Source organism: Hydra vulgaris, chromosome 11 (genome assembly GCF_038396675.1).
Source record: "Hydra vulgaris chromosome 11, alternate assembly HydraT2T_AEP".
NCBI classification, from domain to species: Eukaryota; Metazoa; Cnidaria; class Hydrozoa; order Anthoathecata; family Hydridae; genus Hydra; species Hydra vulgaris.
This window is the reverse complement of record NC_088930.1, coordinates 52,714,815-52,858,993: the sequence shown is the minus strand read 5'-3', so window position 1 is coordinate 52,858,993 and position 144,179 is coordinate 52,714,815. Positions and strand designations below refer to the sequence as shown.

The window sequence follows — 144,179 nt, the reverse complement described above, 5'->3', positions numbered from 1 at the left end:
CATATTAAATACGTAAAGAGCAATTTTAGGTTAAGCTATTTACATTAGGCTAAAAACTTTTTTGTTTGATAATATTTAAATAACTTTATAGCTATTTTTAAACTGTATTTTAATGAAGTATTTTTTTTTAACGGTATTTTAATGAAGTAGTCAAGTTTTAAAAACTGTTGTGACAAAAGTTAAAAATAAATTATCAAAATATTTTGCTACAAAAGAAAAATTTATACATTGTTTCAACACTATTGTTTGAATTTTTGTTTGAATTAAACTAATGTTTGAATTTTTATAAAACTAACTTTTTTATCAAAATATCGAAATAATCAAAATATTCAGTTAAAGAAGAAAAATTGTCTTTTGTTTTAATACAATGTAAATTAACAAAATTTATTAAAAAAATAAAAATAAACAGGAACCTAAATGAACATTTGATAACATTATTACATAATAACATTTTTTAAATTGTTTTGAGTTTATTATGCAATTAAACTAGTTTTGCAGTAATTTAATAAATTTCCGTAGTTCAAAAAAGTTATTGACAATAAATATGAATAACAAATAAAAAGAAGATTATGGTCTGCAAATTCCAATTGAGGCAGAAAAAAATTTTAGGCTGTCGCCAATGACTTACACCTCCTTAAAAAATAGTTACCAACTCTGATTTTTTTGTTAATTTAAAAATGTTAGAGGTTGGATGACCATTATCTATTAATTTTTATGTAGGAGACCACAAAACATAATTAAAATAAATATTTTTATTGTATTCTCCTTTATGAATACCAGGACACTAGTTACAAGTGAAACAATTTTTCACATCCAGTAGATGAAACGAAATATATTTACCTGTAGCAGGTGAAACACAATAGTCTACTTCATCCAGAGATCGCCCACCAAAATCTTCACAGAGCTCTAAATAACAAACTATTTATGTTATTTTGAAATATTTGTTTATTTCTCAATAATGATTTGACAGAAACTAATAAACTTTGGTAAATGATGTGAATTTAAAATCTTGATTTTTGTTAATTCTACAAGGATCTTAATTTTGAGCATCAAAATGGTCGATTGTACTTTCAACCATATGATTATTTATAAAATAATAAACTATTTTAATAAATGTGTATGTATATATATAAATGCAGCATTAGATGCACACTAATGATGTCATACTGAAATAAGTAGCTGCGAGGACTTTAGTACATATATCGATTATTTTATAGCCTACTGCCAGTTGAAGTGCTGCTACATCAACTAACAGTTTGGAATCTTTTCTTTCATTATTCTTTATTTTGTATGGATCATATAAATGATCCCTATAGAAAGAGTGGGGAGCTGTAGCGGGAACTCAAGTAAGCAGGTATGGAAGCCAGAAGCGTAGATTTTAAAAAAAAGCTGGAGCCATTAAAAAACTGCTAGCACCTTAGTTCCTTTTAGATAAAATTTTCAATTCAATTTATCAATTGTGTAGAAGATTTCTGAAATGGTCTTCCAGTCATTCTAAATTCTATCCTACTATCTTTCCATATATTCTATGAATTAGATGGTAATGGTATTACCAGTTTTAGCTAAAGCTAGAGGAAAAAACTTGAGAGTTAAATTTCAAAAAAAATTGAAACCGGAGCCATAAGTTAAAAAAAACTTGGAGTTGGAACTGGAGCTAAAAATTTTTTTCTGACTCCTCTTTCTCTTTTACTGTAAGAGTTATTATAAAATCTCTACAATCAGATAGATAAGTAACCGCACAAAAAAATCTATTGTGAACAATAAACTTTAGTTATTTCAAAAGAAACAAGTTTTTGATTAATATTTTTATGATTATTCTGAAATCAAATTTTAAAAGCAAAAATAAAAGAACTACATTATTTTTTTTATAGTTTTTTTTTTTTTTTGCTAATGTTTAACAAATCCTCAAGGTGTCTTAAAATAAGATAAATAAACATACTTTTTTGTAAACTTAGTTTTAAGGTGACTATCACAAAAAAAGATTTTTAAGGAATATTTTTAGGTATTTATTATTTAGTATTGAGTAACCGCTACTAATTAACTCATAAATATCTAACCCATTGATTTATCCGGATTTACAATTAATCACCATGTCATCATTAACTCCATTAAAAAAAGGGAGTTCAAATTAAAGAATGTTTGCAAATTCAACGCCATTTAAATTTAATTAGTTCAAGCAAGGTTCAGTTTTAAACTTCAGGTTAATAAAAAGTGACTGGAATAGCATTAGTAATCATCAGTATCAACTTGATTAAAAGAAAAAAATGTGAAAAGCACCTAAGATGAGGAATTAGGCATAAAACACTTTATTATTCAACAATTAATAATAAATCAAAACCAATTCCAATTATTATTCAATAATTAATAATAAATCAAAACCACATCCATAATTGATTGACAAATCATCAAGATGATCTAAAAAAATTTATTATTTCCAAAAGCGTCAAACTCTCTTGAAAAAGATTTTGGTCATCAAGTTAGCCTATTTTCTATATGAAATCAATTGAAAGAGAGTAGATTCAAAGCTTAGTTACATTCGTGAAAAAATATGTAAACATGTTACCATTCTAAAGGAAAGTTTTGTGGACTTCACAAAATAAAACTTGACAAGTCAAAATTTATTAATGTGAAGTCTAATAAAGCTTAAAAATTATGAAGAAAGATAGGTTAACTCTTACACTCAACAAAACAGTGTCTCAAAAAAATCTAAAGATCCCTAAGAATTTGGACTCAAATTGATCCAAATACAACAAAAAAGATAATTGAATAAATTCAAAATAAACTCACTGAAGTCATTAAAGCTTAAGGTAATTCAACTTAATATTAAAAATCAAAAAAAAAAAATATTTTAATAAATAAAAACTATTTTATTTTCTTTAATATGTATAAAGATCTGTAAATATAAAATTTTACAAAAAACATTTTATATTTTTTGAGAGGCAAATGTAATAATAAGAATACTTAAGAAGTTTTTAAAAATTTTATTTTATTTATACATTTGCAAGCTAATCAAAAATGTATATAAAATCAATAGACATTCAATATATTTAGGATTGATAACTTCTCAAAATTACACAAAACTCCACAATCAAAGTAATAATCTTTATTAAGATTTGTGTTAGGTAACTAGTGAAAAGTGTCAACTATATATATAATAGATATGAATTTAACATTTGCACAAATGATTTACCATCTTCATAACTGATATTTCGAATATTACGGTGTCGTGACATTATGGTCAATTTTTATATCTGAAAGCAAAAAAAAATTTAAAAAACTTCATAATTAAGATATTTTTAACTTATGATACTCATTAATTTATATATATTGTAAAGTGAATTTAAAAAAAAATTATAAGTTTCATAGCTAATAATAGTATTTTATCCTTATAACTCCCTCCTGCAATTCAAGATTTTTAAAAAATATAAAAAAAAATATTCTCAATTTTTTGACAACCTTATCTAACAATACAAATAAATTTAAACACAAAACTTTAAAGCAGATTGAAATCAACGTCCAAAACTTTTTACGAATAGCATGCTGTTTGATTTTTAAACTCATTTTTGTTTATTCATTTTTGTTTATTCATTTATTCAAGACATCTTAGACTTGTTTACATTAATGGTATGCTAGCATAACATTATTGTAAATAAGTCAAAGTTGTTTAGAAGATAGTACAATGAATTATGTTTATCATAATTTTTGGGCAACTTAATTTATTAAATTGATTTTTTAGCTTTTTTTGAGATCAGAGGTCGTCCCGCGTAATTCTCTATAACAATTTTTTTTTTTTTTTTTTTTTTCTTTTTCTTTAATTCATATTCAATTTTTCTATGCTTGAAAAATGCTGGATCACAACAAAACTCCTATGACTTCTACTTCTTTGACTCTTCTTCCTTTCTTTCCCTCTTTTTACTGTTATATTTTTTGTTATTGATATTGTTATGATGTTTATATTTTTTATTTATTTATTTTTTTTTTGCATTATCCTTATGATAATCACTATAATATATATAGATAAATATATAGTAAAATATATACCTATATATAGTAAAATATAGAGATAGTACTTATTATATTACTGTATTTAATATTATTATTACTATTTATTACTATTTATTACTATTATTATTACTATTTATTTTTATTCATTTTTTATTACTTATTATTATTATCATTATTTAGGTACGTGCGTATCTGGCTTTTTACGGCACCGATTTCAAAGTAAAAATGTGTGACCTTTTTTTCACAGCGTGCTCGAAGTCGGTGTGGTAAAGATGTATTTATTTGTCTTTTTTTTTAGAATTTTATATCAGCTTAGACTTTATTAAAAAAGTAGAATGTTTTATCTTGAATAAATTAAGGTTTTTTTTACGTGTAATAAATTTTTCAGTTTTTTTATTGCTATTTAAAATTTCGTTCCTGTTCTGGCACTGCATTGATATCGAAGGCATGTTGGTCCATATTTGAAATTTTCCAGTCAACTGTATAGATCTATTTTCTATGTGCCTGCCAAATTTCTTCAAAAAATATTCATGACCAAATACCGTATTTCTCGACCCAGTGAAGGTACCATTTCCACCTCTTTTAGTGTTACTGTTACTGTTACACTTTATAAAACTGTTTCTGCTATTGCTACTGTTGCTTTTTGTTATAAATTCTGTAGTTTTTTTTACAGTTACCAGTGGTTTTCATTCGTTTTTAAAATTTTGTTTCTGTTCCGGAGGTGCATTAATATTGAAGGCATGTTGGTACATATTTAAAATTTTTAAGGCAACTGTATACATCTATTTTCTATGTGCCTGCCAAATTTCATCAAAAAATATTCATGACCACATGCCCTATTGTTCCGCGCAGTGGAGGTATGTATTTCCACTTCCGTTACATAGTGTTAGGGGGAGGGGCGGTTTTTGACAGTGGAGAATTCAGTATTTTTGATTTTTTTATTCATTTTAATAATATATTTTATTAGAACTGTTATACAAACTTTATTTTTAATAGCCTTTTACTACTAAGGATATTTGGGTTTTCTCTTTTTAAAATTGTTAAATGATGTACACAAAAACTAACAAGTATAATTAAGGTGGTTATATATTAATTTTTTTTTTGATAGCTAGCTCTTTTCACCCACCAAAATTAGTGCAAAGGCAAAATTCTGCCAAATAAAATTTAAAATGCTAAAATTAAAATTGTATAACACTATTTTACGATGATTCTGCATAAAATTCATTAAAAACATAAAACAGCATTTTCTCAGCTTTTAATAAATATAGCATAATAATAATGATTATTATTATGCTATATTTATACCATCATAGGTCTTTACGTGTCATGAGTTTATAACTGTTTGTAAATGTCCCGCACGATTGTATATATACAGTTATTATTAAAGTGGAAATATATTGATTTGATTTGATTTGATTTGATTTGATCAAAAACAAATTTTATTTTAATACTTTGACAATTTTTAACGATTAGTATTACTAATAGTAAGACTTTGACTAGTAAGACTTTGATGACATTGTTAGCGCTAATTGCAAATTCTCCCCCCTTCTTATTATAACTTTTTCTTTTTTTTTTAACTTTTTTTTTTTTTTTTATTTATTGATAATAATAGAGAATTTTATTTTGATTATTATTCATTCAAAAACATATCTAAATCAACGGAAAGCACTATAATCCGACAAAAAAATACACCAAAACTCTAATACTTCCCATCATGAGTACGCAAGGTTACGGGTCGAATTTCTTAATAAAAGAAAAACAGAAATATCCTAATTTTCATAGTAAAATTTAGTAAAAAAGTTTTAAAATTTTAACCGAAAAAGTGTCCTTTTTTTCTTTTTGTTAATTGTCCTTTTGCTTAACTCTAGCTTTTTTTTATAAGAATCAACGCATTTGTAAGTGTTGAATTTTTATTATAAGTTAATTTTTAGTTCAGTAGGCGGCATCAAACACTAAGGGCCGGTTCCACCGCGTGACCGGTGTGACCGGTATCCAAGGTCACACCGGTCACGCGCCGAATCTAATTTATTTTACAAACAAAAATAAAAGCAATCAATTCTCTTGGCAAGTACATTCTATATTTAGCCCACCTTTTAAACCTCGTAAGAGTGAGTGCCGTGAAATACAACTAAGTTGTTGTCAATTTCTTTGATTTTCAACAAGAAATTTATCACCTCTTTTCTATATCATTCTAATTGTTTATTTTATCATCAAAATTGATCTCGCGAAAAATATCTAATTCGATAGACATCAAGCTCAGCATATCTAATCTCTCCTGAAGCATGGTACTTCTCTGCTCATTTGTAATTCGTTATATTTTTACAAACGAGTGCTCCGCAGAACAATTTGTAATCATAAGTGTTAAAAAAATGCGAAGAGTAATTTCGACGTTCGGAAAAACAGATGCAAGGTTGTCATGAAACAAAGTTTCGTAAAGTTCAGAATAAGAGAGCTGAGTTTTTGATGCAAATTTTAATTTGACGTAGCTGCGATATTGACGTAACTTTAATTCGACGTAGCTGCGATATTGACGTAACTTTAATTTGACGTAGCTGCGATATTGCCTCAATTCTGTATGAAAAGTTGTTAGAATAAAAATCAACTAAATTAGAAACATTCTGTCGATAGTCATTTTCCGAAAGTTCAAAGTTAGCCAAAAAAGAAAATCAAAAAAGAAAACGTCTTCGCAACCTCTAAGTAAACTTAGCTTCGCTCAATTATCTCTCTCTTAAGCCTATCAATAGTTACTATAAACCCGTTGGTACGAAAAAATTAACTCGAGCAGGTAATACCACGTACGGGGCATAAAGTTCTTTAGAAGTTCTTCCTTTAGGCAAATTCGCATAGGCAATACCTGGTAAGATTGATTTTGCTTTGTTTTCAAATTTATCAAAATTTTTTAACAATGAGAACATTAAAGCACAAGTTTTGAGATCAATTTGTTTTGACTGAAGAGCTTTGCTTGTCGATCGAAAACTAACTAAAATATTGCTCCACAATACGAGCATAAAGACAAATTCAAAAGTTCCCATTTATTTGTAATACACTTTGCTTCGTTTCTAGTTTCACTTTTTTGAGAGGCATCTTCAGCAATCTCAATCAATGCTGTAAAAATTGCTTAAAAGAATTGATAACTGCTTCGGTGGCATTTGTGTGAGCCTCTCAACGCGTTTTTGATAATGATTTGAGTACTTTTTCGTTCCCGATGTGTTGTTTTAAGACATCCCAGCGATAAGTCGAATTTGAAAAATACGTATAGAATAGTTGCACGATAGAAAATTAACTGCAAACAAGCAGCATTGTAAAAAAAGTTGGTCCAACTAAGTTCAACGAATGCGTAGCACACGGTATATATACCGCATGCTCATTGAGATTAGACATTATCGCTTGCATCCCTCTGTATACTCCCGACATATTTGACTAAAATTTCTTGTATTATGTGAAATCGCACTTTTTCTTCCATTATATTAATCAACTCCTTGTATATTGTTTTTGATAAGTAAGATGGATTTCCTTTATCTTTATCCGCATATGTTGCGATGTGACTTTTCAAAAGTTGGTCAAACTGAGCCACAAGTTCTAGCAAATCCTGATAATTATTATTATCTGGAACATTAAAATGCTCGTTTGTTCCGCAAAAAGATAAACCTCGTTCAGATAACGTTATAATGACTGGTATAAGACGTTTCAATACTTCTTTCCAGTAATTTTGCTCCGTTAGGAACTGAAGTTAAAGGGTGTCACATACAACAGAGCATTGTTTTCTCCAAATATATATCAACATGCATTCGCTGTGAAGAGATCCATTTTTATGTTGATATATTTGATAAATACTCTTTCAATCATTAAATCCATCGCTAGTGAGTTTGTTTGAATTTTCTTAAGACACAAAAAGTTTATGAGGGAAACACTACATACAACCAGTTTTTTTGGGAATAAATGAGCCATTCTCGCAAAAACCTTTTGCCATTTGCTTTTTTCCCATAAAATGTGCTCTCTGAACAATACTATGTCTTGGATTCTGTATTGTAAAATCTACGAGAACACTGAACTAGTCCAGAATGATTTTGACACTCTTGTGGACCATGGATAATCCAAAAACTGACGTCATCTTTATTAAAATTGCCCCACTGAACGACAGCCTTTCTCAATAGAAGATTCATTTCCACAAGTAAGAGGATCAGATCTAACTAAGTGTTGCTCAAGATCTTTCCAACAGCTATCTTCTGAGGGTTTGATTCATTTTGATGAGCAGGAAAATCGATGCTGTCAAAATGAACAATTTTATCTGTTTGTGATTAAACCTGCAAATTTACTAACACTCCTATAAACATCCATTTTAAAATGCTTAGAATTTGATAAAACAATAAGTAATAATTAGTTTCTTACAATTTCATTGCTAACAGTTTCAATTTTTTCATTGGTTGATAGATGGGGGAATAGACCCTTGAAAAATGAAGATAATTTCGGAATTTTCGCTAAACCAGCAGCATAATTGATTTTTTCCTTTGCTACTTTTACTTTGTTTGACCCACTTAAGTAAGATCGTTGCATTGTTTAATCTATGATAATCCATAAATAAATAACTGTCAATTTTCATATTGAATTAAAAATTGAAAATGTTTTAACAAAATCCGATTTAATCAGAAAGTTAGAAACAAAAGATCATCAGTTGTATAAGTTTATTTGTGTAAACATGAAAAACGAAACTAAGACTTACCTTCTTTAAAGAATTTGCAATGGATTATTGTTATGATTTAAACTAAATTTAAATTTTAGCTCATAATCGCTGCAATCAACTTTTCGCGCGCAGTTTAAAAATTTGAACTAAGAAAAATAATAGACAATACAAAACAAATTTTTAACAAGGATAAAATAAAAAGCAATTAATAAAAAATTATAATAGCAATAGTAGTAATAACAGCGAAATAAATTTCAAAGTAGTCATTAAAATAACTAGTTTGAAAGTTATTTACTTAAAATTATTTATTAAAGTATAAATAAATTTCAAAATATACTTAGAAATTTATTTACTTCGCTTTTCTAAACATTTTGGAAGTTTTCAAATCTCTACAGATGAGAGAGTAGGATTACCTCGCACAGAAATATTTTAAGTATTTTTATAAATAAAGTACAATAATAATAAATATGTTTAAATCGCACTATTTGCATTATTAGTTAATTCATAATAAAATATTATACTAAAATATCATTCATATTAAAAAAATACCTTTTTAAAAATTTTGGGGGCCTCTAATTATATGGGACCCTAGGCCATGGTCTAGTCGAGCCTATGAGGTATTCCAGCACTACTCAAAGGTTCATAAGATTCTTTGGTGGTGCATACTTGTTAAAAATTATCTTCTACTTAAGCCGCCTAACGATGGTCTTACTCAGAAAACAAAAGCAAGAGCAGAGGCCCAATGACGGATCCAGGATTTTTTGGTGTCTGATGTTTGAGATAGTTAACTTCCAGACATGGAGAAAAACTCCAAACAACTGGAAAAATTATTAAATTCAGTATCTTTGTTAAAACCTAACAAAAGTTCAGGTTTAGATGATGTCAGCAGTAATGTCATTAGTAAATCACTAAAATATATAACAATACCACTTTTACATGTTTTTAATTTGTCTTTAAAACATAGAATTTTTCCTGAAGAACTAAAAAGTGCAAAGGTTCCACCAATTTTTAAAACAGGTGATACTCCTGATGTTTCTAACTACAGACCGATCTCAGTTCTTAACTGTCTTTCCGAGATTTTGAAGCGTGTGATGTATAATTGACTTTATTCTTTATTAAATGTAAGTAATATTCTTTAAAATAAACAATTTGGGTTTAAAGCCGGTCATTCGACCGATGAAGCAATATTTAATCTTGTACATGAAATACTTAAAGCTTTTGATGAAAAAAAATTTACTTTAGGTGTCTTTATTGATCAAAGCAAAGCGTTTGATACCGTAGATTATCATAAATTCTAACTTAGATTGGTTTAAGAGTTATTTAAAGAATAGGAAACAATGCATTTTATATGATGGTGAAAAAACAAATTTAATGGTAATTAACTGCGGAGTCCCCCAATGATCAATTCTAGCATCGCTTTTATTTCTCATTTATATAAATGACTTGAGTAAATTTTCCAAAATCTTAAATTCAATTTTATTTGCCGACGATACTAACGTATTTTATTCTAATTAAGATAATAATATTTTATTTGCAACAGTGAACAAAGAGCTTGCAAAACTAAGCGATTGATTTAAATCGATTAAATTGTCCATAAATATTATAAAAACAAAATATACTTTCTTCCGTCGTCATCATGATAAAGACAACATTCCCTAAAAACTTCATAAGTTTTTAATTAATATCTCTTATGTCAAAAGAGAGCGTTGTTTATTGTTTCTTTGTGTAGTTTTAGATGAAAACGTAACGTGGAAAGAGCACATACGTTTAATCCATAATAAAATCTCAAAAAGTATAGGCCTAAGAATAAAATCTCAAAAAGTTTTTTATACAAAGCCAAACAGTTGTTATAGCAAAATTGTTTGAAATTCATTTACTTTTCTTTTATTCATTGCTATCTAAATTACGCCGACGTTGCTTGGTGCAGCGCTAATGTATCTAAAAATAAAAAGCTTCTAATTCAACAAAAACACGCAGTAAGAATTATTGGAAATGTGGATCGCTTCTCGCACACTAAAATTCTTTTTATTAAATTCAAAATACTCAACGTACTTAAACTTAATCTATATCATATTCTTATATTTATGTTCAAAGTAGATAATAAAATGGCACCCATTTTATTCAACTCATTTTTTTGATAAAATAAATCTTTTATACCAATCTAGATTTTCAAATAACAATTATATTTAAACATATTATTCTGCGACTAAGTTCTCGATTGCAATCATAGGACCTAAGTTATGGAACACGCTATTGGATAATGAGTTGAAAAAAATTTTTCCCTTGGTCAATTTAAAAATAAAAAATAAATAAACAATATTATTACAATATAATTGTTAATTGATAACGAACTGAAACTTCTTCTGAATTGACAACGAACTGAAACTTTTCCTGAATTGACAACGAACCGAAATTTCTTCTGAAACTTTTAAATAGGAGTAATGACTTGTTTTTTACTTGTTATTTACTTTATTTTTGATCATAGTAGTAATAGTAGTAGATGCTGTAGCCGCCCGAAGACGACGAGTGTGTGTATTAATAACACACTTAGACAGCCGTGTCAGTATTAATTTTATTTAAAAGGAGCCAATTGTCTAATTGTGCTTTAAAACTGTTAACTGATTTTGCATTGACTACATCTTTAGGTAGTTTATTCCATGGTTTTGTTATTCTGTTAGTAAAGAATGAGTGTCTTAAGTTGCACTTTGTTTTTTCGCGTTCAAACCTGACACCGTTTCCTCTAGATAATTGAAAATCATTAGGCTTGAAACCGTTTAAAAAGTCCACATTTTCAATCTTATTTAATAACTTATAAGTCTGGATCAAATCTCCACGAAGTCTGCGTTCACATAATGGGCTGAAGCCAAGAATCTCCAGTCTTTCCTCGTATTTCATTTTTGCCAGAGTCGGATTGAGTCTCGTAGCCCTGTGTTGAACTTTCTCGAGCTGTTCTATTTCTCCTTTAAGCTGAGGGGACCACACTGGAACCGCGAATTCAATTATTGGGCGAACAAACGTCACCTATAAGACTTTAAGAGTCTGCACATCCAGTTTCGCAAATGTGTTTTTAATCATTCCCAGCATTTTATTTGCCTTCGAGCTGCAAGATATTATTTGCTGTCTCCATTTCATGTTTGCTGAGAATAATACGCCTAGATCTTTTTGAATAGTAGTTTGTCCTAGGACAACATTATCCATAGAATAATCGTGTTTTGGATTGTTACTTCCATAATGTATTATTTCGCATTTTTCTTTATTGAATTTCACTAACCATTTTTTAGACCAGTCCCAAGCACTGTTTATATCTCGTTGAAGACTGTTTATTTTCTCTATTGAGTTCACATCGATCATTATTTTGGTGTCATCTGCATAGAGCTTGGCTACATTTTGTATTCTATCCGGCAGGTCATTTATGAACAAAACAAACAATATCGGGCCAATTACCGATCCCTGCGGAACTCCGCTGTAGATATCGCGCCAGCTCGAAACAGTATCACCGTTGACTACGCGTTGCTTTCTATCTTTTAAAAATTCCTCTAACCACTTTAGCAGCTTTCCTGTAATTCCATACGGTTTTAATTTTAAAACGAGTCTTTTGTGCGGCACTGTGTCGAAAGCTTTCGCAAAGTCTAAATAAACCACATCTACTGGACGATTCAGTGCGATATTTTCTGTTAAATAATCCACAGTTTCCATGAGATTTGTCGTGCATGATCTAGATTTAACAAATCCATGTTGACACTTCGATAAAAATTTATTGTTCGTAAAATGTGCCAAAAGTGAGTCTTTTATTATGCTCTCCAGAATTTTACACGGCACAGAAGTCAGTGATACTGGTCGATAATTATTCGCTTCTAGCTTACTGCCTTTGTTCTTAAAGATTGGGGTAATATTCGCAAATTTCCATTGCTTAGGTAGTTCGCTCTTATCAATCGAAGACATAAATATCAATGTGATTGGCATTGCTAGTCCTTCAGCACATTTTTTTAAAATGATAATACTCAATTGATCAACTCCACATGATTTCTCAATGGATAATTTGCTTAATCTTGTTACTACGTCACTGTAATTAATTGCACTCTCGTCAAAATCTAAATATTTACCCCCACATCTTGATCCGAATTCTGGTAATACTTGGTCGCCCTCTCTAGTGAAAGAGTTTTGAAAATTTTCGTTTAAAATGTCAACAATCTCACTAGTCGTATTTGTAACATTTCCTTCGACGTTTTTTATCGCTTTAATTGAGTTCTTTACATTTTGTTGATCGTTCACATATTTAAATAGTATCTTCTTGTTTCTAATCGATTTGTAGACCAGTTCGCGTTCGTATTTTTTTCTGGCTTTTCTCGTTTCAATTTTAACTGTTTTACACAATGCTTTGTATTCGTTTACCATATTTTTGTTTTTCCAATTTGTGCAACAGTTTAAATGTCTCATTCGTCTTCTGTTCTTCACAAGTTCTTTTAATTCATTGTCAATCCAAAAAATTCTTTTACGAGTCCTGTTTTTCGAGCTGTGACACGGTATATATTTTTGACAAGCTTCGTTAACATAAAAAATGAGCGTGTGGTACATCTCCTGGACATTAATTGCATCAAAAATGTTTACCCAGTCTGTATTTGTAAAAAATTTGTTCATTCCTGCGAAGTCAGCTTTTTTAAAAATATATTTCCGATTGCTAGCTACAGTTTTTGTCTCATGGTGATTGAGTGCATATTTAAAGCAAATTACAAGATGTCATTTGCTTATATTCCCTAATACCGCATTTGTCTCAACTTGAAATAATCTTTGTTCGTTTACTGTGAACAGTAAGTCCAATGTATTCTTGTACGTTGATTCGTTTAGTTGAAAAGTAGGTATCGCGACGTGCTGAATTAGAAATTCGTCGTTTATTATTTCCGAGAAATGATGTTCTATCGAGTGTTCACTGGAATTTATTGCATGAACTGCTCCATCTGACCATTCAATTTTCGGAAAAATAAAGTCACCCATTATTAAAAGATCTTTAAAACCCCGTTTGTCCACATATTCTCTTGCAGTTCTGAAAATATTTCTGAACAGTTCCATATCTACCACATCGTTTGGTCGGTATATGCATCCTACCAAATATTTGTCGTTCCCGAAAACTAGTACAGTCCAGATTTGTTCTAAGTCAGTCGTCAATAGCCATTTTTCATTTACTTCATAAGACGTTATTTCGCTATTCACGTAAATACAAACTCCTCCGCCCACGCGGCCATCTTTTCTGTCGCTACGATATAAGCAAAAATTTTCCACACACGTAATTGAAGTTTCACCAAACCATGTTTCCGTTACTCCGATTATGTTCAAATATATACAGGATAAATACGATAAATTTTCGCTTTTTTTCGCTTTCATTTTTTTTCTCTATTATTGTTTTTTAAATCGTACAATCTCGTTTCCACGAATCGCATATCGAAAGGACGAGTTGGTGTCAAGCTTCGAATTTAAGTCGTTTCGTTTCTTCCTCAACTCAAAGTCCTGTAGTCTCTCGGCCTCTGTCAAGTCTGTGGGCATATATAGACTTCTTTAAAATCTTGCTTTTCTCTTAGCTTTTTTGACGCGAGTAAGAGAGGATTTCTTTCGCCTTCGGATAACTCGAGTAGAATCGGGCCTGGTTTGGCAGCGTTTTTTGATTTGAATCTCCTTAAATGTATCGGTTTAACATTTTCTTTTCCTATTGTTTTTAGTAAGTCCTCAATTGCTTTCTTGTCTTCTTCAATTTTATCTTTGCTCTCAGTTTTGCTCGACTCTTTAATTCCATATATAATGACGTTCTTTTTGCGTTTCTTTCGCTCCTCCTGCTCATTAATTGCTGCGTTAACTACAACTAGTTGTTCTTTCGGGTTTTTTGCGTTTCGCGACACCACATTAACTCAATCATTTCCAATGTTCACTGTTGAAGTCACAGCATTTGTTGTTTTGTCCTCCAGCGTTTTAACTCTTTTCTCTAATTCCACAATTTAATTATCTTTCACAACAATCGCTGTTTCAAGAACAGATATTCTCTTGTTTAGCGCTTTTATTTCCGTCTCTGTTACCATTTTTTTGTGGTGACGGTATCCAAGCAGCCAATTTTATTTTTATTTTTTACGATATTTGTCGTTAATTGAGATAAGATTTAAATTGTCCCTCGGGAGTATATACTTCAGAGTTGATACGGTTGGTTGAATATATTAATATGTGATATTAGATTAAATAAAGCTAAGTTGAAACTAAATTTATAACTTGAGTTTACCAGTTCTGTTAAAAATCACAGCGTGAAAGCAGAAAAGTATACCAAAACCAGTAGACCAGTATTAGTAACCGATAAATCTGCTCCAAACGGTGAAAATAATATACAAAGTATTTTGTATACATATACCAAAAAACTGAATAACTTTATTAAGCTCCAATAACACGTCCGATCTCTTTAATTACTTGTAAACAATATATCATATTTATTTTTGATTTTAATTTGAATCTTTACCTTTCTTTGATGTTCATGTTTTATCGCATTTTTATTTATTCTTGAATTCGAAATCTTAATAAATAAAAGTTTAAAAAAAAATTATATATTTATAAAAAGTATATTTATACTTGCATTTATATATGTACTTTATGCATATATTACATTGTGATAACGGTAATCTTTTTTTTTTTTTTTTTATAATCTTGTTTTGAAGGGGTTTCGCGATGAGACTGAATTTGTCTTCTTCTTGCCCCAATCGTGTATATAAATTTTATTCAAGTCTGATTTTGTAAATACTTCCTTTATGGCGAAATAAATAATAATAATAATAATAATAATAATAATAATAACAATAATAATAACAATAATAACAATAATAATAACAGTAATAATAATAATGCAGTTCGACAACTTTAGTTTCAAGATACCGAAAAAAAAGGACATTAATCAAGGAAAGAAAAAATCTACAAAAGAAAGGCTGTCCTCCCCTACATTCACTCTACATTCACTCACACACAAAAATAAGGTGGTAGTCATATAGAAAAAATAAGGTGGTAGTCATTTAAAAAAGGTGATTTGAGAATTAAGAAATAAAAAGAACTATATACTATTATGTACTAAAGTGTTTAAATAGTTTCTTGGAGAGAATTAAGTTGATTTAAAAAAATAAAAAATTACATTTGGTTGATCCCCAATGGGAGAAAAAGTCACAAAATCAGCAACTTAGGATATTCTACAGTGTGGGTAGATCCATTTTACCGTCAGATTTTATATTAAAAAGTTATTGACTTTTTTAGAAGAACCAATTAATTTCAATAGTTTTGTGGGATGTTTTAAAACATTTAGGTCTATAAATCAGTATTTAGAGTGATTCATAAAAATTCTGAAGATTAAATAGAATGAATATAACTAAAGATTTGAAAATAAATAATCCATTCAATATTAAGTTATCGCATTTCAAGTTTTCAAGAAACGCTCGGAATGCGAAGCTAAGAAAAACACCAAAGAAAGTTTAAAAAATAAAAATCTCAACAAATAAATCTTGAAATCCTATTAACTTGCTGTAGCATAAGAGCCTCTATGGCTTCTTTTATTTTTAGAATGTCACTGTAGCTCTTCTGTTTTGCTCTGATGGATTTTCTTTGCTTTTTTACATTTTCATTTTTGCTTTTTTGATTATGCGTTTTACACGTAAATATCTGGTTTCTTTGCAATTTGGTGCGAAACTGTTCGTGTCAATCCATAATTTTCTAAAATGCCAAGGATTCCATTTCTGCTATTGGTAAAATGTTTTACAGCGAATAGGTACCCATTGTATTTAAAGCAGCGTTTCCATTTTAGGTTTTGGCATAATCTTTTCCAACAGCTCAAAACTTTAGAAATTAGAAATATGAGATTTTTTTATTTTAGAACATTTTGAACGGTAACTAAGAGCGTTACTAGGTAAACTTCAAAAAATGGATAGATTAAAAAGTTATCAAAACTGTCAAGAAATAATGGTAGGTGATTTAATTATTTTTTTGGAATGAAAATATACAGGATACTGTTTGAGTAAAAAAAAAAAAAAAATTTAAATCATTTTTTCATAATTTTTTTTACATGGATACCACCATAATGACGTACACACGATTTCCTCTACTAAAAAAGTTTTTTATACTTCGGTCCACTGTTAAACTGGTGTGGTCCGAGGTCATGCGGTGTAATATTTGCATATACTATTCATGTACATTAAATTTATAAAAGTAAATAATAAGATTTATATAAGTTGTCATTTAAATAATAACAACCACCGTTAAATATAAAGTATATAAGACACTAAAAGTAAACAAACCAAATAAAAACTAAAAAATAAAGACAAATAAAAAATTAATAAATGGAATTCAAAATAACTCTTTATCCACGGTCGTTTAGTAGGGCTATGTTATCATACGCATGCGCAATTTTTACGAAAAAAATCAACACTTAAAATGGCTACGGTCCTTGGAAACAAACGTAATTTTTCACTGGAAACCAAGTAATTACATATTCTTCAACATAAATAAATTTTTTTATTGCTATTTTAATTTAAATTAGTTTAACGATAACCCAGTTGTATACTAAAACACTTAAAACAAGAGAAGGAACATCTAAACGTTCGTTAACATTTGTTGTTGAGAAGGGTGGTTGGTTAACTACACGTGATTTGTTTACACTTTTCGGATTCTATGTTTTAGGTTTTTAATCGTGGAAATGTAACCAAATTTCTTGAAAAAGTTTGAGGACATCTTCTTCCATTTATTTCTTTCGGCTGTTCTTAGCATTCAATTTTTTTTAATAAAAAAGGAGCTATATATTTTTTAACAATGTAAAAGCTGTTGCCAAAAGTATTTTTAACTATAAATTTCGTTATTTATCTTTGTTTTACATGATTCAGGAATTAACACCCTGCTTTTGGGATTAGTTTTCTGATGGTGACATTTTAGGATGCTTTTTAACCACTTTGTTGGGCAAGGGATAGATTAATAAATGCGCTTTAAATTGCTGAATTCAAGATGAATTGATTCTCCACCTTGTTCGCCATAGAATCTAAAGCCAGCAACCCATTTTTCAAAAATGGAATAGCGTGATCTTCCAACAAGTCTAACTTTGGAGGCAATAAAGCATCAAGCCAAGTTGTACGGTAAAAATGCATCAATTCATCAATTTTTTTCTAAAGAAAAAATGATAGCAACATGAATTGTGGTGTACTTATTATCCCAGCTTTATAAGTTAAATCATCATAATTATCTTGCTAGCTATTGTTTTAGTTTCAGTATACTCTTCAACCTCAATGACTATAAACACAATAAAATTCCCATACGCTTTGAGAAACTCATTAAAACCAGAAAGAATAGAAAAAAATCAAATAAAACATACCAAGTTCATTTAGTATTTCTGCTGTCATGGTATTTTTTGGAGAGAATATGTTATAGCATGCAGAAAATTTATGAAGGAGTAATTTATATTTTCTACTGATTTTAATTGCTTTTTTGTGCATGTTTGTTCCAAAAAATCTTTCATCAAAAACAAGCTTTGGAATAGAATTACATAACATTAGTTTAGAGTTTTTCTAAAAAAAAAATGTCTCTTTAAAAGATATATTGCATGATTTTATATTATTTGTTATTATTGTTATTTATAATTATGTCTTAGATTTGGAATAAATTCATTTATAAAAGAAAGGAAACCTAAAGCATTTTATGTACACGATTCCCGATAAAACTTTTTCAATGGTATGCTTTTCGCCAAACTTTCAGTTTTTGTGATGTTGTTTCAATCTGTTGTGTGAATGATCTCTCACCTTTCTTCAGTGTAGATTCAAGCTCCAGAGTATTACATTGTATTTAATAATAGAAGTATTATAATTGCTTTTAAATAAAAATTAGTTAAATAGCAGTAGTATTAGCTTCCACGAGGAAACATTGGTCTGGAATAATACAGATATAACAAATACTTTATTTGTAGGCTAGTACCACTTAAGGTGGTATTAGCCTATAAAATTTCAAAATTTACCTTTTTTTTTATTTGAAAAAGATAATTATTGTAGATTTCAAAAATTTATGTTTATGTGTTTCTTAGTAAAAAGTGACCTAAAGTGTCAGTCATAAGAAAATGTTTTTGGGATGATAACTCATATGTGTCTTGAATGTTTTAGAGAGATTTTATTTTGTATTCTTGTTTTCTGAGTAAATGAGTTTTTCAAGTTTGAACAAGGATATCTTTTTAACTACTTGAAGAGTAAACCTAAAATATTTGTTACTGGTTATCAGGTTTCTGTAAAGGGGTTTGACCAAAAATAAGGTTTTTACAGTTTTCTGTTCTTGAGATATTGACAACACGGATTTTACAATACAATTAAAAACCATTATTGAAAATGCTACCAATTTGTATCTATAAATAATATAACGGTGATTCTGATCAAATCCCTTTTTGCAATATTTTAGACTCAAACTTTGACTAGGTAAGAAGAAATCAATGTTCAAAAAAGCTGTTAAAATTGCATATTACTTGCTGACTCTGGATGTTTATGAGCATTAATAGTTTTTTATTTAATAACACTAAATTTTTTTTCATTGTACATAGTTTTTAACAAATATTACACTAAAAATTAAAGGATTGAGAGTTTTAGTTATTATAGGCCGGTACCAATTTAAAGCAAAACAATAATTCTATAAAAAAAACAGAATTTAACATTATCATGTCGTCAATGAAAAATTTTTAAGAAATGCCTACCATTTCCTTTTACATTTTCTTTAGAAAATCGAGTCGAGAGATGTAAATTGATTTTATACTTTCCACATTTTCATGATTATTTAATGTAGCCATTGTCATAGCATCATTCACCAGCTGCATTTGGTCATCAAGATTAAAAATAGAATTTTGAAGGTCTGACAGTTGTTTTTGTTTTGACATAAATTCATGATATTTTTCAGAACAGATTGTAACCATGACAAGATTTTAAGACTTTTTCTTGAAATCTTGTCATGGTTAATTTGATATTGACTCTGTAGTCCTTTGTCCCAAAAATGCTGAAAACAATAGTATTTTCTTTACTATTTGGATTTAAAGTGTTTATAATCTGGTAACTCATCTTAAAACTTCCTCCACCAAAATCTCCTCCAATTTTAACTTGAATATCTTTTTTAGGAATGAACTTATGATCTACAAGACCATTACAACTATATATATAAATAAAAATATAAGTAATTTGGCAACTTACAAAGATACACAAATCATATAAATCGTATTTAATGCTGTAAGCTACACTTGAAGCGTTAAAAGTTGCTTTAATGTAAGAGATGTGTCATTTGCATATTGATATACATTTGCTTAACAAATATTTTTTCTAAAGATTTTAATTTTTGCTTAGGTAACTTTAGGTGTTTCTAGTTGATCAATATGGCTAAAAATGTGTTGGAAAATCTTTTGTATAACCCCTAGGTGCTAGATTTATTTCAAACTTTCAATTTTCTTCTTTGTAAAAGGTAAAAGGAACATTTTCAACCACAATGTCATCTCCAGACCAGGTTTCAGCAACGACTCACTGAGACATTGTTTTAAGTTTTTTCCATGGGATACCCACATCTGTTTTCATAGCTACCATTTCACTTGCACTTATTTCAACATGTTTAATTGTTGAATTTGCTAGTATCGCTTGTCTTGTCTCTTATGGAAGAGCTTTTACCAATTTTGAAGTTTAATAGCCAACTGCATTATTTAAAGTGCTTGCTACAACTTCAAGATGTCTCTTAATGAAAGAATTTCAACAGTGGGTGGTTGATTTTGCTGCCTGGTTGCTACAGACATAAGCTTTTGGTGTATGTGTAAATAACACTGGCTGGAATGTAAGCAAGTAAATTAATTATAATTTATGGTTTAATAAAGCTAATTTTGTTTGTTTGTTGTGAAATAGAGAAAAGTTACTTACTCTTGGCCCTCCACTTTCAAATTGAATTGATTTGCCTCCACTTTCAAATTGAATTTCATTTTGCATGAAGAACATACAAGTGTCAACATTTTAAGCAGGGAATCAATTTTTTTACTTTTCATCAAGTCGCCATAATAAATGTTTTCTTTGCATTGCGGGCAAAATATTTATTTAAATGCTTTTGTTTCATTTCTTCAGCTAGACATAAAAATTATTTTATTTTTAGTTGAAGAATTATTATTTTAATACACATACAGCATTGACATAGCTCTAAGTAAGGGTTTAGTTAATTTTTAAGCTCTGATAAATCCATATTTTCACTCAGACTGAATATAATGTTAAGTGCTAAACTTTCTTTTACTGATGTAAGCATGGCAACTGTCCAACGTTTATTTTTTCCAGATTTTCCTAAAAAAACTTTTTTTGTTTTCAAAGTTGATTGTGTGCCTATTGCTCCCTCTTGCAGTTTCTCAGCCATCTGACACACTACATAGTTGCTGTTGTGCAGCTGCCAGCCAGAAAATAAAGTCAGAGATGTTGTTTTTTTCCTTTTGCTAACACTATTAACTGTGCAGTAACATTTATGACATGTTCTTTTGGGATGAACACACTCTACATCTGTCAGTTTGACAAAATAAAACTTCTTCTATTTTGATTTTCAGGCTAATACTCATAGGGTATTGCTTTTTTCCAAGCCTTTTGCCACAAACTCTGCACATGAGTTTCAAATTTGTGTTGTGTAGTTCCATCTGAAGACAAAAAAATAATATTAGAGAATACAAATTTATAAACAACGCTAGCAGCTTGAGTTGAGTTGTAGCACTTATACATAGTTTAGAACCAGCCAAAAGCAGTACAATATTGTCATCAATTGTAAGCCATCAACGTAAAGTAAAAAAATTGAATGCTAAAACTTGCTTTGTTCTGTTGTTTATAGACTGAATTTCAGTATTAAAAAAAAATCTAGAAATTTTACGATCAGATTTTATTTTATCCTGACTTTAAAATTCTCAATTTTACCTTTATTGACAAGCTGCTTTTTCCGTTCTTTACATTCGCGCGTAATCAAATTTCAAGGTTTTTTTAAGGCTTATGTAAACTTTGCTTATAATAGGAACTATTCCTACTTACATTTTTTTAGGAAATTTCTATTTGTAAAATTATTTGAGAAAATGTTCGGATTGCAGCTATTGATAAATCATAAATTTTTTTCATATTTACATCGCTTTAGATTTCTATTTCTGGAGCATGCACATAAAAACATAGCGCTGTTTCGTTTTATGTAAACGACCAAGTATCTTGTTTAAAAATTTAATTTTTTATTACAAACTTGAAGGAATGTAATAACTTTACGATGTGTAATCTTTTTAAAAAGTGTTCCGTTGCTTTGGTCCGCAGTATACAATTCCATGTTTAGAGTACTTCTTCATATACAAGGTTCTTAACAATTTATACAATTTTGAAAATATTTAAGTATATCAAACAAAAATACGAGATCAATTTGTTTAAAAACAACGCAGACATTTGTTTTTTCCAAATGCCAATAAGAATAATCAAACTGCTCAAAACAAATTTCTAAGTAGTAATTAATGTACTTAAGCAAACGAATATTTGAAAAGTTGCTTTAATTCAAAACTAAACTGTTGCCATGGCCCCCACAAAGGTGGGGAGGAGGGATGGCGGTACTGTAGCACTGGGGCCCGGAGGTAAAGAGGGCTCCAGTAGGTGGTAGTAACCGGAAAAATAGAGGGTGGTAGTAACCGGAAAAATAGTAAATCCGAGTGAAATATTATTGTTTTGAATAAAAAATAAATTTGAAAAGAAAAGAAAAAATGTTAAGCCAAAAACATTGTCTAAAATTAAAAAGTAGAAAACAAACAGAAATTAAAACAAATCAGGCAACATTCTTGTTTTTTTACTTTTTTGATATATTTTATTGTTTTTTTAATTTCATATATATTATTGTTTTTTCTTTGAATGATTCCTGCAGCTAAACACATCTTCGTTATGAAATATAAGTTACTAGTCGTTAACGTTAAGAAGTAGCTTAGCATGTATATATGCACTTAAGAGCGGTCTTAAAGCTATTATGCGGACCGTTGGGTAAATTAATTCCGCATTTTTCTCATATAATAGTTTTTTCTTCGTTAATGGATTGGTTTGCAAAATTTGGTCCATAATCTTTCAGGTTAATCATTTTACATTAGTTGAACTTTGTTATGAAATCAATAAACTAAAAAAGGAAAATAATTTATTCTGAAATTATTTGAGTTCAGACATATATCATTTGAAAATATTATGACTCTGATGTTTCAAAACTTAACTTTAACTTCCTTAAAAGATACATTTGTTATTAAGGATTTAAATGATGTTTCAAAAGTAAAATTATTTTTTTAGATTGTCAAGTTATTTAAACATCATTTCAAACTCAAGTTACAAACATAAATCTGTAGCTCAAAAGAGAAAACTTAAAAATGAGATAAGATAAAAATAATCTCTTGGTAGTCAATCAATAACCAAATTTTTCCGATATGAAAACAAAGATTCTTTTAATGGTAAAATTGAGGGTTGCAGAGAGCATAACTGTATCATTGAGTTGAGAGCTGGAAATCAGTTTGAAATAGATTCAATACGTGAAAAGTTAGACAAATGAAATGCGCATAGATTTACTGCTTCTGATGAGACTAGACACAGTCTAGCGATAGTGTGGCAGAAAAAGAATTAAATGCAGATGATACTTTTGAATCTAATGTAATCAAAACACTGAGATAATTCTTGATGACCCTAGTACATGGCCCAAATTGGTTTCAGATGGACAGCGCTTATGTATAGTAACATCTTACAGCTTTGAGGAAGCTAGGCAGATATATGAAAAATTGCCTAAATTTTTACTAATTTTTCGAAAATATTTTGGAAGATATTATACCCGCAAAATATTTTTTTGAAAATATTTTGCGAAAATGTTTTCTAACGCAAAAAATAAAAACCCGCAGATGGGCCCAGCATAGGGCTCTGTTCTAGAATGTGGGGGCCATGGCTGTTGTAAAACAATTTAATGCAAAACTAAGTGATGTAACAAACATTGGTTATTTGTGGAATTTGTTGAATTAAAAATTGTTGAATTAAAATTTGTTGAAAAAAGTTTAAACAAAGCGGAAAAAGACTTTCTACGGAAAATTAGTCCGAAGTAGTAACGGAATTCGCGATTATACGCGCTATGATTATTTTAACATTTGGAAGTTTTTAAAAGACTTGTTAATGGCTTCATCCGTTCTGGTTTTTGGTTCATCACAGGTTAGGATCCACATCCACATAAGCGTGTGGAGACCATCAAAGTTTATAAAACAAGCAATCCTTGTTGAGAAATATTTAAATATATAGTTATTTTATAGTTAATAGTCATTAAGTATAACATAAGTTATAACCTGGTTTGTGTTTATTTTAATGGTTTTTTTAAAAAATTGCTAAAACAGGTGACTGGAGTTATCAATGAAATTCTACCGTCAATAAGTTCCATAAAATCTTGTTTTTGTAACAAAAAAACACCGAAAACTTGTAAGCTTAAAGAAAACAAATACAATGGGGAATTTATCACTTCAAAAACAATAAATATCAAAAAAAGAGAGGTAATATTAATAAAATTAACTTTATTTTCAAAACAGTGGTTCTAATTTGTTGGGTTGAGCTAAAAATATAGCTCAGCCCAATTAGGTTGCCTTGTTTTTCCCAAAAAAATTTTAAATAATTGACCCTTAGTAATAAAAAATAACTATAGCATTCTATAATCTTATTTTAATCTAAATTTTTTTACATGAATCTAAATTATTTCTAAATTTATTGTTTCTTGGTTTATTGCTTGTGATTGAATAACAAATCTTAATAAAACTTGTTGATGTGCTTTATTCATTCAAAAACAATAAAATAAGAAATAATAAATTTGAAAATAATTTTGATTTAATTTTGATTAGATTTGACAAATGTATTTAAATTTCTCAAATTAGAAAAAGTTTTTTTTTTTACATTTTTTTTTTTTTTAACAAACTAGTTTTAGTTTTAGGTTTCGTTATTTTTATATGGTGTATCTAGGAAGATTTTTTAAATCGTTGAATCATTTATTTCTAATCACAGCTTTAAAGTTGTTTTTGAAGGACAATACTCTTCTTTATTTTTAGTAACTTTTTTGGTGCCACAGGTTCCATACTTTGTCCTTTATTGTTTTCCGTTTATAATAATGAACTCCCTGAGAATCTTGCATCAAAAGTGGCCCTATTTTTTGACAACCTAACTATATACTCTATGTACTCTTGGCAAAATATCACCTTTTGATAACTTAGGCAGTTGATCTTCAGTTGGTTTAATATTTAAATAGATGATATTTCAGTATATAGAATGTGGAAATGGAATTAACTCAAAATTTTTATTTTGGTGACTTGGTGCGTTTTACAGATAGGCTCCTCATATAGTTCAGTTCAGGGTTGTTAAAGCAAAAAAAGTAAGAGCAAAAAAGTTACTGGTATTTATTAGCTTATTTTTAATTTAAAAAAAAAAATTTAATAAAAAAGAAAATTTTATATATTTTAATAAACTTAAAGTAGTATAATTAATAATAAAAAATAGTTGATAAAATATCTATTTAAATTATTAATAAAAAGTTATTTAAATGCAACATTTTGAAAAAAAAGATAAAAATCAGTATTATTAAAAAAAAAAAGGAAAAATTCGCTTTAACATCTTTTCGCTTTAACCACCTGCTACCCCTCATATACAATCCTTTAGCATCTGCTAAAGTTGCCTCTCTTTATTATGTTTGCTATTTTCTTACTTATGATTCTATTCTCTACCTCTAAGTCTCTTATTCATCCATGTATTGATTACTGTTGTTACATTTAGACTGGTTCTTTAAATAATGATCTTTCTTTGCTAGACAAGATCCAAAAACTTTTATTCATCAAGCTTTTTTCCTCACACATCAATGCTTTATAATTCTCTCACGTCTTTGTGATTTCTCTACTTATACAGTCTTCTGTCAATTGCTTTCTTGCTCTTTAATTAAACTCTTTTTTTTTAAATTTAACTCCAACCTTAAATAGTGCTTGCAGCCTTGTTAGGAGTGAATTATTTAAAAAAAATTTAAATGCTAAGATATTATCGACAGATAAAAATATTTTATTTTTGGTTGGAGATTTTCGAAATAACTTGACATTTCAACTGACTTTTGTGATGACAGATTGCAAGTGTACTTTCACTTTTAAAATGGGAATGTTTTCATCCATGGAATCACCAAAAAAAAAGACTTCTGTGTCACATTCAGAATTGTCACTGGTGACTTTAGATTTATCACTAGTGACATCTTTGCCACTTGTTACATCCAATCTGTTATTGTCAATTTTTTGGAAAGGCTTCTTGTACAACACTTCTTGAACTGTCAAATGCACTCCATGGGTGTAGCACGTTTGATGCTCTGCTTGAAATTTTCTAAAACTTCATCATAAAAGCTCCATCCGTAATTGAGCAAACAATGCTATTGCCAATGTTCAACCTACATTTAGGCACTTTTTCTGTGACAACCTTTTTCAGCTGGCAGAGATCCAGAAATTTGAGTAAAGTCCAGGTTCATGTATGTGTGCGTTTGATGACTAATAATATTCATGTGCCTTCAATTTTTTAAGGGAGTGTAATCAATCTGTGTGAAAAAGTTTTTGATTTTTTGGAAAATCATAAACTTTTTCACACAGATTGAATGAAAGAGCTGTTAACAATGGCAAACTAAATCCAAAGAGTGCTGTAAGTCTTGCAATTATTTTTTCGTTTGGTTGCTTTGGGAAAACAGTTAGACTTAGACTTTTATGATTTTTTTTTGCAGCTTTTGTTGCCAACTTTTCCTGTGTTAGTATAGTAAGAATAATTATTTATCAACATTGTTTTTTTATTTATCAACGTTGCTTTTTCATTTCATTGTTTTACCGGTAAATTGGTAAAACAATTTACCAGTAAATTTTTGGCAAAAGCTCAGCCATAGTCAGCGCAAAATCTTTACACCAGTTCAAAAAAGTTTATGATAAGATAAAGCAAATGATTAAAAGTATAAAAAGAATACATTAAAAAATTAGTTGTTGAAGTGTTCGATTGACACTCGCTGGTTCCTCTACCAGCTATAATATTTAGACAATACTGTATCATGTACATTTACATGATACAGTATAGTCTATACTGTATCATGTACATTTACAACCCACAAAAATCCTCACAAAAGCACACACTTGTGTGTGCTTTTGTGAGGATTTTTGTGGGTTGTTTAATTTTTTGTCTACTATTTTGTTGTTACTATTGTTTTAATTTATAGTTTATTATTATTTATTTTCAGTCTGGTTTGAAAGTTTTTCATGAATTGGGTTTGCATCATCTACCTTCTGACTGGATAAATTTTATTCAAGTTCCAAATTTAAAATGGTCTCCTGATTTTCTTTTATTAAAAAACTCTTCAAACCATTGGAATGTTTCTCACATATCAAACAACACTTTCTTTGATAACAAACATGGTAAAAAGTATATTTTATTTTTAATTACAAAAATTTAGCTATTGTTTTGAACTATAACTTTTTTAAAATTTAAATGTCTCTGCTACTAGTCAATATTTGATTCTCTTTTCATTGTTTTTTATAATATTTTATTCTTTTTAAATTTCATTGTTTTTTATAATATTCTATTCTCTATATAAGCACTAAAAAACTAAAATTACCTAAGCTTTAAGTTACCCAAAACTATGTGCTTTATGGATACTCATATGCTCTCATTTTTCAATTTAAACAAGATTTTTATTTTTTGAAATTTGACCTAGGTTGGGACCTAATGCTAGATACCTAATACTAGGTCGGGTCACTTAATACTAGATAGGAATAATGAATAATTAAATCAAATAATTTTATTTAATTTTCACTACATATAAACATATTGATTTGAACCTAAAGATTAAAAAACAATTATATACTTAAGTTAAAAACATTACAAAAAGTTTCATCAAACATTTAGAGTTTAGTGCAGTATTTAAACCTTGTGTAAATACTACACCAAAATTAAGTTTTTTCAATTTACTCATCATAAATACTAGTTTTGTTACGACCGTGGCCTACTATATAACATGTCCCAATTTATAAAGTTTTTTATGGGTGATTCTATAAAGTTTTTCAAAATCAAAACCTTAAGGTTTTTATCAGACTTTATTGAAGTTTGATTAATTTACTTGATTCGCCTTTTTTAATTTTTTAATTTATTCGCCTTGAAATTCTAGTTATTATTATTACCAATATTTTGTAAATCTGTTTGTTTGTGCGGTGCATCTTGTATCCACACGCATATAATTATTGTTACAAGCAACAACTTTTTAGATTATAATATAGCATAATTAAATTGTGGTACATTTGATAAAGTCATAAAATGTATAATACTTGATATTTGCGGTAACAAATAGAATTAGCCTCATCAATAATTATTTTCAGTTTACTTGTATATTTTGATCTGGTGATACGCATTTGTGACTTGGTTTATTATTATTATTTGTAAGTTAAACAAAGACTGTGAAATCAGTGCTCATAAAGTTTTTAACATTTGGTTTTTGATACCTTAATTTGAAATGGGACGTGGTAAGCGTTTAATGAAGAATTAGCAGTAATCAAAGCATACAAAGATACAGGCTTATCTAATAAGGAAATTGCAGAGAAAATTAAAAGATCTCCAAAAGTGGTTAATAATTACTTCAAGATTGGCATTAATTATGGAGCTTATAAAAAAATTGGTGGCAAACGTAAAATTGATAATCCTACTAAACAAGTTATTGTACGTCTTGCTGTTGCTCAGCAGATGATTGGATCTCAAATTCGTCTTGATTTACAATTACTGTATCTGTTCAACGCGTGAGACAAATCTAAGCGTAAACCAAAACCAAAACTTACTGCTCGTCATAAAGAAGTTACATTACAATTTGCAAAAAAACATATGTCTTAGCAGGAAGAGTGGCATCAAGTTCTCTTCAGTGATAATAAAAAAGTTCAATCTAGGTGGTCCTGATGTCTATCAATATTACTGGCATGATTTTCGAAAAGAGAAAGAAACTCGGATGAGTCATAAATTTGGTGGTGGAACTGTTATGATTTTGGGGGCTTTTTCCTTTTCTGGAAAACTCCACTGGCATGGATTTCAACAAAAATTAATTCACAGGACTACATTGACTTATTAAAAATAAGTTCGCTTGAACATAGTGAGGAATTGATAGGTGAAAATTTCACTTTTCAATAAGATAAAGATGTTATACATAACTCAAAGCTTACAAAAGCTTGGTTTAGAGAAAAAAATATTCACATAATGGAATGGCCTGCATCTAGTCCAGATCTTAACCTAATTGAAACTCTATGGGGAGTACTTTCTAGAAGGGTTTATGAAAAAGGTAAGCAATTTGCATCCACCTTGGAGCTGAAAACTCATATCAGAGAAGCTAGGAATGAGATATCTATAGAAACTATCCAAAATCTTGTGACTAGTATGTCAAGTCGCATATTTGACGTTATTAAAAATTGAGGAAGCAATACTAAGTATTAAATGAGCGTAAAACATTTTCTGTATTTTCTTGTATATAACGTAAACAAGGCTAATTCTATTTTCTCCACAAATTGAATACTTTAATTTTTTTTTCCATTTGTGACTAATTAAACATACCAATTTATAAACTTTTTAGTTGTAGTAGAAGATAATAAAAAATAAAGTAGACTTTATAATTGTTTTACTGCCATTTTTGTTAAATTAGAACAAAAAATAAAGGTGAGGCTGATTCTATTTCCTCCGCTGTACATTTACTTTAAAAAAACAACATTTGTATTACAATATGAATCTATCAATTTAAGATTCATTTATTTCTAAAGGAAAAAATATCTATACAATGTTGTTAATATATATATATATATATTATTTCATTTGTTAATATATATATTATTGTTTCATTTATTTATGTCTTTCATGGTTTGTTGAACTTTAAAAGCAACAACTTCATCTTTTCTAATGTTTCCATTTTTAATTTGTTGCTCATTGTTGAAATATATGTTGGTAACAATGAAGAGTGTTTTTCTAAAAGATGCAATCACATTTTTATTGTTTTGAGAAAAATACAAAAAACTAATTGTCAGGCAAAGATTTTTCTAATATCTATAATTTTGTAATTGTAAATAAAGATGATGAACAAATTTTTTATTGGTACTAACATTGTTATATTTGTACGTTTATCATTAAAAAGTTCAAATGTTGAAAAAACTTAATATTTGAAAAAAAGGACGTAGCGCCTTTTAGAAAAACGCTCTTCAATTGTGTTTGCCAATTTCCTTCCCCATTCCTCATGTTCTATACACATAAAACTACTATCACTTGCTTGATACATTTTAAGTGCCAACAAGGATGCACTTTTTATATTATGTAAAAAACTTTAATAATAATTTTTTTACAGTATCCAAAATTATAAACCCATTACAAACATAATAAGCTAATCGTTTAGAAGGTTTTTTAAAACCACCACATGACAGAATTTCAAGATATTCTGTTGAGACCTGATTGAAACTTCATGTTGTCAGACAGTTAGCACAGTTGTATGCAAGATTTTTTGTGATGTAAACAGGTACATTAATGGAAACTTCATAAGAGAGTCGTGAGACACCTCGTTCTCTTGAATATCATTGCTCAATTTTCCAATTTTAATAAACGGTCATTTCTGTCAATTTTTGTATTGGATTTCAGATTGCTTGTCCAACTATTGGCATTGGATTTCTCCCAAAATATCTTTTCAGATTGTTGAACTTTGCGTAAACTAACTAAAAATCTTCCACCACTCATTTGACAATAGTTATTAAAATGCCTTTCTAGAAACCGGCTATTTAAAACATACTTATATCCTTCTGAAAATCAATGTTGTAATTAATGCATTAGTTGTCTCAACAGACAAAGTATATTTATTTTAAATTGTAACTTTTTCTGTTTATAATCCACGTTACATTATCTCAAATAAACTGTGATTTTTTATCTCCTGGAATAGCTGTAATATCAATCTTATTGTTTGTGTTAGACATTACCTTTGAATTAGAAATAGTCCACCAAATATTAAAAAGCTTTAGAAATCCAGCAGTTGCAATTTCTTTTGGAAAAGAGCTGATGATTGCAGCAGAGGTGTTTTCATCAAAGATATTTAAAGCTAAATGAACACTTTGATTGTTATTTCCAGGATATAAAGTTTGTGCAGATAACTTAAAAGCTTTTTTTAAGTTAGCAGGAAACAATTCATCTTTTTTTAAATATTATGCAATAAACTCCAAGAAATTTGACTAGCTTCAACATGAATAATATCGTCAAACTTGTTGAAATCGGTAGGTGGAAATACATACCGTTTTAAATTTAATAAATTATTCCTAATATTTTTTAGCAAATGAACTTTGTCATATAAATTGTAAACCCTGGATGTCCCATAAAAGTAAAAAATATGTCACTATCTTGTTTACCAAATTTTAAACATGGAATCTTGAATGCTGAAATATTTGTTGCATGATTATCAGTTATTATTAGGTCATACATTAAAGCTTTATATAAAGTTTCTAATGTTTCTTCTATATGTGAACTATTGAAAGAAACAGAAGTTTGAAACTCTAGACAGGCCTTAATAACAAAGGGGATCGATTCTTTTAAGCTAACCACCATGAACACAACTATGCCTACCATTTTCCAAAAGTAATAATAATCCTGATATTGGATCAATGCCAAGAAGTGTAAACACTTTTAATAGCAAAGTATACGCTTGTTTTGATTTATACTATGCATTAGAGAAAATCTAATTATTTCAGTTGCGTAGATTGGATATCCTTGTAGTTTATAAAGAGATAATTTATACAAATCTGATATACTTTTTCGAAACCATTTAGGTAGTAAACGACTGGGGCTATGGCCGGGGCTAAGTGACCATGTGTCATAAAAACTAAAGGCAGTTTTTATGACACATGGTCACTGTTACTGGAACATTCTTCAATCATTCACTTATAATTACTCCTTCAATCAACAACACAATGCTTTTTTGGCATTGCAAAAAAAATTATTAGTTATATTTAAAAAACATATAAAATTTAAACCATCTGAATATTGTTAAATTGGTTTATTTGCAAGCTTTATTTGCAAACCCATATGTTTATTTGCAAACCCATATGTTTTCAGCCCACTAATTTTTTGCTTTCAAAGCAACAAGTCCAGCCTTGTTATATAGTAGGCCATGTTACGACTATTAAATAATTAAACTGTCGACTAAATCGACTAATATATTTTCGTAAGTTGACTAAAATAGACAAATACATTTTTAAAGTTGACTAAAAGTCGATTTAGTCGAAATATGGAAATAATTTTTTTTTTTTTTAAATAAATTGTCCTAAAAATAATTAAGTAATTTTTTTTTGCTTTCTATTTTTTAACATCATATCATTTAAATGTTAATGCAGCAAAACAATATGAGAGAATAACCGCTCCAACAACTTGACAGTTTGTTCCCAGACCCCAAAGATTTAGGGACTGCCTTAAATACTTGCTATATATCAAAGTCTTTAAAATCATATTTACAATGTAATTGTATAGAAAGCATTTTGATTTTGCAACTTTGCAACTTAATTTTACCCCAGATCCCCTAGCCAGCTTGGAGCAGCCCTGTATGAAAGTATTTATGAAAATCAAAAGCATTGATTAAACAAAAGAAAAAGAAAAAACTATTGAAATACATAACTGATTGTTTAATTAGGTATAATTGTTTTTATTTTATTTTTTTATGTAGTTATTATGGTGCTCCCAGAAGTCCTTACAGTCTTATTATAGAGCACCGGAAAGAGCCTAAATAATGCTAATATGATATGAATTAGATAAAACTCTTTTTTTTTAATTAAAAATTTGATTAAATTAGAAAAGAGTAAACAAAAAATAGATAATAATTAGATAAATTAGAAAAGAGTAAACAAAAAATAAGTAATAGTTATAATTAGACATGTCATACTTCCTAAAATAGCTATTCACTGTGTAAGCTACCACTGGCAAATAATAAATTTTTTTAGCAAACTATATTAGGATGTTTTGCATTAGCTGATCATCACTCGTAAGGGTTTTCTGTCAGAGAAAAGCTTTTCTCTGATTATAAAAATACATTTAAACATCCTTAAAGATGTTTCATTTAACTTGTATTTTGCCAGTTTGTAGAGTGTTGGAAACTTTACAATATTGCATCATTCAGCCAAAACTGCCAATTTTTGACATCTTTTGCCAGTATACCCACAATATACACTTCAATGAACCAGATCGCAACCCTCAAAATAGGAAAGTGTCACGAAATATTTGGCAGCCAAATATTTAGTGCTTTGACTGAACGTCTAGCCAAATAGTCAGTATTTAGCAAAACCACTAACCGTGACTCTCTAGTTATAATAGTACATCCTTTTGTTTTTAAAGAAACAAGCAAAAATAAAAGATTAGAAAGTTAAATTGAATGAAAAGGTAAAAGGATTTTAGGACTTTTCATCGACTAAATCAACTTTTAGTCAATTAGTAGGAAGTCTATAGTCATTTAAATCAACTATTTATATATTTTTAGTTGACTAATTTTGACTTTTGACTAGTCAACTTAGTTGAAGTCGATAACAACGCTAATAATAAATGCGATAAACGAACATTTTATATTTTATTAAGCTTAAATACATTTTCTTAAATTTATCACACATTGTACGTTTATAACATGTTAGTACATATGTATATTATGTTTATATTTGATGTGTATATTATGTTTATGTTACAATTATATTGATACATGTGTATTATCAATTTGCTAAATAAATTATGTTTGGTGTATTTTTCAGATAATTTCAATAAAGTTTGTGTTTTCTCATTGCAGTACAATTATTATATATCTGATAGATATATAAAGAAAAAAATTTGACACTAATTTTTTTTTCAATTTTAAATATCTTTTAACAAAACTTAAATTTTCTTATTAAAACCCTTAAAAAATATAATTTTTTGATCAACATTATTTTGTCAACTTCATAAAGTAAGGTGTTTCAGGGGTGGATCCAGGATTTTTATTGCCTGAAGCAAAAATAACATAAATATTTTTTTGTCTTCAAAAAAAAAAAATAGGTCCTCGCTTTTCACATATGCCGACAGTGCTAAAAGTCCAAGTTTGCCGACTGTACTATATGATCTACATATGCCGATGTATTTACATTAGGTTCTTGGTATTCCTGTTGCCAGTCAATGTATTTATGCCAAATAACACACAAAACATTGTCATAAATTTATCTATATATTTAAATCAACAAAATATTTGTGGTTGTTAAAATGTTTTGGTCTGCAAAAAAATTGTAGGTTGATATTTTAAAATGAAAATGACAAGTTTAATTTAAATTTATTTAAAATTCAATTTTTTTTTATTTAGTTAAAATATGTTTTAAAACACATGCTTTGTTTAATGGCTTACTTATAGATATTATAAAATATCTGAAAATTAAAATAGACACTGTAACGATTTGTATAAATTTATATAAACAATTTATAAATATTTTCATTTTTTTAATAATAAACTTCATTAATTCATTACAATAAACTTTTTGTCGAATAATCGTTTCAATAAAAATATATTGCTTTAAATAAATAAGGAATGCTTTTAAAATCTTAAAATAGCAAACTTCAGGCATATTACCATAAACAACGATACAACCAACAAATGTCAGCAAATAATAAAAGCAAAAGTGTCAATGAATAAATGTCAACCTAACAGGACAAACTTAATATGATCGTTCTTCGTTTAAAACAACATAGTTCTTTGTTTGATTTTGGTGTAGAAAGTTTTCAGTAGTTTTTTATAAATGAATATAGGAAAGTATATTGTGATGATAACACTCAATTTCAATTAAGTAATGCATTAAAGCATAAAAATATTGAATATAGAAGTCAACCAAACTTTATCTTTAATCAAATTGAAGAAAAGCCATTGAACAGTATTGTCAAAAGGACTTTTTAATTCACTTATTACAAATGATTTTGGATATTGACCAAAGTTTAAAAAAATAAAACATTATACTGTCAAAATTTCATATTCGTTAAACAAATCATAATTCCAAAATACATGTTAATGTAAACAATAGACTTATTTGGTTTCGAAGAACACTTAAAAAATATGTCTAAAGATACTTTTCTTAAATTTCTAAATTCTGTTTCAAGTAGTTCTGTAACAAATTTTCCTAATGTAACATATTTGTAACAAAAGTGTATCTCTTAATAGCGTTTTAATCAGCTAGGCTATATTTTCACGTGAATAATTTGCAAAATACCTTGTGACATGTGTTAATATTTATGCCTATTTTCTGATTTTTTTCATGCAAAATGCTGTATTGCAAAAATCCAAAACAAACTTTCTTTGTTTATCATTTAGATCTCTGAGGAAGCTTTTTGATCATTATTGAACCTAAAGTATATGCCCACACTTTTTAGATTAAAAGTTTTTCATTATGTGACAGCAAGATTAATAAAATCACCAGTCTAGTTAACGTTTGAGATAGTAGAAGTTTCAGGGTTATTAAGAGAAACATTGTAATTATTATTAGAAAAAAAAGTTTTGCTATTTCAGTCCATTATTTTGCATGTTTTTGATAACATGGACAAAAGTCAAACAACAAAAGAGTTCCATCTGTAGTTAACTAAGGTTTTTCATTAAATGTTAGAATTATAATTTTATCACATATAATTGCCTTTGCTATGCTATTTGACTCTCTTACTGATTCTAAAGTTAAATGAATTTGATCACTTAAAAATAAGGAATTTATTTGTTTACAGGTTTTCACATTTTCAAAAGAAATTTAGGACCATCAAATATGAAAACATCTGAAAATTTATATAAATTAAAAATCTTGTAACAAAGCACTTTTTTCATTTTTAACTAAAAAATCTCATTTTTAAATATAAAATCATTAAAAAAAAATGTCTATTACTTTTGTCTATTATTTTTATATAATCTTAAATAAAGTGATAACTTGTATTACAAATTATCACTTGCATTACTAGTTAATACGATATATTTATATATATATATATATATATATATATATATATATAATTGTTTTACTAGTTATCATAACATTTAAAACACTTTTCAAAAGACAATTAAATCATTGGTTTTCCAAAAACAGCATCTTCCTTATACAATAATATTTTTGTAACATACACCTTGTCGGAGAGAATAATAGTTCCTAGTATTTGGTCTAGGAATTAATTCGTGCGGTTTGACAAGGGATTACAAAACTAGCTTATTTTCTCAGCGTTTCGTTTAGCCACGCATGCATGCGAAGATTACTGTTATTGCGCATCATTTTCATTATAAATTATTTGATTTAAGAGTAAACAACACTATTTTTAATTTAACTGATAATGTCGATTTTTGTTCCTGGTAAAGTGTTTTTGCGGGGGATTCTTCTTCATTACTTTAACATGAAGAAAAGTGCTACCGAAAGTCATCGTATTTTGGTTGAAGTTTATGGTGACCATGCTCTAGCTGAGCGAACGTGTCAGAAGTGGTTTGCACAGTTTAAAAGTGGTGATTTTTGTTTGGAAGACCAAGAGCGACCAGGACAGCCGAAAAAATTTGAAGATGCAGAATTGGCAGCATTGCTCTATCAGGATCCTTGTCAAACGCAAGAGGACCTTGCAAAATCGTTTGGAGTTTCCAGGCGTTAACAGTTTCCAGACGCCTCAAAGCCTCAAAACGTTATTGACGACAATTAATGCATTTGAAGCAAGCTCTGGTCATAAAAAGACCAGAATGGGGTAATAGACATGATAAACTCATTTTTCAGCATGATAACGCTCGACCACATGTCGCAAAACCTGTCAAAAACTATTTGGAAAATGTCGGATGGGAAATGTTACCCTACCTGCCGTATTCTCCGGACATTGCTCCTTCTGACTACTACTTGTTCGATTGCATGAATAGCGATTTGATTGGACAGCGCTTCACTTCTTCAGAAAATATCGAAAAATGGGTCTCTGATTGGATCACTTCTAAGGATGAAGCATTTTTTCGACACGGAATTCGTAAATTGCCGGAAAGATGGGCAAAAGTAGTGACTAGCGATGGACACTATTTTCATTAATGTATTCATCCATTTAGTTTTTGAAATAAACCTTCAATTTTCAATTAAAAAGCGCATGAATTAATTCCTAGACCTAATAGAAATTTCCAAGTTAAAAAACTCTGGGAAATCTATAGGCTTTTTGTCTCTGGGAAATCTATAGGCTTTTTAAAACGTTTTTAGATCGTTTGACTTCTTCATTGATAAATAACTCATAGAACAGGAATAAACACATTTCACTATTTTTCATAAACATAAACAAATTTCATCATTTTCATAATAGACTTAAAGAAACCAACAGATGGTGCTATTTAATTTAGTCTTTATAATTATAAAACCTTTTCATTTAATGATTGCTATCCACTTCATTAAATTATTTTTTTAAACGGAGAGTGGATATTTAACTGAATTTCTGTCTTTGCTCCAAATTTTTTTTTTTTTTTTGCTACAGGTTCTCGCTATTTAACATAGTACATAATATTATTTAACATAGTCAACTTGCTCAGCTATGATTTTGAATAAATGTTTGAAGCGCCGCATTTTGACTACTTGTAACCTCTGTATCTTATTCAAATTATTTTTCTCTTTTGCATGAAAAAAAAATGTACGTAAAAAATAAAAAGGGAAAAAAAACCTGAGCTGACTGTAGCAATTGCTACACTTGCTACAGTCTGGATCCACTTCTGTGTTTACAGTTTCATTATTTGGAGTATGCAGCCCTTAGAATAAAGGTTGGCATGGCCAAATGCTGACCTTATTACCAACCTAGAAATTTTGACCTCGTTTCGATATTTTATGGTCAAACTTTTGTATCAAATTTTTTTGTCGATCTCTAAAACATTAAGGTAGGCAAATTATTTCCAACCTTATTTTTTCTAGCTCTGAGGGCTGAATATGTATACTGTTTTTAAGTGATCCTTGTTAAAAATTAAAAAAAAAATCATTACCATTATCATTATGATCATGGTCATCATCTGATCATCTTCTCTTTTGGCAAATATCACACTATATAAATACTAAAGTTTATATAAATATGTAAGGATAGTGTATGCCAGCATCTAAATAAATAGCAACCATGTATATTTATATCCATAGTATGTATTCTTAAGAACAAATGTCCTTTTATTATTCCAAGAAGCCAACGTAGACGTAAGTCCTGTCTGATGTTAAGCTCTGTTATTCTCAGTTTACTAAATCTTGTATCTTATCTCAGATGTTAGGTTCTAGAGACTTTTGGCTGGTTTTCATCAGTGTCATTAACTAAAATAAGTCTAACATTTAATCTCTAATTCATGGGTCTTATCTTTTTACTTTTCCCCAGAATAAAGCAGAGTTATTTGCAAAGAAGTCTTATTCTAATTTGACTCTTGAATCTAATAGCCATACTCTTATTGCCAGTTAAACAGATTAACCCTTTGTTAAACATCCAAATCACTCTGGCTTCCAATGCTAAAGTTAATTCTTAATTAACAACTTCTACAGTTTGTGCTCCAGACAAGATTTCCACCATAGTCTTAAAAAAATGTTGCATCCTTTTACTGTATCTGTTCCTTCATGCTATAAAAACTTTGATTAATCCAGTGTTTTTCCTTGCACATCAAAAAAACCGTAAAACTCTTACCAGTCTTTGTGTTTTCCTTTTTTATACAACCTACAATTTTTGAAGTTTTCAGTTAATCGTTTCCTTGTATTTTAACTTATTCTCTATTTAAAGTAACTTATAACTTAATAGTGGTTGCTTGCAATCTTGTTGGAAGTAAATTAGAGTTTAAAAATATAGTGTATAATAAATAATAAATGTAAACATAAAATCATAATATATAAAGTATTATAAAATTTTTTCTAGCTCCGGCTATAAACTTCTGCTAAATCTTATAATTTTGCCAGGGTTGGGGCTGGAGCCAGGTGTGCAAAAAGTATCATTTTGAGCCGGGGATGAGGTCACTTACTATTAACAGGTTTCAATAATGCTATTTACTTATTAAATTCTAAAAATATTTTGGAATAATTAAAGCAATTCATGCTACGCCTATTTGTACCCATAATTAAATCAGGGAATATCAGTTTTCTTTTAATTAAATATGTATGTTTGTTTTATGATAAAAAGTTTTTTTTAAAGCTTTTTGTGATTTCATTTTTAATTTGTTTGTGAAAACAAGTGTTTTATGCATTTACCTTATGCATTTTGCATTTTTGGGGTTATATACTTTTAACTAATTTTATATGATTTAATTAAATTAAAATAATAAATTTTATTTGAAAAAAGATTATTAGTTACCACAGTTTTAGTGAAAAAAGATTATTAGTTACCACAGTTGTTTGCTCAAACTCTGACACAGTACAGTTGTTTGCTCAAACTCTGACTCAACAAATATGATAAGTTTGATTATTAAAAATTTTTATATTATTTGAATATATTTGTTTCTAGGCTTACTTACAAAAATTAGCTTTTCTGGTATTTTAAGTCGACCTTATTCTACAACCAGTAAAGCTCTACACAGTAAGTATTATTTAATATGTATTAAACTTATAATTGTTATTTATTGTTTATACTCTTATTTGAATCCCAAACTCACTAGTATTTTCAAGGGTTATTCTTGACCCTTTTTGACAGCATTAAACATATTTGGGTGACTTTTTTTATGGCAAATATTGTGTGTTTTTTTATGGCAAAAAAATGCCTATATACATCAATGTTTCCGCATGATATCATTGATTTTTTTGTTTGTTTACAAAATTTATCTTTTAAACAAACAAAAAAATCAGTGATGTCATGTACTAAAACTCGTAGGAATAAAATGTGCTTGAATAAATTATCAATTCTGTATATTGCGGCGTATAATATGAAGACTGTTTGGCCTACAACAAAACAGAGAAGGCGAGCTTCAACTAAAACAAACAAAAAATTTTTTTCTTTGATATGTATTTATATATATGCATGTAAATGTGCAATTAATAACTTTAAATTTATTTAAAAGCAATTCATTTATTACAATGGCTTCTCATCGGCGGGGAAAAAATTGTGAAAAAGATAAATGAACAGTTGGAGGAGAAAATGTTCTTAGTATAAAGATTTTAATAATTTATAAATATTTTAATAGTTTAATGTTTTTAATAATCTGAGATATAAGATATTTTTTTATCTTTGCTCATTTTAAATAATTGTTAACTTTAGTTTTTTTTTATTTGAACTTGACACTTAATGCTAAGAAGATAATTGTTTTATGAAACACTGCTACAAAAATTACTTGTGTTACATAAAAAAGAGATTTTATTAAATATATATATTTTTAAGAATCCTATTTTAGTAATCCTATTTACCTATAAATCATTCATCATTTATTAAATTTGCAGCAAAAAGTTAGAAGATAAATAAAAAGATTTAAAGAAAAAAAAAGTGATTAAGTACAGTTAAAAGAAAAAATAATCTCTATATATATATATTTTATATATTTATAATTATTATGTATTTTATATATAAATATTATATATTATTATATATTTTCATATATATTATAAAAATAATATATAAAATATTTTTATTAAAACAATATTAAAATAAGAACTTTAATCATTTATGAAAAAAGATTTTTAACCACCAGTAAAATAAAAATAATTTTAAAAAAGTGAAGCAAAAAAAAAAGTGTTATAATTTACGCCATTTTATTTTTGTCAACAAAACAAATTAAAGTAGCATGTCATAAACTATAAAACTATTTTAAATGCTTATTAAAAATTGAAATGATTTTATGAAATTTTTAGTATATGCTTTTTCTAAATTTCATAATGGTTATTTGTAAAACATTGTTTTTCAAAACTCTGATTTTTTTTTCAATCGGTCAAACAATACTGGCAAGAATTCATTTTGGGAGGTCAAAATAGCAGTTTTAGTCATTTCAGGCAGTCATTGACCAGTCGTTGTTTTCCAAGCTGCATTAATAATATATAGTTATTAAAAATAGTCAAAATCTTAAAAGAAAGATACTAAGTTGCTAAGAAAATAAAATATTACACAACTTAGCAAAATCATGATAATTAACTGTACAAACAAACTTGGTAATGTGAGCAGAAAACAAAGTTCTTCTTATCTTAATTGTGAATTATTTTTGTTTTAATATGCTAATGATAAATGGTAAATATCAAATCATTAAAGTTTACTAAATTAAAACCATATTTTAACAATAGACATAAACTAATGATAGTTGGTAGAAGCACCAAGCTAGAATTAATGAAATAAAATAACAATAATAAAAAGTAGACATGTTTGTAATATATAATCTTTGCAATTAAAAATGAAAGATATAGTAGAAATAAAAAAATATACAAAAAAAGTTGATTTTTAAATTTGTAAAAAAATATATAAGGTTCTGTTAACTAAAAACATTGAAAAAATCTAATTTAATAAATATTACATATTTATTCACGTTTTTTAAATTTTTTAAATGTTTATTGAAAAAAAGGAGACAAAAAATATTTATATATTCTAGACTATTATTTGCACTAACTGTTTGTGATATAAGTTTTTCTACGCATTAGAACATTGTTCTAATATATGTAAAAAGAAGTGTGTATATATATAAATATATATATACACATACAGGGCTTGTGATAAAGAAAATCGCCAAGCGTGTTATATCACTCTTGTAAAATTATAATATGTTGTCATTGAGCGCAATTATGCACGCTGGGGGTCAAGGCTGCAAGAGTGATCTTGAAATTTGAAAATTGCGGAAGACCGTGTTTATAAAAAGCTTTTTATTTGTTATATAACTTTCATTCATCAATGTTTGAAGTAGTATCTACAACAGCACATTTATATTACTTCAACAATGTAGTTTTTTATACTTCCCAACTTCTTGTTTTTTATTTGCGCCAGATATTTTTTTAAACTATTAATGGTAAAAAAAAAATGCAACCAAACAAAAACACAAGTGCTTAATAAGTTCTTACAATAGTATTGAAGAATAAATTTGTGGCTAAAGTTTTTTGCTTTCGTTGTTTTGATATGTATTTAAAACACTGTTAACTTAATATTTACGATTAATGGTTTTTATATTTCTTGATATTTTTTTAATAATGAATTATTTTCGTAAATTAATTAATAATTATTAAAAATACTTTTTATGATTTCTTATTTAAATAACGCTTTTTTTTATCATCAAAAAATTAGTAGATCATAACATGAATAATTTAAAATTCTTCTTCAAAACTATTAGTTGTAAGTTGAATAACAGATTTTCCCCTCAACTGTTGTTTTTCTAAATGTCTTTGAATTGTGTAGTTTGTCACAAAGTTTGTCCTGTCGATAAACCATAAAGCACCTTTACAACCTTGTAATACCGCCTTCCTATTTCTTGTACAAACTTTGCAGTATATTTCAATAATGTAATTCCATTGGTAATTTCAGTTCTAAAGCCTGTTACCTCTTTAACTTTACATTTCATAAATGTTGACAACATTACTTTGTTTCCTTTTGGAATATCCTTGATTGCGGACATTCTAAACAGCAGAAACGTTTTTGATTAATTTAAGATAAATACTAGTTATACTATATAAAAAAATGAATTTAAAAAATCTATACTGTATACAAAAATGACTTTAAAAAACTCTCTTTAAAATGACTTTAAAAAAATCTATACTATATAAAAAATCTATACTATATACAAAAATGACTTTAAAAAAATCTCCATTATGAAAATTTATTTTTTATTATAAACGATGTGTGGCATTAACGATGATGAGTATTATTAACAATAAATTAAATAAATCTTACTTGACATTTTTACAAAATTAAAAATATTCAGAAGCTTTAACTTTCTTATAGTTATTTCCTAATTTTCTATTCTCATTTCATTTGCACATTTTTATATTCACATTGTGTTTCCATGCGCACTTGGTTAAAATAGTTAATATTCCATTATTGAAATTAGCTCTAACAACTTCAAACTGTTCATTCATTATGTTAGTGCAGCATGGAAAAATGCTGACAAAACAGCAAAACAGAAACGTGCAGAAAGCGAGTGACATAATGCTTTTATTTTATATAAGTACTTCGTATAAGGATATAAGTATAAGGCACACGAAGTTTTACTGTTAAATCAACAAGTTTTATCATCACCTAAAAAATTTATTTACAAATATTTTATAAAAAAACATATAAAAGCTTATTATTTTTTACGTCTCAAACTTTTGAACAAGCGTGATTTTATACTTTTGTTATAAGCTGAGCAAGCGTTGTTTATCGTGCCTAGAAGGTTTAAAAATACCGTTTGCGGGCGTGTTTCACGAGCGCAGCGCGATCTGAACTCAAAAAAGTTTGATAGGTGATGTATATATATATATATATATATATATATATATATATATACACACACATATATATACAGAGCTTGTGATGAAGCGGGCGCGTGTATATATATATGTATGTATATATATATATATGTATATATATATATGTATATATATATATATGTATATATATATTTGTATATATATATATATATATATATATATATATATATATATATATATATATATATATATATATATATATATATATATATATATATATATAACCATTAACAAGTTTAACAAGATCCGGCAAATAAAATAAAAAAAAAATGAAGCAATAAAAGACTTACATATATATATAAATTTATATATATATATATATACATACATACATACATATATATATATATATATATATATATATATATACATATATACAATACTAAATATAGTATTGTATATATATATAAACACAGAGAGTCAATTTAACATGGTTAATCTGTTTGTTCATATTTGGCTTTTGCCATTTTATATACATACTTTCCTTTAATTTGAGTTCAAATTTGTTGGAAAAAGAATGTAATATAGAAAATCATTTGTTGTTATGTGTAACGTAGCAATTTTCATCAGCATGGAGATGTTTGAATATATGCAAGTTTTTGACTCTCCATTAGTGCTCAGTCATTCGTGTCTTTAGATTCCCAAGTCACATTCATTTTTAATGCTTTCAAGTACTTTTCTGTTTCCTAATTGATCAAGCATAGTGTTGTTCTAAGTCATTTTTTTGATTATCCATGCATTATCCATGCATCCAACATGCATCACTTTTCATTTTTCTATGTTCAGGAGCCATTTTTTAGACCAATGTACTAATTTTATATCATTTTAAAGCATTACAGCATCTTCCTCGCTCTTTAATATGCCTGTTGTCAGCATATATCTTAAAAACTTTTTTTGTTGATTAAATTATAAATAAGTTAAAGTTTTACTTAAAACTTGCATTAGATTTTAACTATTTGTAGCTGATCTATTTCATTGTGTAGGTATTACCTGTTTACATCATAATTGTAGGTGTTAGCTATCCCCACCTAAGATTATATGTCAGTATGATGTTATTAAAATCATTTTCTGAAATATGAACTCAATTTAATAAAAGTATTTACAACAGCCTAATTTTTTTTATTAACAAGTATTTACTACAATTATCACAAAGCAAAACACCAACATATAATTATTAAAGTTTATGTTAAGAATACATTTTTGTAACATTAACATATTGCATAATGGGTTAATTGTAGAGAATCCACAATGGATTAGACATGATTTTTTTTCTTATATCATTAATTTTTTTTTCTTTCTATAAGATGTTTCTAAAAGATATAAGAGCACTAATCGACTATCAAAAAACCAGATTTTGTTTCTTGAATATCTTGCCAATCAACAACCCTCAAATGCTAATGCTCAAGCTGAGTATTTAAAGGTAACTTTTTCTCTTATAAATATCTTGTATTGAGAACATATCTTATATACAGATAGAGTTCCAGTATTATATATATATATATATATATATATATATATATATATATATATATATATATATATATATATATATATATATATATATATATATATATATGTATCTATATATCATATATATATATGTGTGTTTTTATTTATATGTATATATATATATGTGTGTGTTTTTATTTATATGTATATATATATATTTATATATATATATATATATATATATAAATATATATATATATATATATATAAATATATATATATATATATATATATACGGGAAATAAAATTTATTTTTTTAAATTAAATTTATTTCCTGCCTTCTAATAAGTTAAATAAAATTTTTAATCGAAATTAAAGTTAGCTACAGTTGCACAAAAAATATGGAAAGAATTATAAAAGGTCACAATAATGCTTTGTTAAATAAAAAAGAAATCCTAAATGAAAAAACTACAGAAAATTGTAATTGTAAATAAAAAAAGCAATTGTCCAATGGTGGCAATTGTTTATCCAAAAATGTGGTATTTAAATGTGTTGCTTCTTCTAAGAATGTACCTGATAAACATTATATTGGCATAACAGAGGGTGAATGGAAAAAATGTTTTGCCAATCAATGTGCATGTGCTGTGGTTACCCTTTGTAAATAATTTAAGCCTATTTTTAAGTCTGTTGTCCAATGTTGAGTACATTATCAAGTTTTCTATTTCTGTGTGGAGAACAGTAGTGGTTGCCTGATTTTGCATTTAAATATCCAATAAAAGACATTAATATTCCTTTCAATAAAGATGGAGGAACATTTTACATCTAAAATAGCAATATATCTTGCAACATAGTACCAGAGCAGTACCTGGGGTGGTAGGGGACTTTAGCCCCCTACCCTCTTCATCACCCAAGTACACTAGGGGAGGGTGTTGAGTTTAATATTTGTTATAACTAACTACTATATTATAATTTTTCAAAAATCAATAACATATCTGGTTAAAAAATGAATTTGGTAAAGATTTAAAATTTTCCGATTTTTGAAAACTCCTCTTTCGTGTTAGTTGAGTGCCTTTTGCTGTGGTCTGCCACAGTAAGTAGCAGGTTCTGTTTTAATTTCTCATTCTGACACAGATTAATGAAATCTTGAATCAGTTTGATTCCTCTTTCAGTTTTGTCATTGAAGACAAACAACACATTGATAAATCTGTGTGGATATTTGTCTGCTTCCTTCAGTCTGTTTCCTTCAAGTTTAGATGTTGAATAATCACCCAACTCTGAGATCCAACCCAACTGGGGAGACTAGAAATATTCTCTGTGTTGAATTTAGAGAAGACAAGTTTTCCATGTTCAAATGTTTCAGGCCTGAAACATTTCACTTGGGTTTGGGCAATGCCATCTTGCACATTCTTGCCCAACTGATCATCAGCTAGTGCTAGGACAGCATTTCTTTCTGTTAGAAACCACAAGTGGTTTTTTAAGCTCTTGATAGCTGCATTTAAAACAGTTACATTGAAATATGCATATAGTGCCATGTCCTTGATTGCACTCAAATTCACACTTGGTGACAAACTCATAACTGGCAGTTTCAAAGACCACATTGCATGAAACAATATTGTGTACTCTGCAACATGGCGGACTGTTAATCTTTTTTTTTTTTAATAATCAACCCAAAGACAATGCCATCCATCTGACTGGCTAGTAGTTCCATGCTCATTTAATATAAACATTTAGCAACAAATCTTGCATGGTGTACTGCAATTGGTTTTGCATGGTGTACTGCAATTGGAAATTCTTCATTTTGCTACTTCCCAACCAAACCAACACAAGCTCGTCTAAATGTTTGTAATCAAAACAAGGAAGCTCCTTTGTATACAGTATAGCTTCAAGATATTACTTTACTTCAAGTGCCTGTAAATAATAAAATTATAAAATCTGGTTGAACTCAAATCATGTACAATAAAAATAAAAATTGTTTTACTGAAAAATACCTTGTTTTTTAGAAACTGTTGGCACTCCAGTCAAATGTATTAAGATTCTTCAAATTATTTTTGGGCTTGATGGTTTCCCGAGCATTTTGAAACTTTTTAAACAGATGTTCATAGGTTCCATCAGTTTTCTTTCCAAAGACTGCCTATGTCCATTTTCTGTGCCACATGCTGAAATAGCAGCAATTTAACATGAAAGATTAAAATATAAAGTAAAATTTGTTATTTAAAAAAAATTGTTAGAAAATTCAACAACCTTTATGTTTAGCTCATAGACATTATGCCTATATCGAAGCCATAGTAATGGTTTTTCTATCCATTTCTCAAATATTGCTGTAACCCCCTTCATTCAACCTTAAAATGTTTTCCCTATATTTAAAAGTTTAATGTAATCATTAAAACTTTTAACATCAATTAAACTATACTCACCTGTGTTTGAAGCTGTTGTATTAAAACATATCCCGTAGGTATCATCCCAAAAATCAATCCACAAGAAGTTCCTTAATTGCTGTTGCTTGAGTAAATCCATGGCCATTTGACATTGGAACTATCCCTATAAGCTGTTCTCTTTCAAGATCAGGAGATGTGACAAGCATAGCCATTCTGTCCACATTTTTGGTTTGCCCATCTGTATACTCTGTTATAATTTTAGCATCTCTTAATCCCTTAGTATCCACCAACTCCTGGCGGACTTAAGACTTCAGAGCTAAAATTTGGCCTAAATTATTTACAAAGGGTAACAGCACATGCACACATGGGTTTTGATTTAGTAAATAAAGGGGGATTTTAAATACCCTTATTTATTTATATATATATATATATATATATATATATATATATATATATATATATATATATATATATATATATTTATAAGCGAGAGGTTCCGAGTTTGATCCCCACCACGTCCCTGGTAGTACCGCGCTCAACTTGTTTCTCTGCGCAGCGGCCTTGTTGGTCAAGGTTCGTGTTTCGGAGTTATAGAGTTGAGAGAGGGTTATAACCACAATTAAGTAGCCTCCTCATATGTAGTGGCCTTCTCGGCCTTGGGGAGGTGAATTAACAAAAAAATATATATCAGAGTTGTACAAAGATGTATGGGCACCCAAATAAAATTCCATAAGTTATAAATTTTAATTTTAATAAAGTCCAACATCATTAAATAAAACCAAATAAACACACAACATAAATTGTCAATGTAGCTGTACATTATGTTTTATAACTATAATTATAGTGTGAACTTTATCAACAAATAATTTTTATATCATTAAAAATTAAATAACGTAGTTAGCATTTTTTACAACGTGTTAAGGTCTTTTAAACAATAACTATAACAAAAATTACTAATATAAAAAAGAATATAAAAAGATATTTGTTTATTTATTGCTTAAAAACATTTTATAGATAACATAATAATATTTTGTTTATTTAACTACAGTTTTGTTTTATGATGTTGTTTTTTTATGTGTAAAATAAACTATATTTAGAAAACTTAACTTGTGTTCATAAATAAAACTTAACAAGATTTTTAATGAGAAAGAAAAAGGTTTAATTCCATTAGTGAAAAAGGTTCTTTTAAACAAAAACTTTTCTCCTTTCTTAAAACAAATAATGATTTTACACAATTAAATCAATGATGAAGACTTCAGTAAAATTATATTGTCTTTTATTGTTATGTTTTTAAATTAAAACAAACGCAGTTGGCATATTTTTTACAATAAATAATTTAATGTAAATAAACCCAACATAAATAGTATCAAAAAACATTTTAATAATTCAAAATGATTTAAGATTTTGTTAAACATAAATTGCTTCATAACTAGGCCTGAATTTAATTTTACTGGAGGAGAGTAGAGGGGGAGGGGGGGAAAGAATAATAATATATACTTATATATATATATATATATATATATATATATATATATAATATATATATATATATATATATATATATATATATATGTATATATATATATATGATGTATATATATACATATGTATGTATGTATATGTGTGTGTGTGTGTGTGTATATATATATATATATATATATATATATATATATATATATATATATATATATATATATATATATATATATATATATATATATATATATATATATATAATTAGTAAAAAACACTTATCTAACTTTTATCTTCGACTTGAAGTTTCACCATTGCTGGATCATCAGGAAGAGTTACTAAATCTCAAAAAAAATTCAATTTATAGAAAAAAATATTTTACAGGAAGTTATAAATTATTATAAAAAATTTTTAATTATAATAATTTTATAATAATTTTTTTCTCAAATGATAAGTGACAGCTCATAGCAGACTTTAAAATCATGAAATATTTGTGCATGTCAAGTTTACCATTTACATATGTTGCTTCTGAGGGGTTTAAAGATCTTATGGGTTTCACAATGCCTGAAACTAATCTTAAAGCACCTTCCACATATTCAAGGAGCAAGTTACCCATCTTATACCAAAATATCAGAGGGGCAATTTTGATTATTATGAAAAAGGATTTAGCAAATGTTGATGCTGTTGGTTTCACAATCGATCTGTGATCAAGTAGAAGCAATGATGCATATGTTGCTTTAACTTTGCACTACATAAACTCCAACTATGAGCTCAAGTTTGCATTACATAAACTCCAACTATGAGCTTTAGTACTTTTGCTTGGATGTGTTGCTTTCCCTGAGAAAACATCAGTGAAATACCTTTTAAGCCAGACTGCAAAATGTTGTGTGTCTCTGATAGTGCTGCTAACATGTTGTCAGCAACGAAGAAATCATTAATGATCAGTGAAAATACTAATTGTACTGCACATATTCTCCACTTGGTAATAACACAAGGTGTCAGTTATGTAGAGAAAGTTAATGAGACGTTCCAACCTTGCATAAAGCTTGCTTCAAGAACACACAAGTCAATTGCTAGTCAGAGAAGAATCTTTGATGCCTGAAGAGAAGAAAAAATCAATTATTAAAAAATTATCACACCATGCAAGAAGAGATGGAGTAGTAGGTTTGTGTGCATGATCTCTATTTTACATCTCAAACCAGCATTGGAAGCTATTACAAATAGCAACTTAAAAACTGATGATATTTTAAAATCGCTTATCCCTACACAAAAACATTTTCAAGTGATTCAAAAAATTGTTCCAGTTTTACAAGTGTTCAGTGACTTTACTGATGTTGTGTCTTCAGAAAAGTATCCTACAGCTCATCTAATTATTTCTGGCTTGTTTGATATTCAAGAAAAAATTAAACTATTAATTTTACCAAGCGATACCATCACAACTAATTTAGTGCCCTAACTACTATCAAATCTCAGCAAAGGTTTCAGCAGAGTGTGCCTCCGGTTTGAGCAACAATGCATTAGCTCATTTCCTTGACCCCAAATTTAAAGGTCACTTACTACCAAAAACTGGAAAAGAGAGTCTTACGATTTCACAGTTAAAAAGATGTGCTTTAGGAGATGAGCAAGCCCAAGAGATGCAACATTTACCAGCACACCTCAAGTGCAATAAGACCTTTCCCCAGCTGAGGCACTCCTTCAAGAGATGATGAGCCAGAAGAGCCAGGAATTACCTCACTTTGGCACGTTCAAAAACATCACCATTTGTAACTGAAATGGAAGCGTACAAGGGACTAGGCTTTCCACCAAAAAATTTTAACATTTTAGTTGGTGGAAGATTCACTCTCTTCAAAAAAAGTTTTGTGTATTCCAGCATCATCAACGCCATCTGAGAGAGTGTTTTCACAAGCAGGAAACATTGTTACGTGCAAAAGAACATTGTTAAAATCAGACACAATTGAAAAACTTGTTTACATTAAACAAAAGATTTCAAAAGCTGTTATTAAGAAGTGGTCAGTTGAAGAAGACGAGCAGAAACATTGATAAAAATACTTTTTCTGATTTTTTAATAAATTGGGACTCAATAAATCTTTTTTTTTTCTCATCAAAATCATTTATTGATGTATGGCACTGATATTTTGCCAATTAAGTGGAGCATTTTTAAAGTTAATGGGTTTAAATACTGTAAATAGCAAGTTCTTTTAATTGTTTGTTTTAAGTATTGGTTATAATTCTTCAAAAAAAAATAGTCAAACGAATTTTTATAATATTGTATGAATTTTTTTAAATTCATTGTTTGTATTTCTCACAAGTGTTGGAGACTTGAGTTTGAACTATATTTATTTTTATTAATAAAATGTTTAAAAAAAAATCAATGTAATTTTGATCAAGCCTTGATACATATTTTGTCTCTGGGGAAATAAAAACCAATTTAAAAATGTTAATTTTTTCTGAAAAATTTCAATGGGTGGAGTGTTGTAAAAAGTATGAACAATCATTTAAGATAGTATATTTTGTCTTGAAGGCAGGCTAACCAAAAGAGGTGTTTGGTACTTTTGATAGTGGCGATATTTTAAGTTTACACTATCAAACACTTTCAAAAGATACTGTTCAATAACAAACTTTTGAAAGTGTTGATATTTAAAAAACTTACTTGTAATTTCAATATTATAACTTCGGTAGTGACTGGTTATTAATACCGACCAGAATATAATATCGACTTTTCTCACTACCGCAATCCCTTAATCGGTACATCACTAATATATGTGTGTGTATGTATGTAAGTTGTATATATATGTATGTATATGTATGTATGTTTATGGCAAAAAAAAGTCTCTTTCAACAACTTTGTTTTTCAACAATTTATGTGACTTCATCAATTAAGCTGCATTTTAATGTCGTCTAAAATGAAAACAATTAAAATAAAGCGGAAGTGCATTATTAATTTTATCGTTTTTTTAAAACAATAATGACTCGAAAGTTTTTTTAGTTTATAAATTAATAGTATTTGTTTTTGTAATAGATTAATAGTGTTTGTTTTTGTGTTTTTTTATTGTAATATTTTTAAAACATCCACAGAGTGGATGTTTTAAAAATTTAAAAATTTTTTGAAAATTTAAAAATTTAAAAAATTTTTTTATCAGTGTAATTTTTTATATAATATTTTTAAAACATCCACAGAGTGGATGTTTTAAAAATATTACAATAAAAAAACACAAAAACAAACACTATTACAATATTAAAAATTTTAACTTCTTTTTATTTTTACTTTTATATTTTCTAGAGAAAATTTTTTACCAAAATGAATAAGAAAATTACTTATATTTATGCACTATTTTTTGTCTCTATGTTTTCTAGTTTTTCATATATTTTTATGTACTATTCTTTTATGTGTCTATTTTTTCCAATTTTTCAAAAATGAAGGAGAAAACTAATCATTTTTGAAATTTTTTTGCACATACTTTTATGTACTATATGCCTATTGACCAATTTTAAAAAAAATGAAAAAATTGGCTAATAGGCAATTTTTTCACTTTTGACCATCTAATAGTCCATCTAATAGTCTGCTGCTACAAGGCAGTGTTGCTACATTGACTATTTTAGAGCCTGCTGCTACAAAGAAATGCTGCTACATCGACTATCTTATAACTTGCTGCTACAAGGGAGTGTTGCTACATCGAATATCTTATAGCTTGCTGCTACAAGGAAATAATGCTATATCGACTGAGGGCAATCAATCTGTCTTTTTTTTTTTTTATAAAACATTCAAGTTTTTTAACTTTTTCTGGTCTGGTTTATTAGCTTTCTCTTTAAAACTACACTTTATAGAAGAATCTTTTTGACTACCATGACTATATATATATATATATATATATATATATATATATATATATATATATATAAACACACACATATGTATATGGGTTGCCTGCCCAAATAAAACTCCTTACATGTTCTTTCTATTTGTCAGTTGATGTAGCAGCACTTCTCTTATGTTCTACTTATTTGTTTTAAAGTTTTCAATTTTTTTGGTTTTATTCTTATGGTTAAGTATTCAATTTAATATTATAATAACATTTTAATATTAAATTGTAATATATTGAATAAATATATTTTTATTGATTTATTTTTCTTTTTTCCTAGGCTGTTGTAAATGAGGATCCGGAATATGTTATTAAAAGAATTGCAAGCAACAACTTTGCAACAAATGAAGATGTAAAGGCAATACATATTAAAGCACTAATTCTTACTGATCAGCTTTCTCCTGAAGAATTAAAACGAAAACTTTCCAACAATACAATAAATAATTCTACTGGGGTAGAACAAAATCCAATGCATGTTGTTGTTGTAGATGACAAGAAGAATACTTATAAGAAATATAAATCGATGTATAATATGTTTATGTTTGCAATGACGCTTTCTTTAATGTATCTTATTTTTACTCGTTTCATAAAAATGCCCAGTCTTTTTAATAGCAAAGAATTTCTTCCGGACCTATCAGAAAAAACAGTCAAATTTGAAGATGTTGAAGGTTGCGACGAAGCTAAGGAAGAGTTGGAAGAAGTTGTTGAGTTTTTAAAGAACCCAGAGAAGTTTCAAAAACTTGGTGCTAAGTTACCAGGTGGTGTTTTATTGATTGGTCCTCCTGGTACTGGAAAAACATTGTTGGCACGGGCTATAGCAGGGGAAGCAGATGTTCCTTTTTTTTTTGCATCAGGGTCTGAGTTTGATGAAATGTTTGTTGGAGTTGGTGCTGCTCGAATCAGAAAATTGTTTGGTATTTATTTATTGATTATTTATTTTTGTTGTTGTTGTTGTTGCTTTTCTTAATACTTCAGTGTCGTTATGTACAATAAAGTTATTAGTTTTCATTTATTGAATATGATATATAGAACTGAAATTTATTGGTAATTTTAAAGTTTAGTCAAGATATAAAAAATGGAATTACTTTCCATTAGGATCATTATTAATTTTAATAAGTTTGAGGCTTAATTGGTAATTTTTTTTATAACTTTCCAAAAATTATCTGGTTATTTGTTACTTACTTACAGTAAATTTCAATAAAAATTAGATTTTGCTTTCCTCAAGTATTTATTTCCAATCTGTTTCTTTTGCTTTTATAAGCATCAATTCTTTTCAGTCTTTTATTTTTCTACTTTTATATCTTTGTTTTTCTCTCATCTATATTATTCTTGTCTTTAATTTTTATTCTTATCTCTAATTTTTATTTTTCTTGTCTCTAATTTTTATTTCATTTTTGGCTTTTTCATCATTATTTTTCTTGTCTCTCTCATCTTTTTGAGTCAGTGATCACCATCTTTCATATTTTTTTAAATTTTGATTGTCAGCCTCTAACTTTTATTTGTAAGCTCAATGTCTATTTTAGAGTTTTTGGTTTGTATTTTTGAGTATTGTGCTTTATTTTGAGAGGTTTGTAATTATGCTTTTTATTTAGCATCAGCAAAAGAACATGCTCCATCTATAATTTTTATGGATGAATTGGATGCAATTGGCGGCAAACGTAATGCGAATGATAGTCAACCATACTCCAGAATGACACTTAATCAACTTCTAGTTGAGTTAGACGGGTATTTAATATTTTTAATTTAAACATTTTGAAGAATAATGTTAGGGAATTTTGAAATATTCTTAAATTTCTCTGAAATATCTGATTCATTGGTAAACAAAATTTTTCAGAGATTCGTTAGTAAAAAATAACAATCTTCTGTATTCGATGTTTTTAATAATAATAAAAACTTTTATTAAATTTTAAAAGACATCATTAAAGAGTTTAATATATAGCTAAATAAAAACTTCTATAATGGATGTAATTATTTTTTTGAATTAATATTCATGCAATATTTCAAGGGAGTTTAGATTGATATATTTAGATATATATATATTATACTTGACAACCCTTGTTGTCAAGTATAATATATATATATATATATATATATATATATATATATATATATATATATATATATATATATATATATATAAATTCGAAAAATAAGTTACATCTATAATAGAAGTTTTTATTTAACTATTATTTAAATAAAACAATAACACTCTACATTAGTTTAAGTTTTTAATTTGAAACTCAAATTCAGCTAAATAAATATTTAATATATTTTATTATTTGATTATAGTTATAATAAAAATATTAAATTAATTTTTTTTTTTATATATATATTTATATTTAATATATTTTAGGTTTACTCAAAATGAAGGAGTGATAGTAATTGGTGCAACAAACTTTCCAGAAATTCTTGACAAGTAAATAAATATAGTAAATATTTTTATTAATTTTAATCTTTTTCTTAGTAATTATTTGACCATATTTTTTTCTTCTAGAGCTTTGACAAGACCTGGTCGATTTGATAGCAAAGTTCATGTTGCAATGCCTGATGTCAGAGGAAGAAAAAATATCCTTCAACTTTATTTAAAGAAAGTTCCATGTGCAAAAGGTATTTTTTTTCTGAAAATTACTTGCTTACCTAAAATATTTACCATAATTTTTTTTTTTTCAACACAAATGACAGTTAAGTTACAAATTACAGTTGTGTGTGAGGGGGGGGGGGTGGAAGAGGAAGGTAAATATCCTTCAACTTTGTTTAAAGAAAGTTAATTAAAAAAAAGGAATGTTGTTGTTGTCCATAATTTGCCAACTAATCTATAAAAATGTTCATTTTTTTGACTAAAGATCCTAGTTTGTAAACATAAAAGGGTGTGTGCATAATAGTGAGAGGAGGTAGTGTCCCCTAAGTACATACATTTGACCCTTTCTACAACCTGCCTTAAGTAAAGATAATTTATTTATTTTGTTATTAAAAAACTTGTAATAATAAACATTTACTATATAAATAAACATTTACTGAAACAAATTTTTTTTAATAATAAAAAATTTAATTTAAATTTAACGGGACTGTTATTCGAACTCACAACCTTCAGCTTTGAAACATATTACACTTGCACTATAAATAGTGTCATAACTAGATTAGTTTTTATGGTTTTGAGTAACAGTAATTTGTTACATGATTTAATTTATTTTTGTATTACAATCAAACTGAAATGATAATTTAATAAACTACAATAATTGTTTTATTTGGAGTAGGCAACAAACATTTAAGGCTATTTATGCTTTTTTTGTTTGTTTTATTAATTCTATTTAATACAACTCAATATCTAGGAGTATGTACTTTCATACGCCTCTCTGTTTTGCAGAGACAGGAATCCAATATAGGAAAAAACATCTTAGACAAGTAAATTTTTTTTACTAATATATAAATCTTAAAATTTTTCCGCAACCCCATTACAAAATATTAGAGAATTTTGAAACCAAAACCTTTCCATTTTTTACTTGCCAGAAATGCATTTTGGTAATATTTGTAACAGCTTTCGCTTCTTCTATTTTATCAGCTATTCAGGCCCACCTTAGATTAATATCATCTGTGTTGATAAGTCTAACATAAGTTTTGCACCCATTTGATGCTAAGAGAAGGTCTTTAGCATTTTAAGACGACAACTTCACAAGATTTTACTCTGTTCCAAACAAATGGCTTTAATGACCCTCCTACTCCATCAACTGCTCCTTTACCGTGAAAGGCAGCAAAAAAGTTCCATTTTTTGTTCTATACTTTGAAAATGATATTTTACAGAGCAATGTTGTATCAATTTAGCCATGTATTTATTTTTGAATTGTGTGCATGAACCATCACTCCATAATATAACTTTTTTTATATAATCAATGCAATAGAGGTCAAATATTTCACTTAAGTTTGTAGTAGTGGCACGTTTTGTTTTATCATCATCGTCGGATATTATTACAACTGATTTTGGCTCTAATTGGTAACGATAGATTACAACTGTAAACAAGGTAATAGTTGACTGCGACCAATAAGCAGCTTGAACAGCATTCTGATAACCACATGTATAGTTTTGTGAATAATCAAAGTGATCAAAATTTGGCCTGGTTCAAGATTTTCTTTTCGACTGTGGTATTGCTCAGATTGGTGTTTTTTAGTGAGATGATGCTCAGTAAACTCTAGTAAAGAAAAAGAAATGTCTAAAAATACCTTTTATGTTTTTTTTATGTTGACTGAGTACGCAGCAATGATCTTCTTTAATCCTCCAACTATAGGTGATTAAGGTATCCATGTCTCCGTTTTCAGGCAAAGAAACTTTTAATAGTTTACTATCACAGAACAATAAGCATTTCATTATCCAACATTGGTACATTGGGGGCTTGCCCAATACATAATTTTCTAACTATTTATTGCAATACAATGGAAAAGGTATTTTGCTTGCCAAAGCAGCACACAAATGAGTAAAATTACTATGATAAATACAACCACATGTTTCAAGTGGTGTATCTTTGCATGTAAGAATGTATGTAGGCCTTAATTCACAAAACTTACGCAATTTAATTGTTTTGCTTGCACTCTCCTCACAATACAGTTGATGCAGCTCCTTTAAATTCATTAACTAAGTAGCGCTTTTGAACTTTTTCTCTGTCGATTTTCATACAATCTTTTCTTCCAAGAGACATAACTGATATATCTTCTCTTTCATAAAATACTTTTACTTTTTCTCGTTGTGTTTCTTTAGTAGTGCATAGGCCATATTCAGCACCTAACTGCTCTACAATAGTTTGTCTTTTATTTGGAGACTTAGGAAGACCCTGTTTTGTCCTAAAAATGTTATTTGATATAAAAGAACCCAAATTATGTGTGAGCAATTATATTAAAAAATATATGTTAATATAATAAATACTTGTTTAATGCCTTTCTCATTGACGATTTGCAGTTATAAGAATTGTCTTGCGTAGAATTTAGACTGACGTTAGTATTGAAGGCAAGTTGTTTTTTTTATTCTTAGCCTTTAGTTGCGAACCTCAAAGTATAGAACAAAAAAGTTCCATTTTTTGTTCTATACTTTGAAAATGATATTTTACAGAGCAATGTTGTATCAATTTAGCCATGTATTTATTTTTGAATTGTGTGCATGAACCATCACTCCATAATATAACTTTTTTTATATAATCAATGCAATAGAGGTCAAATATTTCACTTAAGTTTGTAGTAGTGGCACGTTTTGTTTTATCATCATCGTCGGATATTATTACAACTGATTTTGGCTCTAATTGGTAACGATAGATTACAACTGTAAACAAGGTAATAGTTGACTGCGACCAATAAGCAGCTTGAACAGCATTCTGATAACCACATGTATAGTTTTGTGAATAATCAAAGTGATCAAAATTTGGCCTGGTTCAAGATTTTCTTTTCGACTGTGGTATTGCTCAGATTGGTGTTTTTTAGTGAGATGATGCTCAGTAAACTCTAGTAAAGAAAAAGAAATGTCTAAAAATACCTTTTATGTTTTTTTTATGTTGACTGAGTACGCAGCAATGATCTTCTTTAATCCTCCAACTATAGGTGATTAAGGTATCCATGTCTCCGTTTTCAGGCAAAGAAACTTTTAATAGTTTACTATCACAGAACAATAAGCATTTCATTATCCAACATTGGTACATTGGGGGCTTGCCCAATACATAATTTTCTAACTATTTATTGCAATACAATGGAAAAGGTATTTTGCTTGCCAAAGCAGCACACAAATGAGTAAAATTACTATGATAAATACAACCACATGTTTCAAGTGGTGTATCTTTGCATGTAAGAATGTATGTAGGCCTTAATTCACAAAACTTACGCAATTTAATTGTTTTGCTTGCACTCTCCTCACAATACAGTTGATGCAGCTCCTTTAAATTCATTAACTAAGTAGCGCTTTTGAACTTTTTCTCTGTCGATTTTCATACAATCTTTTCTTCCAAGAGACATAACTGATATATCTTCTCTTTCATAAAATACTTTTACTTTTTCTCGTTGTGTTTCTTTAGTAGTGCATAGGCCATATTCAGCACCTAACTGCTCTACAATAGTTTGTCTTTTATTTGGAGACTTAGGAAGACCCTGTTTTGTCCTAAAAATGTTATTTGATATAAAAGAACCCAAATTATGTGTGAGCAATTATATTAAAAAATATATGTTAATATAATAAATACTTGTTTAATGCCTTTCTCATTGACGATTTGCAGTTATAAGAATTGTCTTGCGTAGAATTTAGACTGACGTTAGTATTGAAGGCAAGTTGTTTTTTTTATTCTTAGCCTTTAGTTGCGAACCTCAAAGTATAGAACAAAAAAGTTCCATTTTTTGTTCTATACTTTGAAAATGATATTTTACAGAGCAATGTTGTATCAATTTAGCCATGTATTTATTTTTGAATTGTGTGCATGAACCATCACTCCATAATATAACTTTTTTTATATAATCAATGCAATAGAGGTCAAATATTTCACTTAAGTTTGTAGTAGTGGCACGTTTTGTTTTATCATCATCGTCGGATATTATTACAACTGATTTTGGCTCTAATTGGTAACGATAGATTACAACTGTAAACAAGGTAATAGTTGACTGCGACCAATAAGCAGCTTGAACAGCATTCTGATAACCACATGTATAGTTTTGTGAATAATCAAAGTGATCAAAATTTGGCCTGGTTCAAGATTTTCTTTTCGACTGTGGTATTGCTCAGATTGGTGTTTTTTAGTGAGATGATGCTCAGTAAACTCTAGTAAAGAAAAAGAAATGTCTAAAAATACCTTTTATGTTTTTTTTATGTTGACTGAGTACGCAGCAATGATCTTCTTTAATCCTCCAACTATAGGTGATTAAGGTATCCATGTCTCCGTTTTCAGGCAAAGAAACTTTTAATAGTTTACTATCACAGAACAATAAGCATTTCATTATCCAACATTGGTACATTGGGGGCTTGCCCAATACATAATTTTCTAACTATTTATTGCAATACAATGGAAAAGGTATTTTGCTTGCCAAAGCAGCACACAAATGAGTAAAATTACTATGATAAATACAACCACATGTTTCAAGTGGTGTATCTTTGCATGTAAGAATGTATGTAGGCCTTAATTCACAAAACTTACGCAATTTAATTGTTTTGCTTGCACTCTCCTCACAATACAGTTGATGCAGCTCCTTTAAATTCATTAACTAAGTAGCGCTTTTGAACTTTTTCTCTGTCGATTTTCATACAATCTTTTCTTCCAAGAGACATAACTGATATATCTTCTCTTTCATAAAATACTTTTACTTTTTCTCGTTGTGTTTCTTTAGTAGTGCATAGGCCATATTCAGCACCTAACTGCTCTACAATAGTTTGTCTTTTATTTGGAGACTTAGGAAGACCCTGTTTTGTCCTAAAAATGTTATTTGATATAAAAGAACCCAAATTATGTGTGAGCAATTATATTAAAAAATATATGTTAATATAATAAATACTTGTTTAATGCCTTTCTCATTGACGATTTGCAGTTATAAGAATTGTCTTGCGTAGAATTTAGACTGACGTTAGTATTGAAGGCAAGTTGTTTTTTTTATTCTTAGCCTTTAGTTGCGAACCTTTGCTTGATTTTTTTGTTTGTTTTCTTTTCTTGGTGTCAATAACTGCCTCTTTAGATAACTTATCTTTCTTTCTTTTTCTAACAAAGCTTTTCTGTTTCTTGCTCTATAAGCTTTCGATCTTTCAGCATCTGATTTTGTCATTTTAAATATGTTATTAAATATAACAGCTGCTGTTTGTGATATATGCTCTGTTATATATTTTTTAAAAACCTGCGAAATGTTGTAAATAAAAAATCAAATGCAAAATCGATTGAACAAAAATGTTGCAGGGCAAATAAACAATGTTTAATCTTTAAAAAATTGCCTTTTTGTTTTTGTTAAAAGTTTTTATTTCCAAAAAAAAAAATTCTTTACATCAATTTTTTGAAATTAGTTACTCATGGTTTCAAAAAAAAAAATTCTTTACATCAATTTTTTGAAATTAGTTACTCATGGTTTCAAAAAAAAAAATTCTTTACATCAATTTTTTGAAATTAGTTACTCATGGTTTCAAAAAAAAAAATTCTTTACATCAATTTTTTGAAATTAGTTACTCATGGTTTCAAAAAAAAAAAATTCTTTACATCAATTTTTTGAAATTAGTTACTCATGTTTCAAAAAAAAAATTCTTTACATCAATTTTTTGAAATTAGTTACTCATGGTTTCAAAAAAAAAAATTCTTTACATCAATTTTTTGAAATTAGTTACTCATGGTTTCAAAAAAAAAAATTTTTTACATCAATTTTTTGAAATTAGTTACTCATGGTTTCAAAAAAAAAAATTCTTTACATCAATTTTTTGAAATTAGTTACTCATGGTTTCAAAAAAAAAAATTCTTTACATCAATTTTTTGAAATTAGTTACTCATGGTTTCAAAAAAAAAAATTCTTTACATCAATTTTTTGAAATTAGTTACTCATGGTTTCAAAAAAAAAAATTCTTTACATCAATTTTTTGAAATTAGTTACTCATGGTTTCAAAAAAAAAAATTCTTTACATCAATTTTTTGAAATTAGTTACTCATGGTTTCAAAAAAAAAAATTCTTTACATCAATTTTTTGAAATTAGTTACTCATGGTTTCAAAAAAAAAAATTCTTTACATCAATTTTTTGAAATTAGTTACTCATGGTTTCAAAAAAAAAAATTCTTTACATCAATTTTTTGAAATTAGTTACTCATGGTTTCAAAAAAAAAAATTCTTTACATCAATTTTTTGAAATTAGTTTCTCATGGTTTCAAAAAAAAAAATTCTTTACATCAATTTTTTGAAATTAGTTACTCATGGTTTCATAAAAAAAATTTCTTTACATCTTTTTTTTTAATTTTGTTACTCATTTTTTCAAAAAAAATTATTCTTTACATCAATTTTTTGAATTTAGTTACTCATGTTTTCAAAAAAATAAATTCTTTACATCAATTTTTTGAAATTAGTTACTCATGGTTTCAAAAAAAAAAATTCTTTACATCAATTTTTTGAAATTAGTTACTCATGGTTTCAAAAAAAAAAATTCTTTACATCAATTTTTTGAAATTAGTTACTCATGGTTTCAAAAAAAAAAATTCTTTACATCAATTTTTTGAAATTAGTTACTCATGGTTTCAAAAAAAAAAATTCTTTACATCAATTTTTTGAAATTAGTTACTCATGGTTTCAAAAAAAAAAATTCTTTACATCAATTTTTTGAAATTAGTTACTCATGGTTTCAAAAAAAAAAATTCTTTACATCAATTTTTTGAAATTAGTTACTCATGGTTTCAAAAAAAAAAATTCTTTACATCAATTTTTTGAAATTAGTTACTCATGGTTTCTAAAAAAAAAATTCTTTACATCAATTTTTTGAAATTAGTTACTCATGGTTTCTAAAAAAAAAATTCTTTACATCAATTTTTTGAAATTAGTTACTCATGGTTTCTAAAAAAAAAATTCTTTACATCAATTTTTTGAAATTAGTTACTCATGGTTTCTAAAAAAAAAATTCTTTACATCAATTTTTTGAAATTAGTTACTCATGGTTTCTAAAAAAAAAAATTCTTTACATCAATTTTTTGAAATTAGTTACTCATGGTTTCAAAAAAAAAAATTATTTACATCAATTTTTTTAAATTTTTTAATCATGGTGTCTAAAAAAAAAATTCTTTAAAACATTTTTTTTAAATTATTTACACAAGTTTTCAAAATAAATAATTGTTTACTTAAATTTTTTGTTATTATTTACTCATGGTTTCTGAAATTTATATTGTTTACATCAATTTTTTGAAATTAGTTACTCATGGTTTCTAAAAAAAAAATTCTTTACATCAATTTTTTGAAATTAGTTACTCATGGTTTCTAAAAAAAAAATTCTTTACATCAATTTTTTGAAATTAGTTACTCATGGTTTCTAAAAATAAAATTCTTTACATCAATTTTTTGAAATTAGTTACTCATGGTTTCTAAAAAAAAAATTCTTTACATCAATTTTTTGAAATTAGTTACTCATGGTTTCTAAAAAAAAAATTCTTTACATCAATTTTTTGAAATTAGTTACTCATGGTTTCTAAAAAAAAAATTCTTTACATCAATTTTTTGAAATTAGTTACTCATGGTTTCAAAAAAAAAAATTCTTTACATCAATTTTTTGAAATTAGTTACTCATGGTTTTAAAAAAAAAAATTCTTTACATCAATTTTTTGAAATTAGTTACTCATGGTTTCAAAAAAAAAAATTCTTTACATCAATTTTTTGAAATTAGTTACTCATGGTTTCAAAAAAAAAAATTCTTTACATCAATTTTTTGAAATTAGTTTCTCATGGTTTCAAAAAAAAAAATTCTTTACATCAATTTTTTGAAATTAGTTACTCATGGTTTCAAAAAAAAAAATTCTTTACATCAATTTTTTGAAATTAGTTACTCATGTTTACAAAAAAAAAAATTCTTTACATCAATTTTTTGAAATTAGTTACTCATGGTTTCAAAAAAAAAAATTCTTTACATCAATTTTTTGAAATTAGTTACTCATGGTTTCAAAAAAAAAAATTCTTTACATCAATTTTTTGAAATTAGTTACTCATGGTTTCAAAAAAAAAAATTCTTTACATCAATTTTTTGAAATTAGTTAATCATGGTTTCAAAAAAAAATTTATTTAAATAAATTTTTTGAAATTAGTTACTCATGTTTTAAAAAAAAAAAATTATTAACTTCATTTTTTTTAAATTTTTTAAACATGGTTTCAAAAAAAAAAATTCTTTACATCAATTTTTTGAAATTAGTTACTCATGGTTTCAAAAAAAAAAATTCTTTACATCAATTTTTTGAAATTAGTTACTCATGGTTTCAAAAAAAAAAATTCTTTACATCAATTTTTTGAAATTAGTTACTCATGGTTTCTAAAAAAAAAATTCTTTACATCAATTTTTTGAAATTAGTTACTCATGGTTTCTAAAAAAAAAATTCTTTACATCAATTTTTTGAAATTAGTTACTCATGGTTTCTAAAAAAAAAAATTCTTTAAATCAATTTTTTGAAATTAGTTACTCATGTTTTATAAAAAAAAAATTATTTACATCAATTTTTTGAAATTAGTTACTCATGGTTTCTAAAAAAAAAATTCTTTACATCAATTTTTTGAAATTAGTTACTCATGGTTTCAAAAAAAAAAATTCTTTACATCAATTTTTTGAAATTAGTTACTCATGGTTTCTAAAAATAAAATTCTTTACATCAATTTTTTGAAATTAGTTACTCATGGTTTCTAAAAAAAAAATTCTTTACATCAATTTTTTGAAATTAGTTACTCATGGTTTCTAAAAAAAAAATTCTTTACATCAATTTTTTGAAATTAGTTACTCATGGTTTCTAAAAAAAAAATTCTTTACATCAATTTTTTGAAATTAGTTACTCATGGTTTCAAAAAAAAAAATTCTTTACATCAATTTTTTGAAATTAGTTACTCATGGTTTTAAAAAAAAAAATTCTTTACATCAATTTTTTGAAATTATTTACTCATGGTTTAAAAAAAAAAAATTCTTTACATCAATTTTTTGAAATTAGTTACTCATGGTTTCAAAAAAAAAAATTCTTTACATCAATTTTTTGAAATTAGTTTCTCATGGTTTCAAAAAAAAAAATTCTTTACATCAATTTTTTGAAATTAGTTACTCATGTTTACAAAAAAAAAAATTCTTTACATCAATTTTTTGAAATTAGTTACTCATGGTTTCAAAAAAAAAAATTCTTTACATCAATTTTTTGAAATTAGTTCCTCATGGTTTCAAAAAAAAAAATTCTTTAAATCAATTTTATGAAATTAGTTACTCATGGTTTCAATAAAAAAAATTCAGTACATCAATTTTTTGAAATTAGTTACTCATGGTTTCAAAAAAAAAAATTCTTTACTTCAATTTTTTGAAATTAGTTACTCATGGTTTCAAAAAAAAAATTCTTTACATCAATTTTTTGAAATTAGTTACTCATGGTTTCAAAAAAAAAAATTATTTACATCAATTTTTTGAAATTAGTTACTCTTGGTTTCAAAAAAATAAATTCTTTACATCAATTTTTTGAAATTAGTTACTCATGGTTTCAAAAAAAAAAATTCTTTACATCAATTTTTTGAAATTAGTTACTCATGGTTTCAAAAAAAAAAATTCTTTACATCAATTTTTTGAAATTAGTTACTCATGGTTTCTAAAAAAAAAATTCTTTACATCAATTTTTTGAAATTAGTTACTCATGGTTTCTAAAAAAAAAATTCTTTACATCAATTTTTTGAAATTAGTTACTCATGGTTTATAAAAAAAAAATTCTTTACAACAATTTTTTGAAATTAGTTACTAATTGTTTCTAAAAAAAAAATTCTTTACATCAATTTTTTGAAATTAGTTACTCATGGTTTCTAAAAAAAAAATTCTTTACATCAATTTTTTGAAATTAGTTACTCATGGTTTCAAAAAAAAAAATTATTTACATAAATTTTTTGAAATTAGTTACTAATGGTTTCTAAAAAAAAAATTCTTTAAAACAATTTTTTGAAATTAGTTACTCATGGTTTCTAAAAAAAAAATTCTTTACATCAATTTTTTGAAATTAGTTACTCATGGTTTCTAAAAAAAAAATTCTTTACATCAATTTTTTGAAATTAGTTACTCATGGTTTCTAAAAAAAAAATTCTTTACATCAATTTTTTGAAATTAGTTACTCATGGTTTCTAAAAAAAAAATTCTTTACATCAATTTTTTGAAATTAGTTACTCATGGTTTCTAAAAAAAAAATTCTTTACATCAATTTTTTGAAATTAGTTACTCATGGTTTCTAAAAAAAAAATTCTTTACATCAATTTTTTGAAATTAGTTACTCATGGTTTCAAAAAAAAAAATTCTTTACATCAATTTTTTGAAATTAGTTACTCATGGTTTCTAAAAAAAAAATTCTTTACATCAATTTTTTGAAATTAGTTACTCATGGTTTCTAAAAAAAAAATTCTTTACATCAATTTTTTGAAATTAGTTACTCATGGTTTCTAAAAAAAAAATTCTTTACATCAATTTTTTGAAATTAGTTACTCATGGTTTCTAAAAAAAAAATTCTTTACATCAATTTTTTGAAATTAGTTACTCATGGTTTCTAAAAAAAAAATTCTTTACATCAATTTTTTGAAATTAGTTACTCATGGTTTCTAAAAAAAAAATTCTTTACATCAATTTTTTGAAATTAGTTACTCATGGTTTCTAAAAAAAAAATTCTTTACATCAATTTTTTGAAATTAGTTACTCATGGTTTCAAAAAAAAAATTCTTTACATCAATTTTTTGAAATTAATTACTCATGGTTTCAAAAAAAACTTAAACAAGATTAGTAATAAAATGAAACAAACTGCAAATTAAACAATAAACAAAATTGATTTATATTATAACTTGGTTTAAATGACGTAAATCGTTTGAAATAAGTTCAATTATTTGCGCTTAAACTTTTTTTTTTTAAGTTAAGAAACCGTTATGGAAAAACAAACATATCGTGATGGTCGTAACGTACTTAGTAACATGTTGAAATAGTAATCTAAAGTACTTTAATGTTGTTTTTTTTTTGAAACGATGATAAAATATGTATGAGTATCTTTACTTTTATGGTTGTAGTTTTAGAAAGTTTGATACAAAGCATAGAAAAAGCTTTTCAACTTTTTTTTGCGATGGTTGTATTGTCTTGTTTTCATTAATATGCTCTTCTTATAGACCTAGTTAGAGTTCATTTTTATAGAAAATATTATGCATAATGTTTTTATAAAAAATATTATGCATGATGTTTAATTTTGCCTTTTAGTCAAACTTAGAAGTAATATTTATTTAAAAAAACAGCACTGAAACTTTTTTCAACGCTTCACAACATGACTATATAAATGTCAAAAAATGCTCATATAACCATTACAACTTTAACAGTATGTAATAGTATGATTAAATGATTTTTTTTTTTTTAATTTTTCTTGAAAGTATTCTTAAATATTTGGAAAATAAATTTAATGAAGTTATTATGTCGCCATGAATTTTTTTTTTCCTCTTTTACGTGGAATTGCCCATATATATATATATATATATATATATATATATATATATATATATATATATATATATATATATATATATATATATATATATATATATATATATATATATATATATATATATAAATTATGTTAGTGTATTTTACAAATAGAGTGCTCAATGTTCTTAAAGAACAGAGCAATAATAAATTAGTAAAAAACACTCATCTAACTTTTATCTTCGACTTGAAGTTTCACCATTGCTGGATCATCAGGAAGAGTTACTAAATCTCAAAAAAAATTCAATTTATAGAAAAAAATATTTTACAGGAAGTTATAAATTATTATAAAAAGTTTTTAATTACTATATTTTTTTTGTTAACGGGAAGTTACAGAAAGTAATTATGAAATAATTTTCTTTGGAATGGGGATAGTTTAATTTGGTCATTTGTTTTTATAATTTTTTAAGAGGTATTTATTTTCATGCCTACATTTAGAAATTAATTCAGATTTTTTATTTAATAAATTTTCTTGATTTAAATGAGTAATTATTTCAAATTTTTCTTGCAAACATAGCATACATTTTTTAGAAATGTTATTATAGGCAGGGGCAGATTTTAGAATAGACCATTGTAAATTAAAATTTTTATTTTTTTCTTTTAAATCCCAAATATATTTTGACAGTATAGTCTCTTTTGAATATTTTTTGTGTTTAAACGATTGTTTGTGGTTGGCATAACGTTTTTTCCATTCCCCCTCGGTTAAGCCAATATATTGTTTATCAGGGTTGTTTTGTGAGGAAACAATGCACTTGTAAATTACATTTTTCGAAAGGCATTTTCCATTTAGAGGGCAATCTATTTTTTTTTTACAATTGCAATAATCAGTGTTTTTTTTCTTTTATATGTTCATTTTTATTAATTAACGAGTAGTTGTGGCCTTTTATAATTCTAAATAAAAGATAAAAGATAAAAGTTAGATAAGTGTTTTTTACTAATTTATATATATATATATATATATATATATATATATATATATATATATATATATATATAACGTCTGTTCGCAAAAAATCCGGACTGATTTCAAATGTACACAAATTGTTCTAAAGTTCGAATTTTCAATTCGAAATTTTTAAATTTAATCGGTCAACAACAACAGTTTCATTTTGTGGCAAAACTGAGTTTAAATAATTAATTCAAATAAACATGGAGCATCTAAAAGAGAACGATGTTAGAAATGTGATTGGAAATTTTTATAAACAAAACATAAACAGTGGAAAGAAATTTACAGTGGATCATTTTAAGAAAATGGGAATCGCTAAATCTACTATTTATGACATAATTAAAAGGTCTGAAAATAATTTGCCAATGAATAGAAAAATCGGTTGCGGCAGAAAACCTTTTAAAATTACACCAGAAAAGAGAGAGTCCATGATTGCAAGAGCAGAAGAGAGAATCGGGATTTCGCAAAGAAAATTGGCACTAAAATATAAGATAAGCGTTTCATACGTAAATAGATTATTAAGTATGCATGGACTAAAGTATACCAAAAGAAAAAATGCACCAAAAACAACAGAAAAGCAAGAAATTAAACAAAAGAAAAACTTATTAAAACTTTCAAAAACTTTTTTCTAGCCATCAAATGAGTTTGAAATCATCATGGACAATGAATCTTATTTCTGTGTAAATGGTGCAAATTGTTCACAAAACTCTGGCTACTATACAAAGAATAGTTCTCAAACTGATCCTAACATTAAATTCAACTTCAAAAAAAAGTTTGACGAGAAAGTTCTCGTTTGGATTGCAATCAGTCGTTTTGGTCATTCATCGCCTTATTTTGCTGTAAAAAACTGTGCACTGGATGCAAAAACTTATTCTAAAGAATGTATTACAAAAAGACTTCTTCCATTTATAAATTCCAAGCATCAAAACATGAAAATTTTATTTTGGCCTGACGGAGCAAGATGTCATTATGCAAAACACACATTAGAAACTTACAACACTTTAGGTATTAACTTTGTCGACGCTAAAAATAACCCTCCAAATGTACCGCAGTTAAGGCCAATTGAAAATTTTTGGGCACATTTAAAAGCAAAAGTTTATGGAAATGGATTTACTGCGAAAAATCTTGACCACCTTAAGAATAGAATTCGATTAAAGTTGAAAGAGTTTGATCCAGACTACTTTTTCAACCTAATGGATTCAGTCAAAACTAAAGTTCGAAAAGCCGCTGATTTAGGACCACTTTCGGTTATAAAATAGTTAACAATGTCCAGTCACTCATTTTAGTTAAAATTTTTGTCTAAAATCAATTAATTTTGTATTCAATTAAGAACAATTTTTCATTCCGGATTTTTTGTGAACAGACGTTATATATATATATATATATATATATATATATATATATATATATATATATATATATATATATATATATATATATATATATATATATATATATATATATACACACACACACAGTGTTAACCAAAAATAAATTTGATACAGCGTTTTGACAAAATTGGGAATTTGTCAAAATATTTTCTAATCCCCCTCCTCCCCCTAATTTAAAATGTGTTCCAGGAATGGTGAGGGGTTCTTTTCTTATCTTCCTTCCTCTTCTACTCTATTTCAGTGCTACATAAATTGATTGGAGCGCCAAAAAAAGCACTGTCTATAAAATTTATTGAAAATGAAATTAAATTAAATTGGTTTCACAATGACACAGCAAATTTAACTCTGATTATCAAAGATATATTAAGAATTATATATTTTTATATATTTTTTTAATCAGTGTGTATTAATTTATTATTTAGAATTGTATATTTGATTTATTTTTAATCTTAATATACTATTGTCGCTTTCATTTTAAGAATATTCTTTTGAATATATATTTCACTCTTTCATTGGTGCTACCAGTATTTAATTATATGAGCATTTGGGAATACCGCGTTTGACAGGACCTAATAGGGCTAGTTTACAACCTGATATATATATATGTTCAAACTCAACGTGTCACTGCTAGTACTGCACTAAACAAGTTTTTTCGTGCAGTGCACTGATAAATTTACTATTTTGCCATCACATTGGAACTTGTTCTTGTTGGTTTTATAAATTTTTATCTATGATGGAGAGACTTATGTTATAAGTTTTTGACATAATAGTTTATTTTCATTTAACTTATTTGAGGAAAGAAAAATTTCTTAAAGCTAAAAAATTATGAAACTGTTTCATTTTTTTTTTAAATAATAAGCTCAGGGAAGGGAAAGGGCAACTAAAAAATTAAAAATCCCCTCCCTCTGGCAGGTGAGAGTATGTACCAAGATTTTCTCATTGTCGCTTAATAAAAAATTATTGTAAAATTTTATTTTAACCATGAATTTATTTGCATAATCGGAATTAATTTAGCGTGAAAATGGAGCTAACATGTTCAAATTGTTAAAAGTCAGATTTTATACTTATAAAATATATATATTTCAAGTAATAACGAAAGAACTTTAGCAATTTTCATGTAATGTAAGTTAACAAACATATAATAAAGTTTTATTTTTTCTAACATTTAGTTATAAAAGTTTTTTAATAATATACAAAAGAATATTAAATGTTGCATTTTTACATTTAAAGTTTTGAATAACGATGCTTAGTTAAAGCACATTTTTATTTTAAATTTGTGTACCGTAAGTTAAAACTACATGCATTTAATAAAGTTCTGGTGGTTTTTTGTTAACAAAATGAATTACGTCATTGAGTAATTCTTATTTTGTCATGTTAGTTTGACAAGGTTCTAACTGAAACTTTTTATATTAGGAGAATTTAGAAAAAAAATCTTTTGTTTTTTAATGTAAATTAAAATTATTTATATTTTTTTTTTTTTATTTGTTTATGTAATCTTATTTTGGTTGACATAAATATACATATATAAAATTAAGAATTATATAAATATTTTTATTTAGACATTAAAAAAAAATAGATTTATTTGCTAATATAATATAAAGTATGAAAAAAATCAGTTAAAACATTTTTTATTTTTGTTTTAATAAAATATATCATTTGTAAATACAATTAAGAGGGGTCACCCTATATTTATCAATTCTTAATCCCTTCCCTACTATCACAAACGATCACATATACCTTAACCCCCCCCCCTCCCTCCCTCCTAAACTATGATAGCAGTTTTTATGTTAAAAATAATTTAAAAGATTTAAATGTAAATACTTTGCAGCATTTTAAAATTCAACCTAATGAAAATTAGGCAATACGCATAAATGTAAGAAGTGTATGTAAAAACTTTGACAAACCATAGATTTTCTTTAAATGACTCAAATAAGTATTTAAAAAGTTGTAATACTAAAATAGTTTTTTAAAGTTGCTTTTGGTCTTGCGGAAAAACTGTTTTCGATTAGATAACTTTCATAAATGCTATAAAAAATCACTCAGGAAGAGTGCCACCAGCATTTTTATATTTCATTTGATAATTATTTTTAATGAATGATTTCAATACTTTAGCAATTCTTTTGTTACGTAACTCTAACTCTTAATAGTAGATATAAAAAATCCACGATAATAATCACTCGGTAACTTAAGTGATGTAACGTAAGTTTAATATATAGTATCAAAAAACCAGTTTGTATTCCTTAGCCGGTCACCTCTGATAAATTTTTATTTATTTTTTAAATTGGTATAGAACTCTCAACATCTTGTGAAAGTTTCTAACAAACCACATAATTGATTCGCAGAAATCTGACATAAAAAGTGAAGCAATTTTTTACCTTGTTTTCTGTGAATCATAAGTGGAATTTCTAGTAATAAGTTCACCCTCTTTTGGGTCAAAATTTTGTAACCAATTTTATTCTTTAGATTAAGAGCTTTCAAAATACAAAATAGCTAAAAGTTTAATTTACAGTTTAAATAGGCAAATATTTGATAAAGGTGTTGCGCGTGTAACTTAAGTTAAAAATAGAATTTCCCATATATATATATTTATATATATTTATATATATATATATATATATATATATATATATATATATATATATATATATATATATATACTGTTAATCTAGTGCAACAACATTTTTGTTTTTTAGATATTGACTCTGAGGTGCTAGCAAGAGGATCTCCAGGGTTTTCAGGTTTATTTTATTTTGCTTTGGGTCATTGTTTAGTTAAAAAAAGTTTCCATCAGGAGAAAAATACATTTTACTTAGTTTTAATTGGTGCAATTAGTTTTAATTGGTGCACATTACAAAAGGGAGATATATAGGTTCACAGTGTTATGCAAAAAGCGATTTAAAGTATATAATAGTAGCCTACCATTGAATTGTGTGAACTTTAAGTCAAAAAAAATCAAAAGGTCAGTTTGTCAAACTATTATTATTTTATATATATATACAATTATATACCTTATTAATATACTGATAGACGAGGATAACAAGGTTGATTCATAAAAATAGTCAAATTAAAAATAATTAGTTTTTGATTAAGTTTAAATATTTTTTTGTAAAAAACTTTTATAAAAAAAATCTTTTTTTATAAACAAATTTTTGAACTACTTAAAAACTTTTAACTACATAAATAATTATACAATGTTATATAAATAAAAGATTTTATACGACTATTCAAATAGTATAAAAAAGCTTATGTTTATATAACATACAAATTTTTAAGCTGGATGTTTGAAAGATTGTTTACAATACATTTTGTACCATTTCTCATTTGAGTTTTCATTAATTAAATAAATTAGTGTTTCATTTTTTAAGGTGCTGATTTAAACAACTTAGTAAATCAAGCAGCTTTACGTGCAGCAGCGCAAGGTTGTGAAGAAATAACTATGGAACATATTGAATGGGCAAAAGATAAAATTATGATGGGTAACAGCTAAATTATTTCAATGTATTGGAATACTTATAGATATAGTATTGTTACTATGATCTTGTTGTTGTTACCTTTAGGTCCTGAAAGAAGAAGCGCTGTAATTGCTGAAAAAAATAGAAATTTAGTTGCATATCATGAGGGCGGTCATGCAATTGTGGCTTTATTTACACCAGGTATTTCTTTTGCTACATTTACACTGGATTTTCTGCTACATTTACACTGGATTTAACTTCGTATCACATTCACATTTCTTATTAATTTTTAATGTTGGTGCATTTATAATGAATTTTTTTTGTCATTATTTTAATACTCACAGTGGCTATTTATTGTCATTTTTATCTTTATTCTTCATTGAGTATCCATTGTTGCTATGTTCACACTGTGAATTTGTTGTAACTGTTTCTTTATAAATTGTTTTATAGATGCAGAACCTGTTCACAAAGCTACTGTTATGCCTCGTGGTTCTGCACTAGGTTATGTAATGCAGCTTCCTGAGAAAGATGATTTATCATGGACCAAAAAACAGTTACTTGCTAAGATTGATGTATGTATGGGAGGACGTGTTGCTGAAGAAATTATTTTTGGAGAGGATGCTATTACTACAGGTAAAAACTAAAACTTTGTTTATCAAAAAAAAGAAAGAAATTGAGAATTCGTTTTTCTAGTTAGAAAAAAATTCTTAATTTAGCTTTAAAAAATGTTTTGTTTTGGTAAGTTATGGAGTCATCCATAATTTATGTCATGCTCTGAGTTAGTGAGTGTTATTGGTTTTGTGATGACTTGTGGGGGATTTGTTACTAAAGAGTTAAGATAGTGTGACAAGAAGGGGGAGGAGGGAATCAAAAACGATCAAAAAAATGTACGACAAGTTATGTGCGACCCCTTTCTTATAAATATTATATTTTAATATTTCTTTATTTGAATGAAATTACTTATATTGTTCATCAAGCAATTTTACAGGATTTATCTTGATTTTGTATCATTGTCATATCATCGTAAAGCCATTTTTAAAAGTAACTAACTTCAACAAGTCTACACAAAGTAAAATTTATTGTTTTTGATTCTTCCATTCCATGAAAAGTCACAATTTTTATAAGACTGAAATCTAAAACCTTGTTGTTTTTTAACTTCCATTTTTGAAAAGTTGCCACTATAATCAAGGCTTTGAAATAACTATTAATTAATTAAAAACAAATTTCTCCTATATTTCTAATTTTCATCGAAATCTGGTTTATAATTGCTGAGTTTGGAAGTCAACTCTCTTACAGTTGATTTTCAACAATTCTAACTTTTTTTATTGTTTACAAACTAAGTATTTTGAAGAACAAAATACGATTTTGTATAATCAACAAACAACAAAATAAATACAATAATTTCAAAGATCAAATTTAAATTATAAATTTTTTTTTAATAAAAAATTTATAATTTAAATTTGATCTTTGATTTTTTTTTAAATTTGACCTGCAATCTTGCATTGTGGTTCCAATGTTTTATAATACTTTCTATTAGAACCACCTTGTTTGTAATATTTTCCTTGGCCACCTCCTTTTTTAATAGCTCCCAAACATTCTCTATAGGATTGAGATCTGGCGAATTTCCCGGCCAGTCCAACAAAGGAATATTTTTATCTTTCAAAAAGATTTTGATAGACTTAGCCGTATGGCATGGTGCTCCATCTTGCATGAATGTTTTGTTTTCCTCTGGACCAAACCATTCCGTCAATTGAGGTAACAATCTTTGTTCCAGGACATTTTTATACTGCACCTGGTTCATTATCCCTTGAACAATGTACAGCCTTCCCATTCCTTTCCCACAAATGACTGACCAAATCATCACCGAGGTTGGATGTTTGACGGTTTGAATAATACAGCTACTTAAATATTTCTCTCCAACCTTCCTTTTCACGTATTGTGCTTTTTTTGATAAGACTTGGAACGTGCTCTCATCACTAAAGCAAACCTAAAAATATTATACGATGGTTCATTGACCACAATGCATGGATTATCTAAAAAATTTAAAGTATTATTTAATAAAATAATCTGTTATACCGTTTTCCAATCGTCTTCAGTCCAATTTCTATATTTTTTTGCCCATTCTAATCGCTTCTCCATCATTTTTGGCGTTAATTTTGGCTTTTTAGCCGGGCGTCTTGAGCTGTAGCCAAGATCGTGTTGACGACGCTGAACCGTTCTCTTGGGCATCTTAATACCAGAGCTTTCCAACTTCTCAGTGATATCATCATTTGATGCTAGCCTATCTTCCAATACTATTGTGGTAAGAATTCTTTCACCTCGTGTAGTAAGAATTCTTTTTTTACCACAGTTCCCAGTCCTTTTTGGAGTCAGGTTTTCCATGTTGACAATTTTTTTTTGGGATATTCTGCGCTGACACTCTAGAAACATTACATCTTCTGGCGATTCCTCTTTAGGAAAAACCAGTATTTGTAAGATGTGCTTGGATTTCACTTTTTTTTTCTAGAGATAAGTCCTTTTTTTTGCCCATTTCTAAAAAAATAACCAATTTTAGTACGAAAATTTCTATTATTACTTAAAATAATTTTAATCACAAAATACTGAGTGAAATAAAAATATTTTTATGTTAATTTATGTAATGTAATATTCTTAAAGTAATATTAGTCGATTTGAGTACTTACTTTAATGATAACTTTGAAAAATATACCAAAACTAACAGAGAGTATTCACCACGTGCACTGTAAGAATAGCGGTCTCAAGATGGCGTCACACAAAATGTCTGTCAAAAATGACTGTTTACACCAGCATAAAATTTTAAATAATTTTGTCAACGCATAACTATATTGTATGCATCCAAATAAATTAAATTATATAATTTTGAACTATAATGTCAAGAAAACAAAAGATAAGCAAGGTATGTTAAAATTTATTGGGTGGTCATGATAAATTGTCATACGACTGTATATATATATATCTATATATATATATATATATATATATATATATATATATATATATATATATATATATATATATATATATATATATATATATATATGTGTGTGTATATATATATATATATATATAGTAAAAAACACTTATCTAACTTTTATCTTCGACTTGAAGTTTCACCATTGCTGGATCATCAGGAAGAGGTGATGGTGAAATGGTGAAACTTCAAGTCGAAGATAAAAGTTAGATAAGTGTTTTTTACTAATTAATTATTGCTCTGTTCTTTAAGAACATTGAGCACTCTATTTGTAAAATACACTAACATAATTTACATATATATATATATACATACATATATATATATATATATAAATTATTTAGGAGCGTCAAGTGACATGCAACAAGCAACGCGGATTGCACGAGCAATGGTAACACAATATGGAATGAGTGAAAAGGTATATGTTGTTAAAGTTCTGGATGTTCTGTTTAAAAATTGAAAAAAACTTGTTTTAAATTTTTTTATTTTTTTATTTGGTAGATTGGAACAGTATTAATAGACGAAGAACAGGAGAAATTAAGTCCAGAACTTCAATCTCTTATTGAAAGTGAAGTTAAACGACTGATACAGGTATATCTTGAACATCTTGAGGAACTTTGTGTACCATTATCGTGTTATCACTTACGTAAATTGTTTTTAAAAATCTTACATCCCTAAAATTTTAACTTTTTATCTTTCATAGGAATCTTACAATCGAGCAAAAAATATTTTAACAAAATATGCAAAGGAACATAAAAGACTTGCTGAAGGACTTCTCAAATATGAAACTTTAAATGCAGAAGAAATAAATTTAATCATAAAAGGAAAACCTATTCAAGGAAAATAATACGAAAATTTAAATGCAGAAAAAGTAAATCTGATCATAAAAAAAACTTATTCAAGAAAATTATTTCAGTCAATAATTTAAATCAACTAAGACTTTTCTTAAGAACGTGAAGCCAGTTTTTTTTTTTTATTATTTAAAAAAAATATTTTTTTAAATAAAAATAAATTGATTTTGAAAACTTGTTTCTTATGCCTTGATGAACTGATGAAATTTTAGTGGTGCCGAAACTTGATTATAGAGGCCTTTACTTATAGTATTTGAGTAGCAAAATCTCAAGATTTTTTTATTAGCGACGATTTTTATAGTCTCAGATCAAGTAGCTATGGCATTTTATATTTAGGAAACGCTCTTTTTATGGTCTGAAATAAAATTTTACCGTTTATCGCATTATTTTATACACTATTAAACAATGTTTGATAGTGTATAAACAACTGTTTTAATAATATTCTCAGCTAAATTTCTTTAAGTTTTAGTAACTAAAAGTGGTTAAGATGAAAACTTAAATACTAATTACGTTTGTTTTGTACTTTTCAGCCATACTTTATATTACATACTTCGTTACTTTATTTATTAAATCCGTACAACGTTAAATCCACTCATTGAGTGGATTTAACGTTGTACGGATAAAACCTTTCGTAAATATTTTTCATATTACGAAACACCTTGTGACTTTTTTGTAACACAAAAATTTAGTACTTAACGTAAAAAAATAATTTTGTACGATAAAGTAATTGCAAAGTTTTACGAATCTTTAAATTTATTTCGTACTTTTTCAAAGAAATTTTCTAATCTTTCCGTAATTTCCGTAAAAAAATCTGTTATAATAAAAATGATTAAACGTTATTTATTCTTTTTTAATTGTTTGTTCTAAGACGATTGATTATTTTGACTTTAATTGTGAACTGTTTATTGAATTTTCTATTGTGACATGTTTATGTCGATTAGTTATTTTAGAAAAGCTAATATTTTAGCATTAATTGTTTTATTTGGAAACGACAAGTTTATACAAATAGATAAAGTAGTGATCATGGACAAAAAATTTAAACAAAAATTAAATATGCCATTTTAAAAAGAACTAAGTTCATTAATACTTATTAAAAAAATATTTTATTTTTATTTAAAAAAACGATTATGGTGCTTAACTATGTGATTGATTATGTGAAACTTAACATAAGAAGAGAAAGAAAAAACAAATTTTTTTGTCTTATTTAAAAAACATAAATCATGCAGAAATTTTTAAACTAACAGTAGGGAGTTTAGGCAATATTTATAGCAAATGTAAATATTTTTTATATTAAATGCATTATATTCCTTAATATATTTCCTTTTCAAAATGGTTTCAACCACCTCTGTAGCTTATTTAGTTCCAAAGATATACGTGTTTTAATATTTTCAATTCATAGACTTTTTATGAAATATTTTCTTAAAGTATCTCGTTCAATTTTTGGCACCGAAAAAAAAAACTTTTTTATCTTTTTTTTTTTTTTGCGTAAAAAGTTGCGTAAACTAACTTATAATAAAATTTTATTAGAAAATAAATTGTAAATCTAAATTATTTGAACAATTCATAAGAAGAATTTTTTGGGGGGTTAACGCAGACGTACCGTGATTTAGTCAAATAACTGTATAATATGTTTGAATATGTTTTAAACCTTTTTGACACAAAATAAATTTTCAAATGTTTTAATTTATAATACGTTGAGCGTAACAAAACTTTGATGATAAATATTAACTTAAATTAATTTTATTTTTCTTTAATAATTTATCAATTGAACAACGTGGACCTAAATAAAACACGCCGAAAACGTCAAAATACGTACAAAATAAAAATAAATCTAAAATTTATTTTTACACAAACAAAAAAAGAAATTAGTCAAAGACTTGTTAATAATTTCAGTATTGTTATAGATTCAAAAAAAGATTTAACCACTTATAGTCTACTGATTCGACTAATTTATTGTTTTCAGCACCTATCATAATATAAAAAATGTTATATTTTTTAATGGGGTTAAGGTTTTTAACTTTTTAAAAATTTTGAAAACAATGAATGAAAAACTCGTTGAATTGTTCTATTTCATTGTGTTTGGCTTTATTTGATTGTGTACTCTCGAGTCCTTAACTCAAGGGGGGGGGGGGCGTTTATTATTTTTGGGAAACTTTGCCACCCATACTAAGCTTATTAAGACCCCCTCCCGTTTATTAATTTTTACTTGTTTTAACAAAAAAATTATATCGAAAAACTAAAAAAAAATCAGTGAAAATCAGCTTTAAAAATCAAAAAATACATACTAGTTACTGCTAAGTAATAAAACTTTCTGTGTAAATTCTGATTCTCCCCTCCCCCGGTTCATTAAATCTTGACTAAACCCCCCATCCACTTTTATTACCCCCCTCTTGTATTAAGAAATTGAGATGGAAATACTTATACGGATTATCTTATCTATCTATTTGTCTTAAACTTTTTAATAGATGTTTTAAATCGTTTTGTCTTTGAAATAAATTATCGCACTATTAATGTACCCAAATTTGACTATATGTTGCAAATTATTTGAACTCAGAAAAAATATTTTAATTATCGAATTTCAATTCAAACTTCAGAGTAGGCTGTGTGTGTATTGTTAACAAACAATTTTATACATAATTTGCCTTGGCTATTCCGTTCATAAATTAGACAAAATTGTCTAACTTACTTAACGAAGTGCACCAACGAGAAGGTAAGCCATAGGACTTTGCACTCCATCCGTGAGCTGTCATGTTGCCTAAGGTTAGCCCTCCATTTCTGGATTCTTTCCTTTACTTGATAGGCAGTTCATGTAAAAGTAATAGTAAATTAACCTAAGGTTAGCCTTCCATTTCTGGATTCTTTCCTTTACTTGATAGGCAGTTAATGTAAAAGTAATAGTATTTTTGCATAAGCTTTTTTTTTTTTTTTTTTAATAATAAAAATGTGCAGTTAAGCTGCAAATAAACAACAACAAATAAACAAAATTGGTACAGATAAACATATCAGATATGATTCATACTATTTGTAAAGATAAAAACCACTGAACTCAAATGCAGTAAAAACAAACTATTGGAACATAACAATAAAAGAAATAAGATTAATATATACTGTAACATAATTCTAAATTTACATTAAATAAAATTACCTCGCAAGCCTAGCTAAAAAGAATAAGATCACCTTTTTCAAAATCAATCAATAAAGGAAATGACCATACTTCATCAGGTTCGTTATCATACTTAACAAGGTATGTAGTTCTTCTACCGTTTAATTGATCAATTTGAACCACTTGCGCACGTTCCCAAGATACTTTAAGAGCATCTTTTTCTCTAACACAATGTTGTATAGAAAAACCTACAAAATCAGATGGATTGTAAATAAATTTTGATAAGGAGTGCTTTTTTTGTTGCTCTATTAATTTGTTTAGTCTTGCATCCTGAATTTTTTCCATTAATTCTTTTTTTTTGTTTTCAACGGCAGCATCACGTATTGTACGAGGCTTTAAATTATTACTTATATTATTACTTAAAGATTGTTTGTTTGGTGTTAAATTTGCTTGAATAACAATAAGAAGATTTTGATATAATTCCTCTGAAGACAAGTTTATTCTTTTGCTTCCTTCTACTTTTGTTTTACAAAAATGTTTTTTGTCACATTCAACACATAAGATTATGCGATAAAAATTAAGTTGAGCAAGGAGTACTTTTGATTTCAATGGCTCTTCTATATTAGAAACTGTTTTCTCTGCTTCCTCTAATGATATCCATGCCCTTACATTTAAATTTATCAAATCATTACAAGCTGCAACCTTTTTATGTTGTAGTTTAATTTCTTCTCGATTTTTTTCTTCTTGCTTTGCTAGAAGGTGCATAGCTTTATCTTTTTTAAGAGCTTCTTTTCTTTCATCATACTTGCTTTTCATTAATGTTACTTTAGTTCTTGAATATTCAAGCAATTGTTTTCTTTCTTCACCTGATTTACTATTAAGCCATTCTAATGTTTGGTTCTGAGACCACATTGTCAAAGCCTGGATAGTTTGAACATTTGCATTGGGTTTTGTGCGAACCATTAAATCCAAAATGGCAAAGTCGCTTTCTGATGCTTTATTAGTGACAGGGACATTAGAAGCAGCTTCAGAAACAGAATTAGATGGATTCCAATATATTTACCACCTGGTAATTGATAAGCACACTGACGTTCCAAAATAACAAGAATTGAGTGGAAAATAATTTCAAGTGATTGAACAGTTAAAGAATCAAACTCATCATTTTGAGTGCATTCAAACAGCTTGGTGTAAACCACATCTTGATGAAGAAGATTGGTATCCTCAAAAATTTTTCCATTAGCAAACAATAAAGAAGATGCATCGATACAAAGAGATGAAAGTCTAACTTTCAAGCGAAGTAGGTAGGGGTTTAAAAATAATATACTATCAAGTGATTCAATAATTCTCCACATTGGACCGGTAAGTAGTTTGTCAATAATACCTAATGCACGGACTTCAGCAATGAATACAAGATTTGTGATATCTTCCTTAATTGCTTTTAATAAATTATTAGGGTTAGGCCAAGCATTAAGAAAATGTTATAGAATCCTTATGATAGTATAGGGCAGCTGCATTGTAATACAAAATATTAAATCGATTTCCAATAAATGGAACAAAATAAGATTTATCGTTACGAGAGGAAAGAAAAGAATTAAACCATGATGCAACACCAGCTTCCTCACTACCCCTTGAATGAAATGCCTTACATGTAGTACAAACTACATGTAAGGCATTTCATTTTTTACCACTAAAAGCAAAAACAGTTTCAAAATCATTTTGAAGCAGAATTTTTTCAAAAGAATTTAAAACAGTTTATTTATTTTTTTCAGAAGCAAAATTAGCAAGCAACTTCATTTGCTACAGAAAAAATTACTCATGTCCTTCATATTGTCTTTGACGTTTGAGGAAAGAAAATCCCAGTTACTAATTGCAATAGGCAAAAGTTTTTCCTTTAATGTTTTATTGATGTTATTAGTTTAGCAAAATTAATTTCTTTTTCAGTAGCTGAGTTGCTAACAACGCCACAAATGTCATCTACTATATTAGTAAAGTTTTGCAAAACAGTTGCTGCATCTTTGCCAACCACTTCTGACAGACCAAAAGATAAAGTTTTCCCACTAGTTGTAGTAATTTGAAAGTTTTGATAATGCTTATGGCATTTCTGAGTACCATCACCATGCAAACAATTGCCTATATTAGAGTTTTTATTTATCAAATTATTTTCAAGCATTGCTTTCACAACTTGAAATTGACCTAAAATTGAAGTTTCCTGCATTAACCTACATTTTACAGCAGCTGATGGCAGTCTAGATATGTTCTTTTTGGCTAGTTTGTTTAAAACTACTTTTATGACTTGACGTTGACACTATTCATACTCACGTTCATTGAAAGAAGTTTCATTATTGTTTCTCGAATGTCATCACTGTATCTGCCATCTTCAAATGTTATTACTTCGTCATCATCCAGCAAAGAAACCAATTTTTGATTCTCCTCTTTTAAAATGTTTGTCTTACTATATAACGAAACAACTTCCTTCTCTAAACTTATAACATCTTTCATATTGTTGTCATTAATATAGTTGGTTTTATTTTGCAAAATAACTTTTAAATTACTCACTTTTATTGCAGCTTTATTTTTTCGTTTGTTAATTCAGAAATGTTTATGTCTGAGTTTTCAAGAATTGAATTAGTATCTGCTATTTATATTTTTTAATTGCAATATTATTATTTTTTCTTCATTTTTAACGAATTTATTTTATTCTTTTTTATTTCCAGCACGATATTTTATTTTTTTATTCAAATTTCTAACATTAAATGATTCTTTTTTTGACTTTAATAGCTCTAATTTGTTTTCGATATTATTAAGCTTTTCTTCTTTTTCACAATAACACTTTTTAATAAAGTTTAATTCAGCTTCTATTAGAGAGTTTTTTGAAATAAGTATTTTTAGATTGTTTGACATATCTTCAAAATCTTTTAGATGTGTAAAATAATCCATTTGTAAATCCATCATAGATTCCATTTTCCTTTTTAAAATTTTATTTTCTTTTTTAAGCATTTTGTTTTCGCTTATCAGTATTGTTTCTTTAAGAATTTCGGATGCATTCACTGTATTATCAGAAAAATTTGCCACAGGTGGAAAAAAGGCTTTACCTAATAACAATGCTAATTTTTTATTTTTTCGTTGTTTCTTTAATTTTCTGATGGTGTCAACTAATCTATTTATCTTTTTGGCTAAAGCTTTCTTGCAGCAGAACAGTTCAACTTTAAAATCCACACAATATCTACAATATATTGCATCATAAGATGTATCTTTTAAAGCCAAATACCAATCATAAATACTTTCATTTATCATTTTATCTAAATAAATAAAGATTTTCCAGTCATCAATTCGAAAAAATATATAAACATAAATATATTATTTTAAGTCTTTTACTTATTATATATATATATATATATATATATATATATATATATATATATATATATATATATATATATATATATATATATATATATATATACATATATATATATATATATACATATATATATATATAAATATATTATATATATATATAATATATATATATATAATATATTTATATATATATATATATATATTTATATATATATAAATATATGTACACATATATATATATATGTATATATATATGTATATATATATATATATATATATATATATATATATATATATATATATATATATATATATATATATATATATATATATATATAATATATATATAAACTTAAAAACTAAGTAAATTGTATAAAAAAAAAAATTGTAAGTTACAAATAAGACTTACTGATAAACTGCTGTGATTCAATTACCAAATGGTTAGCAAAAACCACATTAACAACACAAAACAAACTCACTTTAGAATACCTTTAGTAAAAATTTATAATAAAATCTCAGCTATATAAAATATTGAATTCAACGTGTGCAAAAATCTTTAGTCAAGTAAAAGAAGAAACGGCAAATTTACCAAAAATATCTAAGGACGGGGTAAATTATAATAATCTTTACTTAGAAAACAAAAAACCCACCCTATAAGACTACAAAAAAAAAAAAAAAACTTATTTACTTAATAAATAAATAGTTGCAGAATTTGTTTTTACGTGGGGAGGAAAGAATTATTTTAACTTACTTGTATTTTAACAAAACTGAAAGATTTAAAACTAAATAACTTTATCAATTCTAAACCAAAACGTCGTCCCCAAACAAATTATTGTAATACAACCTTTTCTAAAAAAAATAACATCTACATGTACGTATATACTATTTATTTTCATGGGTGGGTTTTTATTCTTCAACACCTACGTAAAATCATTTCTGGCGTTTTTTGGACGAAGTTTTTCAAAAATATATTAACGATTTTTTTCCGCGATAAAATGTCACGTGACAAAACTCGCTACTAACAGTGTAACTAATACTTTTTCTTTTCCTCTGGTTTGGTTGATCTTTTTTTTTTGTGCAACCCTTTTTTTTTTTTTTTTTTTTTTGAATAAATTTATTTATGAAACTAAAGTTTTAGACTTGTGTCCTTTTCGAAATTTAAGTTTCAATCGTGATCAGTTTGATAAACTGTTAATTCTTAACATTGTATGATACTATATGGCTTAATTGTTCTTACTAGATAGAGGGACCTTTAAATGTAATTACAGCTTTTATTCTGTATAGCATGCCTTCAGTATTTAAAGATTTAGAAGGTATGTACTGCATATGAATGATCTTTTCTAAGAGTTGTGTTTGGTCAGAACTTTCGCCACTCCCCTTTTCATTAGCTCTCCCGCGTTTTCAATAATGTAAACGGGTAATAGCGCATATCTGAGCTATTACCCGGCCAATCCAATAAAGGGGTATTTTGCTTTTCCAAAAAAAGCTTTAAAAGACCGTGCTGTTTGGCATAGAGCCTATCTTGCAAAAAGGTTCCTTATTTGTAAACCATTATCTGTGCTGCGGAATCAACTTATATTATTGCCTTAAATCTTTAACAAGGCACTTATACTTTACGTAATTTTACTATTATCATTTCAGGCTTTAATTAATAAAATACAATAAAGATAATTAATATCAAAGTATGATAAAGATAGCGGATAATAAAGACGTTTTCAGAATAAGTTCGTTTTTTAAATTTGGATAATTAGTTCCAAAGTTACAATAATTTATGTTGGGCTCAATAACGCCTATTTTGTGTCAAGGTTTGTTGAATTTTCCTTAAGGTGCCTTTGGCACCAAATTTTGAAAACAAATTTATTTTTCAAATTTTTTTTTTTTTTTTTTTGTTCTTTATTACAATATTTATTACAATTTAAATAAACAAAACTTTGTTACAATAATAAAAGTTAACAAGTCAAGTTATCGTTAAGAAATAAATATTAAAAATAAATATAAAGAACGCAGATTACTCAAAGAAGATCAACAGGTCTTGTCACAGAGAAATTGCTAATTGCTTCTGGATAAAAAAACAAAGAAAAAAATAAATAAAAATGAATATACATTAAATATATACATATACTAATATAGATTAGGGATTTTCAAAAAATTTTAAAATTTAAAAGTAAATTAGTATATTATCAGTTAAAAAATGAGTTTTTTTAAAATTTTGTTTAAAAGAATCAAAATTACATTCTTGAGAAAGATCTTTAGAAGTATTTAGAACTATACTATTCCATAAAAATGGTCCGCGAAATGAAACAAAAAATTTTCCAAAATTGGTTTGAGAAAATGGTTGTCGAATTAAATTATCGTTCCTTAAAATATATTTATTTCTATCTCTTTGTAAATACAAGTTACGAAAAGAAACGGGTGATATGTGGGTCTTGCATTAATACATAAAACAAAGAATATTAAAAAAATTTAACTCATATATATTGAGTGCTTTCATATCATATAAACGAGGCTTGGCGTGAGCAAAACGGTCCCTGAAATTTATTAGGCGTGCTACATGTTTCTGTTGCCGATAGAGAGGTTTAAGTTTACTTTTATAAGTGCTACCCCAAGCAATCTTTGCATAATTAATACGGCAATGAATTAGTGAGTAATATGAATGAATTAAGGTATGTTTATCTAGAAAGTTTCTTATTTTGTATAAAATGCCTATACTCTTTGAAATTTTATTGCACAAGTTAGCAATGTGGCTTTTCCGATTAAGATTTTCATCGATATATACACCTAAAAATCTTAACACTAGAACTCTTTTAATAATTATGTTATCGATAAAAAGAAAGGGTAAGTTGCTAGGCAGCTGGTGCTTTTTACCATAAGGATGAAAAAGAATCTATTTAGTTTTATCAATATTTAATGATAGTTTGTTTAATTTAAACCATTCGGAAATTTTGGCTAGTTCAATGTTCATGTTGCTAAAAAGTGTAAAAATGTTTTTATGAGAAAGAAATAAGTTAGAATCATCAGCAAACATAATTGTCATTAGGTTAGAAGCTTTTGGTAGATTATTAATATATATTAGAAATAGGAGGGATCCTAATATGGATCCTTGAGGAACTCCACATGAAATATTTAACAAATTAGATGATACATTATCATCTGCATAAACAAATTGTTTCCGATTATTTAGGTAACTTTAAGCCAAATTAATATATTTCCAGTAATTCCGTGCCACTCCAACTTTTAAAAAAGAATTTTGTGATCAATAGTATCAAAAGCTTTTTTTCAAATGAGTCAGATATATTTCTTGTACATTGTAAAATGGCATGTTCAGTGGAATTGTTTTTTTGGAATTCATATTGATTGCTGTATAATAAATTGTTTATAGTAAGATGATTATAAATTTTATTGTACAAAATTCTTTTTAAAACTTTAGAATACAGAAAGTAGTGAAATTGGACGATAGTTACTTATATTCTCAACGTCACCACCTTTTAATATTGGTATGACTTTTGCTAATTCTAGAGCTTGTGGAAAAATTCCCTGTTTAATTGATATCAAATTTGAAATCAATAACCATGTTTGGCAAAAGGTGAGATGTATTTTTTTTGCTGCCGGTAATTTCTCTTATTATAAACCAAGTGCGCTTAAAATTTAATTTATATTTATCTAGTAAATTTAAATAATTTATTTTTTAATTTTTTTTTAATTTTGAGGCTTTCAAAAAGTTTAGCGTGATTTTTATATATAATTTTATTTTCATTTGTTTTACATTTCAAGTAATTAATGTATAATTATTGTTTAATTTTTGAAAACTTACGCAAACCCTTTGTAATCCAAGGCGATTTAATACTTTTAGTTTGAGATTTAAATTAGTGTCGTAAATATCATAGAAAGTTTTAAAAAAGGACTTATAAACTAAGTTTGTATTACCAGAGGCGTTAATAAAGCTCCAATCAATTAAAGATAATTGTTCTTTAAAAGATTTAAGGTTTTTATTTGTAAAAATTTGCTTTTTGAAAACTCGTTTTTCATTAGGAAGTAATTTATTATCTATATTTATAGAAAAGAAAACAGGAAAATGATCAGACATGTCATTTTTAATTATGGCTTTTTTTAAGGATACGTTAAAAACATCAGTGGTTAAAATATTATCAATTAAAGAAACACTTGATTGAGTAATTCTTGTCGGTTTGCTAATCAAAGGAATCGCACCATTTTCGAGAATGCCATTATAAAACTTTTTAATGTTATTATTGACGTGGTATTGAAAACAATCCAAATTCAGATCACCCAATAAGTAGATAAATTTATTTTTGCGGTTACTTTTTTTTATCAGCATCAGTGATGCGCATGTCATGCCGGGTAAAATATTGTAAATTATTTTTAACATAAATAAGAACGCCCCCGCCACGCTTATTTGTTTTTCGTGCCAAATTACATTCCACTGATCGCTTGCCCCATTTGGGGCAGTAGTATCAAAAGCGATAAAAGCTTTGTTAAAACCGTAAAAATTAACTTTAGATGAAAAAAAAGATTTTTTTCAAACTGTCCGAGTGAACAAATTCATATACATTTATAAAAATCCAATTTTTCTGAAAAAAATGTCTTTGTAAACCATAGAAATGCAATGTCTTGCTTTGTCCAACCACTGTCTGAAACACTCCATGTACTTTCTTCTGGGGCATTTTTAAATTAAAAACTTGAGAGAGACTTAGTAGTTTTTCCTTTAAATATGAAACGTGGTGGAAAAGAGTTACCCATTGCATTGACACAAGCTATTACTCTGATTGTTTCCCTGTTACCTGATTGACGACATTGTAGATACTTAACCCTTTTTTTAGCAACTATTTTTCCAGGACGATAACCAAACTGCATCCCAGTCTCATCCATATTCCAAATGTTTTGCGGTTTCTGAAGTAGGTTATTTTCCGTTAACACATTTTTAAAAATGGAAAAATATTTCGATACTTTACAAACATTCATATGCCGATGTCTAATAGCTGCTGTACCTTCTGGTTGAAGTCAAGTTAAATCTTTGTGCCCTTTGCAGATCCCATGCTACCATTTTTCTGTAGGAGTTCCATTCTTGAATGTTTTTTATGTTTTAAAGCAAAATTTTCAGCATTTTTTAAAAATTACAATTGACCAAATCCGATTTCTAAACATCCATGATTATATGCAAAATTAACTAATTTCTTTTCTTCTTCTTCATCTTAAATAGTTGGATGCCCAGGTTTGGCTCCCATTTCTGTTACTCCAAAAAGTCAAATTTGTAACGAACATCTTAGAATGTCAAAAACTTTACATGCTGCTTGCTGTGAAACTCCATTTTTGACAGCTTTAATAGCCGATATCATCAATTCATCATTCCATAAACGGTGTTTTCTGCATTTGCTCCTCTGTTTTTTAATTTTCGTTAAATTTTCTATTTTTTTAGTTGTTTTTTTTTTCCATTCTAAAGTAAAGTCAAAAAAACACCACGAAAATTTAATTATAAAATGGTTATAACTGTCTAAAAAATAAAGGTCTATGTTTCTATGATTGTATCATATCACACGTATCACAAGTAATTTAAGTTGGTCATTCTCTTTTCTCTCTGTATATATATATGTGTATATTTTTCATTTTATATATATTTTTTTTATACATGTTTTATTTTACAACTACAAAGTAATTACAAGTTACCAATCACTGATTGGCATTAAAGATATACAAATTTAACTCATAAATATAAAGTTTAAAATATACGAGGTAAATAAAAATATAGTTGGTAATATATATATATATATATATATATATATATATATATATATATATATATATATATATATATATATATATATATATATATATATATGCATAACGGGTGATGCGGAAGTTATCGGACAAATCCTAATTTTATTATTTGGGCATAATAATTAGTTTTTGTAGTTTTATGCGTAGGCATAAACGTTCTATAAAATATAACCTTTAATATTTGAAACACAATTATTTAAAATGAGGTTAAATGCAGCTGAACGAGAATCTTTTCAAAAGCGACTAAAAATGTTTTTTGTAAATAAACCTAATATAAAGATATAAAAAATCGTAAATCATTTTGAAAAGGACGGATTTGCTCAAAGTACAATATATGATAACCTAAAAAGACTTGAAACTGTTCAATCGTTTTTTGATAGAAAGCACCCTGGTCGTCCGACATTCTGGACCAGAGAAAAGAAAGCCGAATTAACGAGACTTGTCAACAATCGAAAAGGGGTCAGTCATAGAAAAATAGGTATTAAATTCGGTGTAAATCAATCGACAATTGCTCGTCAGTTAAAAAAAATGAATATTAAATATAGAAAATGTGAAAAGACTCCAAAATACACTATAGAACAACAAATAAAGGCAAAGAAAAGAAGCAGGAAACTAGTTAACCAACTCCATAACACAAAATCGCTTCTAGTCATCGATGACGAAAAATACTTTTGTTTTACAGGGGACAACATGCCTGGAAATTCTGGATACTACACAAACAACAAAAAGACATGCCCAGAAAGTGTTCGTTTTATAGGAAAAGAGAAATTTCCAAAAAAATTATTAATGTGGATAGCCATATCTGACCGTGGTATGTCCGAGCCATTGTTTCGCACTTCCAAGGCTGTAGCGATCAGTTCATCAATCTATATTAATGAATGTTTAGAAAAACGACTTCTTCCATTTATTCACAAGTATCATGGAGACTTTAACTATTTATTTTGGCCAGATTCAGCAAGTTCTCATTATTCTAAAGATTCTCTAAATTGGATGGACCAATATGTCTATTACGTTGATAAAGAATCCAATCCCCCAAATGTGCCTCAAGCACGACCAATTGAAAATTTTTGGGGACATTTGGCGCAGAAGGTTTACGAGGGAGATTGGCAAGCTTCAACAGAGCAAGTTTTGATTGATCGCATTAAACTACAACTACAACTAAAAATACAAGAATTGATTTAAACTTTTTACAGTCGCATATGAAAGGCGTCAGAGCAAAATTGAGATCAATTGCAGATGGTGGTGTTTTTTCATATAAAAAATAATACATTTTTATTAAAAGATAAATGCTTTATTTTAAAAAAATATAATAGTAGTTTGTTTTTTTATTTATAAATAAGTTATTGACGTTCTTATTTTGTCCGATAACTTCCGCATCACCCGTTAAAAAATACAAAATATGTATATATGCATAAAAAATACAAATCAAATATATATGGCTCTAGTGCACTTTCGCGCCCTCTCTCCCCCTCCTTTTTTTTATTTTATTGCAGATTATGAAAGATCGTTGTTTAAAATGAAGAAAATTGGTTTTCATTTTTTTATTTTACGAACTCAAAGTGCTCTAACTTTGACTAATTGGTAGGGAAAAAATGCCCTATCAAAACGCTTATATTTGCCATTTTCTTAACATGTTTAGTTTTAATTCCATGATTCAAAAACCATTTCCATGTTAGTAGTGAATAGCCTGGTTTTTATTACTTAAAATAAAAACATTGCTGCAACAAATGCAGTTTTTAAACACATAACTATTACAACAGTAGCCATTTTTATTAATGAAAACGTTTTTATAATTTTGTAATTACTAATTTCTCATTTTTATAAATCAATTTTAAATAGTTTTCTAGTATATTAAAATGAGTTTGACAAAGACAACGTTTGTTAGCAGAGATTAGACAGGATAGCTTGAAACAACTTCATTCCAAAAATGAAAGAAACGGTGTTCTCTAAAACGCTGCGCTCACATATGTTCTTACAAGTAGTCTGGAACCATCTCACGGTTGGTAGGTCCCATCATCGCTTTAATTTTCGCTTTTGCTCGACACCACATCGCTTCAATATGATTTCTTGTTGCACCTGTTTGAGGGTCAACAAAATTTACACTGTGGTTAACTTGTAATGTCTTGATGATAAGACCGTCGGTCTTCTGCAAGTTGTCCGCATTCTTTGAAGTAATTTCTAAAACTTTACAGTTTTATTTTATATATTTTTTGTATAACGTAACTTTGCGATTTTTTTTTTAAATTATACTTATTCTATAAAGATTCTATTATATATTACGAATTTGTAAAGATTAAAGCACAAAAAATTTAAAAAAAAAAAGAAACTGTGCCATGTAGGTATGCGGGCGCTGGTAAGTTTTTGCATGCAGTCCACATGTCACTCCATACGATTGAATCTGGAAGAATCTATTGGTCTATAATTGGCATTAAAGTTGCTGCGCTACAATTTGCAAAGAGAATTAGGCGGCCGTGGCGCAGTGGTTAGAGTGCTTGCTCAAGAAGCAGGAGATCCAGGTTCGAAACGAGCTTTGGACATATTTTCGCGTCACGGTATGGAAAGAGGCGTGAACTTCCTAGTTAAATGCACTTCCGCGGTGATCCGTGACAAAACCGTTAGGTCTTCTTGAGGCACTTAAATAACAAAATTAAAAAAAAAAACTTAAAAAACCTTTCTTTGTTCCCGGCTCATAAACACCGAATAGCCATTGCTGTGGTACTAAGCGCCCGACTTCATATTTTCTTTTTGAGAACAGAGATTCATCAACCTCAACAACACGTCCTGGTCCTCCTATTGGTTCCGGATGATTAATAAAATAGGAAACACAGACATCTCGATAAAATTGGTTCCAATCAACAGCTGAATGTTGACTACCAATGTTCAATTAATGTTTAATATCCTGATAAGACAACACAGGTCTACAAAAAATTTATTGCATTAAATTGATAACACCTCATATGATAACACAGATCTACAAAGAATTTATTTCATTAAATTTGACACTTGTACTTGCATAACTTTGATACGCTGAATTCAAATCTGACATCAGATTTTTATGGAAAGCTACAAATTCTTTGCGATAAACATTTTTTTCTTTTACAAAACATTGGAAATAATTCAAGAATACAGATTTGAAACTTATTTGATAGTGCTAGGATATATTTCTTACAATAAAAGTTATTGACCAAACTAAAACAAAAGCAGAAAGCACATGAAAATAAATGTGAACTGTTTAAAATAACCATTTTATAAAATCGTCCTATAAATAAAGTCCTATCAAAATTATCAACTTTTTATTGATTAATAAAAAAATCATGTTTTTCTTTAGTTATAAAAAAGATTGCAGATTATATTGTTTAATTATAACTATTTAATCAGGAAGAAACTTTTGCTTGCTGCTCTTTCTTTTATAAACTTTGCCTGAGTCTTCTCGCTTGATGCCCCAACAGTAGTCTGCCATCAAATGTATATCCCATCATCCTTGGTAACGATCTTCGATAGTCATAAGATCTTGATGGAATAGCTCTCCTTGCTCTTCACTCACATCTCCAAGATTTTCAGGAAACTGGTCAAGATGACTATTTATGTAAGGAAGGTTTATACTCATTACGCATCCAAGATCACAAAAGGTTTCCAACATTTCATCAACTAAATCTGTATATTTTTTCTGCTTTTTTATTTCCCAGAAAGTTTTTTACAACAACCACAAACAACAACCAAGCCGTTTTCTCTTTGATATTCATTGTTTTAATGAATCTTTTATAAGATAGCGAGTTTGTGGCCCATTAAAAACTCCTGCTTTTTTTTCTTTATTGAAAATCCTGGTAATGATGTAATTATATACTGAAAGCAATCGTTATCAGTTTTCAGTGCTTTAACAAATTGTTGAATCCAAGTTAAAGATGGAGGGGTGGAAAAACTATTTTATTTCGACTAAAAATGGGTTCATTCACAATATTTTGCATGCCTACTATGAGAGTCTTGCGAATGGGCCATTCTTTTTGTATCCTGTATTGATTTTTTGCTCGACTATCCCACATACAGAGATAACATGGAAACTTTGTAAAACCCTTCTGCTGACCAAGTAGAAAGTTATCCATTTTTAGATACAAACATACACAAATAATCCAGTTATGCTTGTAATATTTAATCAAGTAAAGCACCATTTTATGTCATCGTAAGTTTCTCGCAAATAAACAGAATGACCAATAGGTACAGAACCAAAAATATTTCCATTGTGCAATATGACACATTTGAGGCTTCGTCTCGAGCTATCAATAAAAAGACTCCATTCTGTTGGATTATATACAAAAATACCTAACTGTAATAGGAGACCTGAAATATCATTACAGTAAACAAATAAATTGACTTCTGAAAAAAATTAACAAAGTTTTCATCTCTTGTTCTAAAGTAAGAAACTTTTGCAAAACTATCAAGTAGGTTTTTTTCCTTTAAACGTGATGCTAATACTTCTGCTGGTTGCTTAGAAAGTCCTAAATCACGAACTAAGTCATTCAGTTCTGTCTGACTAAAACACTGAGGCAAATTGAATTGTTTAGCATTAGATGAGAAGTCTTCAAAATCTGGTAAAAATTCTTCTGTTTCTGTAGCTGACATACTTTCCTCGTCTTCTGACAAAAATAAACCTTTAAAAATTGGAAATAGAATCTCTTTAGAATGTTGAATTGGTAAAATAGCAGAAGGATTGTTGGAATAAGCTATTTTTTGCCACTTTATTTTGCCAATACCAGTAGTATTAACAAGACAAAAATAGCAGTCGTCAATGTGGTTTAGTGGTTCCCTCCAAACCATGGGGACCCCAAAAGGTAAATTCTTTCTTTTCCCTTTTTTCCAATCTCGAAGACTTTCTTCACAAATATGGCACTCAGTATATGAAGCCCATTTTTTGTTTTGTATGTCAAGTTTAATATTAAAATATCATTTATATGCTAGTTTTACAAAATTATTAATGTTTCATCTTTGTCGAACAAGTGTATAGCAACCACAGATATAACAGAATGAGTTAGGATTATGCTTGCACTTACGTCGATTTAAAAAAGCCATCATATTATATATTTGATCTAATAAAAACAATGATATAGTTACTTTTTTTTATAACTATTGAATAAAAATACCTATGAAAAACATAAATTTAAAAAAATAAATAAATTGGTTATTGCAAAAAAATTAGAGCTTGCCAACAAAAGCGGACCTTACATTTAAATTCAGCGTTTAAAAATATATAAAAATCAGTTTAAATATCTCATGCAACAGAAAAAAAGTTTTTTTTTGTAGACCTGTGTAATCCGCGGCTCGACCCGGCGCTTCAACACCATATGTACGTTATGCCGATAATTTGCCATAATTCCAAATGAGATTTTTCAAAAAAACTGCTTTTTCTAATACTGAAAGTTCTTTTGCAGCGTTTAAGCGTACATCTCCAAATAACAAGGTCCACAGCCCGTGAGTAATTTTGCTGTATGCAAGGTTTGGCACATAAAGGACATGGCATTGTTTCTGTAATCAAATCAAGCTCTCTGCACCAACGAATGGTAGCGTCCAAATTATTTGCAAATCTTAATTCAATATGGGTCAGAGTAATAGAATCAAACTCAATCATCGAGGGGAATTGAATAGCCATGAAGTTTAGAAGGAGCTAATGCTAATTAAAGTACTGTAAAGCAATTTTTGACTGATTTATTTTGTTTAAATTTTGAAAGATCTTATATGCAAGATTTTAGGAAGTAATTAATCACTTAAGCTATCAATGCTGTTTAGAATTTTAATTTGAAGGATTTCTAATATTCGCAACTAAGTGTTCATTATCGTCACTTTCAAATCCTATTTTAAAAATAAGCGCTGCGACCGTGAAAACCATGTCGTTTTCAATATTAACATTGCTTGAAGTAACAAAACATAAAAGTGTTAAAAAAATGGCGAATATTAGAGTTTTGATAGGGAACTATTTTTTTAAAATAATACCAACTTACGGAGTTCCAGAAGTTTACGTATTCTTTGAGCCACTTTTTGATCCATTTCAGGCATGGCTTAAAACCTAAATCCTTTAATTTTCTTCAAACAGTGTGCACAGAAACATCATTCGAAGAGTGTGCACAGAAGCATTACAATTTTTTCAGTTTTGGATTAACAAAACTGATTTTTAGATTAATTTTCTTTCTGCTGAAAAAAGACTGCATTTTTGTCTTTTCGGTTTCATTCGTCTCTTAACTTAATTTTTATCTTTATTCGTTGTACGATTAGAGTTTCTAAAATGTTTTTTACTTAAAAATTATTTACTTAAAAATTATTTTCTTCCCAAAAAAAGTAATAAAATAGTTATAAAGAAAGTTATCCAAGGACAAAACATAATTTTTATAAAATAGACATAGTTGATTAAGAAAAGCTACTTCAGGAGTGCGTATACATCGACTAACTTAAATAGGGATTGGCGCAGTGGAGTGCGCATACATCGACTGACTTAAGTAGGGACAGGCGCAGCGGAGTGTTGCCGCATCGACTGACTAAAATAAGGATAAGCGTAGTGGAGCTAATTCGCTAGCGCAGAAAAGGGGGGTTATTTTTAAAAAATAGGGGCCAGCATTAATATAATATTTTAATTTTTTAATTTATTATTTAAATGTAAACAAGCCTGCAATTTAAAGTTTCTAAACTTTAAAAACTTTCAATCTTTCGCGGTTTTAAATATTTTAGTATTAATGAGAGGGCCTTTACTTTTTTACATGGTAAAAGATCGCCTTTTTTACCCATACTGCAAAACAAACAAAGAGCTGCGTAGTACAAAACTGCAAATCAAATAAACACAATGAACAAAACTACACAAACAAATTTGCAACTGACGTACGAGAAAACGCGGTTTGTACGCATTTACGTTTTTGTATTAATTAGCTGTTTTCGTATTGTTGACGTTAAGAATAAATTCAAATTTGAAGTATAAATTTAAAATTACATCTATAATTAAATATAAAAGTATTGAATATTAACTCATGCAAAACAAGTAGGGAAGACTGGCGCAAGATGACTATGTTAACAATTTTTATTGCTTATTAGCTTATTTTCAATGATAGTAAAATTAATTTTACATAAACATGTTAGAGTAGTCCTTTGTGATATTAAATATATTAACATTTACTTATTCAAATAAAAAAATAAAAAAATTATTTTTTCAAAACCTTAACAAATTGTCATCTTGGCCCAGTATTGAAGCAAGATGACAATTTATTAATGAAAGCTATCTGCTTTTTACTGTTTGTTGCCATTTGGCATTATTATGTAAAATATGGTTAAGCTCTTTTATCAGCATCCCATGTAAAACGTTGTCAATAAGGGTGGCACTTTTACTTATTTTGATGTAAAAACGCGAATTACTTTTAAGCGTAAATTACTTTACATAACTCCTATAAAAATATACTTACATTTAAAAGTAATTCGTTGTTTTTTTTTATATAAATTATACAACGTGTAAAACTTAGTTACTTAAAATTAAGTTTTTTAAATGAGTAACTGTTACTTGAAAAAGAAATTTACTTTTACAAATAAAAGTTATTTGCATTTTTACTTTTATTTGTAAATGTAACTTACTTTTAATGGTAAGTTGTGTAAAGTAAACAACTTAGAAAAGTAATTTTGGTTATAATTATGTAAAAAAATTACATTGAAACGTAATTTACTTTTTATATGTAAAAAAAGTTATTTATGAAGTAAACTTACGTAAATATAATATTTAAAAAACATAACAATTACTTTTCAAAGTAAAATAAAACAACATCATGACAACAAATTACTTTTACGTGTAAAAGTAACAAATTATCAAAAACAGCTTACATAAAAGTATTTGAAAAAAATTGTAATTTACTATTACAAATAAAAGTAATTTTTTTCTTTGAAATTTTATACTTTACTTTGTATGTAAGTAAAATATTATTTACTTTCTCAAAGAACCGTCATTTTATGTTTATTTAACATAAATTTGAGATGTGTATTTAAATCCATTGTCTGAGGAAACATCTGGGTAATACTTCAGATAATACTCTGATGTATGTGGGCAGTGTTTGTGGTAGGGAATTGGGAAACGATTTTTTTAAACTTATATCATAAAGGGTAGTTCTATCATAATTAGGTGCAAATATAGTCAACATGCCGGTATACCAGTAGTGTAGAGACGGGCTCCCTGCCGCAAGAGTGCTATTAGGGGCTGCTAAATAATCATAGATTTTTTTCTTTTTTTTTGTTGAGCAGAAATAAGTTAGTGGCCATAATGTAACTATGACGGGAGGGAGGGGGTGAAGGGGGACAATTTCTAAGCTATGGGTAATTCATGGTAATATGACGCAAGAAATTTGGTATCCGCAAGGACATCGGCTGCTAAAACAGTTTTCAAAAAATTATAAGTCAGTTAAACTATCTGATATAATCTATATGATTAAAGGAGTTTTTATCAGATATAATCTTTTATTGCGTTTTGTCATATATAATCTATTTATAAAAAGATGGTAAGGAAAGCTGTTCAATCTTCTACTATAGGTTGTGGACACCCTAATAACCTCCTTTTTGTTGCATTGGTGTCCAACCCGCACAAGGATGATTAGAAAAATAAAATCTTATTCAATTAAAATAGTGCTTTAGAATAAACTTGCAATTTTTTTTCAAACGTTAGTTTGACTTCACAAGTTGATTGTCGGTTAACAGTTGTCCCAGAATCTTGCGATTGATTTTTCACTACCTTCCTGTCTAGCTAGAGCTCTGAAACTTCCAGCATTTGCGTAAATTTAATAAAAGTACATAAATTGTAGTATCTTAAAATTGTTTTCAGAACCAACTGGAGAACTCCACTTTTTTTGAATCTCCCTTTTTTTTTTTTTTTAATTTTACTTTATCTTTCAGACTGTACTTTGATTTTACTTTATCTTGACAGCATTTGTATAGTCCCGATGAACAGGCATGTTAAATTTGTTTCCTGGGCAATGGTGGTTGTATCATTATTTTTTTTCTCTAATATTTTGTTTTTCTTTAAAGTTGAAGTTTATAACTTTTTATAAAAAAAGATTTTTTGCAAAAAAGCTTTGAAAAGGCATTTTTTTGATTTATTTGTTTTAATATTAATTTTTTTGTCGGGAGAAAATAGGTTAGTGGTCCTGATAAAAGCTTACTGTAAAGGACCCTTGCATATTTGTAGCTATGCTGCTGCTTTTTACAATAACTGTTTATTCTAATTCATTTAATATAGCGAATTTAGTAGGGTGGTTCAATAAAGCACATATTTAAATTTAAAATTATATGGTCGGTTGTGAAAAAAAGTGCCTTGATGTTATTTCATCATATAGATGGAATAACAACAATTTCTTTTTTTTTTAGTAAATTTTTGTTACTTTTTTTACTTTAAATTTCAAAAATTTAAAGTAAAAAAATTAACGAAAGTGCAAACCACAATATTTAAACAATTAGAATCCATGCACATATATTTAAAATCAGGCCTGCATTTATATATACAATTTTTTTAACATTTTAAACTAAATTTAAGTTATTTAACAAGTCTCTAATGTCATGCAATAATCTCTAAGCAACCTCCCAAATTATTTAGGGGATTTAAAAATATTATCTTTAATAGAATGGGTGAAAAGAAGTACTAGTCCGATATTTTCATTTCGAGATAATCAATGTTTAAGTTTTAAACAGTTATAGTTTATAAACTATTTACTTTGGATGCCAGTCATCTTAGCCGGTTTTTTTTTGAAATTCACAGATTGTGAATTTCAAAGGTATTTACCCAAAGCTGACGATAGTAAAATACCTCTTGAACAGGTATGTGCGAAAGAGGGAGGTTTTGCATGAAGTCAAAACATAGTACGGCTACGTTTGGATTTGTATTATAAAGATTAGTTACTTCTCTAATCTTATCATAAAATTTATTAGCACGTCTTTTGTGGACCAATAGCTGCGCTGCCGCCACTCAATTAGCATTGTCGTTTAAGTTTTTGTCGCGTATTTTTGATCCCAAGTTCTCACATTCTGAGCACACGTCAACTTAACTTTTGTACTAAGCTGACATTTTATAGACTTGGGCGCATTCTGGTGATAAAATTTATTAAACTTGATTTTGCGCGTTATAAGAATTGAGTAGAAAATCAGTGCTAGACAAGTATTGTTCTTTGACTAGTTTAAATCTACTTTATGGCAAAAAATAATGAAAGAAAGTTGGACTAGTTTTATTTTTGTCGTACACAGAGAGATCGACATAAGTTAAATGAAAATATGAAAAAAAGTGCAAGTAACAAAAATGGACTAATATTAGACACCAATTCAATTAAGTCATAAGTTTGTCTGACAATCAAGTTCTGTTCCTCATTCAAAAGTTCGGAGCGAAAGTTAATGTAACTCTTTTTCGTGAGTAAGTAATCTAGTAACGCGGACTTCGTCGTTAAAATTTGTCTTAGAATAATGAAGAAAATGAAGTTTTTTTAAGTGACTTTAGTCTACAAGATGATTCGTATTTTCCAAACAATATTATCAAATTATTTTTTTTTTCAAAATTAATTTGGTCATTGGTTATTGTTTTTTTTTATTACATAAAGGAATTCTTTCATGCAGTGACTGATTTTTAATTTTTAAAATTTTTTATTTTTCTAAATTTGCCGTGACAAATAGTTACTTTTCTTTTGTAAAATATACAAACGGCGGATGACAAAAATAGTTTTATTGCCAAGCCCATAAATATCCGTCAATAATAAAGTCATTAAAAACTTTTCATTAAAAATTGATGATCATGTGTTTTTCTGAAGTTTGAGTTTATATTATTTAAAGTTATTTTTAGTTGACAATTATAGTTTTGTATTTTTTGGGAATATACTTATAAAATTAATATATACGTAGCTGAAATGTCAAATTCTCCTGTTTTAGTATGTTATTTTAGAAAAAGAGAAATCCTTTACTAAAATAACTAAAACAGAAGAAATATTGCACGAAAAAAATTTGAATAATTTTATTTTTTTAACTTATTACAAAAATGGTTTAAAAAAAATTATCCACTAAAATATAAATTAAACATAATATAAGATTTAATTTTAAATTACAAGTATAGCGTGGTATTATACCACGTCAAAACCAATGTAAAAAGGTTTCATAATTTGAAAATGCGGCGATTTATTACTTAATCAACAGCATCTTTAATTAATACCATTATTAATAGTTACGTACAAATGAGATCTTTTAATGTGTTGTTAAAAACCATATTAAACTCATTTAAAGACTTTATGGATAATCAATAGTATAATCATGTTTACTTGCGTAAATTTTGAGATGTAATATTTATATAATTATGAAATACCAATGATTTTGGTTAACAAATATACTTTTGGTAAAAAAAACATACATAAGTGCCAAACTTAAGTATGCTCTTGTTTATATCACATTCGAATGTTTAGGAAAATGTTGAAACAACCACCTTTCAAATAAAAAGTTTTATTTCTTAATCTACCAATAAATCATTGCTTAACTACTGCTCGGGCTATACGTATACTACACAGTGGCGTAGCAAAATATTTTTTGCCAGTAGGGATACGTTCCAGGTGCCCAATATCTGTTTCTCTGGAGCAATAACTTTTACAAAAAAAAAAAAAAAAAAAACTCCTAAAATACATCTTGAGGCTCCTAATTCTTGAGGCCCTGGGCCTAGTTGCTGGAGGGACAGTAAATGTTGCTTACACTGGCCTTGCTGTAGTTAGGCCACTAATACTACACGCAGATAAAGATATTTACATAAATTGTTCTAAATTTTTCTCGCCCATAAAATACCGTAGTTTTTAAAACCAGAGCCAGATTAAGACTTGCAGGGTCTGGTGATACTTTTGAGCAGGTGACCTTTTTTCTTATTAAAGTGGCGAAAAAGTCTTACAAAAATAAAGCATCCTCGTCAAAATTTCGGAGCTCCTAAATCTGCGGGACATGGGGTTGTAGCCCCCATAATCCAGGACTGGTTTAAATTTTTCCTCCTTTGTTTTTTAATAATAAAAACTTTTACGCAAAAAACCTCTAAGAAGAACTAACAGTTATGCCAATTATGCCTTTCAAATAGTCTACCCTTTCTGAGCCTGCCATGTTTCAGCTTTGTCTGAATTCTAGACTTTACTTTTTTGCATTACTGTTGTACAAGATCCTGTTAAAGTTATTGTAGAATATAAGTAAATTTACTTACTTACTTTATATAAATTAGTTTACAAGTTGTATAAAATGTAAGCTTATGTAATTTAAATTTTATTTTAATTAATTTTTAATTAAGATTTATTACTTTTAAAATAAAAAATTCCTTTTTAAAATAAATTTTATTTGTAAATTTAATTTACATTTAGTAGCATATTACTTTTGTGTAATATACTTTCATATTTAAGTTTTTTTTTAATATTATTATTTTTTAATTAGTTACTTTTATAGGTAAATGTAAATACAATTTGAGGAACTTTTATATTATGTAATGTAATTTTCAAAAGTAATTAACTTTTAAATGTAAACTAGTAAATCAAAAAAAAATTATTTTTTCAAATCCATGCTTTATGCAAGCAGAATTCTATTGGGCCTAGAAATTCTTTTTTTGTTATCTTTTGTAGAAGGCAAAATTACTGTTTTTGTTTTTTTTAAATATAAAAATTACTGTTTTTACTAAATTTTTCTTTTTTAACTTAATAACTTAAGACTTATTAACTTAATAACTTAAAACAATAGGTTTTTAACTTAATAACTTAAGACTTATTACTTAATAACTTAAAACAACAGGTTTTGAATCGTTGCGCTTTAATGTCTTCGAAACTGCAAATAATTTGCAAATTAATGATTTTTGTGACGTAATACGCAATTCATATCAAATAAATAAAATATATGGGGAAATACAAATTAAATTTTTGTTAACTTAATTAACTTTTTTTGGTCAAATTTTTCCATTTCCTTGTATTGTCATCGAAAATGATTAAGTGTGCAAAATTTGAGCAAAATTGGTTGAGAAAAAAGCTTTCAAAAATTGATTTCAAGTTTTGTGGCACACAAACATTATATATATATATATATATATATATATATATATATATATATATATATATATATATATATATATATATATATATATATATATATATATATATATATATATATATATATATATATATATATATATATATATATATATATATATATATATATATATATATATATATATATATATATATATATATATATATATATATATATATATATATATATATATATATATATATATATATATATATATATATAATATATATATATATATATATATATATATATATATATATATATATATATATATATATATATATATATATATATATATATATATATATATATATATATAGAAAGTAACCTTATATAAAGCATGGAAAAAAGTAAACAGCTTTTTCATGTGACTTACTTTTACATGTAAGCGTAAATTACTTTTTGATGTATTCTTTTTTTTACATAACTTACTTTTGAAAGTAAAAAAGCCTACATTATAAAGTAAAAGTCATTTCAAAAAAATTAATTACTTATACAAAAAATGTAATGTAATTTTTTGAAACAATGTAAATTTACATAAAACGTTTAAAATTACCTATGCAACTTACTTTTAGATAAAAATTAACTTACTCTGGTAAGTAAAAAATAAAGTAAAAAAGCCATTCCTAATGTTATTATGTATATGACGTTTTTTGTTTCTGCACATCATATATTACACTATCAGACATACAATTTATAGTGTATTTTGCTGGATGACGGTTTTCAATCTTTGACTTTCATTAGCTTGTGCGTAAAGCAAATAGTTCATTCACAGCTCATCCTTTTTATTTTTTTTGTCAAGTCTCTGCGAAATTATCATTTCGATCTACACTGAGAGTGTTTGACAAAAATGATACCATGATTTTTTCAAACTTAGGACAAAGAATTTACAAAATAATTGTACAAGACCTTTTTGTTATCAAGATTGAAAGTGTGTTTGAGGCCCTAACGCGTAACAGCTTGTCCGCATTTACAGCTTGGCAGTTGCTATTTTATCTAATAAAAGCAAATGCTTGAAATTAACTTAAAGCGACGATGTTTTATACAGGTTATAAATTGGTTGCCAAACAAGTAGTAAAGATTTTTTGAAAACTTTAAAAACATTTAATGAGCATGTAAATCACTCATACCCCCTGATCTCTGAGTTTAAGATATCAGTTTTAAAGCTGTCTGATTTGAAATGTTTTATCCTCAATAGGGCTGCTAGTTCCGACATTCGAACTTTACACAAAAATTTCAACCTTCATGTTTGAACTTTTTTCTCCTAATAGTTCGAACTTTTAAACTTTAAAAAAAAATGCCTTTTTATTAATTTTTGTAAAAAAAGCTGAAATATAAGTAAAAATTATAAATTTGAATTTTTTTGCTATTTTTGTTTTGTGTTTGTTTGGCAACTCTAAAAATATAACCAAAATTACATCACTTGTAGCGCCATCGCATTTAAAGTAGGATCGGTTTTTTCCTATTATAAAGTAGTTAAACAGTGGCTGTAATTTTTTCACCATTTGATCACTGTTTATTTACGTTTGAAATTAAAATTATAAAGGTTTTAAAATTCAAACAAAAAATGGTTATTCAGCGTTAGCACATCTAGAAGATCTGAAGTTTAGGAGTATTTTCATTTGTTCCCAAAAGCTGCAATGAACAAAACAAGCCTCAACTCGCACTGTTACAAGACACTTAAAAAAGAAACATTAAATAGAAGTTCTCAAATATAATAACATCAATAAAAATTAACTTAATAAAATAATAATTTCGTACATGAAAGTGATATATTTGTTAAACCTAGTTGTTTTAAATCAAGGTAATTAGTTTGAAAACAAAATAAAATAGAAAAAAATATTTAATAGAAATAATACAGATAATTTTGCCAATTAATCTTATTCAAAGATTATTCCAGCTTAGGGAGGTAGACTCGATGTTAATAAAAAGCCAAAAATGGTAATGATATTAGTAATTATAACAAAGAATCGACTCTAGCTAAAGAATCAAAAATGTTTTATTAAAACATGGTTTTCAAATGTAATTGACTAGGGTGAAATTAGGTATGATCTCGTGAAAGGTCTCTCTAGCCTTGGATCGTTTTCACATACAAAAAGAAACTGGATGCAGGATGATACCTTGCATTTTCTTTTTAAAAACAAATAAAAGTTTCTATAAATAAATTAACCGTTTTGTATTTAACTTGAACCCTTTTCGTTTTCAATTTTATTTAAATAAAAACTATTGAAAAAAGTTCGAAAAAGTTTGAACTTTTTTCCTAAATAGTTCAAAAATGTTGGCAGCCCTAGTCCCCAAGCTCTTGTGCCTTTGAAAATCTTAAACAAATCCAAATATTCTAAGAGGGATTTTTTTCTCAAAAGAACCGACAGAAGTTATTCAAAAAAACTGGCAGACTGGCAACATTCCACCCACACGTGATCCACTAATCCAGTATGCGAAGCATACAGTGTATACAGACGTATGAACGGAAGAAGTTTAATAAATAAATAAAAAATAAAAAAACCTTTAAATAAAATTTTTTTTATTTAAAGGTTTTTTTTATTTTAAAAATTTTTATTTAAACCTTTAAATAAAATAATTTTATTTTATTAGTTATTACAATAAGTATTTTTTCTTTTTCTTTACTAAAACTTTATTATGGATAGCGAAAAATTTGTTACAATGGTTATGTTGAAAGAAATGTCATCGGCTCAAGCAGATACAATGTTGAAATGTTTTAAAGAAAGCTTTAACAGCATTAATGATAGAATACTATAATTAGAAAAGGATGTTGAGGAAATTAAACGAGGTCTTACTTTTGTTAAAAATGATATTGAAAGCAAAGTAAACAAAGTAGATAGTAATATGGCGATAATAAAAGAAACAATAATTGGGATAAAGTCGTTTCAAGGAAAGTCAGAAAACGTGGCGACAGAAAACAAACGCAAAATGTTTGGCTAGAGGGTCGCAAAACCGACGATAGAAAACAAACGCAAAATGTTGAGCTAGAGGGTCGCAAAACCGACGAAAAAATTTGAGAATAGTGGGCATTAAAGAAGGAGTAAGCGAAACCAATGAAGATGTATTGAAAAAAATAAAAACCCTCATTAAAGAGGACCTTAAAATAAATAAGTCAGTTACAATTGAAACATAGAGTTGGGAAGTTAGATAAAAAGACCAACGACAATCGTCTGCAAAATACTAACTTGGTAAGATAAAGAGACAATTTTAACAAACGCTTGTAAATTCAAAGGAAAAAATATATTTATTAACGAAGATTTTAGCGAAGAAAAAACGAGAATACGCAGAGAACTTTTTGCTTAAGATAAAATTCACAGAAGTAACTGCAAATATGTGAAGGTCATTTATAACTTAACCGTTAAAGAAATGCCGATTGAGAGTAAAGCTGGTGACAAAACAACTTAAGTAAACTTTTATAATTTGTTTTTGAATTTCTTGATTTAACTTTTTTATTTTAATGATAAAAAGCAATGTGACTAAAATCGATAATTTTAACAATCCAACAAATAACTTTGAAAACTTTATATCTCCTATTTTAGAAAACTTAAAATCTCATGAATACAATTTTATAAACAATTTAAATGCTAAATGCCTAAGCAATGAATATTATAAACCTGATAAATTTATTATAAAGTCAAAAAAAATTTCAGTGTTTTAAGTGTAAACATGCGCTTTGAGTAAAAATTTTGAATCGTTTAAAAATTTATATTACTCTTTAAATTATCTGTTTGATTTAATTTGTATTTCGGAAATATGGGAGGAAGCGAATTCGCCTTTTTGTTAGAAAATTCTCTTTATAATTTATCATTTTGTAAATTGATTGATTTTTCTGATCATTTCCCCATTTTTCACATTGCACGTGATATTCTATCTAATAGTGATGATAAAAAATATCTTGTCACTAAAAGAAACCTTACTAAAAAAATCTCAATAATTTAAAAAATAAGCTATTTGAGGAATCCTGGAAAAGTGTATACTCTGCTAAGGATCAAAATCAGGCATTTAATAACTTTACGGCTACTTTTAAATGTATTTTTGATATTGTCTGTCCAATAATAACATCTGAAGTAAAAAATAAAGAGTTAAAAATCCATGGATGACGAGTAATCTTATAAAATCGTTTGATAGAAAGGAAAAAACTTTATATAAAATTTTTGAAATCAAAGGATGAAGGTGATGAAAAAACATACAAAGTCTTTTTCAAAAAAATATTAGACAAGCTAAAATAATGTATTATTCTAATTTGCTAAACAAAAATAAATTAGACAAAAAAAACATGGTCGATTATAAACGAAGTATCTGGTAGAGAAAAAAAGAAATCCTTCAGCATACCTCAAAAAATATTTTGTGATAATAAATACATTACAAATGAATCATATATTTATACCATGAACTTAACAAACACTTTGTAAATCTTGGTCCTAGTCTAGCTTCAAAAATAGTGATGCCAAATAAGAAGTTTGATAAATTTGTTGGAGAAAAACCTCTATCATGTATATCAAATGAAAAAATATCCTATAAAGAATTTAACCAAGCTCTGACTGAACTAAAGCGAAATTAGTCATGCGGGTATGACGACATTACTTGCAATGTAGCAATGCACGTCATTGAATGTATTAGAAAACCCTTATTTTATTTAATATCATCTTCTTTTGAACACACTACTTTTCCTGTTATGTTAAAAGTTGCTAAAGTCAATCCTGTTAAATGAAAATTATAATAATATGTCTAACTACCGTCCAGTTTCCCTCCAACCAAGGTTCTCTAAAGTTTATGAAAAAGTAATCTACAATCGAATTTATTATTACTTGAAGTTAAACAAACTTTTATATGAAAATAAATTTGGCTTTCAAAAAAGTTGTTCAACAGAGCATGCTATCATTGAACTTACTAATAAAATATTTTAATTTTTTGATAAAAAAGATCATGTACTGAGAGTATTAATAGTCCTTTCAAAGGCATTTGGTACAGTTGACCACAACATCTTACCAACAAAATTAAAACATTATGTAATCAAAGGACTAATTTATAAATGGGTAAAAAACTATCTGAGTAACAGAAAGCAGTGTAATAAACAGTGAGTGTGGGGTCCCTTAAGGCTCAATCTAAGGACCGTTATTGTTTTTAATTTACATCAATGATATGCATAAAGCATTATCTATAGTATCTTCAATAATGTATGCTGATAACACAACTTTGTTTTATAATTATAGAAATTTAAAATCGATGTTCGGAACTGGAAAACTTTAATTTTATGGTTTAGACCAAATAAACTTTCCTTAAATTGTGAAAAAACCAAATACATCTTTCATAAAACAGGTCAATCAATGTCTTTACCATTAAAAATTCCAGAGTTGCTCATTAACAACATAACAATAAAACGGGAAAAATATGCAAAGATTCTCGAAGTTCAAATTAATGAAAATTTATCTTTAAGAAATCATATTGGACACATTGAATCAAAAGTATCATCTGCAATAGGTGCTTTATATAAAGGTCGCCATTTTCTTGATTTCTGTTCAAGAAAAAAACTTTACTTTAGTTTAATTCAAAGTCATCTCACATATACTAATATTGTGTAGGCTAATACACACAAAACAAAATTAATCAACCTACAAGGCTTGCAAAACCATGCTTGTAAAGCAACTATATTAGTAGAATGAACAATCTTTCTAATGCGATGACAAATATGGAAGTCTTAAACTTGGAAAAACTTAATTTATATCAAATTCTTATTTTTATGTTCAAAAATAAAAATAATATGCTACCAAATTCTTTTTTCGACATATTATCGTCATCATTTTCTCAAAGTTATAACATGCGATCAAATAGCTTCCATAACTATTATATTAAAAAAACTAAAATCCGGGGTTCTGAATTTTCGATTTTGCCACAAGGTCAAAACATGGAAAAACTTTAAAAATCAAGACTTAAATGGAATATCGTCGTTTAAACGGTAAGCAAAGCTGCATATTCTTGGTTTGTAAAAATAATAGCAAAATATATATATATATTTATAAAAAGTAAAAAAAAAAAAAAATTCTGTTAAGGGAATCTGGGGAAAGATTTTTTTTATACCTAAAAAATGCTGAATCTTCTTTGATTTCCTTTTTTTTAGGTATTAAAGTTTAGAAAAATAAATATATATAATAGTTATTATACTAAAATTTATATTAAAGTCTGCACCAGTGTTATATTAATATATCAATATTATATTAATGTATTTTTTATCAACCTGATACGTAATAATTTTGTATATATACTTTCTTTTTTCACGATAATAAATGTATATTTATGTGATATACCTAGAGAAGAAGTAAAAAAAAAAAAGTGTATTAGGTGTATGTTTGAAGTCAAACGTGATAGTACCCAACTTTACCTCGCCTTAGTGACTGGGGTTGGAAGCTAGAAAGAAGTGATTGTCATCCTGTATGGATGACGCTTCCTAAAGGGTCAGGTATCAACATCAGTTTTTGCAATGTCTAATAACCTCTGTAAATATACCGAGGTATAATAAGATCTGTTCAACAACATCTGTAATTTCATTGATGTCTAATAATATCTGTGTAAAAAGTATGATTACTACAGATATAGTTACATTATTCCAGTTATTCAAGTATAACATCATCTGGAAATGTTACAGATGTAGTTACATCTTTTCAATTATATTAAAAATAACATAATTTTTTTCAGATATTACTACATCAGAACAAAATCATTATATTATAATGCATTAATTTAACCAGATGCAGTTAACTAAAAAATCTTACATGTTACTACATTTGATTAAAGTAATTTATATTTAATATTTTTTTCTAGATATAGAATATTTATTTGTAATATTTTTTTGTTACTACATCCGAAAAAAAACATATAAGTAACGTTACAAATATGGTTTTTTTCAGATGTAATAACATCTGGAGGAAATTCTTCCAGATGTTTTTTGAACTTGGAGAAAAATTACTAGATGTAGTTACATCTTCCTAAGTATGTTGTTAGGGATCTATAAAATTCCTACTTTAATCTTTAAATTTTTATATCACGAAAAAAAGATATTTTCTCGATATAAAAAATCACGAAAAAAAGATATTTTCTTAATATATATATAAAAAAAAAAAAAAAAAAAAAACTAGCAAATCGATTTTAAATGGTCTTTTTCCCCCGGCTTTATGGCAAAGGATAAAATTGAGGAAGGGAGAGGAAGGAAAAGAGAGGAGGTGCACGTTGACACCAAAACTAAAAATAACAACTTTAAATTTACAAAATAAAATTAAAAAAAGCTTGCAAAACAATATTTTATTTACGACAATACAATTAAAAAAAAAAGATACAAATCCACATATATATATATATATATATATATATATATATATATATATATATATATATATATATATATATATATATATATATATATATATATATATATATGTATATTCTTATGAATATAGACAAAAACTTATTGTAACAAGGATATGAACACTAATATTTTATAGCTTACTCATTCTCAGTTAACTAAAAAATATATCGAAGTAAAAACTTTAGTCAATAAATTATATATGAAATTTCTTTAAATAATTTTGACTCAATAAAGATAAACTTTAACAAAAGATTAAGTTGATTGATGTCTTAAAATCTTTAAAGTAAAAATGCTAAGTAATATTGCTGAATCTTCTGAGTAAAACATTTTATGTCGCAATTTTCTTCATGAGACTTTCTATCCTTTTATCGAGTCCTTCGCAATTCTTTTGAATAGAAGCAATGTTCTCAGCAAAACTTTTTTCAAACTATTTAGAAAAAAAAAAATTTTTTTTTGAAAACTTCAGCTATTTTAGTTTTAGAAATTATATAGGCATTAGAGTTTTTTTCCTCCGAATAAATTCAATTTATCAAAAAATTTTAAATTTCATATAATAATCTTTTAATGTTTGAAAATTAGAGTTTAATGTTTGAAAATTAGAGTTTAATGTTTGAAAATTAGAGAAATTAGAATTAATGTTTGAAAAGATGTTAAAACTAAAAATGTTTCATTATCAAAATGATTTGATAATAATAAAAATAAATAATAATAAAACACATTTTAAATAATCGTATGATTATTATCAAATTATATTGATAATAACGGCACTGGAGTATTTTAAGTTATATCCTTCCAAATGTTAATGGAACACTGGAGTATTTTAAGTCATATCATTCCAATTTCAACAAAATAAAAACCTTATGTCATTACAAATAAAATCTAAGCTGTTTTCTAAGTTTCGTGTTAAAAAAACTATTTTTTTTTACAAACAAAATTTTACTTTATTTAGTGTATCTTTTTCGGTGCGAAGAAGATCTCGGACTTCAGATTGATTAATTGTCAAATTTTCCATAGATTGGAAAAATGAGGTAGCTGAAAAAATAAAGTAAGTACCAATTTAGCGTACTTTATTAAACTAATTTATAACAGTTTTCTTAAGAGTAGAGCAATAATAAATTAATCAAAAAACTCTTGTAAGACTAATGACTCCTCTAAATAACTTAAAAAGTTCTATGTATTTTTTAATAACACACATGTATATAATTATAGTGTGTACACTGAGAGTAGGGCATTTCCAAAAAATCACGCACGGAAACTCGTTTATGTTTTGCCTATTATTTTCATAACAGGCGATCTCTAATTTACTCTCTTTTAATTGTAATCTATATAAATATTTTGTAAACAAAGAATGATATACATTAGCAATGTTATCAAAACATTAAGTTTGGAGCGAAATCACGCGCGGAACAGAAAAAATGCAAATTTTAGTTACAAGATAAATAAACTTTAATTCCTCGGAAAATAAAAGTTTCAGAGGCTACTTTTTTTTAAATAATATTTTAGATATTAGTAAAGATGTATCATAGAATCATAGCAATGGTTTAAATACAGTTTATGCATGGTCACGCACGGAAGTTGCGATTTTGTCGATTTCATATAGTTATTTTTATAAAAATAAATTGCTTGTGAGTATTTCAGATGAAATATTATATTTACAACTCATACTTAATATATTTTCGATGAGAAATAGCAGGCATCAAATATTTCTAGCTAGAGTATGGCGTTTTGAAAATTATTGCATATTTTTCAAACTATTGTGGCATTAACATACAAAAATAAATAAACAAATAAAAATATTTAAACATTCAGGCCTAAAACATGAAAAAAATATTATAGTTATAGTTGTTCTTTAAAAAACTCATAATAGTATGCATATTGCTATAAGTTCCAGCTTCTAATTGTAAAAACATAAAATAAAATTTCACGCACAAAAATGGAAATGCCCAGTAGTAATTTCAAGTGAAGTCAAAATTTGGAAACATAAGAACACTCAAAAAAAAAAATGTTTATTATCAAAGCAGCCAATCCAAAAAAAGTAATAGCAATGATAGTAAAGTACTTTCTCAGAGTATTTCCTTTACCATCATTTTTTGGTAAAGACCAATGCAATGAACCTTTTTAAGGCTAAGGGAAGAGAACATTATCAAATCCAAAGTAGGGATGCTTTGATACTAAAATTAGCAGCTGCACAGAAAGGTAAAAACCATAGGGTTTATAAAAACAACAATAATAAATAAAAGCTATCATGCATACCGGAATCCAAGAGATTAGATTGGCGGTATAATTATCATTAATGAGATGAAGGACATTAGCCCAAAGACACACAAAAAAAATCGAATAACGAAATTAAGTCAGCTTTAATATAGTAGTAAGAAGTACAATGACAGTCTAAAAAAAAAAAAGATAAAAGTTATAGAGACGGTCCAAACAATCTAAAGAAGAATAAGAAGATACTGAGAACAAGCAAGGGTCAGAGACCACAAATCCAGTAGATTAAGGATTGTCTGAAAAAAGAGTCACAAAGTTAGCTATGAGAAGAAATTGAGAAATACAAAAACTATGATCTTTAGTTCCAGCAGGGTCAGTGGTATTGGAGGCAAGCCATTTAGCAAGATAAGCATTAAAGTAACCAATAACAACAATATTGGCTGATAAATAAAGAGAAAGAGCTTGGTCAATTTGATCAGAAATAACATCAAAAAGAAGTCTTGAGCACGGAAAATGATAAAAGACAAAAAGAAAGGTTATTGAGTGAAGAGGTGAAGATTTTAAGCCAAATAGATGAACTTATATACAAGTGTTGTCAAGGCCAAGCATGTACTGGAGTCTTTGTAAATCAAAGGGTAAGGCCAGCAACACTAAGATCTTCTGATCTCAGTGTTGCTGGCTATTATCCTTTATTATATTCTATTATTATTGATAGTTATATCCAAGTTTAAAAATAATTAACTAGTATGTAATTAGTATGTAGTATACTAAAGTAGAAGTTTTTATTTATCTTTAAATTATGTATTTATTTAAAAATATTAATGCATAAATAAATTGCAGAAATATTGGATAAATTTATTTGACGAAGAAACATGCAGCAATCATATGTAACAAGCGCCCGTGTTCAATTCAACCCTCAGAATGTCTTGAAGGCACCTGCTTCAGATTTATCAAAAGTTGCAAAATCGAATGATCACCCTCTTCAATCGTTGTTATAAGTCAGACCTATAGTGTGAAATCACATTAAGTCAGAATGATAGTGTGAAATCTTAGGAATTTGTGTTAGCTTCTGCACACAAAATTGCTGGATTAATAAAATCTATTGCAGGTTTTTGTAAATTCTAATAGATACCTAGATATTGTATTTATTTAAAAAGGAATTAATAATAATAAATAAACTTCATATTTTTTCCAAAAAAGTTTATTAATTTTCTATTCATTACTCAATAGCAACAAAATATATGCACCATGATTGTTTATGACATTTTGCCAGCAATAAGGTGAAGTACAAATATTGTAGAACTCTTTAGGTTTTAAGTCTAAGAAGTAATTTAGGTGTTGGAGTCCTTTTGCATCATTGAACTTTGTGTTAGCTGTTGATTAGCGATCGAAATAATAATCTGTAACTTATAAAGCTGGCAGTGCTGTACATATTCTTTGCCCATTTTTTACAATATACAGAAATTGCACAAATTTTAATTGACCAGACAGGCCATTTCATAAATGATATGTATTAAAATCATGGAAACTCTCTTCAGTTTCTCTAAAAAATTTCTTTTTAGAAATTTTTTTGAGAAACTGTTCATCATTTTTTACGCAACACAAAAAATTTCTTGATTTTTTGACATTAAATTGCGCTTTAAAACTGTTACTAAAATTATTTTACAAAACAACAGTATTACTATATAGTGTGTAAATAAACATACCTTGCTCATTCAGAATGCTTAAGGCTTTTAATCGCTCTATCTTTAAAAAAAATATATATATATATACACACATACTATGTGTGTATATATATATATTTTTTATATATATATATAAATAAAAGTGTTACAAAAACATGAATTTTTTTGTCTTACTAAATCAGGTACAACAGTTGCAACACTGTCCCAACTTTTTATTAAAGTGTATAACTCATCTATCTAAAAAACAAAACACAATTGATTTTACACCTCTAATAATTTCAAATAAGAAGTTATAGCAAAGATCATGTTTATATTGAATAATTGACCATTTTTGACTTTTTAAAATGGCTTTTCATATGCCTAAGCACTTCATTTGCCCGAGTTTATTATTTAAAATATCAAATTTTAAATAATAAACTTTCATTTCTGAAAGTATAGTGTTGGTAGCTTATATATTATGCATATCTAATATTTTTTATTAGGCACGAATAAAGAAACCACAAATTCTAATACATTTTCAATTCATAGTCAATACGATAACCAAATACAATTCATTTCTATTTTATAAAGAATGCAACTTAATAAACAATTTCTTCAAATTTTCCTTTATTTAAATTGTGACTGATAAATGTAAAATTTATCAGTCAATTCAACGACTTTTGTTAAATATGTCTTTATTGTTGAATTGTGTTTTATTATTGTTGTTGTATTGTAAAAATAAAATAAGCAAATTGACTGTTAAAAAAACTATTGTAAAAGCAGCAATAGCTACAATGTTTTTTGTTTAAAAACAGCAAATTTCCATTAGTTTGCATTTTTAATGCTGCACGGTGTTATAATCATTTACTGTTCAACATTTGTGTTTCTTGTAGTGTTCTCTGTTTATCTATATGTTTTTACAGTGTTTATAATGGAAAAACTTTAGTATAAAGGTATATGAAAAAAAAAAATTAATCACAGTAAAGAGAAATTAATTATAATTGCCAAAATATTGGGAGCTGATAATGTTAATCATGAAGGCAACATTAAAACTGTTGGAGAAGATTGCAGGTATAAAATAAGATGTTAAATTCTAATATTATTAACAAATAACAGAGACAAATCTATCATCAATAAATTATTATTAAGCATTCACCATTCCTGTGTGTTGTATACCCAATTAGCTTAAATAACTTAAATTGAATAAGTTGAATAATAAAATAACTTAAGTTGAATAAGTTGTATTTGAAACCATTATTTAAAATAAAAAAAGTAAACCATTATCTTTTAACTTGTGTACAACTGCTTTGTTTAGGTGCAAGAGATTAAACTGTTTTGAAAGTTGAATGTGCAGATATCCAAATAGAAATATTTATATGTAGATATCCAAATAGAAATACTTGAAATGTTTTACTATATGGCAACAAAAAACGAAAAAAATGTTTACTTTTTTGCTTACATTTAAGATAAATAAAGAGAAGACATGCAAGTGAAAAACGTAATCTGGAATATATAATTCCTATTTATAATGATTTTTTAATGCATTCAGCATTTTACAAGTATAAGGCCAGTATTATTTTTCCTGAAGTGTCTTATAATACATATAAGACTTTATCATTCTTTATATAAATTATTCTATATCTGTTTCAGATAAAATCCTCAGATGATGGCCTTAGCTAAGAGATCTGTATAAAACAAATTTAATAAATTCAGTGTTTCTCATCCTCGACTGAGATGTATTTAAAATTATATTACAAGTGCAAGATTAGCCACTAAGGATAGGCGAGGAAGTCCTAAAAATCATCCACACACTGTACCTGATCAAATAATATAATATTTGTTCTCATATACAATCCTTCAAAGACTGTCAAAGTCATTATTCCTTCAATAAAAATAAAAATACCTTCCAGAAACAATAGGCATAGAAAAAAAGCAATCTTTTCTTACAATTTTAGAAAATCCAACTGAATTATGAAATACAGAACTAATTATGATACAAACTACAGAATTTTTACAACCAAATACAATCTATCATTTGTATCTTCTTGCAGAAATACATGTTCATACCGTGATTTTGTTTAAACAAGACAAAAACTGGAGATAAAACACCAGCTTCATTTGGAAAAGTGCATGAGTTTACAGCTAAAAAGCAAAATTTAAAACTACTGGAGAGCATTTCTACTGATATTACTGTCATATCATTTGACTTCATAAAAAACATGCCTTTGCCAAATATTGTTGCAAATACTGTTATGGTATTCTGTAGTTTGTATCATAATTAGGCAGTTATGGTATTATATATTTGGGAAACTTGATTTGGCCCAAAATGATGTGCTTGTGTATTCTTATTGAAGGATTGGCAAAATGTGGGCAAAATAATGTAACATCAATTTTACTCAACTTGTTAAATAAACATTTACAAATGATGAGAAAATTAAAAGGTTTTGCACTATTTAATTTTGGTAAATGGTAATACATGCATTAAAAAAAGTTCTAATTCATATTTTTTGTATATGAGACCATTCCTTCTTGCCAAATAATGCAGATTTTCATTTGTTTAACAACGCAAGAAAAACTACTTTCATTAGAAACTAAATTATAAAATTAATATTTTACTGTTATCATAGATCATCCAGTTCATATTTAAAAAATCCAGAAATGTGTTTGGGTAAAATATCCAGAAAAAATATATATAAATTTTTTTATATATAAAAAAATTTGAATAGAAAAATTTTATTTTTTTGCCTAACTGAAGGTTTATGACTTTTATGAAAAAAATCGATTTGTTTAACGCTTCTCAACAAAGCCTGTTAAATTTTTCTTTTTGGCAAATTTAGTTACATTACTTTATCTCTAAATCCTTAAATAAAATTTGTAAAAAAAAAAAAAAATTTTTTTTACAAATTTTTTTTAAGGATTTAGAGACAAAATGTTTAGGATTAATAAAGGAAGTATTTTATTAAACAGGTTTAAATGTTCGTACAATTTTCTAATGTTCAAATTAATAATAGAAAATGCAGAAAACAAACTTTAACACTGTGACTTAAAAAAAAGTTTTTTTATTTTAGATTTTTATAGTTTTCTTTTTATAGAATTCTTTAAAAAAAAGTTTTTTTTAATAAAAAAGACTTGTTTGTTGCAATTAAGTTGCCCAAAAGGGCATATTAGTATGACATTATTAGTGTGCACCTAATGCTGCATATTTATACATGCTGTATGCATGCGTAGGTGCACCTAATGCTGCATATATATACATGCGAGGGGTGTTCTCCCTCAGAAACACTTGTTTCGTAGGGAGAACACCCCTCTCTTACTTTTTTTATGTGGACCTTTTCTTTTTTAAAAAAAAGGACAATTTTTATAAGAAATGGAGGAATTTTTATCAAAATGAGGTAGTGCCCCCCTTTTTGCAATATCTGCTATCAACGTTTTGCAATATAATATAGTAAAAATATATTGGAAAAGGTAATTTAAGTGAAACAAGTCTAGATTTTGTATATAGGAGTTATCAACTTCTGAATCTATCAAGAAATTTAATGGTTGAAGCACTAATTTTTGTCTGGTTAATAATATTCCTATACAATTAAAAGTAACACTAAAACAAAATTTGTTTTATTTTTTATTAGTTACTGCACTCAGAGGTTAAAATGTCATTTAAAAATATTTTTCAAGATACCTGGTACTGGGTACATCGACAAAATAGCTGACTCTGGGTACCCGGCACATCTCTAATATATATATATATATATATATATATATATATATATATATATATATATATATATATATATATATATATGATAATATGGCTAAATTGGGGATAACAACTGTGTTCCTTCCTTTTTGATCCCATTTAATGTTTTTTCAAGAAATTAATATAAAATATTTTTGACAAATCAAGTTATTTCAATTTATGTTTAATAATCATATTTTAAGTTTATGTATGTATGTATGTGTATGTATATGTATGCCAATCTTTGATAAGCAGTCTGACATGTCAGGGGTGAATGTACTGAAGTCCCTGGTAGCACCCTACATCATAGGGGTGCTACCAGGGTCTTCAGTACATTCATTGACAATAAGAAGAACATACAAGGAGTGCCACTACATTGCCTAAGGTTTTGGATAAGACACTAATCATTTTTTTCATTACTATTCATTTTTTTATAACTAACTATATGAAACTCAAGTGAAAAATTAAAATAATTTATGTGATTTTTTACTAATTTATTATAGTTACGTCTTTTAATAACATTTAGCACTCCATTTAGTAGAATACATTCAAAATTACTTGTGTGTTTCTGCCCTATATATATCTATATCTATATATATATATATATATATATATATATATATATATATATATATATATATATATATATATATATATATATATATATATATATATATATATATATATATATATAGAGGGCGGAAAATAAAAAGGTAATAAAATTGTATTCTTTTTTCGTCAACTTTTAGCAAATGAATATTGATTTAGACACATACAATTTTATTTAAAATATACCTTTAGTACCAAAATTAATTTAAGTCATTTTTATGCTTCCGAAAGTTACTGTTTTTCCCTTGTCATTTGAAAAAAAAATATCATTGCAAAATTTTATTTTAACCATGAATTTATTTGCATAATCAGAATTAATCTAGCGTGAAAACGGAGCTAACATGTTCAAATTGATGTTGGTCAGATTTTATACTTTATAAAATATATGTATATAGTGCGGTAGTGGTGTAGTGGTAAAGCGCTCGCTTCATAAGCGAGAGGTTCCGAGTTCGATCCCCACCACGTCCCTGGTAGTACCGCGCTCAACTTGTTTCTCCGCGCAGCGGCCTTGTTCGTCAAGGTTCGTGTTTCGGAGCTATAGAGTTGAGAGAGGGTTATAACCACTAATAAGTAGCCTCCTCATCTGTAGTGGCCTTCGGCCTTGAGGAGGTGAATAACAAAAAAAAAAAAAAAAAAAAAAAAAAATATATATATATATTTCAAGTAACAACGAAAGAACTTTTGCAATTTTCATGTAACGTAAGTTAACAAAAATATGATAAAGTTTTTTGTTTTTTTTTAAAATTAGTTTAAAAACTTTGCATATATTATTAAAAACAAGTTTTTTAACAATATACGCGAAAGAATATTTGATGATGGCAGTATAGGAGTTTTATTAAAATTTTTTTTTTTAAGAATACAATAAAGGGTTACTATCTCTCTTAAAAATTTTTCATTGAAAAGCCCTCCTTACATAAACATTACTTGCGGGTTAAAACACATGACAATTTCTCGCGGGTGAGATAAAAGGTTGACAAACAATGCCCCACATTGTGTGCATGTTAGGGGCTAAAGTTTTTTTCTAAATAAAACTCCTATACTGCCATCATCAAATATAAAATTTTATGTTTTAACATTTAAAGTTTTGAATAACAATGGTTAGTTAAAGCACATTTTCATTTTAAATTTGTGTAACGTAAGTTAAAACTACATGCATTTAATAAAGTTCTGGCACTTTTTCAATATTAAAATGAATTACGTCATTAAGTAATTCTTATTTTGTCACATTGGTTTGACAACCCAGCGGGCACATGACGTTGGAATAACGTTAAAATAACGTTGATTGACGTTGATCAACGTTATTTTAACGTTATTCTTACGTTGTGTGCCTGCTGGGAAGGTTATTAACTAAAACTTTTTATACTAGGAGAATTTAGAAAAAAATCTTTTGTTTTTTAATGTTAATTAAAATTATTTATATTATTGTTTTTGTAATTATTTGTGTATTCTTATTTTGGTTGACATATAAATATACATAAATAAACAAAAATAAGAACTGTATAAATATTTTTATTGAGACATTAAAAAAAAAAAAAAAAAAATGAGCGAGAAAAGATCTCCTAAAACAAACATGGTGAGCCAAGCAAGCTGCTCCTCTAAACAGCTTCTTACAAGAACTTTTGGTTTTTGCTTGAGGTATCTGTTTATTCATTAAAAGAATAGCTTATTAAATACAAAATTTTGTATTATACTTGTTACAAGCATATGTTTATAATGTTAATGTTACAAGAATATATACATAACAAGTGTCAATTTTTTTTAGACAAGTGCTGTCTTCGGGTTTTCACATTAGCTACTCATTTATTTATTAACCATACTTATTTGATATAAAAATTTAACAGAGCTATAAAGGTTTTTACTGCTTTTTAAAAATGTTTTATATTTTCTTATTATAATAGAATGCAGGTATTATGCACCTACACATCTAATAACCAAAATTTCAAATTTTTTAATTTTTTAAAAGTTTGCAGTTTTATCAAAAAAAAAAGTTTGCAGTTTAATGTACAATTACTTTTTTTTTTTAATAAAAATGACTTTGCGTTTTTCATTTTAGTTACAATGATAATTATACTTTTGTGATAAAAAGTTATACTTTCGCGAGAGCCATATATTGCTCCTGTAAACTGCTTTAATGGGTGCGGGTGCGGGTGAGAGCTAAAACTCTTGCTTCCCGCCAAGGGATCTGTGTGTGTGTGCGTGCGTGCATGTGTGTGTATATATATATAAACACATACACACACACACACACAAACACACTCATTTATCTTACTTTGGTTTGGTTGATCACATTTTCAATTGTGTCTTTTCTTTGTGAAATCTCATTGATGCAATGAAGCAACCCCTAAAAATATTAAAAAATAATATCAGTCAAATTCTTACTTAAGATACAAAAAAGTATATATATAAAAAAAATTAACCTGAAGACGAGCACTAATAATTTCGATGTGTGTAATATCAAAAAGTGAAAGCTTAGCATGTAATTGCTCTGTTGTATCCTGCAATGGAAAAAACAAAAACTTATACTACACGAAAAAACTTATTATTTTATTAAAAAAGAAAAGAAAAGACAACAAACAAATGCCATACCATTAGTGAGTTGCCTGAAGAATCAGATATAATTCTTTGCTATGAAAACAACAAAAACAACATTTTATATTACATATATTACAACTTGATTACAATTATCATTAAAATTAAAAAAGATAATGATTAAAAGATAATGATTATCAAAATTGAAGCATTTAATGAAAGGATATAATCCTTGCAGGGACAATACAATACGTCAATCGTCAATGTGTCCTATTAATTTAACAGAACCTATACTTGGTAAAATTATTTAAATTAATGTATTTTAAATTAAAAACTCAATATATACATATATATATATATATATATATATATATATATATATATATATATATATATATATATATATACAAATATAAATTAGTAAAAACACTTATCTAATTTTTTTTTTATTCTACACAATGTTTCTCCATCAGTAGGTTCATCAGGAAGATTCTTCCTGATGAATCTTCCTGATGAACTATATCTATATCTATATATCTATATCTATCTATATATCTATACATATATATATATATCTATACATATATATATATATATATATATATATATATATATATATATATATATATATATATATATATATATATATATATCTATACATATATATATCTATCTATCTATATATCTATATCTCTCTATATATATATATCTCTATATATATCTATACATATATATATATATATATATATATATATATATATATATATATATATATATATATATATATATATATATATATATATATATATATATATATATATATATATATATATATATATATATATATAATCAGGACAGCTTGGACGATTGAGTTAAAAACACATACATAATTAAGACATAAAAACTGATTCAAATAAGTGTAAAAAAAATACCTTTAAAATAAATTACTTTACCTTTACAAAAAGTACATACCAATTTAGGATTATCTATACCAACAGCAGTTTCAATAGCTTTTAGCTTAGCTTCTAGTTCGCTTATCTGAGTTTTAAAAAATTACAAAAAGATAATTATGTAATAGCATCCAAATTTCTATATTTAGTGAAATGTTGAAACAACAAATTATTTTAAATCGGATTTTAGTATTTAATTTTTTTAATCTAGTATATAAGTTATTATAGTTACTATTTAAATAACAACTCTAACAAAAAATTTAAATAACAGCTCTAATAAAAATAGCATCTCTAAATTACATTCAAGGCATGTGTATTTCAGTTTACATAAAAAACTCCCTATTATAAAATGAAGAAATCAGGTTACACAAACAATTTAGTTATACAAAAATAATAAAATAAAAGTTATGTTGCAAGTAGAAAAAAGTAAGTATTTTTTAAATTAAAATATATTTTACTTTAGCCAATAATGCAAACTTAGAATGCTCAGGACGATAATAAATTTCGTAGACAACATCCTATTAAAAAAACAAAACTTTCTCATTATAAATATAACATTATGCACTATCAACATTTGTAAACATTTATACCTTATGAGATGGATCTTTATTGTCTGGCATTTTTGTTTTAATTGACTGAAGTTGATCAACAATTTGCCTTAAAAATAATAATATTAATGTCATAACAACAGTATAACAAATGATGTCATGCTAATAAGAGAAAAGACAAGGACTTTAGTAACTACATTCATTGTGTAAGGATTTATAAGCTTGTATCTAACCATTAATTAAATATTTTGTGTTCATAATGACAAAAAATATTTTTTCAAATTTTTCTCCCTCTCCCCCCCTGCAGATAAGGCCACTCTCTCTCAACTCTATAACTCTAAAACATAAACCTTGACGAGCAAGGCCGCTGTGCGGAGAAACATGTTGAAAACAGAACTACCAGGGAGGTAGTGGGGATCAAGCTCAGAACCTCTCACTTATGAGCTCAGAACCTCTCGTTTAAAAAACTATGGATTTAAGCAAGCAAAAAAGTTGCCAAATGTATGCTATAGTATAGTTGCCAAATATATGCTATAGTAGGGATACTTATAGTCATCTGCAAGGGCTTTAGTACTTACATTAACTCAATCAAGTTTGAGCAGACAGTACATGAACAACATGTAGATACTGCCTGCTTTTTTTTGGCCTAATAAATGTGCTAGTACAGTGTATTAGTACAGTAATATATTAGTACAGTGCCAACCTAAATCTACAGCAGTGTTTGTGTTTGTATATAATATAATTATGTCATGTTTGCAAATTTGCTAAATTCATCAAATCTAGTAAAATTTGTTTGTTTCTTAAGTTACTGATGTTATTGAACTTGAAAAAAATCCCAAACCAAATAAAATCTCTTGATTTTACTTGGTTCGGGATATTTTATATTCTGACTGTTTAATATTGTAAAACTTGTTTTTACATAAAACGATAAAATGTAAACTGAAGTATAAAAACATGAGACAATAGAACTAAAATAATGAAAACTGTGTTAATGAAACTTTTAACATTGAATACAGTAAAAACTTAACTTCCTTAAGGCATTATTATGTAAAAAATATTTATAAATTGGTTGTTTTTGATGGCATAACAAGCATAGATGAAAGACAATTTGAGCATAGATGAAAGACAATAAAACAATTGGCTTTTTGAACTACGCAATGTTCAATGGGGAATGAATACTACTTACCCTGAAGCTATTAAAATAGATGCATAGTGCTGTGTTTGGTCAGAAACCCGGAATGACATCTTTAATGATATATCTTGAATTTTTAATGAAAGTTAATCATATAGTTTTTGAATACAATATTTATTAGAATGTGAAAAACAAACTATTGAATAAGGAAGAAAAATTAAAAAAAATAAAATAAAACTAATCATGAATTATATTTTGCTCATATTCCTACTTGAAATATGAGCAAGATATATTACTTATTCGCTTATGAGCAAAATATATTACAAGATCATGACATAGTATATTTTCGTTACTAGCAGTGAATATCCTACATCATTTATTATTACTACATTATTATTACAAAGTGTAAATAGTAAACTAACTGTTATAAACACAATTAATGCAGATCATAATACTCTTGGAAATAAGTAAACTATTATATGTACTAATAATTAAAAAATTTATAACTTGTTACAACAAAAGCTATGAAGATTTTGACAGCTACTCAATGCAATATTGCAACTTTCTAATCATCCAGCAAAATAGAGAATCAATTGTTTAAATTTCTAGGATTAGAAATTTAAAAAATTGATTCTCTATTTCACAGAATATTATAAATTGTTATATTATGACTTATAACTGTTAGGGATATCCTCAAAAATTGGAAGAAGACTTTGTGAGATAGTACAATAAGATTTTGTTGACAGTCAAATATATATTTATTTGCAATAAAGTTAATATTATTGTTTAAAAATCTCCATTCAACCATGTCAACTAAACATATCAAATCACCATTTGCCTTGAATTTGACTTTAAAACTTGTAATTTGTTTAAACTTGTGCAGGTTCACCAGGCTATTTCAAGTTAAAATCAAAAAAACAATGGAAACAGTCCATATTTCCTATAGATTCTTATGACTATGGACAAATTAAACCTTTTTGAACCTATATGATGGTTTTAATATAATACAAACTTATATCAAATAACAATAAATATTCATATAATTAATATCAACCATTATTCATAACTAATACATGAAATTGTTCAAACCACCATTTTAGCATTTAATTAGAATAACAAATAACTATCAAACACCTGTTTTATTTACCTTCAAAATTATTTTATTCATTAAATAACTATTTTCAAAGAAAGTTTATAATAATTACTAGTGCTATCAGTTTTGTATTGTTTACTAAAGCTAGTTTTGTCAATTTTGTGTTGATAAAACTAATATTAACTTTGATATATGATAAAATGAATCATATTTACCTTGTCCAGGGTTGAACTCCATGTGACGCAAATACCTTAAAAAAACAGTAAAAAATTTGCAAGATTTTTTAAAATTCCATTTTGAAAATGTGAACACAAAAGATTTTAAAATAATTAAAAAAAAATTTGTAAAAATAACCTACATGAGGTCCAAAGTATTTTTCTAACTGCAAATCATGAAGCTAGAAATCAACATAGAAATTCATGAGGCTAGAAATCAATAGAGAATATCATATTGATAAAACTTAAAATTAAATTGATAAAATTCATAAAGATAATATAATATATAATTAGGAAGATTAAAAATTAATACCAAAGATCAACAAGATATAATAAAGTTAAATATACAAAATAATAATGTAAATCATTATATTAACAAAAATAAAAGAAAAAGACACAAATATCAATGAAAAATACCACTATTAAACTATGTGCTAAAAACTAGATTACTAAAATTGAACAAAAAATTTTAATAATTAAGATAAGCAAAAAACACCTGTTTTTGCAAACATAACACCTCACTTGATAATGAAACTGCTGATGCATCTTTATCTTCAGAATCCTAATTAATCATTATACAAAAATAAATTAATAAAAAGCTTAATTTATCATTAGTTTAATTAAAAACAATGGTGATTATACTTTACATATAGCCTGGAAAATAAAACTTCATAAAATACATATCTTTTTGTAAACAATTAAACAGCTTTGAAAAAGGCAAATTAATTTAGTAAATAAAAATTACTTTTTCTTTTTTAATTTTTTGGAAGCTTATCAGATGTTAATAGTTTCCAAAAACAAATAATAAAATCTTTAACAAAAACAGATGATAAATGTATTAATAAAAAATATTAGGAGTGTATTTTCAAGGTTGCCTGGTGGTACCAGACAAATCATTTTCACTAAAGGCAACTGCAACTTAGAAAAGAAATCCTAGTAAGTAGCATGGCAGGGCAACTAGCCAGTTATTACTTTAAAAATTGTATTCAATAATAAAACTATATTTTGGTCTATAAAGATTTTATTCCTTGTGATATTTTGAAGAAACTTTAAAAAATTTTTTTTAAGTAGTTACCAATAATTTTTATTGATTTTTTTCAGTTCAGTTACCTGGAAAAGACCTGAAGGATTTTCCTGGTCACCTTTCAGGAGACATAAAAAAATTTATTAGTTTACTTTTTTATGTCTTCAAAAAAATTTACTATGTGAAGACTTAACTTTTTCATTTTTAAAGTTTCTTATCTTATTAGTAAAATAGCAGCAAAAATAAAAACAGTTTAAAATAATGTAATAATTTATTATTATTACATTATTTAAAGTTGTTTATTTTTATTTTAATGATAAAAGTTTAATGATAAGAAAGTTTGTTCTTTACATAGTAAATTTATAGCTACAAATATATAGTTATGTATTTTTAAATCTTATTTTTATTTATCATTAATGATAAATAAAAATAAGATTTAAAAACAAATAACAATAAAAAAAAAAAAGAAAGAAAGATAATAAACAACTAGAAAAAGGTTTAATTAACTTTTAGATAATCTAATTAAATTGAATTACCAATTTTGCTTTGCCATGACTCTGGATATTATTATTAGGACTCCACATTTTTTTTGTGAATGAAATTAAATGTTTGTTTTATAAACTTTTATAAATGCTTGTTAGTAAGTTAATTTTTTTTGGATACCTTTTTTAATCTGAATAAAATAAACTATTACAACAAATTATTACACCAATTATTTTCATTACTGTGACTGAAAGTACATTTATGGATGAGCTTTTTATTAGTGTTGTTACGACTATTAGATAATTCGACTGTCGACTAAATCGACTGATAAATTTTCAACTAGTCAACTAAAATCAATTAATGCATTTTTGAAATTGACTAAAAGTCCATTTAGTCAAAGTATGGGAATAACTTATTTTTTGAAATAAATTGTAATAAAAATAATGAAATAATTTATATTTGTATTCTACTTTTTAATATCATTTCATTTAAATAATAATGTAGCAAAACAATATGAGAGGAGGACCACTCTGACAATGGAACAATCTATTCCCAGACTACAATGATTTAGGAACCGCCTTAAATACTTGCTATATATAAAAAAGTCATTACAACCATATTTATGATGTGATTGTATAGATTAATGATATTTAGATTTTAGAGCTTCACTACTTAATTTTACCCCAGGGCCCCAACCCATGTATGCAAGTATGAAAATCACAAGCATCGAGTAAACAAAAGAAAAAACTACTAATGAAATACATAATCGAAAGTTTAATTAGATATAAATAATGCTAACATGTTATGAAATAGATAAAACTTTAAGCGTGTAAACAAAAGACTAGGTAAAAGTTATAATAGTACATACTATTGTTATTAAATGAAAAAACAAAAATTGAAGATTAAAAAGTTAAATCAAATGAGAGGATATAAGGATTTCACTCCATTAAATCTATTTTTAGTCAATTAGTAGGAAGTCCATCATCAATTAAATCGACTATTCCATTTTTCAAAGTCAACTAATTACAACTAGTTGACTTTTAATCGATTTAGTCAAAGTCGATAACAATAATACTTTTTATAGAAATAAAAAAAATAAAGCAGATTAAATATTTTTTTGGAAATCTAAGCAAATGTCAAAACAAAGCTAATCAAACTAAAATACTGAAAAAAAGTCATTAAAAATATAAAATTCAGTTGTTTGCTAGACCAATGACTTGTATTAAATAACTTTTTTGTAACCAGTTCAAAGAAGTAAAAATCAAATAGTGTTTAAATTATGCGTTAACAATATAACACAAAAAACAAACAATAAAATATCATATAAAGTTACCTTCAGAGATTGAACCTCCTCAACAAGTGACTGGATTTCGGATTGTAAACGATGATATTTTTGGTGTGGTGTCTCAATGGCTGCTTTCTCAGCAATCTAAAATTCACAATCTGTTTACAATTTGATACATTTAAATGGGAAGTTCCTAAAACTCAATTTTGACAGATTCCTGATTTCAGGTCTAACGAGCAAAACTTTTAATGTTTCTATTTGTAAAATCTCATATAACAATACAATAAATTGCTGCAAAAATGTTTCTCTTATTTTCAAAAATATTACAAACATTTATTTTATTTAAATTAATAATAAATATTTCATTTTTCATTCTAATTTACAGAATTTGATCTTATAAATGAAATCCTAATATGAGGCTATTGCCTGTACCAAAAAGCACTAAAAAAAGCTTTTCGTGACAAAAACAACTTCAAGATTTATAGTTTTTTTTTTAAAAGATGAGATGGATACAGTTGAGGAAGTTGCAAGCCTAAAAAGATCTCTGGGTGGATTTCATATCAAGTTAGCGCTACGAAGTCTTTCCTTGATGAATAGAGGTTGTATATTACTAATTTTAAACATTTAACTGAAGATCAACTTTAATTGAAAAAGCTAAAATGAATGTTATATAATGGGAAAGAAAAATATCACTTTAATTTGTTTTTTCATTATCAATTAAACTCTAGATTTCCTCAAATCTCTTTAAGTCTTTTCAGAAATTTGACTGATTTACAAAATAAAGCAAAGATTGGAACTATTTGAAAAATTAAGTTTAGAAAATTTGCCATAAATTAAAAACAAAAACAAACAACAAACAATATTATCATGACATTGAATTTAAAAACTTTAAGCACAAGTTTAAAATCTTTAAAAAAAAACTATCGAGTACTTAAAGTACTCAATAGTTAAAGGTTGCATTATACAAATGTATAAAATCATGTTAAAAACAAAAAAGAAAGTACACTAATTTTAAGGTATACATCCAAAGTATTGAATTGCAATGGTTGGCTTAGGATAACTATAACTAAAAATAGAATCATCACGAAAAGCTTTGATTTTGCAGACGAAGCTTCGAATTATATATGTAAATCATTTCAAGAGCCATTAAGCTTTCTGATGCTGTTTATCCAAACATCTTAACTCAATAGAAACAGTTAATTATGCTCAAGAGTTTTTACTAAATGGGTACTATATGAAAAAATAATGCTGGAATTATAAAAAACATTCTGAAATTTTTTTTTTAAGAGGTAGCTCAAGTCCCTTGAGCATCAGACGGGTCCCTAATATTATTAAAAAAAAGTTCTTTAAAAGTATATCATGTTGGGTCTCAAAAGAGGCGAAATTTTATAAAACTATGATCATTTCAAAAATAATCATCATTTTATAAAAAAAATTATTTTAAATTTCACTGCCTAAAAAATTATATTTTTAAAATATGCCTTTTTACACAAAAATTGTATTAAAATGTTTTTTTTATTTATGCTTTTTATAAAATGATAATTATTTTTGAAATTTTTATATAACTTCACTTCTTTTGAGATCCAAAAAGATATACTTTTGAAGAACTTGATATACTTTTGAATGGACTTAAGCTGCCCCTAAATATACTTTTTTTTTCAAAATTTTTTCAATTAAATTATTATTTATTATATAGAACACAATTAGAGAGTGGGAGCAGACATTTTTAAAAAAGGTGGTTTTCGGACACCCTATTGCTTATTTTCTTTTTGAAATGAATAGATAAAAAAAATTATTTATTTTATTTTTTAAATACATATTAAGAGTTTGCAATTAACAATTATTTTTTATTTTTAAAAAGTCAGTGAGCAATAACTAAAAACTTAAAAAAAAAAAAAAAAAAAAAAAAAACAGTTTTTTTAATTTTTTTTATTGCTGGTAATAAAATTAACTGTTGAAAGACCAAAAGTTAATTTTTTTTACCAGCAATTTTATGTAAAAATATTTATTTTTTATTTTACCAAATGATTGGTGTGCATTTATGTTATTAAAATGTATTAATAAACACTTGAGTGGTTTAAACAATTCATATGCTTGTAATGTACAGCAATGTACGCTTTGTACATGTTTTTAATGTTTACAAGGAATTTCATTTCTTGTAAAATAAAATGTTGAATAAAAGCCTTATAGATTTAAACAGTAAAAAATTCCAACAAAAAAGTTTACTTATTGAACAATATTATTAAATAGTTGCGCTGAAACTTATAATCAGTCAGGTCAAACTTAAGGATTAAATGGTTAAATATGAGAAATATTTTATATAGGGTAGCTTATTTTAAGCACACATGCCCACAAGTTAATGAACTTTTAATGAGTCTGAAAATTAATAAAATTAATCATATTGAAACCAAAAAACCAAAAATTTGGTTTTTTGAAAAAAAGCTAAGCTACTTAAAAATTAAGTTTTAAAGTAATACCTGAAAACAAATGTAACCTATAAAACTAACATTAATCTAAATGAATCAAACGTCTAAATATTTATATGCTTGCTAAATTATTTTGCTTAGGTTAGTTTTTTTAAATTGCTTTAAATTTTGTTTATTTATGTTGTATTAAAATAGACAAGTTTTTCTTCTGTATCTAAATATTTAAATTATTTCGATGAAAAAGTTAGTATATGAAAAACCAAACTTTTTTATTTATTTTATCTGAATTTATTATAGTTGTAAATAATTTGCATATTTTATGCATTTTTAATTCAAACTTTTGTAACAATGGTATGCAATTTTTAAAATGTTAACTACTTCATTAGAATATTGTTAAAACAAATATCAATGATTTTTTTAAAGTTCAATTTATATCTATAGAGTTATTTAAATATTACTGAAAGACATTCTTCCCAGTCAAATTTGATAAACCAGAATTAAATTTTTGAGATCAAAATATTTTGTTGTCCAAAAATAGCTGATGATCTATTGTTTGACAAGTCATTAATTTAAATGCTGTTTTACGTCAGCATAATTTTTTTTACTGTAATTTATTAAACATATTATTCTTTTAAAATAAAGATATTAAAAAAAATAACTTACAATTTCATAAACAGTTTTAGAGTCATAGCCAGCCTTATCAGAAGTTGAAATTCTGTCAGAAAAATCTGAAGAAACAAAAAATATAATAAATTGACAACCTTTATTTGCATACCAAGTAAGTTACACAACCTTTAACCTCCAACTCCTTAAGTTAGGATTAGAAGGTTAGATCACCATTTACATACTAGCAAATTCTAAAACTAACACTGATTACATTTTGTTAAAACCACTTTAAACAAAAAGTAAACAATAAGACATCATGATTACAATCCAAGATAACAAAGCAATCTCTGAGTTATGTCTTATTTAAACATAAAATACAATCACATGAAATCAAATATATTGTACTTTCTTGCTTTAAATCTATTTTTTAATGTTGTTTTATTTAAGTTTAATAGACATTTTTATTTTAGATTTTAAAGTAAATAGTACCTAAAACATTTAAAAATAAAAAAACAATTAAACAAAACCAATTAGAATCATAAAAGTTATTTAATCATTTTGTTTGTTTCTTATTAGATTTTAAATAAAAATTCATAATCAAAACTAAAGAAATAAACAAAAAATATATAGTTACTATAACTTGCTGAAATGTTCAAATAAATTATTTTTTTTAACTAAATGCTTTAAACACTTTCAAATGCTTACTTAAAAAACATTTGATTAACATTTTCATTAATTCAAATAATCTACTTTCGTAATTTTGAAAAATTAACTGTTGGAATTTTTTCTATTAATTTGTCCATTTTTGTAATTAAAATTTAAAACTATAAAAAAAAAAAAAAACAATTTAAAAAGAAAGGCAAACAAAAAAAGAGGCAATTATAATTATAAAATGATATAATTTTAAATACCTTATAGGTTTTAACAGTAGATATTTCTGACAAAAAGTTTACTTATTGAATAATATATAATTTTGATTAGCAAAAAAAGATGATTTTTTGTTTGGTAATATTTAAAAAAAATTTAAAGAATAAAAAATGAATTGAAAAATAAAAAGAATGAAAAATAAAGTAAATAAAATACAAAACCATAGAATATTGGTCGATAAGAAAAAATTGATAAAACACACTATAAGATAACACATAGATAAGAAACAATACAGGAGCCACACAAGATAGAATCTTGTGGTACTCCTTAAGTTGCTGGAAATGAGGAGTGTAGACCTTTAAGAATGACTTTAATACTGCAGTTAGAAATGATTTAATAATCTCAAAATCTTTATGTAAAAAAACTAAAAATATAGACAAGACTAATCGTAGCATAATTGGAGAGGTCAGAGTGTTTTCTAGATTTTTTTAAAAATTGGAAGCACTTAATTATAACTTATTAATAGTTTAGTGTGAATTGATGTGAGTTTTAAAGACGATGACGGAAATGTTATCTGAATCAAACTGACATAAAAGAGTTTAATTAAGATTTGACTTTAGCATCAGAGGTTAGAGTGATTCAGATGTCTAACAGTACGGTCATTAGATTCAAGAGTCAAATTAGAGGAAAAGTTCTTTGCAAAAAACTCTACCTTATTCAGAGAGAAGTAATAAGATCAGACTTATGAATTAGAGATGGAATCTTAGACTTACTTTAGTTAATGACACTGTTGAAGATTTTCCAAAAGTCTCTAGAACCTAAGATCTGAGATTAGATTTAGTAAACTAAGAATAATGGAGCTTAGCATCAGACAAGACCTTTTTATATTGACTTCTTGCAATAAAAACATTTGTTTTTGAGAGAGAACTTCTTAAATAGAATATGAAAAAATGATTACAGTTTAATATGGCAACTGCATAAGAAGGTGAAAAACGTGGAGTAGAATGAGGCCTGACTTAAAACCAAAAGTAGGAACTAAAGCTTCCATACAAGTTTAGATCCATGTGCTAAGGTAAGAGGCACATTATTGCATACATAATATGGATATATATTAAACACAGATAAACAATATTCTGACATACTTATATAAACCTAAGTATTTATATGGTGTAGTATTTACCAAAAGAAAAGATGATGGTCACATGGATGTGTGGTATCATATCCAGAGATAAGATAACACAAGAGACAAACGTTGTATTGAACAATGCATGTCAGAGCAGATTAGAGTGGTTTAGGTATCAACATCTTAAGAGGTAGCCACTTCAGGAAAAATGGTAGATGTAGAAGTAAGAAAAAATGTGGAGAGAGTGCCCTACATATGGTATAAACAAGCTTTAGTTAACTAACCTTTTTAATGGAAATATATTCAGCAACAAAAGAAGAATTTGTCAATTGTTTTATTATCAAGTTAACAAACAAATCAAAATAATTGCTAAAATAATTAACAGCAATTTAATTACAGAGGTTTTGATTCTTGCAATTTTTTAGTTTATTACTACTGACTTTTTGACAATATAAAACAACTGATACAAAATTTAAAACACATTTTTAAGAAATAATATGGATATTGGTTTACACAAAACAAAATTAAATATTTGTATAGTTTCATTCTTTTAGTTTGTAAAGACTAAAAAGGGCTGTATCAAACAGCAAAAAGTAATAATATTAAATGATAAGTGACCCATTTTAAATTCATAAAAGACTGTAATGTGTTTTTGGGTCTTGTCTAAAAGAGAAATGACATCATAAGAAGAACCAGCCTAAATATGACAACAGTATTCAATACAAGGAAAAAAAAAAGATTTATAAAGTTAGAGAATGGAATCAGGAGAAAAAAAAGTAACTACTTTAAGGAGAAGCAACTATAGTACATGCTAACTTTACAATGGATCGGATATACAGTTTCTATGAGAGAACATAAGTGAAAAATAATCTGCCAAGTCATAAAGTAGAAAACTCAGTAAGAATGTTGCCATGTTGCATCTTATTATAAAAGAGTTAATGATTGGTTATAAAAGCATTGTTTTAAAAGAGCATAGCTTTAAACAATATTTTTTAAAAAGTGGCAATTAAATCTAATTTAGTATATATAGCAAATTTATAAACTAATGATTTTTTAGTTTCAAACAAAATTATTCTTAAAGTTTATTCATTTCATTTTCATTGGTTTTTTAGATTTATCATAGAAAGAAAATAGTAGAGAAATGCAAATTTAGTTATTGAGCAGTAGGCAAAACTATTTCAAAAAATTAGTAAAGTATTAATCACTTGTTTAAGCAGGATTTAAACCCCTATTTTTTAAAAACTTTTTTGTGAAGCATGTTGTGACTTATTTAAAGTTTTCTTTGAGTAAAATGATAATGTTTTTTATTTTTAATTAAAAAACCTTAGTTTGTTCTAAATTTTTAAAAGTTTAATAGGTTTATTAATTAATATGCTTTTTGAATAATATGCTTATTCTCCTGCTAATCTTGTTAAGCATGAATTTGATAAAAAATGAATTGAAAATATATACACATTTTTAATAAAACTAACTTGAAAATCTAACTTGAAAAAAAATAATAATAATAATAACTACAATAAATAATTTACAAACTCATATTGAACAAATATATATATTTTAAATATTTTTTGCATGCCGACACTTTTAGAGATTCTCCAATTGTACGCCGAAGTAAAATTAAGATTTGCTTTTGCATTGGCATTGCATAATGCCGACCTGGATTTCATGAGCTGCTATAATATTATTTTTAATATACAAATTAATAAAAATTTTATTGTTGAAAATAACCATACTAATAAACAATAATCATAAACATAATACATACCTACTTTTGATGAGTCAAGATACTTATCTTTAAAAATGTCAAATGATTTTTTTTGGTTCAGCTGGATATGCTCAACAGATTCACTTTTTAATTCAAACTAAAGGTAATTTTATTTATATATATATATATATATATAATATATATATATATATATATATATATATATATATATATATATATGCTATAAGTTCAAGTATAAATATATAAATAATAAAAAAGCAAAAAATGGAAATGTAATACAAATATTCTTAAAAAAACTTACATTGTCTATGCTTGTGTCAATATCAAAGTCTGATCCAGCCTCAAAATAGTCTCTTCCACTAGAATCCTAAAGAATTTTTATTTTTAAAGTAATAAATTTTTTATTTGAAAAAAAAAAAAAAAAGCTTATAAAAAATTAATTAACAGTTAAGAAAATAACCCCTCACATAAAATAACCAAAACTAAAAAGTAATAAAGCAAATAAAAGTTTATTATGCCTAAAGAAAAAAAATCTTTTTCAAATAGGAATTTAGATTTTATTTGTAACTTTTGTTATAGTTAAAGTTGTGAAAGTTAATTAAAAAAAAATGTTTTTAAGATTTTTAACGTGGTTTGAAAACAATATTAATTACAATATTTTATGTTGAGTTACTTTAAAATGCATTTAGCACTTTAATGTAACTTAACTCAGCAGACATTTAAACTTATCTCCTAACAAGGTCTGTTATAGGGGTGCATATATATGTGTGTATATATATGTGTGTGTGTATATATATGTGTGTATATATGTGTGTATATATATGTGTATGACCCTTAGAATTAGAAAAAATGAGGTTGGCAATAAATTGCCGACCTCAAACTGTTAGAGGTTGGCAAAAAAAATTTGATACAAAGGCGGGTTACCATAAAACATACAAATGAAGTTGACAATTTTTTGCTGACCTCAAACATTTAGGTCGGCATTGCCAAATGCCGACCGAATTCCGAGGGTTGTGTGTATATATGTGTATGAGTGTATATATATATATATATATATATATATATATATATATATATATATATATATATATATATATATATATGTATATGTATGTATGTGTATATACATGTATATATATGTATGTATGTATGTATGTATGTATGTAAAGAAACATGACAAGTTTCACACTTAAAGCAATCATCTGATGTTACTATCTGAAAGATGTCATCATCTGATGATTACCTGAGGTGTGAAACTTGAAGTCATGTTTCTTAAATTACCAGGTGTTATTATTTAATTTTACATAATATAATTTGCTCTACTCTGTATTGAATAGAATAATATAGCAGGTCACCAAATACTAATTAATTACTTACATTAAAAAGTAATGAGTATAAAGTTTTATTTATAAAAGGAAAAAAACTACAATAGCATAGCTACAACAATTTTAGTTGTCAGCAAGTCAGATTTAAATAAATAGCCTCATGGCTCCCTGATGAAAAACAGTGATGAATTGCTTTATAATTTTAAAGAGAGGAGTTTGAATAAGAAGTAAAAAAATTTGTCAATATATTTATATATGATTAACATAGTTGAATAGAGCTTAAAAAGAATTAAAAAATGAGGGGTCTTTCAACTTTAGACATTACCTGGATCCAAAGCTATTGCATTTTTATGTTGGAAAAAGTGATGATTTTTTGACAAAACGTCTTGTCCTTAAGTATGGAAAATTTAGCATAAAATAAAATAAAAAAACATCAAAAATCAAGAGCAAACATCAAAATAAACGATACGCAAAGGAATAAAAACATATGTACAAAATTTCTAAACAAAATTCTTAAGTACTGTTTATTCAAGAAAACATAAATAAATACTTGTTTTAAATTGAGAAAAGGCTATAGTTGTCATATGTACTCTTTCAAAAAACACTGTTTTTTCAATATAAATTAACCTTGAAGATTTTAAACGCTTATTACTTAGAAATTTTGTACAAATGTTAAAAAGGATTCCTATTCCATTAGATTCCTTATCTTTTTATCTATATAAAAATTGTCAAACAAATTTGATGTGTTTTGGTACTTAGGAAATTTTACCTTCAAAAACTACTTTAGAAAAAACGTGTTGGCAACAAGTTTGTTTATTAAAAGTGGTCTTAAGACATGAATAATATATAAAAGAAGCCATATTAAACATAGTACTTTCTATATATAGTTGGAAAGAAGTTGAATTAAACTAGCTGACGCAAAATCCCTTAAAGGTTCTGGCTTTATTATAAAAAAAGATATAAGAAAGTAAAGTTCATGAAAACTACATGTTTTTTCGTCAAAAATTAAAAGTTTTTTGTTGCCCTCTGGAATCACAATCCATAGTACTTCCAGCATTTATAAGACAATGTATTTCAAAAATATGATAATTTAAATTGATATATATAACCATAAACATAACTTACACATTTAAATTGTTGCAGTTAAGATGTTCTAGCATAAATATGCAAAGCCTAAAAATCTAACTTTATTTATCAAATTTAATTAAGTTTAAGTTAATATTGCTGTTACTCTTTTTACAGAAGGTTAAACAAATTAAAGGTGTGTGCACATTAAAGTTGATAACTTTATGGAACCACTTTTTTGAAGTAACTTTAAAGGTGGTGTAACAAGACAATTAAAAAGAATAAACTTCTTAATATTTAATGTATACAACAAAAAAGTATTGGTACATTAAATAGCAATTTTCATTTTTCATTTTATTACCAACCCATTAAAAAATTCACACCAAATCAAAATCACAGGTTTAAAATTTTTTCAGTTTTTTTTATAAAATTTACTTGTAATACTGTAATACAAACTTAAACTGTAATACAAATTTAAATTGATTTTTCAGTTTTGCTTTTGTTTGAAAATAATCAAATTTTAAACTAAATTTTTTTAAATTACAAAGTTTTTTAAAACTTAATGCCTGAACTGGGTTGTAAAAACTATAACTTTATTAGTTTCTCAGATCGCAAAGCGTATTGTGACTTATTTTAATGTGAAAATTAATCTTCTTACAATAAAAGGCAGAGAATCATATTTCACATCACCAGCCATCTTATTTAATGTTTTTGAATATGAGTAAGCGAGAATTATTTGGTTTATTGAGTCTTAGTTTTGGGAAGGATTTGTAAAAAATAGTAACCCGGATGATAACTATAAAAATGATTGGTTAACGATTTCATAAGCTAATTCTTTCCTGCAATTAGTACAATATAGGCGATCATACTAAAATATGTTTAATTCATTTACTTCAACGAGTGCTTAATAAACAACAATTTTTGTTTAGTGTGCAGTTTTTAAAATAATATTTGTAAAAAGAATACAGGCGGCATCAATACCCAGTCTCTACGCGTCGTGCATTTTCTCTTCTAGAGTTAGAAAGGACGAGACCTACTTTGAAAGTATACTACAAAAATGTCTCATCTAAGTGAGCAAGAATTGGTCGATATGGCAAAATTAGCCGAGCAAGCCGAAAGGTACGATGATATGGTTAAATTTATGAAAGAACTTACTGTGAAGAGTAAAAAACTAAGTGACGAGCACCGTAATCTGCTTTCTGTGGCTTTCAAGAACGTAGTCGGAGCTAGAAGATCAGCATGGAGAATAATATCAAGTATAGAATCAAAACAGGACGAGAAAGGAGACTCGACAGAATTAACTACAAAGTACAAAAAAGAGATTGAACATGAACTTCAGGTATTTGTCAAAGTCTAACTAATTTTTAAATATGTAATATCGCATTCAATTTCTAATTTAAAAAAAATCATAAATAATCAATTTAAGCATAAGCTATTGACCCAAATATGTCTAAAATCAAAATCTCAACAGACAGGTCGTCAAATATTTAATATATTATGACAGCCTGTAATATCCTCATCAATGTTTCATCGATGAATAATACTTGATTCAGATAATTTAGTCTTCTTAAGTCAAGTTAAATTCCATGTAAATATTAGGACTATTTATACAATAGTTCTAATATTTACATTTCAACAGTAAGATCATACATCACTAAAAATGTAGTTATGCACATCCCAATTTTGTATTTTATTTTTATTACATAAGCATGTTCAGTATTTTTCTTTTCCATCTGTAGATGTTATATAAGTATCTTACTCGTGCACGAAAACATTGTTTTAAGACACAAATCATATCCTGCATGTTTTTATTTCTATTTCCCTTTAAATCAGAATTATTAATAAATTATCTTAAAGTAAACAGTAATAAAACTATTTTTTTTAATGTTTTCAGCGTTTTTTCAATAACTTGAATGACCTGTCTGCTAGTTGTTTGTTGTTTTTTTTAAATTTTTTTCTTATTTTTTGCGTTTTTTAGGAAAGATGCAGAGAAGTTCTTGACTTATTAGACAACCATCTATTAGTTGAAGTGGATTCAGGATGTAATGGTGAAAATGGAAATTATGAGGGCAAAGTTTTTTATCAGAAAATGAAAGGTGATTATTACAGATATTTAGTAGAAGTTTCTAGTAATGAAAAGAGAAATGAATTGGCTGCAAAATCTCAACAGGCTTATGATGAAGCAACAAAAACTGCAGAGAAATTGCCTAACACACATCCTATAAGCTTGGGTTTGGCACTCAATTTTTCAGTTTTTCACTATGAAATAATGAATGATAGCCCCAAAGCATGTGCTTTAGCCAAAAAAGCTTTTGATGGTGCAATTGCTGAGCTTGATAGTCTAAAAGAAGAATCATACAAAGACAGCACATTAATTATGCAACTCTTGAGAGACAATTTAACTCTATGGACATCTGAAACTGAGCAAGATGAACAAAACGAATAAAAATAAACTACTTATATCTAAAAATCAGCCATATTCTTGTTGAAACGAATAAAGTCCCTTAAGGTTACTTAGAATCATCTCGTTTTCTTGTTTCTTTTACACCTACATTTTAAACATCCATATCATAATCATCTGATTGTGGAGATATTGGGAATTAGTTCAGTTATTTTCTATTTAAGCAAAAATTCAATGGACCTGTTTTTCGCTGTTTAACTTATAGTTTTTTATATATATTTCTGTATTACTATCAATTTTTTATGTTTCCTTGAATTTAGCTGTCATTTTAAGGGTATTTTTTGTTTCTAGAGATTAATAACACCAATTCTAAATAAGATTAAAGAAATTGTTTTGTTTTTTTGCATAATCTTACTTGTAATTTTGGTATTAACTCGTGAAATGGAGATAATTGAAAACTGGAGTTTAGTTTTGTATTCAATTTTTAAGTTTTTATATTGGAAAGCTTATAATACTGGTTAAATTTTTTTGTTAATGCAATTCACTTAATGTTATAGAAGTTACTTCTGTGTGCAATTTTTAGAGACAGTTATTCTGAATGTTATTGAGATGGACAAGTACTCTTTATTTTACCAATGTAGCTAAAGTAAATTGGAATAGACACTATAAGCTGTGATGTGTTTATTCTGCTCTTTGTTAATAGTATTTTGTTTTTATGTACATAAAATCTGCTAATATTACTTTTTGACATTTTTTTTAAATAGAGGTTTGCATTAAAACAATTAAAAATTTTCTTTCATTGTATTTAGACCTTTTAGTTTAAACTGGTCGTAGTATTTAACCTGATCTAAATAGGTTATTTTAGGTAGTTGTTGAACAATGACTTAACCTAATACGGGTGTGTAATATGTACTCTGCGTGATGGGTTTAGCCAATTACTTTTTACACATCTTTTAAGAAATTAATGGGTAACTGGTGAGTGCACAGTCTTTAACAGTCTATTTATATCCGTTTCACTTCGTTGTAGTCAAAATAAACGCTTTACTAAAACGTATTTACTAACAGTCCTTTTATATCCGTGTCGCTGCGTCGTAGATGAATTAACAACGATATTTCGATCAGATAAATGTCTCATTGACAAAATAAACGCTAAATCAAATGTATAGCCTATTCAGTTTTATTTTGCTACATTTGATTTTGTTCTTTAAAATCTATTTAATCTTTGACTTTTAATTTTATTAATTTAATAGTTACTGATAAAACAGTAATTGTTGATAAATGTTAATTGAATTGTTAATAGGCGATGCTGTGAAATTTGAATCAGAATAACATTCCGTTCAAAATTATATATTTTTTCTAGGACGCGGTAATGAAATATTTTCAAGAAAACCCCGAAGAGAGGGTCTAGTTAAACGCGCTGTCGATTCTTTAGATGGATTTTGGAATTATAAAAAGCTCAAAAAAATTACAACGAAAGCTAGCGGGATCAAAAGCAAATTAGCATTATCGAGGGATCATTCAAAATTTACGCAACGCTAAATTTTACTTAAAAATTAAACAAAAAAGATTAAAAGTTTTCCCTCGCAGAGCCTAAAATAGTTTAAAAAAATCGTCACGTTAAAGAGCTTAAGATCTTTTAAATAAATTTAGCGTCACGTAATCTGTGCAATCAAGTTTGACCCAGAAAATCTGCAAGCATTGTAACTTGTACTTTGCCTTCCTAAGTCATGCTTAAAAAGCATGTCAACGTTACTCATTCCAATGTCATTAACCGAATGGCTATTAATTTTTTGCAAGTCAGACCTGTTCGCATTGCCGCCAAGCGCAAAATAGAGTTAATGGCCGTAATTGCAGTAGAAGAGAAAGCGGCCTTTGCTGAATGGTTCGATGAAGACGAAATCAAAACGGAAGACCTTCATTGTCCGAATGATTCAACTATTTCAGACGAACCGGACTGCTCTATTCCAATCATATTCAAAAATTAGGTCAAAAAATGCCTAACAAATGGTGACGTCCTTTATGGACAGCCCCTTAGTTCCTAATTCATCATGATTAAAAACGTAAATGATTAAAAATAGAAATAGTCTTATGTGGTACTTTCGAGGAATTGCGAAACAAAATACAAATGTATTTACGTTATTCAAAGCTAAAAAATAAACCAAAGCCTAATAGGTTATTGAAAATTGTTATTGAATTGCAAACCTGTATTTTCAATGCAGTCTCACTTAAAATATCTAGAATTAAAGCTGAATGGTAATCAAACAAGATATTTTACGATAAGAAAATTAGTGATGTCATTTACAGATATGGTGACCATAAAAAAGGAAGGGAACTGCGGACTTCCTGAAAAAGCATTATGAATGCTACAAAGTTAAAATAGTTACTTGGTTAAATGTTACATGCATTAAATCTAAGAGTATAAAGTTTTAAAGTGCCTATTTGAGATTAGTTGTTTTACTTTTTGATTGATTTAATCCTGAAATAGAACATTGCAGTTGTCCTGTTAGTACTAGTAAATTGTGTACTTTCGCTTACTTTCACTTTTGAGTTTTTAAAACACAATAATGATAAAATACTAACTGCAATGAAAACTATAAAAGAAAAGATTTACTCTATCATGCATAGAACAGTTACAAAGTGTAACTATTTTTTAAAATTACAGAGTCCTTAAATAATAAAAAAAAAGAGATGACATAATTGCTATATCAGCAGATCCAGAACTAAACTATTTTTAAAAAGATGTGTCATTAATTGTTTTAAAATTGAAATAACACTTTAAAAAAGTGGCTGCTTAGCTGTGACGTGTTTATTTTGTACTAACGAAATTAAAATTTGAACGCAAGTCATCTGTCTGTCAACATTTACATTTCATTTACATAAATATTCACAAAGCACTGTTTTTGTTTTATCAGATTGTATTTGTTTTAACACTTCATTATTTGATTTAATTATACTTCACATAAATAACACTAAAATTGAAAACATTGACTTCTCTATCAATTTATTGATTCGAATGGTCTATAGACCATTCGAATCTTTTAATGAATATACAATTGACGCGTTTTCAAAATCTAGCCAGAAAAAGTGTAAATATTAGGATGTCGACCACTTGTTTTTAATTTTTTTATCAAACTGAGAAGCTACCATTTTTATATTTTTCCCTACATCGTAAACATGAGTGTGCGGACCGCGTCAAATGAATTTAGCTAATGCAAAAAATAACTCAGCATTGTTAAGTATGGACGCATTTCTCTAGTTCTTTGTTTAACACTGTTTCCGCTTGCTCGAAAAATATTTCACGTAAATTTCCAAAAAAAAACTGAACAAAGAATCGGCTTTAAGGGAAAGAAACGGAAAGAAACAAAGAAAGAAAGAAACAAAGAAACGGCTTTAAGTCTATAAATTACGCAACGCAAACTTTCTCAAAACAGAAAAGATAAAAATTTTTCTCTCGCTGAGTCTTAGTTTAAATAAAATCAAAATAATTAAGTTTAATGAAAATCGCTGCGTAAAAGAGCTCCTTTTTTTTTTTTTTTTAGAATTTCTATTTATTTCGTCATTTTACACATTATACAATGTTATCTATAAATTTAAACAAATATATATAATTACAAGCTGACTGGGGCAAGTAGAAGTCAAAATGACTTATCATCAAGCCCCTTTGTGAAATACAAAAAAAATACAATTAAATTTTACATTTTCCAATATTACATTAAAGAGTGAAATTAATAAGTTTAAAATTGGTTAGAAATTTTAGAAGGTTAAAAAAGAACTTAAAGTTAAAAAAAGAACTTAAAGTTAAAAAAAGAACTTAAAGTTAAAAAAAAAAGAAATTTAAGATAAAGTTAAAATATAAAATAAAAAATTACAAATCTGTACATATTCGTATACATATTAAAGACAATAAACAAAAACAAAAAAAATTTAATTCGCTTCATATGCATATTCAATACAATATTAAAATTACATATAGTACATAAAAAATTAAAAATACAAAATTATTTCGATTTTTTTTTTTAAAAATGAGAGAATGTACGTAATGTTTAAATTTAGTAAGTGTTTTTTTATAGTTCTTTTAAATGTAGCAATAAATTTTATTTTTTTCATATTTTCGTCAAGAACCGAATTCCACAAGCGTGGTCCCCGGCATATAGTCGAGGAGTCAGATTTTTTAAGTGATGTTAGTGTGATGTAGTAATTACTCATTGAATGTCTTGTTTCATATTTTTGATTAATTCGAGTGAAACTTTAAAAAAAATATTTTGGAATCATGTCATTTTGAAGTTTAAGCATAAATAACAAGTTATGGTATATATTTAGTTTGTATACATTTAGAGCATTTATTTCCTTGAGTAACTGCTCGGCATTTTCGTATCTACTTGCGCCCAAAACTAATCTACTTGCTTGCTTTTGTTTTGTATAAATAATTTTTAGGAAAGATAAATGATTGTTTGCCCAGGCAATATTACAATAGTTAATATGACTATGTATAAATGAAAAGTATAAATTTTTTAAACATAAATTATTTAAAAGATGTTTTGTCTTGTACATAATCCCCAGGGTCTTTGAAACTTTGTTCTCGACTAGCTTTATTTGGCTTTTCCAATTTAAATTCTCATCGAAAATTATTCCTAGTATTTTCATTGAAAAAACTCTTTTTATTTTAATATTGTTAATTGTTAGTTCAGGTAATTTGAGTGGAAGGTTCTCGGATTTAGATGACTTAGCAAACAAAATAAAATACTCTCATGCTTCTGTTTTTCTTTTTATCTCCTACTTTTTAATTTCTACTTTTTATCTTTATTTCTTATTGTCTCTTACTTTACTTCTTTTCTGTTTACCTTCTACTTCTGTTTTTAAAATATACTTTGTGTTGCGTAATTTATGGACGATCCCTTATTTTAAAACATGTTTATTAAATTCTATTCCTCAACAATGCAATTTTGTAAGTATGTCGTTTTACTGATGTTTTTCACTTCTCTGGTGTTTTATTGGTGTTCTTTACACTTAGACTGTAATTTAATTATTATTTTTGCAGAAAACTAACTCTTGTGTGATATTTTTTATAAAACTATTTGTTTTGATGTCAATTTTGATTTTTGAACACCAAAAAGATATTTGTTTTGATGTCAATAATGTTATTTGAACACCAAAAAGATAGATAGCTAGCTTTTGGTTGGAAAAAATTCAAAAATATCTTGAATTTTTTTTAATACTTAAAGCCTGTATAAAGTTAAAAGTAGACTTACTTATGTTTGAACTTACCTATTTTGAATTTAATAACAGTGTGAGTTTAATAACACTATTTATGCATGCAGGGCCGTTCCTAGTTGAGCAGGGAGAGTATAGAGTTGTCAAACACTAATGCCCACCCCACCCTTAATTAGGGGCAACAAAAATTAGTTAGCAAGTTTGGATCTTTTTAGAAAATGTCAGTAAACAAGAACTTTTTTTTCTTTTTTAACATTTTTTATTCGTTAGTCGGCTAAAAACAGGTAGGTCACCCTTCCTTTTTAAGATGTCTTTGGGACAGCTATGATTGTATTGGTTTCTTTACGTTATTTAATAACACTATGTATTTGTATGGGTTTTTTACGTTATCTAATTTTATACTGTAAGCATAAACTATTTTTTTCCTCCTCGGCTGCTAATTTAGTTGACTTTAACAATTATATTTCAGGGACGATACAGCATTTTTTGGTGTTTGAGATTGGTGACACGTAAAAAAATTTTTGTAATTTTTGCTAAAAAATTTTTTGTAATTTTTGTAATTTTTTATAAATCAATTTTTTCATTTTTTCAATTTTCTCAAATGATTTCATAACTGAAATCTAAGCGTAAAATAAAGCATATCCTATTACAGTAAAACTTCCAGATTGTCCAACTTGTGCATCCCCAGAGTTTAATGTAATTACTAATCTTCTTCCAGTAGGAACACTAGGCATGGAATCAGTAAAATTTCTGTAAAATGAGATAGTAGTTGTAGAACCAATTGCACTACTTGATTGATACAATAGCCCAGATGATTCATTATTAAATGAATTAACGTTAACACCATTCCACGAAGAAAGATAAAAATCTTCTAAACCAGATGAGGCGTATATACATACACTATTCTGATCAAATCCCTGAAATACTGTATAACCCTGTCCGTCATATGGTGTCCAAGGTTGTATAACAGAGTTAGTATTTACTGGAGAAATGTACGCATCATATATGCGTACTCTAGATTCACACCAATTTCCAGATACTCCAATAACATGCATTCTAATATATTTAAGATAAACACCTTGACCAGCAACGTTTGGAGCATCTAATGATATATATTCTTTACCATAAGTTGTGTTCATAAATCTAAATGTTTCTGAGTATAATTTAATAG

General features: G+C 26.9%; 6 protein-coding genes across 7 annotated transcripts in view; 3 read left to right on the top strand and 3 right to left on the bottom strand.

Moving 5' to 3' along the window:
- LOC100199481 (HBS1-like protein) overlaps nt 1–3,333 on the bottom strand; it is a 130,987-nt gene extending 127,654 nt beyond the window's left edge. For both annotated transcript variants that reach the window (XM_065809185.1, XM_065809184.1), the window contains exons 1-2: nt 3,191–3,333; nt 841–906 (exon numbers count right to left, since the gene is read on the bottom strand). In XM_065809185.1, coding sequence (XP_065665257.1) covers nt 841–906; nt 3,191–3,233 — 109 coding nt within the window. In that variant the 5' untranslated portion in view covers nt 3,234–3,333. The remainder of the gene's footprint in view (nt 1–840; nt 907–3,190) is intronic.
- A 20,416-nt stretch (nt 3,334–23,749) lies between these two features.
- LOC100198092 (ATP-dependent zinc metalloprotease YME1L1) lies at nt 23,750–76,269 on the top strand. Its single transcript, XM_065809182.1, has 16 exons — nt 23,750–23,898; nt 24,078–24,230; nt 26,969–27,143; nt 39,205–39,276; nt 44,432–44,547; nt 52,565–53,198; nt 53,877–54,009; nt 54,638–54,700; nt 54,779–54,891; nt 71,497–71,541; nt 72,169–72,279; nt 72,361–72,456; nt 72,706–72,888; nt 75,589–75,662; nt 75,746–75,835; nt 75,948–76,269. Exons 1-16 carry the CDS (start codon nt 23,863–23,865, stop codon nt 76,089–76,091), a joined length of 2,238 nt encoding a protein of 745 aa, XP_065665254.1. The 5' UTR covers nt 23,750–23,862; the 3' UTR covers nt 76,092–76,269.
- A 2,739-nt stretch (nt 76,270–79,008) lies between these two features.
- Nucleotides 79,009–83,496, bottom strand: LOC136086750 (uncharacterized). The gene is made up of 2 exons (XM_065809181.1): nt 82,968–83,496; nt 79,009–82,497 (listed from the first exon to the last, which is right to left on the bottom strand). The coding sequence occupies exon 2, from the start codon at nt 80,159–80,161 to the stop codon at nt 79,250–79,252; it is 912 nt and encodes a 303-aa protein (XP_065665253.1). The 5' UTR covers nt 80,162–82,497; nt 82,968–83,496; the 3' UTR covers nt 79,009–79,249.
- Nucleotides 83,497–86,054: 2,558 nt separating this feature from the next.
- On the top strand, nt 86,055–89,530 carry LOC136087134 (uncharacterized). The gene is made up of 2 exons (XM_065809639.1): nt 86,055–86,141; nt 88,658–89,530. The coding sequence occupies exons 1-2, from the start codon at nt 86,055–86,057 to the stop codon at nt 89,528–89,530; spliced, it is 960 nt and encodes a 319-aa protein (XP_065665711.1).
- Nucleotides 89,531–108,974: 19,444 nt separating this feature from the next.
- LOC100201654 (dynactin subunit 2-B) lies at nt 108,975–136,182 on the bottom strand. Its single transcript, XM_065809183.1, has 18 exons — nt 136,055–136,182; nt 133,308–133,373; nt 133,046–133,142; nt 129,348–129,412; nt 126,307–126,402; nt 123,963–124,028; nt 123,610–123,648; nt 123,467–123,501; nt 121,069–121,135; nt 120,937–120,996; nt 120,501–120,566; nt 119,586–119,624; nt 119,417–119,494; nt 119,269–119,340; nt 112,853–112,915; nt 112,700–112,739; nt 109,726–109,817; nt 108,975–109,212 (listed from the first exon to the last, which is right to left on the bottom strand). Exons 1-18 carry the CDS (start codon nt 136,091–136,093, stop codon nt 109,114–109,116), a joined length of 1,179 nt encoding a protein of 392 aa, XP_065665255.1. The 5' UTR covers nt 136,094–136,182; the 3' UTR covers nt 108,975–109,113.
- A 235-nt stretch (nt 136,183–136,417) lies between these two features.
- LOC100201221 (14-3-3 protein zeta-like) lies at nt 136,418–138,600 on the top strand. Its single transcript, NM_001287351.1, is given in 2 exon segments — nt 136,418–136,735; nt 137,375–138,600. Coding segments are annotated over 2 exon segments (750 nt in total). The 5' UTR covers nt 136,418–136,453; the 3' UTR covers nt 137,843–138,600.
- Nucleotides 138,601–144,179: the final 5,579 nt, after the last annotated feature.

What these genes read in the sequence shown, in the direction of transcription:
- LOC136087134 (XM_065809639.1), top strand. Translation starts at nt 86,055, where the DNA reads ATGACTTTTGCTAATTCTAGAGCTTGTGGAAAAATTCCCTGTTTAATT. An exon ending in ATAACCATGTTTGGCAAAAG is followed by an intron (nt 86,142 to 88,657) that starts GTGAGATGTATT and finishes CATTTTGAAAAG; the next exon opens with GACGGATTTGCTCAAAGTAC.
- LOC136086750 (XM_065809181.1), bottom strand. Translation starts at nt 80,161, where the DNA reads ATGGTTCGCACAAAACCCAATGCAAATGTTCAAACTATCCAGGCTTTG.
- LOC100201654 (XM_065809183.1), bottom strand. Translation starts at nt 136,093, where the DNA reads ATGGCTGGTGATGTGAAATATGATTCTCTGCCTTTTATT. An exon ending in ATGATTCTCTGCCTTTTATT is followed by an intron (nt 133,374 to 136,054) that starts GTAAGAAGATTA and finishes AAAATTCTTTAG; the next exon opens with GATTCTAGTGGAAGAGACTA. An exon ending in AGGAGGTTCAATCTCTGAAG is followed by an intron (nt 124,029 to 126,306) that starts GTAACTTTATAT and finishes ATGATTAATTAG; the next exon opens with GATTCTGAAGATAAAGATGC.
- LOC100198092 (XM_065809182.1), top strand. Translation starts at nt 23,863, where the DNA reads ATGGCTTCATCCGTTCTGGTTTTTGGTTCATCACAG. An exon ending in AAAAGATAAAATTATGATGG is followed by an intron (nt 72,280 to 72,360) that starts GTAACAGCTAAA and finishes TGTTACCTTTAG; the next exon opens with GTCCTGAAAGAAGAAGCGCT. An exon ending in AATATGGAATGAGTGAAAAG is followed by an intron (nt 75,663 to 75,745) that starts GTATATGTTGTT and finishes TTTATTTGGTAG; the next exon opens with ATTGGAACAGTATTAATAGA.